Source organism: Xenopus laevis, chromosome 1S, assembly GCF_017654675.1.
Source record: "Xenopus laevis strain J_2021 chromosome 1S, Xenopus_laevis_v10.1, whole genome shotgun sequence".
In the NCBI taxonomy this organism is placed as follows: domain Eukaryota; kingdom Metazoa; phylum Chordata; class Amphibia; order Anura; family Pipidae; genus Xenopus; species Xenopus laevis.
Genome location: NC_054372.1, coordinates 50,421,943 through 50,566,121, shown reverse-complemented (window position 1 = coordinate 50,566,121; position 144,179 = coordinate 50,421,943). Strand labels below are relative to the sequence as shown.

General features: G+C 37.8%; 1 protein-coding gene across 1 annotated transcript; it reads right to left on the bottom strand.

The window, feature by feature from the left end:
- Positions 1 to 39,463: 39,463 nt before the first annotated feature.
- slc7a11.S (solute carrier family 7 member 11 S homeolog) lies at positions 39,464 to 128,052 on the bottom strand. The gene is made up of 12 exons (XM_018243306.2): positions 127,394 to 128,052; positions 115,041 to 115,167; positions 111,010 to 111,125; positions 103,261 to 103,386; positions 101,335 to 101,434; positions 97,588 to 97,632; positions 70,562 to 70,685; positions 66,310 to 66,413; positions 62,735 to 62,831; positions 58,517 to 58,666; positions 57,134 to 57,311; positions 39,464 to 40,665 (listed from the first exon to the last, which is right to left on the bottom strand). Exons 1-12 carry the CDS (start codon positions 127,662 to 127,664, stop codon positions 40,601 to 40,603), a joined length of 1,503 nt encoding a protein of 500 aa, XP_018098795.1. The 5' UTR covers positions 127,665 to 128,052; the 3' UTR covers positions 39,464 to 40,600.
- Positions 128,053 to 144,179: the final 16,127 nt, after the last annotated feature.

Sequence of the window (144,179 nt, the reverse complement as noted above, 5' to 3'; positions counted from 1 at the left end):
AACCGAAGCCCTGCAGCGTTTTTTCACTCTGCCTGTGTGTGCTGAAGAGATAGTGTAGGGAGAGAGCTGCTGCCTGTTAGTGATTTCAGGGACAGTTGAAAGTTTGCTGGCTAGTAATCATTTTGATACTGCTCTGTTATTGGAGGGACAGAAGTCTGCAGGGGTTTGAGGGACATTTTAGCTTAGGTAGCTTTGCTGGCTAGTAATCTACCTTCTACTGCAGTGCTCTGTATGTAGCTGCAGTGGGCAGCTGTCCTGCTTCTGATCTCATCTGCTGACTGCTGCAATAACAGTAGTCCTTGTAAGGACTGCTTTTATTTATTTTTTTGTTGTTTTACTACTACTACTACTACTACTATAAGAGCCCAGTGCTATTAGTCTAGCAGTGTTGGGGAGTGGGACTGGTGTGCTAATCTGCTGCTCCTAGTAGTTCAGCAGCACCAACTTTAATTTTTTTTTTTAATATTCATTTTTTTTTTATTTACTTTTTTTTATTTTACTACCGCTGTAGTAGTGTATAAGTTGACCTTTTAGGCATTATTTGCCCTGTAGGCATTATTTGCACACTGTTTTCTTCAACCCGCCATCTAGCTGTGTGACCTTGTTCACATTCTGTCTAAATATCCATAATATTACCGTCTCCAGAAAAAACACCGGAGTGACTTTTTTCAAGCAGCCATAATATATTTTACGTAATCCGTATCCACCGCTGTAGTAGTGTATACGTTGACCTTGTAGGCATTATTTGCACACTGTTTTCTTCAACCCGCCATCTAGCTGTGTGAGCTTGTTCACATTTTGTCTAAATATTGATAATATTATCGTCTCTAGAAAAACCACTTGAGTTACTTTTTTTCAAGCAGCATTCATATATTTTACGTAATCCGTATCCACCGCTGTAGTAGTGTATACGTTGACCTTGTAGGCATTATTTGCACAGTGTTTTCTTCAACCCGCCATCTAGCTGTGTGACCTTGTTCACATTCTGTCTAAATATCCATAATATTACCGTCTCCAGAAAAAACACCGGAGTGACTTTTTTCAAGCAGCCATAATATATTTTACGTAATCCGTATCCACCGCTGTAGTAGTGTATACGTTGACCTTGTAGGCATTATTTGTACACTGTTTTCTTCAACCCGCCATCTAGCTGTGTGAGCTTGTTCACATTTTGTCTAAATATTGATAATATTATCGTCTCTAGAAAAACCACTTGAGTTACTTTTTTTCAAGCAGCATTCATATATTTTACGTAATCCGTATCCACCGCTGTAGTAGTGTATACGTTGACCTTGTAGGCATTATTTGCACACTGTTTTCTTCAACCCGCCATCTAGCTGTGTGAGCTTGTTCACATTTTGTCTAAATATTGATAATATTATCGTCTCTAGAAAAACCACTTGAGTTACTTTTTTTCAAGCAGCATTCATATATTTTACGTAATCCGTATCCACCGCTGTAGTAGTGTATACGTTGACCTTGTAGGCATTATTTGCACACTGTTTTCTTCAACCCGCCATCTAGCTGTGTGACCTTGTTCACATTCTGTCTAAATATCCATAATATTACCGTCTCCAGAAAAAACACCGGAGTGACTTTTTTCAAGCAGCCATAATATATTTTACGTAATCCGTATCCACCGCTGTAGTAGTGTATACGTTGACCTTGTAGGCATTATTTGCACACTGTTTTCTTCAACCCGCCATCTAGCTGTGTGACCTTGTTCACATTCTGTCTAAATATCCATAATATTACCGTCTCCAGAAAAACCACTTGAGTTACTTTTTTTCAAGCAGCATTCATATATTTTACGTAATCCGTATCCACCGCTGTAGTAGTGTATACGTTGACCTTGTAGGCATTATTTGCACACTGTTTTCTTCAACCCGCCATCTAGCTGTGTGAGCTTGTTCACATTTTGTCTAAATATTGATAATATTATCGTCTCTAGAAAAACCACTTGAGTTACTTTTTTTCAAGCAGCATTCATATATTTTACGTAATCCGTATCCACCGCTGTAGTAGTGTATACGTTGACCTTGTAGGCATTATTTGCACAGTGTTTTCTTCAACCCGCCATCTAGCTGTGTGACCTTGTTCACATTCTGTCTAAATATCCATAATATTACCGTCTCCAGAAAAAACACCGGAGTGACTTTTTTCAAGCAGCCATAATATATTTTACGTAATCCGTATCCACCGCTGTAGTAGTGTATACGTTGACCTTGTAGGCATTATTTGCACACTGTTTTCTTCAACCCGCCATCTAGCTGTGTGAGCTTGTTCACATTTTGTCTAAATATTGATAATATTATCGTCTCTAGAAAAACCACTTGAGTTACTTTTTTTCAAGCAGCATTCATATATTTTACGTAATCCGTATCCACCACTGTAGTAGTGTATACGTTGACCTTGTAGGCATTATTTGCACACTGTTTTCTTCAACCCGCCATCTAGCTGTGTGAGCTTGTTCACATTTTGTCTAAATATTGATAATATTATCGTCTCTAGAAAAACCACTTGAGTTACTTTTTTTCAAGCAGCATTCATATATTTTACGTAATCCGTATCCACCGCTGTAGTAGTGTATACGTTGACCTTGTAGGCATTATTTGCACACTGTTTTCTTCAACCCGCCATCTAGCTGTGTGTATTATCGTTTCCAGAAAAACCAACTGAGTTTTTGTTGTTGTTGTTGTTTTTTTAAAAATAATGCCAGGCAAAGGCAGGCCGCCACGCAGAGGCCGTGCTAGGGCCGTGCTGCTATGCAATCCTGTGGCCCTAGCAAATTGCCCAGTTTTAAAAAGCCAATGACCCTGAACTCCCAAAATGCTGAAGAGGTAGTTGACTGGCTTACACAGCACACCCCATCCTCTACCGTTTCTAACTTTACCACAACATCCTCCTCATCCTCCACTGCTATGGCCACCCCACGTAACACTTCCTCCACCACCGGTGCCCCTTCTTCACTGGGGTCAGAGGAGTTATTTTCCCATGAGTTTCTTGAACTGAGTAATGCGCAACCATTATTGCCAGAAGAAGATGAAGGAGATGAGGACCTTACACCAGATTTAATTCTGGCAGAGAACACGATAGAGATGGACATAATGAGTGATGAGGAGGAGGTCCCCACTGCTGCTTCCTTCTGTGATGTGTCAGAAGAAATTGATGCATCTGAGGAGAATGATGATGAGGAGATTGATGTTTTGTGGGTGCCTAGTAGAAGAGAGCAAGAGGAGGGTAGTTCAGATGGAGAGACGGAGAGTCAGAGAGGCAGTAGGAGAATAAGACTTAGAAGAAGCAGGGAGGACAGCCCGCAGGGATCAGTAGGGCAACAACATGTATCGGCACCTGTGTTCAGCCGGCCAACGCACCCGCCATTGCCGCCAATGCCGCCAACTTCTACTGTTACCGCCAGATCGCACACTTCCAAAAAGTCAGCAGTGTGGGATTTTTTTAATGTGTGTGCCTCTGACAAAAGCATTGTAATTTGCAATGAGTGCAGTCAGAAACTGAGCCTTGGTAAGCCCAACAGCCACATAGGTACAACTTCTATGCGAAGGCACATGAGCGGCAAGCACAAAGCACTTTGGGAGCAACACCTCAAAGGCAACAGGCAAACTAAAAGCCACACTCCTTCTGGTCCAGCATCTTACTGCTCTACCTCTGCTCTCCTTGACCCGTCTGAACCACCCTCCACTCCGCCTTCCACCTTGACCACCTGTTCCCATTCCCAGTCATCTGCCACCAGCCAAGTTTCTGTGAAGGCCATGTTTGAGCGTAAGAAGCCAATGTCTGACTGTCACCCCCTTGCCCGGCGTCTGACAGCTGGCTTGTCTGCACTCTTAGCCCGCCAGCTTTTACCATACCAGCTGGTGGACTCTGAGGCCTTCCGCAAATTTGTAGCAATTGGGACACCGCAGTGGAAGGTACCCAGCCGCAATTTTTTTTCTAAAAAGGGAATACCACACCTGTACCAACATGTGCAGAGCCAAGTTACCGCATCTCTGTCACTTAGTGTTGGGCCAAAGGTCCATATGACTACTGACGCATGGTCCTCCAAGCATGGTCAGGGCAGGTATGTCACCTACACTGCCCACTGGGTGAACTTGGTAATGGCTGGGAAGCAGGGAATGGGTAGCTCAACAACAACAGTGGAGTTGGTGTCACCGCCACGGATTGCACGCGGTTCTGCCACCACCTCTACTCCTCCATCGCTCTCTACCTCGTCTTCTTCTTCTTCTTACTCTGCTGCTGGGTCCTCCTTCTCCTCCTCCACACCTGTGCACCCCCAGCTCCCCCTAGGCTATTCGACGTGCCAGGTACGCCGTTGTCACGCTGTCTTGGGGATGACGTGCCTGGAAAGCAAAAACCATACCGGATCTGTACTCCTGTCATCTCTGCAGTCACAGGCCGATCGGTGGCTGACCCCACACCAACTGCAGATCGGAAAAGTGGTGTGTGACAATGGAAGCAATCTGTTGGCAGCGTTGAGACTAGGCAATTTAACACATGTGCCCTGCATGGCACATGTGTTAAATTTAATAGTCCAACGTTTTGTCTCCAAGTACCCAGGATTCCAGGACGTTCTCACCCAGTCCAGAAAGGTGTCGGCCCATTTCAGACGTTCCTACACAGCCATGGCACGCCTTGCTGACATTCAGCAGCGCTACAACATGCCAGTCAGGCGTTTGATTTCTGACAGCCAGACTCGCTGGAATTCAACGCTCCTTATGTTGGAACGTCTGCTGCAACAACAAAGGGCCGTCAACGAGTACCTTTTTGAACTGGGTGGTAGGACTGGATCTGCACAGCTGGGGATTTTTTTCCCCCGTTACTGGGTGCTTATGCGCGATGCCTGCAGGCTCATGCGACCTTTTGAAGAGGTGACAAATATGGTCAGTCGCACCGAAGGCACCATCAGCGACCTAATACCCTTCGCTTTATTCCTGGAGCGTGCTGTGCGACGAGTGACAGATGAGGCTGTAGACCAGCGTGACGAGGAGCTGGAAGCGCACGATTTCTGGTCGGAATCACCAGAACGAACCCAGGCACCTGCTGCAACGCAGGGAGAGGTGCCAGAAGTGGAGTCAGAGGAGGAAGGTGGCTTTGTGGAGGAGGAGGAGGAGGACCAACAGGAGCAGGCTTCCCAGGGGGCTAGTGGTGACCTTTTGGGGACCCCTGGTCTTGTACGTGGCTGGGGGGAGGAGACCGTGGATGATGCAGTCCTTGATAATGAGGAAGCGGAGATGGATAGCTCTGCATCCAACCTTGTGAGAATGGGGTCTTTCATGCTGTCATGCCTGTTGAAGGACCCCCGTATCAAGAGGCTTAAGGAGAAGGACCTGTACTGGGTCGCAATGCTACTAGACCCTCGGTACAAGCATAAAGTGTCAGAAATGTTACCAACATACCACAAGTCCGAAAAGATGCGGCATTTACAAACCAGCCTGCAAAACATGTTGTACAATGCTTTTAAGGGTGATGTCACTTCAGGAACTCATCAACATTCCAGGGGCAGAGGTGCCAGTAATCCTGCCACGAGCACACCTGCAAGGACAAAGCCCTTTGGCCAGTCTGTAACGTCAGACATGCAAATGTTTTTCTGTCCAAGGCAGCGCCACAACCCTTCTGGATCCACCCTCAAAGAACGCCTCGACCGGCAGGTAGCGGACTACCTGGCATTAACTGCAGATATCGACACTCTGAGGAGCGATGAACCCCTGGACTACTGGGTGCGCAGGCTTGATCTGTGGCCAGAGCTGTCACAATTTGCCATGAACCTCTTGTCTTGCCCAGCCTCAAGTGTGCTCTCAGAAAGGACCTTCAGTGCAGCAGGAGGGATTGTAACTGAGAAGAGAACTCGCCTAGGTCACAAAAGTGTCGATTACCTGACCTTTATTAAAATGAATGAGGGGTGGATCTCGGAGGGTTACTGCACGCCGGAAGACTTGTTCTGACTTCTATGCAGCTGTCCTTCTCTTCAAGCCTCATGACTCCACACACAGCTGTCCTTTAGCGTCCTCCTCCTCCCTCCGCCACCGTTACAAACTAGGGTGCAAACCCTACTGGTTTAATTTTTTCTGGCCTCTGTGCTTCAGTGGCTGCAACCAAAAAAAACTGGGCAAACAATGTCTACAAGGTCAACGTATGGCAAAAAATGACTATTTTCAGCATTTATATGGCATATTTTTTCTGGCAACTGTGCTTCAGTGGCTGCGTCCAAAAAAATGCATATTTTCTGCATTTATATGGCATAATTTTTCTGGCCTCTGTGCTTCAGTGGCTGCAACCAAAAAAATGCATATTTTCAGCATTTATATGGCATAATTTTCTGGCCTCTGTGCTTCAGTGGCTGCAACCAAAAAAATTTATATTTTCAGCATTTATATGGCATAATTTTTCTGGCCTCTGTGCTTCAGTGGCTGCAACCAAAAAAATGCATATTTTCAGCATTTATATGGCATAATTTTTCTGGCAACTGTGCTTCAGTGGCTGCGACCAAAAAAATGACTATTTTCAGCATTTATATGGCATATTTTTTCTGGCCTCTGTGCTTCAGTGGCTGCGGCCAAAAAAACTGGGCAAACAATGCCTACAAGGTCAACGACGTTGACCTTGTAGGCATTGTTTGCCCAGTTTTTTTGGCCGCAGCCACTGAAGCACAGAGGCCAGAAAAAATATGCCATATAAATGCTGAAAATAGTCATTTTTTGCCATACGTTGACTCAACGTATATGGCAAAAAATGACTATTTTCAGCATTTATATGGCATATTTTTTCTGGCAACTGTGCTTCAGTGGCTGCGACCAAAAAAACTGGGCAAACAATGCCTACAAGGTCAACGTATGGCAAAAAATGACTATTTTCAGCATTTATATGGCATATTTTTTCTGGCAACTGTGCTTCAGTGGCTGCAACCAAAAAAACTGGGCAAACAATGTCTACAAGGTCAACGTATGGCGAAAAATTACTATTTTCAGCATTTATATGGCATATTTTTTATGGCAACTGTGCTTCAGTGGCTGCGTCCAAAAAAACTGGGCAAACAATGCCTACAAGGTCAACGTATGGCAGTTGTTTAAAGAGAACAGTAGATTACTAGCCAGCAAAGCTACCTAAGCTAAAATGTCCCTCAAATCCCTGCAGACTTCTGTCCCTCCAATACAGAGCAGTATCAAGCAGATTACTAGCCAGCAAACTTACTATCATCTGTCCCTGAAATCACTAACAGCTCTCCCCCTACACTATCTCTTCCAAGCACACACAGGCAGATTTTTCAGATACATTTTTGCCCTTGATCCCCCTCTGGCATGCCACTGTCCAGGTCGTTGCACCCTTTAAACAACTTTAAAATCATTTTTCTGGCCAGAAATGTCTTTTCTAGATGTTAAAGTTCGCCTTCCCATTGAAGTCTATGGGGTTCGCGAACCGTTCGCGAACCGCTCGCGTTTTTGCGCAAGTTCGCGAATATGTTCGCGAACTTTTTTTCCGACGTTCGCTACATCCCTACTCTCCAAGTACAATCACAGCATACAGTGGAAAACCTTCACACTTTCTTATATGTCCAGTAGATCCCTCTCAGGGAGTAGTGCAGCCTGTCTTTGTGATGGATAGGGATCTCACAGGGTATCTTGCTCCTTGGCACTTTCCCTGCTCCTGAGCTCACCCACTCTTGCTAACCCTAACTACTCTCCTTGTTGGAGCCAGAAAGCTGCTCACTAATTTACCCTGCCACTATCTTTCACTACTAGAGCAACTATAATACAAACTTTCCCTAACTTTGGGCCTGATACTGTCCAGACCCACTCATTTACCCACCTCCCCACAAGGTGGGATCCAGAAATAGAGTTCTTAGCCATGTGTGTTCTCCCTTTTACGCTTTTAAACACTGCCACCTACTGGACCCAGGAAAAGGAACATAGCTGCCTGCGTGAATCAAAGGACCACTGAGGTGTCCAAATATAGGGTAAACTGCCTGAGTAAAACATACCTAAACATTTGGGTCTCTACAGTCATATGGAACAAAAAAACAAGGAATAGGTCAGTCCTTTGGTGTGAGTGAGGTGGACATTTATTAGTTAATTTCAAGAAATGTGGCTAATTTTAGAAAGGTGTATTCATGTGTCACCCACTGAGTGCAGTTACAATTATTGTAAGTAGGCATTTTACACAGGAAAGTGAGGATGTTGCTGGTGTTCATAAATGGTCTTGTTGGAAATATACAGTATATATAAATTGGGTAAACAACGAGATGAATGAATGACTGGATAGCTGGTATTACAAAATCCTTTTGGCCCTGCACAGGTCAATCATGGTAATATGTAAAACATTTTACATTCAGTGAAAATTTGTGCCTGTGAAATGTGAGGACTTAAAAATGTGTAAAGAACATAGAACATCAAGAAATGGACTGCAGTATTACTATATTTGACCACTAGATGTCACCGAAAAAGGTTTTTTAATTCTCAGGGGTGTTGATTTTTTAGTGTTTTCCTAATTAAAGGTATATGGAGTGAAAGGCACACTCTGTATCTGTCTCTTAAATGTTTCCTTTTATTGGTTAACTTGTCTCTTTAGTGGATTCACTCTGGCTTTCCAAGTATACACATGTTTCATATTACATGTTGGAATTTTTCGCTTGAGCCTTAGTTTTTACTTCATTTAATGTAATAGTAGTGCAGTTTTGTAATTCGTTTTTTGTGTTGTAAGTTTCTATTCATCCACAAGCTTGCCTTTAACATACTCCATTGTAAGCTCATCATCTGGCGCTCATCTAGTGATGGAACAAGTGTTTTGAAGCTGCCTGGGGATCGCTGAGCAGCAGTGATGCAACATAAAAGTCTTTTGTTTTTTCTCCTATATGTTTCAGGTATTTATAAAGTGCTCTAGCATAAGCTGGCCTTTCATCAACTTAGATACAGCTTTCAAATAAGGTATAGTTTATTGCTGAAATTTCCCCCTCGTGTACACTAGCTCCTCTCACATTTCTATTGCAGTATTTTTATTGCTAACAAATAGCATAGATGATGCATTTCCTTCTCTGATTAGCAGCATCTTTATTTCTAACTTATTTCTAACTTCCATGACAGGTAGTTCTGCATAACCAGATTAGCTATCAGAGTAGAACTTGCTGCAAGTGGGCCTGCTATTTCTCCATCCATCCAGCACAAAAGAAAGAAGGATATCACAGTCTGGAGACTCTTCCTGTAGAGAGACGATGGAGTCTGTGTGGGTGAAAGGAGGGCATGACTAGGAGGCAAGGGGGGAGGAAAAAACAGACGAGTTAGGGGAAGTAGTAATATGATGGCAGTGGAAGGTGGGTTAGGAAATTAAAGGAAAGAGCGGGAGAAGGGTACTTCCTTTTCCTACCTGTGACTGTGGGAGCAGGTAGGAGAGAAGCAGCCCCCCCCCATTTTTTCAGGCACAAGGGAGTCCCCTAAAAGTATTTAGATAAAGAACTGGTTGCCAGGGTTGTACTTCCAGGAAAAGGGGGATGTCCTAAGCAGGGTAGCCTTATTGTTGCAGCATTTAGCAGTGGTCCTGGGAAATCAGGGAGTGAAGGGTGGAACTATGATGGCTTCCGGAGATATAGAGGAACACTGTATAATGGGCCAACTCAGGCAAAAGGGTAAATACCATTTAGTTGGTGTACTGCGGCTAATGGTTAAACAAATGAGGGGTGCAGTGCTACGGAGGCACAATGCACACGATGGTAATCACAGGACCATCTGCCCAAGGGAATCAGGATAGGATTGGTTAGGAATAGGTAGAGTTATAAAACTGGTCTTGAATGTTATGGATGTTATAATGTCAATTGTGGGTTTTAAAAGGTTAATAATTACTACATATTCTTGATGATCGAATGTTTTGAATACGTTAACGTTAATAAAGAAGCTGCGGCCATCATTATCCAACAGAAATGTGGTGTTATCTGCATTTATTGGGGGAGAGCCTGTTGGGTCAAGGTTACAGCTGGGAAGTGAGATGAAGGGTAAGTAAAAGGTTTCCCCCCACATTCCCTCCACTCCCGGCCTTTCACTGTCATGCACAGTTATATAGAAAAATTTGGACACACAGTAATATGAAAAGTGACACCTGCTGGCTATACTTAATAACACAGTATAATGGTATATAAGTTTGAAAGTTTTGGTTGCTCGCATTGTATACACAGTAAACACTTTATTGCAGTCTATTGCATTTGGGATACGCTAATAACTAATGTGTTTCCATTTATTGCTACTTAGATTAATTTGTAATCACACTTAGCAAATTTGTGCTAGTGTCATCCCTGCAGTTATTAAAGGAAAATGACATGTAAAATGACTGTGGGGTGTTGATTTGTATGGCCTCTTACATTAGGCTGGCTCACCACTTCTATAAAAAAAACAATCTTGCCAAGTGTCCAAGGACATGAAAATAACATACATTTCCATAATACTATAGCTATATACTATAAAGATAATAATTTTCTGAATTTGATTCCATAATCCGTATAAACTAGTATTTCTTTTTTATGCCATACTGATTGTCTAGAACTCACTGACTTATTTTGCCTGCTTCAGAGACACTGCCATTTTAATCCTCATAATCCCCTAATAACCATTTATTTCACATTCCAGCAATAAGACAACTTCAGCAGTTTCCACCTTCACTCCTAAGAGAAATAGTCATAGCATCCAAACAATCTGAACCCATTGAATAAACAGATTACTTGTCGATCCTGCATTCAATCTTGGTCTCAAAGAAAATTAGTTTGAGTGATGCTGCCGATCAATTTCTTTTAATATAACATCACAGATTAACATCCATGATGGAGAGTTCTCCTCTCAATTCTCCAAAGAAATAAAAGCCCGTAATGCCTCTGCTCTTCGAATCTACAAAGAAAATGAACCAAACTGCCTATTGATTTTGCAGTTCATTGAAAGTCTAATATAAGATTAATTCAAAGTAGGGTTCCAGAGCAAATAATATGAGCCTGCTTAGTGCTCGCTCGGTAGGAAAGATGAAAATGATGCAATATGTTACAAAACAAATGTACTCTAAAAACAAGATAGTAATTCTCTGTACTTCTGAAAGTACTAGCGCATGATTGCAATGAAATGCTTTCAGCTCCATCTCTTTTTCATCTCAAATAAGTCATCTATTTAAGATGTCTCTCTCAAGAATGAAATTTGTTGTTCTTTTCTGAACATCTCCTCTCATTATGTAGGTCGCATTTACATATATAATTGCATAATAACGTTCACAACAAATGATTTGTCTAAAAAGCAAAGCTAAACAACCATTCAAATACTGCTCTTTTTTTTTATAGCCCCGCTCGCAGATGTACAAAAATAAAGAAGAAACCAGGGAGCAAAGTAAATGCTATTGTGCACTTTTATCGAATGTCCAAATAATTTTACCTGTTCTTAAATAACCATACATATAAACCTTTTTTAATATATTTATATGTATTATAATAATCCACACAGTGTCTGCACTTCAGTGTAACATCATGCAAAAGGCAGGGTGCTCAGTCAAAATGTTTGCGTAAAAAATAATTTCAGACCGGCACACCCTATATAAAAAACATATATCTTTTATTACTAATACATACACCAAAAAATGACATTTCGGTCCTCTCAGAGATCTCAGGGATCTTTCTATATATAAATTTTGATCATCCAGTGTCGGACTGGGCTGGCAGAACACCGGGAAAAAACCCGGTGGGCTCATGGGCCCCCGCCAGTCCAGCCATGTTCCCCCGATCAGGCGCTCCCTTCACAAAACCTTCGCTGCTGCACTTCTGTGCAGACAAGTGATGCAACGGCATTTAAGCAGGCACACACCGCCCCTGCGTTCAAGCAGGCATCCACAGAGGGAAGCCGGGAGGGGGCCGCTGGTGACTGCCTGGAGGGGCCATCATGTGGCATCATGTGGGGCCCTATTATTCTAGTCCGACCCTGCTCACATCACAAAGACAAAATATTGCCTGGGCGCAGTATCAGAATAGAATAATAAACCAATAAAGTGGAACCACACTTATGGGTTTAATAGAAAAACAAAAGTAATGGGCGAATTTATTTGCCGGTGAATACATTTGCGAATTGGCTGAGAAAATTCGTCGGTGTCGAAAACATTTTGACACCGGTGACGAATTTTCACCGTCGCCAAAATTGCTGTTTCGTCAATTTTTTGCCAGTTTCACAGGAAATTTGCAAAATTCGTGGTGAATCGAAACGGGGCAAATTCGCCATCGCTAGTGTTTATTTAAAATTGAAACATTCTGGACAGCAATCTAGCCTAGTGATAAATATTAAACCCACAAAGCCAGATAAACCCAAAGTGGTGGGGAAAAAAGGAAAGTGATGTCGTGAAGGTGTCATTTCAGTGAGACAAGACTTACATCATGATATACGAACATAATATAGACAGAAGCATATATAACCTAAAGAAGGAGGACCCAGGTCCCAAGCATTCTGGATAACATGTAGGGGTTATTTACTAACAATCAAATTGCGATTTTCTTCCATGAATAACGAAAAAATTGTGGTTCGCCTTTATTTCTAAAAACTCAAAAATGTAAAAAAAAACACAAAAGCCTTTGTAGCGCTATAATAAACTGACTTGTGCTAGGGCAGTTTTAGCTACTTTCCTTGGTGGGCTGAGACCACAGATGAGCTCTCTTTCTCAGGGGTAAGCCCTCGCAATGGTGTGGAGGCAAAGGTGTAGTGTAACTGTAACCTGGTGCGATAGCACAATGATGGGCACCAGTAGTTCTTTAACAGTTGAACAAAGAACAGTATTTATTGAACAATAGCACATAGATCATTTAGCACATTGATCCACAATGGAGCATAGAACATACACAGCAGCATAAAGGAAGCATATACTCACAGCACGTATAGGCTGATTCCCCACAGGCAGGGGTGCTCCGCCAATGAGGCGAGTTGAGGCTGTCGCCTCAGGCAGCAGCTCCCCACTAGGTACCAGGGGCAGCAAAAATGCTGCTCCTGGTACTTTAAGAGCGAATTTCTGGGGGAGGGGGGGCAGCAGCAACCGCTGCTGCCTCAGGCGGCAGAGGGGCCAGGATCGCCCCTGCCCACAGGCTAGGGAATATACAGCAGAGAGTAAGTTGACAGCATGCGATGGGTATTGCCCGGTTTTCAGGATATCTTCCAGTGGCAGACTAGGGGAACTCCTGACCTCCCTATCTCAACACTTGGTTCCTTACTCTGGGTCAGTAATACCCTGGGATCTTAATACCTCTAATCTCCTCGGCGGAGCCTTGAGCTGCTCAACTAAATAACCTCTCTATCACTCCTAGAGCGATCTATAAAACGAGTATAACTGTCTAATTACTAGGGCCAAGGCACCTAGGGTCAGCACTACCCATTCCCTTCCAGCCTGCTTGGTTGGGCTAAAGCAATGGACCCAGAGCACATGGTTCCTAAACCTTTTATACTTTGGCACAGTGCCATCTGGTGTACACTGTGTGAACTGCAGGGGTTACATAAGCACAAGGTCCCCATAAGGACCCACTGAGGTGTCCATATTACTAGGGATGTGCCTGTCTGTAAAGTGTAAGGGTGTCTAAGATTTTCACATCCCTACACCTTCAATGTCAAACTTCACCAAGTAAAACTTGTAGAGGTACAATAGATGCTAATGGGAGCTGAATTTTAGAGGTTTTGGGATTTTTTCTCTATGAATTGTTGGAAAGGCTCAAATTTTTGAAGGTTTTAGAGATATTTGCATTTTTTCCTCTGCACTTTTTTCATTTGTACTTTTTTTTAATCTGTAAAGGAAAACTGTCAAATAGTAGGTAACATTATGCAAAGTGATGCACATAATGTAAAGTAATCTTTATGCTGTGAAATATACATATTTACATATATACACATGTATAGCATTCCACAGCGCACAGAGCACTTTACATCATGGGCATTACTGTGCATAATGTTACCTACTGTTCTACAGTGTGTGTGTGACTGCGTGCGCGCAATTATATATATGTGTGTGTGTATATGTATATATATATATATATATATATATATATATATATATATATATATATATATATATATATATATATATATATATATATATATATCCTAAACAGAGCACATATGGAAAACCATATGGGCTTTGTTCACTCTGGCTGAAACACCAGTACAGTTTCTAAAGTGAATGACTTATCACCTTTGCTATGGATGGGGTTAGGAGTGAGCTCTATGGGGCAAATTTACTAAAGGGCGAAGTGGCTAACGCTAGCGAAAATTCCCCAGTGTGACCTAATTTTGCCACTTACCACCTACTCTAGCGCTACTTTGCACCCTTATGCCAGGCGAATTTGCGCTATGGCGAAGGGACGTAAGTACGCTAATTCACTAAGTTGCGGATTTTCGTGAACATTACCTCTTGCGACAGACTTTACATTGCCACCTCAAACCAGGCGAAGTGCAATAGAGTAGATAGGGATGGTTCAAAAAAAGTCCCAAAAAACGCTGGCATCTTTTACTTTTTTAAGGGTGATAGGCTGAAAAAGATCGAACATTTTTTTAGGGTACCCTCCTTCCCCCCTACATTTGAGAACATATGGCACCTAAGCAATACAGTGGGCACATGTGTAGGGCATTAGAAAACATTTATTAAAGGAATTGTTCAGTGTGAAAATAAAAACTGGGTAAATAGATAGTATGTGCAAAATAAAAAATGTTTCTAATATAGTTAGTTAGGCAAAAATGTAATGTATAAAGGCTGGCGCAACTTCGGAGGTAAGTAAATTTGCCCCTATGTCCAGGAGGTGAGATGCAGGATCTATGAAAGCAAGGCAATGGTGTAAAGAATTAGACTAATCGAAATTAGATGGACAGAGTTGCCCTAAAAGAGGCACAATATAAAAAAAAGAGTTCCACCCTATACAGACAGTAAACTAACCTGTTCTGGTTCAGAACATTTATTGTATATGCTGTGTAAAACTGAAAAGAGTGGTAAACCCTGCTGTGAATAAAACACAGGCAAGAAAGGTATGTCCCTATGTGTAGCTGTCACTTGTAATATATATTTTCTCAGCATAACATTATCGGGCAAGCTGGAACATACTATTACATACAGTACATGATTGCATATCTGTTTCTTCAGTGTGGGGGCTTTGAGGGGGTGATGGAAATTGTAGCTGAAAACAAATTTGATTTAAATATTTAACTTTGGTGGTAAATGGGATAATCTGCTACACAGGGGGTACACAGGGGGTTCACAGTGGAGGAGGCGAGGCAGTCCCTGTACCTGGTGCAAAGTTAATAGTCATTGTAAATGGAGAGAGTCACTAAGAAACTACTAGGATTGGGCAGTAACACTGCAGAAAGAGGGTAAGGGGAATAAGTGTGGGGTTTGGAAGAATGAGCAGTAGCTATAGGAGCCAAACTTTAGGAATAAAAGCTCAAAGAAAAGCACAAAAAAGGATTAGAGAAGTGTCTGATGCTGCTAGAGAAACATGTGCTGCAGAGCTTCCTGGTTTTCCTCATGAGGTGGGAAAAAAATAGAGAGGGATGTTAGGTGTAATGTATTTAAAAATAAGCCCCATCGAATTGTACACCCACCAACATACCTATGTGGCCTTTATGTGCTTTATTCCGTAAAGTTCACCATCATTTTTAACGTAGCTGACAACTGCTACGCTTTTCAGTTGTTGTTGGAACAAGGAGTGCAATTACATTTAAAACAAATGTAAACAGGAAAAACACTGCAAAAAAATGTATTAATGTATATTTTAAAATTGGATTCAAATTACATATTTTTTTATTAGGAGAAATTTTATATCCTCTTTTAATAGTTTTATGTTTTATGCAAATAAGGAAGGGGATTCGGACAGAAGGTGAAAATAAAATCTTCTTATTGCATTTATTCAATTCATAGCCTTGTATTCATTAAACCAAAAAGTGTTTGTTTGGCCAGCAAAAGTCTAAGGCTAAGTGTAATCAATTTTGTACATAACTGAATCATAAATCAAAATCACAGAAAACATATAATGAAGAACTGATATTTGTAATGAAGACAAAAGAGGGCTCATAGAATTAGATAATATAAAATCCATAATCAAGCCTGAGCTGCAAACCTTTGCTCCACTCTCTAAGCATAAGTCAATATTCACAACATAAAGTTTGTCTCAGAGCAATGCCCACATCATGTATATTCGTCACAGTTACAATAAACACCATTTTTCTAACTGGGTAGGAAATTATATTAATAGACTAATAATGCCATCTAAAGGGAAAATTATAAGCACACTGTATCACTGTCATTCGTTTATTTTTAATTTCCTTAAAGGTTCTCGTATTATACAATGTATATTGTATATATATATATATATATATATATATATATATATATATATATTATATATATATATAGATATATATAGATATATATATAGATATAAATATGCTGTATGTGAGCGCATATATACCACAGCTCTTTTTTTTTAATTTTTTCAAAATGCTCCAGCAGAATCCTACATTGAAATCTGTTTTTCAAAAGAACAAACAGATTTTTGTATACCTAATATAGAAATCTGACATGGGGCTAGACATGATGTTAGTTGGCCATTTGCCCTCAGTCATGTGACTTGTGCTCTGATAAACTTACTTCAGTCACTCTTTACTGCTGAACCAAAAAGAAAAGTTTGTAGGCACGCTGTTTCATAGAGTAAAAACCACCGTTTATTATGCCATTAAAAGCAAGTGGCTGATGTAATGGACATCTAACGTGTTTTGGGAACACCTGTTAACCATAGGCGTGCCTATCATTAATGGGTGTTCCCGAAACACGTTAGGCACCCATTACACAGCAGTCACTTGTTTTTAATGGAATAATTAATGATAGTTTTTACTCTATGAGACAGCGTGCCTACAAAATTTTCTTTTTGGTTTTGCATTATTGCAGTTGGAGGAGCCCTGTATGAGTTGGGACACAGTGATTTCTCACTAGTCCATCCCTAAATTTAGTAACAAGGAGCAGGGGTGAGTATCATTTTGTGACTCTTTACTGCTGTGCTGCAAGTTGGAGTATCACCCCCTCCCTTTCCCCCCAGCAGCTTATCAACAGAAGAATGGGAAGGTAGATCCCTGACATCCGCATTGCTAAAAATGCTCCCATGTTCCACCTAGTGGTAGAAATGAGAATAGTACTCCACAGTAAAAATCCAAGTCCCACTTCAAAGTAGTAGGTGGGTGAACAAAGGGCTTTAATACAACATTGGTATCTAAAAGCTGGCCAGGTCATGTAATAGTCAATGAAAGCTGTCCTTTTCCAATTGTTAAAATCATTCCTTACAATTGGAAAAGCTCTCATTGACTACTAGCTTTTAGATAGCAATGTCGTTATTAGGTGGTGATTCTTTGGTTGGGTTTTTTCCATTTGTAAATGTCAGGAGCTCCCCGATGGGGATCTGCTCCTCTTCAGTCCCACGTCCAAGATGCCGGCACCCATAGCAGCCATGTGGACAGTGGTGCCAGCGCAGTGATGCCGGCGAGCAGATGCATGCCATCATCACATTGCGACTACGTTTATTCTTAAACCCTTTGGTAACACAAACTTGAACTTTATCTAGAAGATTCCTTCTTGGTCCGGACTTCTCCACTAGGAGCCGATAGGCCCCTGACAGTAAGGTCACAAAAATCAAGATTTCAAAGTTTTTGTATACTTTTTTGAATTCTTCGCACATTTTATTTGTTGATGCTTTTTATATTTGAATCTATTAATAAATAATTCGACATTTGTGGTTTTTAAAAAATGTGTTTTTTTGTGGTAGAAAAAAACCCTCTAAAACTTCACAAATTGGAATATTCATAAATAGGCTTCTGCATATTTGGATAGTTCCATTGTGTCTTCATGGCGTTTTTGATAGAGGAAGCAAACTTTAAAGGTGCATTTCACAGTTCAGTAACATATGCAACATGCTACAGAAGCACACTATTCACTATTTTGGAAAAAGGGTGTTGTGTGTTGCATGATGCTGAAGTCGCTATTAGGGCATTTACACATAAGCGTTTTGGATTGCGCTCCATGCCAGAACTAGGAGTACACGGAGTAGGCCCGTGCCTAGGGTGTAATGCTGGGTCGGGGGGGGGGGCAATCACGTACCTTCTCTGCCTCCTACCCCTCGCCTGGTCCTCTCTCTCGTCTCTGCCTGGCTGTGAGGAACTGTGCAGGTGTTTGCATGTGAATATTCATGCTTATGTGCATGCACGGGCACCTATTTGCTTGTGCGCATGCCCATTGGGAGCCACGACCAACCAGGTTGCCTAGGAAGCATGGTCGACCTGGCCCGGCAATGTTGAGCTTCCCTGCATTCTGTTTCAATCCATTAAATTCAGTCATTTCTTCTCTATGGTGCCATCTTCATGATTATGTAAGTAAGTGCCGAATGTAGGTGAAACACAGCATACAGAAACATTGACTGTGTGTGGGCCTGTGGTTGCATGGATTGAAACACTCATAAGTAAGTGCCCTTAAAGAAATAAGAAAGGCTAAAATTAAGTAAGCTTTATCAGAAAGGTCTATATAAATACATCAGTAAACCCTCAAAGTAATGTTGCTCTGAGTCCTCTGTCAAAAGAAACACAGCATTTCTTTCCTTATATTGTGTACATATGGGCTTCTGTATCAGACTTCCTGTTTTCAGCATAAACCTCCATGCTAGGGCTTGAGCATGCTCAGTTTGCTCCTCTTTCTCTTTCTCCCTCTCCCTTAACCCCCCCCCCCCTGCTGTAATCTGAGCCTAGAGCTATGAGTGAGCAGGGAGAGACTCAGGCAGGAAGTGATGTTACTCCAAGCTAATATGGCACTGCTGGGGTATTAAGATAAGAATAGTTACCAGCTATCTCCTTCTAATGCTCAGCATAGGTATAAGTAGGCAAAGCAAATGCCCTGCTGAACTGAACTGTCTTTAAATAACCCTTTCAATACCGATAACCTCGAATTCTGCCTGGGGCAGGGTTGTTACAGGAGAAAAAGAGGGGTCGCTGAGCAAAGGGGAGACTTGGGGGGGAGGCAGGTGAAGCTGGTGACTTTCCTTTGGTACCCTTCTGGGTTGGCTGATTCCATATGAATATCATCAATATATGAATCCAAACAATAATATTTTGCCTAGTGAAAGAAAATGTAATTCTGTACAAGTGTCCAATAATCCATTAAACTTTTTGTAGCGTTTTTAAAGTAATTTGGAAAGGTAATTACAATTGACAGACTTGTAAAGATGCATGCCAGGCATAGTGGGAAAATAGTCTTGGCTGATGGAGTTGCTGACTTCTAATACACATTTCAAGAGTCAGAACCAATAGAGCAGATAGGAACAGACAAATAATACTTTCAGTTGCGATTACATTTACAAATAACTTTAAATCTGCTGAAAATGTTTAACTAAAGTATATTGTAAACTTGCTTAAAGTGACATTTCTTTCATAGTTTCTTAAATGTTAAGGTACCTAAATCAGTGATTCAGGTATTAGCTTTGGCAATCCCATTTTCCTACATGGACTGTATTCAAATAAATTATAATTGTTTTAATATCACATGCATGTTTTTGGGTAGCAAACTGAAAAGAGGCATTTGGTGTTTTTCTTTATGGTTTGAACAATACTATACATTATACAATATTAAAGCCTAGTGGTGGGCGAATTTCTACTGTTGCGCTTCGCCGAAAAATTCGCAAATTTCATGCGTAATTTGTGAAACGGCAAAAAATCTACGAAGCACAAATTTTGCCGCTGGCGTCAATTTTTTTTTTGTCTCTGCCAACGACAATTCTGACACCAGTGACAATTCTGACACACATTAAAGTCAATAGGCGTTTATTAAATTTCGCTGGCATCGGAATTGTCCCCGGCGTAAAAAAAAAAAAAGTTTTGACTGCAGCGAATTTTCGTATTGATTTCGCGAGTTTATTATCCGGCGGTGGAACGTGGAAATTTGTAGCGAATTCACATCTGGCAAATAAATTCGCCATCATTAATTATAGCATATTTATAGTTTTTATCTGGCTTGTGGGGCAGGAAGATTTGTCTGTAATGGTATCATATAAACTGTTTATATCAGTATCAGGCATGCTTATTGTTCAACTTTAACTAGAGCAACTACATGTTGATTTATAGAATTGTTCTTTCAAATGATTTCCAGAAAGGACAGCATATGCCAGAAGTGACACATCCACTAAAAATCTGTGTAATCACATAAATGTTTATCCACAGTTAAGCAGATAGTATACTATCTAGTATTTAATAAAATAAATCCCTAAATCGGTCCGAGGCTCTTGAACAAGAACATTATTCAGTGTGATATATCAACACCAGGGTTTCTACCTTTCTTCTTCTCTACTACCAGCCTTTGGGTCAGAGATAGGAAAAAAATGCCCTTCATGTGGAAAATATGAAGGACAAGGGAAAGGGCACACAAAGTGCAATACCAGCTTCTCTCCACCTGCCTAAAAAACACAAAGGAAAGAGAAGTGGTTCATACACTTTGTGTCTTTGCCCTAATTTGTTTTCTCCACCAGCTGGAAATACAACAGCTGAGGAAGAGTCAAGTCAGTCACTGTCTGTATTGGAATTTTGTAGGGTTTGAAAACATTTCCTCCTATTCTTCATCACAAAAATACTGTCAAGCAAACTCATTGACTGTATAACGTAAAAGAATGTCAACGCTTTTAGCCAGGTAGAATTCTATGCAAAATAATCTTTTGGCAGGTAACCTTTGAGGTATAAACAAGCTGAAGAGTAAACAAATGATGTCTCTGTTGATACACAGATGAGTGTACATTGACATTCAAAAGCCTTCTACTGGCATAAGATATGGGAAGAAACTTCTCAATAGAAGCATGTGCACCATATCTTTTATTTATAAAATGAATCCAGCCTCTGATGTGAAAGGAGTTAAAACAATGAACTTGCAGTGTGTTTTGATAAATGGAATAGTGGTGTATCCTAAATAAACTCGTTGAGCACTTTTATCTGAGAAGAACTTTTGCAAAATAAAATATTGCCCCAGCTGCCTGGTGACAGTCATGAAAAAATGTCAGATCTCAAGGAAAGGCAGCATTATCACTGTGTAGTACTTTCTCTTATATCTTATCTGTGCCTAAGTGGATTTGCTTGACTTTCACAGAAAGGTTTACTATCAAAGTCTGGCCCAAAAGAAAGTGAAACTATACAAAAACGAACCTGTTTGTGGACAAGTGGGCATCAGAAGAGAATTTTTGTCTATCCTATCTCCTATCCTAAAATCTCTTTTATTATTTGTTTTCTGTCTATACTTAGCAAACCACTTTTGTTCTTCAGCACAATTTTACAGGGGGGAAAAGTAATTAGCCTTTACAGTGAAACCCTCCATATAATGGATATATCCTTCTCTGCCAGCCGCAATGCACATTTTTCAGGCCACATGTTTTACTGTTACTAGTAACATTTTCTTAATAAGTGCATGCATTCTCAAAAACAGGGGTATTAAATTACAAGTTTATGATCATATGAAATATAACTATATCATCTGGGTTAATTAATTAACACACATTTTTGTCATTGATCACACTTTAATATGACTTTACTATTTTAAAGGGATTCTGTCATGGTTTTTATGGTGTTACCATGTAAAATTGTACTCTTTGAATCAACAAATGGATTTTTTAGCTGTAATATTGGTGTGTAGGCAGCCATCTCAGTGCATTGGGTCTAATTCTGAGCTTTTAGAAAGAGCCAGCACTTCACAACTTAACTGCTTTCAGATAAGCTTTTGTTTCTCCTACTCAATGTGGTGTCAATACAACCCAATAAAAAACAAGGTTTCTCCTGCTTGGGTGATATTCTTATGGCTACTAATTTGGATTTTCATACCTTAAGGCCACTAGAAAATCATGTTTATAAACCCAATAGGTTTGTTTTGCTTCCAGTAAGAATTAATTATATTTTAATTGGGATCACGTATAAGTGTATTGTTTTATTATTACAAGGAAAAATGAAATCATTATTACAAACTTGGATTAATTGGATAAACTGGAGTCTATGGGAGATGGCCTTTTTGAGTTCCCTTTCTTTTAGTGTTCCAACATTGCTTATAAGATGGTTAATAGGTCTGATATATGTTTCAAGGTACAAATGGGGATTATGATGGTTCAGTATGGCTACTGTACTTTTTATATTTATATTGTTGTATTCAGAGACTTACATCCAAATCCCAAAAAGATTCTTCTCTTGGATCCTGATACATCAAGTTTGCTATTTGCTTTTAATTTTGTTTTTCCCTTCTTGACTATAATCTTTTTTTATGTTTTAATAGAGCAAAAAAATGTACTTTTAATCGGACTCTCACTGCTAATGATGAGCGAATCTGTCTGCAAGAAAATTTGCAAAACAGTGAAATACACATTTTTTATGCGCAAAAACTTTTTTGACTCAGCTTTTTGACTGCGCACAGTGAGTATATTTGTCCTGCACATGGTTATATTTATAAAGTTGCATTGGTGTATTTAATATGCAAACAGAATTGCTAATTTTTTTTTTTGCACTGTGAATGTCCATAAGAACTTTTAAATATCACAAAAATCACAAATTGCGAATGTTAATGCACACACTTATGCCATAACTTTGGTGGCAGAGAAAATATTCGCAAAATATTTTCGCTGATTGTGAATTTAAATTGCTGTCAAAGCTATTTTGCTCACAACAGCCTCGCACAGTGGCTGCACTCACACAAACAACTGTCTCAATTGTGTGCCATTTGTGAAAATTTGTTCCCAATGTGAATTCGCAAAAAACAGAAGGACAGGCACAGAAGTGCAATATTTTAGCATTCAGGAAAAAGCATTTTGCAATACAACCATTTGCGAACAAATATGCCCAACGGAACTTTATAAATGACCCCCACTGTATGTATTGTGTATGGGGCTCTTATTGTATATGCTTCTCTTTGTATTAAAAGTATTTTGGGCGCCGCTACTTTTGTGTAACGACCACGTTGTCAGGAACCTTGTTCGGTGGCTGTACCTTACGGATGCAGAGGAGACCGATGCCCTTTTGGGGCCCTGGGCTTTCTGCTGCAGAATCCAACAAGGAAGTGCGTGGAAAAATCATAGTCGAGAGTCAGGAAAAAGAGTCAAAAACCAAGAATTCAGTAAGAGTAACAAAGCTTAGGCAGGAACAGTAAACTGGAACCAGCTTGGGCAAGTTTCAAAATGGGTGACTGGGCCTTTAAGGATTTGATTGGCGCCAAAATCAAAAGCCTGTGCCTACAGGTGTCAGGACAGTCGGCGCCAAACGCCAGCATCAGTGGAACTAAGTAGGCGGAAGGGCGAGCCTGCGCACAGAAGTTCTAAGAGAGACGCGCCAGGATGTAAGGGAATGCTAGAATCTCCCGGCACATCTTACACTTTTGTATACATTGTATAATGTATTTAGGATATAGATTATTGTTTATAGAAGCCATTGTACCATTATTTACAAGTGCATACAATGGGGTAGATTTATTAAGGGTAAATTCAAATTTTCGAATTTTTTTATGGTCAAAACTCTCAAATTCGAATTGTGAATTGTCCAAACTTGATTTGAGTTTTAGCTATTCAACTTTTTTTTTTATAAATAACCCCCCAGTCGAATTTCGAGTATATTTGAATTTAATAGCTTTTTAAAAACTCATGAAAAAAAACCACATGAATTCGAAATTTGACCTTTATGTCCTTCTCCGTATATATATCAATATATCCTTTACTGTACAAGCTCATTGAGGTTAACGCAGGGGGCAGTTTTCCCACAGAGTATTTTAGCTGGCAGAGAGTATTTTAGCTGGCAGAGAAATGCCTGAAGCCAAAAAATCGAAATAGGGAGGAAAGATAAAATTAGTAAGGACAGTATTTTTTCAAAGGTCACTGCCATTGAACTCTGGAACGATGAAAATGCATCCATCTGATGGAAATGTCTAGGCAGATGCCGGGAGAATGCCACTTGCCTGGATATATAATGGTGACAGTAAAGTTTGGTAGAGGATGAATAATGGCATGGGGCAAATCCTATCCACAAGTAAAGTATAGCGGAAAGCCAGAAGAGTAGCAGTTGTTATATAGTTATATATATATAGCTTTCAAATTGAAGTTTGTGTGCTTTGCATTATTGATTACAAAATGCATGACAATTTTAAACAATAAATCAAGGTAAAGTAAAGGTTAGTCAGAAGGTGAACCATTTTCCCTGTATACTCGATATCTATCTATCTATCTATCTATCTATCTATCTATCTATCTATCTATCTATCTATCTATCTATCTATCTATCTAATGATGATAATGATCTAACATATACATCTAAGTCAGTCAGTTCAGTCAGTTCATGGTACATCAACAGATGCGGAAGTAAAGAGGCTCTGCAGCAGTAGTGTGCAATCTATACTTTCACTTTGGTTGTGTCTCACAGCAAAAATGACTAGCGATGGGCGAATTTGTCCCGTTTCGCTTCGCCATGAATTTCACGAATTTCTGGCGAAAATTTGGGAAATGGTTATTTTGACGCAGGCGTCTAGATTGCCACCAGCATCGGAACTGTCGCCAGCGTCAAAAAAACTTTGACACCATCGTCAAAAGCGTGATGCTGGCAAATTTTCGGGGCAAATTCGCAAATTTATTCGCCGATGGCAAAACGGGCAAATTTGCCGCAAATTGGCGCCTGCCGAAAAAATTTGCCCATCACTAAAAAGGACACCACACTCCAGAATTTCTGCAGAGTACAATGCATGCTTTGAGCAAGAATAATGCCTGGTCCCAGAATGACACCAGTGTAAAATGTTGCTGTGGCTTTTAGGCATGCAAATAGCCAGACCAAAGATTCACCACTGATATATACACATTCAATGTGACCGTTATCAGTAAAATATAATAATACGGCCAAAAGTCACAGTAATATGTAATAAAGCATTCCGTTTGCTGCTCAGTCAAGTTAATACTTGAGGGATCAATGTGCAATCAGTACAGCGCAGCAACTTGAGTATGAAATGTCACTGATTTTTCAAATGATGGGGTAACTTTAACATCCAAATAGGTATCTAGTCATGTTGTTTCCACATTTTGTAGTTTTCATGACTGGAAAAGCATCCACGGTTCCCATATTTCTGCATGGAGTTCTGTGTTGTTTCAGAAGCTCTGAAATATAATGTTTAGTGTGTACATAGTTGATCAACTCTGGTTAGTAAAGAGGAGAGCAAGTGTTAGCCAGTTTAATGTTATAACCCAGCAAGCTGCAGCCAAAATCTGGGAGAGCAGTTTACTCTGTTCTTGGAGAGTTTCTTGGAATAAAGGAGGAGCAATTCCAGTTCAGGATCAGCAGAAAAATTGGTTTGGAATCTCTAAGTCCAAAACTCACACATGTAGGTCATGACCACCAAGAATGGAAATGATCTGCATAATTCTTGATAGCCTTGAAAACAATTAGGTGGGTAAGTTGTAGAATTTTTTTTTTCTGTGCAGGTATAATATACAATTTAAATATTAGCTTATAGCTGTTTCCTTCGTACTCATAAATAGGGATATTTTCTGTACATATTGTCATATTCTATCCAATTTTGTGGCCAACAGGGGTGATTGTAAATCAATTTTCCAAGCTTGCATATATCGGCACGGAGTTTCAGGGGCCACTGCAATGAGTGGGGAATATATCAGAGAAATAGTATGAGTGGGAGACTTGCAGCGGGACACAAATAAGGAGCCTTCTGATATCGGGGTGTTGTGAGCCCTGTGAGGAGTAAAAGTGGGAAAGAATCAACTTTAATCATTTAGCTGTAGCGCTATAATAAACTGACTTTACTTTAGTCAGTTCTAGCTACTTTCTGTGTGGGAATAATGCCACAAATGAGGCCCTCTCTCTCAGGGGTAAGCCCTCACATCGGGGTGGAGGCAGGGTGTAGTGCAACTGTAACCAGGTGCAATAGCACAATGATGGGCAAAGTAGCTATTTAACGCTTAAACAATAAACTGTCTTTATTTAACATAGCACATAGCACATATCACATATCCACAATGGAGTTTAGAACAATCAGATAGCATAAAAGTAGCATATACTCACAGTACCAGTATAGGCTTAATCCCTGCAGGCCAGGGAATATACAGCAGAGAGAGTTGTGAGGGGTATTGCCCAGTTTTCAGGATCTCTTTCAGTGGCAGTCTTGGGGAATTCCTATCATCCCTAGTCTCAACACTTTAGTCCTTACTCCGGGTCAGTAATACCCTGGGATCTTAATCCCTCTAATATTCTCGGCGGAGCCTTGAGCTGCTCAACTATATAATCTCTCTATCACTCCTAGAGTGATCTATAAAAGAGTATGCTATCTAATTACTAGGGCCAATGTGCCTAGGGTCGACAATACCCTTTTCCTTCCAGCCTGCTTGGTTGGGCTAAAGCAATGGACCCAGACCTCATGGTTACCAAGACCTTTATACTACTGCACAGTGCCATCTGGTGTACACTGTGAGAACTACAGGGGTTACATAAGCACAAGGTCCCCATAAGGACCCACTAAGGCGTCCATATTACTAGGGATGTGCCTGTCTGTAATGTGTAAAGGTGTCTAAATTTTCACATCCCTGTATAGACAATCAGAATCCTTCTGATATGAAAGTGTTTTCAGTGTTGGTTATCCCATGTAATAAACAATTGTATACTTTTATGCTGCTGATGCTGTTGAACTAAAACTCCCAAAAAATCCCGTGACAGCCTCCAGCTGTAGAACTTGAAACTCATTTACCTAATTCAATATATATATTTATATATATTCTTCAACCATATTATACAGTGTTTTCTTGAAAGCGTTTTTTTTTTTTTTTTGCCAGAGCAAGTGCCTTGGAAAGAGAGACCTGAAATTCTAGAGAACAGGACCCTGCACAATTGTACCATTGCTAATGGAAAAAAGATGAAGTTTCCCGTCGGTGAGAGGCCACATTTGGATGGCTGCTTTTGCATGTGAATTATCAATCACAAAGCCATTAGCTATCATAAGCAGATGGGCACCTGCTCTTTCAGAATAATGGAACCTTCATTGTTGAATTATGAATAAAAATAGAAAAGACGAGCTATATTTTAAAGCTGCAAAGCAAAAACAACATTAAAAAATATATTTTCAGCAATCTAAACAAATGTATACTTGTATATTATTTCATGCATAGTAATATTCCCATATTTAGCTTATAATAGTATAATTCTTGTTATTCTTGTATACTGGATGGCTCATATATTTGTATGCAGGAGATCCAGAAAGATCTGTCATGTACATATAAACTAGTGGAACTAGACCAGACTTTATTGCTATTATTTATCCATTACTATTCTGTAGAAGGGCAAGTGTTCACAATGCATGGTCCATTTTTCAATAATAACATTTCAAGATAGCAATAATGTCAGCAGTTCATAGGGGTGAACAAACTGATGCACTTAGTGGTGTTCCCCCTTCCTTAAAAATAAGTACGGAAAGATTATCGCTGCATCCACATATTCTCTGTACCCAGTTGTGCCCCACAATATTCTGTGCTGATCAAGATCACTTTCTGCTTGTCCTGTGAGGTTGCAAAGATGGTGCATGTGTTCCACCAACAGGAAGTAAAAAAGGCAAAAAGGCTCAAATTTTATTAAGCAATTTAACTGTATTATTGCTGTGAACGTGGTCTTCAAATTTTAATAATATTGCACCCCCACCTCCATTGCTCCATAGGCATATGACTACCTCTAGTTTCCGACCTGTCTATTGCTGACAGCATGTCTATATGTGACAGACGTGTACTTTTCTTTTACCTCTAAAGGGATTCTGTCATGATTTTTATGTCATTTTTTATTTCTAAATGACACTGTTTATACTGCAAATAATTTACTCTGCAATAAAAAATTTCATTCCTGAACCAGCAAGTGCTGTTCTTAGATCTAATTTAGAAGAGAGGCACCGCTTGCACATCCTGGCCTTCTAATCTGGACGCCTGGTGCACGGTGATGGAGGGATCTGCATCCTCCAAAAAGTCAGTACAAGAAGAAATCACTGGCACTCAAAGGCTGGTACAAGCAGGGACAAGCCCTTGCGTGTTTATTTGCAGATAGGTGCAACGTTTCGGGGATAAAACCCCTTTATAAAGGTGACGGGGGCAGCTTGGAAACTGACAATATGGGGCAATATGGGGTTTTTCTAACCTCTGAAAATTCGCCAGCCAGCTACGCTCACAGCGCAACAGTTCGGCAGGCGTAGATTTGCCAGGACAATGTTAATTCGCTAAAATCCGAAGTCCAGGGCGCCGAACGCTGGCGAAGTTGCGCTAGCGTTACTGCACCAAGCGAAGCAAAGTTGCGATAGCGTTGTCTAATTTGCATACGGCGGGAAGTTAAAGTTGAACGGACATAAATGTTGCAGCAAATACATTACATAACACGAGCCAGGGAAACCTTAATAAAATAAAGTTGTTCTATAGCCCTACACATGAGCCCAGTGTATAGTTTGTGGCATATGTTAGGAAATGTAGGGGGAAGCTGGTTACCCCAAAAAAATTTTACACTCTTTTTCAGCCTATCACCCTGAAAAAAATGCTAGTGTTTTTTGGGGTTTAGAACAATGTTTTTAGGAACTCCTATCTAATCTATTGCACTTCACCTGGTCTGAGGTGGCGAAGACAAGTCTGGTGCAAGAGGTGACGTTCAGTAAAATCCTCATCTTAGTGAATTTGCGTAGTTACGTCCATTTGCCAGAGCGCAAATTCGCCAGGCATTAGGTGCAGAATTCTGCTGGAGCAACACTATTAAAAAAAATAAATAAATTCCCATGACAAAAAAAGAGGTTTGGGAAGTGTACTGTATAGTGATCGCCAGACACTAATTTGCGGGGAATTTACACATTTCTCCGCAATCAAATTAATTTGTAAAACTGAGAGGACAATTTGCCAACAAAAAATCTGCCACTTCAAAATTATTCGGACGCCCTTTGACTTATAATATAATTGGACCAAATAGTTGCGCGTATAAAAATTGAGACACGTCAAAAATATTTTGACTCCCATTGACTTCAATGCATTTTGCGAATTTTTCGGTACAGATTTGCCCATCACTAGTCCTGTATTTCAGAAGATGTTACACAAACACATGTCATACATATAGAAATATGTGGCCCTTTGTCCTGTGAAGACATGCAGATGTATACTTAGGACTGTGAATCCTTTATAATACAGGTATGGGATCTTTTATCCAGAATCCAGATATCCAGAATGCTCCAGATAATGCGAACGATAATATTCTCACTAATAGAGACCATTTTAAGCAAATAATAATTATTATTTTTTTTTGAGCAGCTTGAACTTGATTGTAACTTTGATAGCAAGCTGCATACATCCATATTGATGGCAAATGATTTTTAGCCGACTTAAGGTATGGGGATCCAAATGACTGAAGAATAGCTATGGGCGAATCTGAGCCGCTTTCGTTCCCTGAAAATTCGAGAAATGGCGAAAATTCCCCAAAATGCATTGAAGTCTATGGGACGACAACATTTTTCGCGACAAATTGCGTGATCAATTTTTGGCGCGTGACTAATTTTTTAATCCATTGGAGTCAAAACTTGCCGGAAATTTTTTCTCATCACTACTAAAGAATGCCTAATCCAGAAAACCCCAAATCCCTAGCATTCTGGATAATAGATCCTATACCTGTATTTAACGTTCTGTCCACAGTTTTCAGTATATGAAATGCAATGTCTAATGTTAATAGTAGACAAAACGATTTGATAAGGTTCAGCCTTCAGTGTTTGCATTCTGAACTTCTCTGGTTCAGATTGATGAGATGTACTTCAGTGTCTAAAGCCATTCTTCTAATATATTCCTCTTCCTATATTATTGACACACTCTCATTGTACTTATCATCTTTGAATCAATTATCTCTATACTTTAGATCTTGTTGACTTCTATTGGCATCAGCGACAGCAAGTGGAGGAGAAAAGTTCAGACATTTGCATATTTAAGACTCCTTCTTATCGACAATTCCAGACAGATTTCACCTTGTTCTCAATAGGAGGTCAGCACTGAATCAACAGCACTGGAGAGTTCACTGTCATCTTGTAAGCAGAACGTTCACCTTTAAAAGTGATTAATTAAGCATATCAAAGGTAAAATAGACGTACATTTTAAAACAGGCAGCGGGCAGTGAAAAACAACAGTTACAAATGCACTTTAAATAAAAGACCTGGTGGGAGATACTTGCTGTGAAAAAAATTATCTGAGTAAAACAACGTTGCTTCTAGTGTAGAGGCCAAAATGAGAGCAAACTGCTTCTTAACCAAATCGAGCGCTGGCAAATTTTCTCTTTCTCTTTGTGTACAAATATTGGTTTTTTATCGTTTTCGGCAGCTGGTCAACTCCAGAATGTGGTTTAGTCCAAGCACTGGGACTATGTTGTCTATGGCAGCTGGTCAATGCCATAGCATGAGTTAGACCGACGCTGACAATTTTTTTCTGTGTTTTGTAGCCAAATATTGCCTGGCTGCCATTTAGCCTTTAAAACAGGGAATCACATATAGATGTATATTAATTTGCTTGGGGCTAAAAAGCTCTTTGATATTTCGCTATAGCCCCTTAGTTAAGGGGAGGGGCACCACATTCTTATTACTCAGTCACATGTTTGGGGGGACTGGATTTTAAATGCACTACAAAGCTAAAATGCTAATAGTGTAGGAAGGAAATTATTCACAGGTGTATGTTTGTTGGCTGGGGCTTAAAAGCTCCCAGCTTTCTCACTAGAGTTCCTGAGCTAAGGGTAAATGCCAAATGGTCTTACTGGAAGGGCTTGATTTTAAATGCACTACAAACTTATAATGCTCACAAATAGTGTAGGACTCACGTACAATGAGAGGCCTTGACGTGGCACGTGAACTTACATATTTTGCAAAGTGTGGTACAAACACCTCATATTTTGTAATTCTTTTTTAAAGGCAAATAAACCCCAGAATGTGGATTAGTCCGAGCACTGGGACAATGTTGTCTACGGCAGCTGGTCAACTCCACAGCATGAGTTAGACCGAGCGCTGACGATTTCTTTCTGTGCTTCTTAACCTACTGGGCCCCAAAAAATAATCTTTCCCAATATTCAAAGCATTGGAAAAGGTTGTGTGTTTTGTACACTTCAAAAGTACACTTCACCAACTACTTGGCCCTCTACACTAATGGGTCCTGCAGCAGCTGCTGGGTCTGCTGTGCCTATTGATACACCAGTGCAATTAACGACTGCAGTTCTTGTTATATCCAGAATACCCATTATGTTGGCCTGCTTAAATATATTGCAATATATGGACAAACAATCCCCGTTTTGTTTAAAGGGTAAGGTATTTCTAGTAGCTGTATGCACAAAATATCTCAATGTCCTAAATACTTCTTGCATTTGTCTATCTGTATTTTGTGGTCACAGCCTCATTGCACCCCCGCCTAATGGTTTTAAAAATTAGTGGTGAGCACAACTTTTCCTTGTTCATTATGAATATAACTGTATATTAAGTCAACTCCTACTGTGAGCTCAACATTTTTGTAATTAAATGCTACTGACACCAGGAAGCTAGTCTCTTAGTCTCCTGTCCCCCTACAACAGGCCACTTCACTTTCATAAAATCTTCCTTTGATTTCCTTCATTTTTGTTGGAGAAGGAACAGAGACACTTTGTGCTGGTGCATTAGTGCTGTTCTTTTCCTGGGAAGGGGTATTTTTGGTTTTGTGCTGGTAGTCAAAGGGTTGTTCTGTTCTGCCAACAGGTTGTTGGGGGTCACTTTTTTATTTCATTCTCGGAGTCCCACTGCTGTCCTCTGCTAGATATTGTGCAGAGTCACATCATTCTACTTTATGCTGTTGGGAGTCACAGTACAATTCTATTCTGTACTAGGGGTTATTGAGTTTATTTCCCTCTCGGTCTTATGAAGGGGTCACAGAGTTATATTTTAAATTTGCTGGGAATTACTGTGTTGTTCCATTCTGAGTTCCATTTTCTGCTTGCTTTGATTCATAGCTGTGCCCAATGTTAGCACTAGCTAAGTTCTGCTCTATGCTGACTAAAAGTCTTAGTGCTTCCTAGAGTCACAAAGTTCTTTATACAGACATTGGGTGTCACTATGTCCGTAAGCCACATGTTTTAAAAGTACAGAAAAACAATGATTATTACTTGAAAGACATAGTTCTGGCAGCATTAGCTTCTTGTGGGACAAAGCATCATTATTTAGTTTAACTGGAATACCTTGAGAAAACTTGCACGGAAAAAATGCTTTCCAAAGCCAGCTCCCATTGACTTTTACTGTGCATCAACTCGGCAGCTTTTAGATTTCTACGTTTTAATTTTTCAAATCTTTCTGCGCTTAACAAATTGAAAGCATAATTTGAATTCAGGAGTTTCATCTCAAAAAATTCTAGGGATGCGCCGAATCCAGTATTTTGGATTCGGCTGAACCCCCGAATCCTTCTCAAAAGATTCGGACGAATACTGAACCGAATTTACATATGTAAATTAGGGGTGGGAAGGGTAAAACATTTTTTACTTCCTTGTTTTGTGACAAAAAGTCACGCAATTTCCCTCCCCGCCCCTAATTTGCAAATGCAAATTAGGATTCGAATTCGGTTTGGCCTGGCAGAAGGATTCGGGCAAATCCGAATCTTGCTGAAAAAAAGACAGAATCCTGGCCGAATCGTGAATCGAATCCTGGATTTGGTGCATCCCTAAAAAAATTCAGATCGGGGCAAAAACTCCCCTATAGTTACTTCTTTCAAAAGTCTATCTGCCCTACATAGAGTATGTACAGCAGTATGATAACCCCACAAGCACCGAATAGTGATGTGCGAATAAATTTGGCAGACATGAATTTGCGGCGTATTTTCTCGTTTTGCCACAAGCTAATTCATTAGCGAAACTGCGGCAACAATTCTCTGGCGAAAAATCTGCTGCATCAAAAAAAAAATTGTCACGCGTCAAGATTGCAGTGCTGATAAAAATTGTTGCGTGTCAAAATGATTCGAATGCCCATTAACTAATGCATTTGGATCAAATAGTCACGCATTTATAAAATTGTAGTTTGCGTCCATCACTAGCACTGGATTATTTCTTCAGCAGTCTGCCATTTTCTTAATTAGGGCATTATCCCCTCCAGCAGTTTGTTGGTTCCACCAACAATATAGAATTGCATCTATCTTTCTGTCTGTCTGTTTTCCAAGTAGTGTGTGTTATGTCTGTCAAACCCCAACAGTATAAACAGTGGCATAACTAGATGTTACTGGGTCCCACAGCAAATTAATTTTAGGACCCCCAACATATCTAGAGGTTGTCCTGTATTACCAATATATATTTAAAATGCTCATTACTTAGGGCTTCATGGGGCCCCTATATCTTCTGGGCTCCCTTATAGCCGCAGGGTCTGCTTCCTTTGTAGTTACGCCCCCTGAGTGTAAAATTGGACCAACCGCTTATTAGTACTGTCCTTTTAATTCCTCAACTCATGCAGCTGGGAATCATGTCTAGATAAACAAACAAATGCTAAAAGAGAAAATCTTGACTCTGATTTACTTATTTGCTCTCCTGACTAATTGAAAATCATAAATTAAATCACGTATAGCCATGATTTAAGGAACATAAATGTGAAACAAATGTCACGTCGCAGTTTCGTTCGACAAAATTACTTTGCATCTGTTTTTTTTATCCCCGTTTTTCTATTGTCGCGAATTTTTATTTTTGAGTGAGACAATTCAAAATCGTACGCATTAGTTTCATTGAGTTTATTATGGTTTTTTTTGCATAAGACAAAATACGCAGTGTTGATTCCTTTTATTGCACTTTTGATTGAAACCGGCAGCTTTTATTTGATGCCATTTCCGTTACCAACATGGAATCTAATGAATTGTTAACAATAAATGAATCCACAACAGAAAAGAACATCCACGTATACAGTATGCTGTACAAAAAGTCCTAATGATGCTCTCTAAACTGCAAATCATGTAAAAAAATGAACTGAATTATTTTGGACATTCGCTATTATGGAGCTGTAAAAAAAAACAATTACTGGTTTTGCCGGCACAATTTACCCTGCATTAATAGCATACAATATTGCATTATACAGCAGAATGCTACAGCTTCCTTATGTTTCAAACATTCACAGCATATGACAGCAAAATACTGAGAGTGCAGTAACGCACCTATTAATTACTTTCATTTACATGAGAATATAAACTATGAATGCTAAAATGGAATACATGGATATAGCATTATCTTTAAAATACTCAGCATCTGTGCAGCATTTGGGATGTTCATTTTAGTTTAGCAATGTAAATACTGGTATTATCATCATAGAACATCATTGTTTCTTAAGAGGTTCCGCAGCAGTGGAACCTGAGGTATTGATTTATGAAGAATCTGTAAAATTACCTATATCTATATACAAGTCCTTAGTATGATTGATCCAGGGGTGCTTCGCCAATGAGGCGAGTTGAGGCTGTCGCCTCAGGCAGCAGCGCCCCGCTAGGTACCAGGGGCAGCAAAAATGCTACTCCTGGTACTTTAAGAGCGAATTTCCGGGGGAGGGGGGGGGCAGCAGCAACTGCTGCTGCCTCAGGCAGCGGAGGGGCCAGGATAGCCCCTGGATTGATCCACTGAATTGCTGGACATCTGTTGTTCTTTTATCTTACCTACAATATGCTGTGAGTGTTCTTAATGAAGCATAGAGTAATAATACGCTACATGTGAGAACCTTCTATATTCAGTGATGGTCACTAAGGAAACTAAGTACTGATTAGTGATGGGCGAATTTATTCGCCAGGCGCGAATTTGCCGCGAATTTGCGCGATTCGCCACCAGCGAATAAATTCGCGAAACACCCGTGAAATTTTTTTCGAAAAAACGGACGCCGGCGTAAAAAACGGGCGCCGGCGTAAAAAACGGGCGCCGGCGTCGAAAAAACGGGCGCCGGCGTCAAAAACGAGACGCCGGCGACGTTTCGCGAATTCGTCCATCACTAGTACTGATTGTAAAACAAATTACAGTCCTTATGGACCACCAGCAGATCACAGGTTCATTAAGCAGTTTTATCTCAGCTCATTTAATGTATATATATTGACACAGTATACATTCACATTTTTGTTGATTTTTATCAATACCAATGAAAAACTTCCATTTAATAGTTCCTCTTTTAAATCTCCTCTTCTTCTGGCGACTAATCTCCCCGAACTGCCTCCTGCCAGCTAGAATCTAAATCGTCGCTGGGATGACAATCCGTGGCTTTGTTTTCCAAAGCCGCCCGAAGTTGCTTCAAAAGGAAACTTCAGGAAACTTCAGAAAACAAAGCGCTCCGAGTGCCATCCCATCTGCGATTTCGATTCTAGCTGGCAGGAGGCAGGTCAGGGAGATTAGTCTCCCCGAAAAAGAGTTGATTTATTGCCGGGCGACTAAATCTCCCAGAATCTGAGAGTGTGTCTCTGCCCTTAAGGGTAGGCAAAATGGAGCACAATTTGATGGCACTGCCAAAGGTACTTATCTTATAAATGCTTCTTTACATTATGCAGCAAGGGACAAGCCACCTGTTCAACCTGGTCTGATAAATAGAAGGCAATTTCACACAGTGGGAACCCTGGAATTAACACTAGCCTGGACCTCATCATAACTCCAGGGTTCTTTTAGCAGATTTCTTCTACACATCCTACTAACTTGTGTCTAATGAATTGGACACTGCAGGTGATGGCACATACCAAATATGGCACTGTATTCCAACATCAGCAAATGTGTATAAGTACAGAACACAAAATAATGCTGGAATTTCGTGCAAATCCTTGCTGCTAAAAAAGAATTGTCGGAAAAAAAACCCACAGCAATTTGCATCTTAAAATTGCAGTTTGCACATATTGCTAAATTCTTAAATGCTGCAGGAATAGTGATGGGTGAATATATTCTGCAGGTGCTAATTCGTGGCGAATTTCCACATTTCGCCCCCGAATAAATTTGCAAAAATTTGCACATGCGTCTGAAAAGTCGCTCACGTCACAAACGTTGCACTATTCGGACGCCCATTGACTTTAACATCTGCATCAAAATTTCCGCAAATTGACGCAAGCATCAAAATTCTAATTTCGTGAATTTTTTGCCATATCAGTCGAAGCAAAAAGGGAGAAATTCATCCATCACTGTGCATGAATAAATTTAATGAAGATTATTTTGATTCTGCATTGAATCCAGTGCTTATCTAGAAACATACATTCTATATCAGAGAATGAATAACCGTTGGATATTCTGCACTTAAATCACATTATCATCATGAATTACTAAAAAGCAGTAAACAGAAAGCTAACATACACATCCACGGTCAATACAAGTGGAATGCATATACATTCTTTAAAGTATCTTATATAAATAAGAGTTTTGTCCAGACAGACTGTGATCAAGAATATGATGTTATTCAAGGAAGCCCATCTTTGACCAGATGAAATTTCAGATTAAATCAGTCTGACAGTGATCCATAGTTTCCTGTGTATATTTATTCTATATAAGGCTTAACAAAACCATCACTTTGATATCAGTACAAGGCACTGGTAGTTTTTACATAGATTTTTTCTAAACAAAAAGTAATCATGAGAAACTAAACATGTTAGGGACATTTTATACTGTGGACATCTTAAGGTATTCCTTTACATCCGATATGCATATTGATTAGAATTATGAAATGTCATTGTTATCAATGATGGGTGAATTTCTCCCATTTCCTTTCCCCGAAGAATGAGTAAAATTAGTGAAACAGTGAAAAATTCATGATACTCGAAAATTGACGCCCACGTGAAATTTGGACGCATGTCTGAAAAGTTGATTGCTTCAATTTCGCAGGCGTTAAAGTCAATGGCCGTCCGAATAGTGTTGATTTGCGTCAATTTTGACGTGATCGACTTTTCGAACACACGTCCAAAATTAGTTTTTCCAGCGAAACACGGAAGTTCACCACAAATTTGTAGTTATGGGCGAATTTATTAGCCAGGCGCGAATTCACTGCAAATTTGCGCGATTCGCCGCCAGCGAATAAATTCACGAAATGCCCACGAAAATTCACCCCAAAAAAAAATGGGCCGGCGTCAAAAAAAAAATTCGCCAAAACGGACGCCGGCGTCAAAAACGGGCGCCGTTTCACGAATTTCACAGGAAATTCGCAAATTTTCCGGCGAATGGAAACGACGCAAATTCGCCCATCACTACAAATTTGTGTTAGGTGAATTTATTCGCCCATCACTAATTATTATTATCAAGGTTCAATACAGAATTTGCCACAATCTAATTTCCTTGCACAAAAACGTGCACATTTGAATTATGTTTTCAAAAAAAATCAAATGTTTGATATTTATTAAGCCCAGAAAACCTCCACAAACTGGAATGTATAAATTTGGCATTGAAAAGCTTGCGAGTTCATGTAGAGTTTAATGGGAGTTGTCCTAGGCAAAATCCGAGCCATTTTCAAAATTCTAGATTTTTGAACACAATTTCGACTCACAACTAAATTCAATGGAGTCTTTTATATTCATATTTTTTTAATAAATAAGAAAACATTTTTAAATTTGGGAGTATATTCGAAGTAGAAAATAACTCTAAAAACCTCACAAATTAGATTTCTAAAGATAAATAAGCACATAAGAATATGCATATATATCTTGAACACAATGATATGGGCTTTAAATACAAATACACTTAGTAATCTGGGTAAATAGCTGGGGTGCTGATGGTGTCATAGGGAGCAGGAGTGATACAGAATCAAAAATTGGAAAAAAGAACGTTTGGCACATTGAGAACCTTTTCTATCCAAATACAGTTATTGCTTCCATTTCCATACATTTATCAATAGCTAAACCCTGGTCAAAGTGCAATACAAAACGGAGGTACTATGAATGAAAGGATTAAAAGCATGACAACCTTGAATGTTATTGGTCAAACTGTGAAAAGCCTTTTTGAACCAAATTTCTTAGACTACAACAAAAAGGAGCAACAGTATTGATTGAGCTACTTTAAGGCTGACCATGGAAAAAAGGTGATTGTAATACAGTACGTTCATTAGAATACAGATAATCATTAACAGAAATATTACATTATTCAATCACACATACAATAAGAACTTCCCATACAGAAATACAAAAGCATTAACAACAATTTGATCTGCATTTGAAAATATACATTTTTTTCAGAACTTTTGTTTTTGCTGATTGCTACAATAGTGCTTTAGTTGTGCTCCTTATTTGTGTCTATTGAACCTCTTTGAGCTAATACTGTGTATTTCACTTCATCCCACCATATTTCTTTTTCATTAAAAAATTTTTTTACCTGACATGGACAGTAAACTATAAAGAATAAACTAGCCCTGCAAACTTGGGTTCTTACTTACTTAAAAATTGGTATAACAATCATATGGGATTGCCATATACAACAGCCAGAAAACAGTTGTATTATTATATTAAAAACTATAGCAAACATTTCACCAAGTGTAAAGAATAAGGCAGATTCCCTGACATAGAAAACAATAATTTACTTAAATCCGAAGTTGTGTTAAGGGCAGCAAATGCTGGCAAATTTTTGCTAACGTTACTTCGGCAATGAGAGAAAATCAAAGCGAAGATGTGCTAGCGTTCAATTCTGCCAAGCGCAACTTCGTTAGAGGTCTTCACTCAGGCTAATTTGCATTCGGGGGAAATTTAAAGTTAAATGGACGTATATATTGCAGCAAATACATTACATTACACAAGTCCAGGGATAATGCCCTACACATGAGCCCACTGTATAGTTAATTTTCCATTTGTTGGAAAATGTATGGGGGGAACCCGGTTACCCAAAAAAAATTTAAAGACTTTTGCAGCCTACCACTCTGAAAAAACTAGTGTTTTTTGGACTTTTTCCACTAAAAAATATGATGTAAGTAACAGAAGAATGAGGAAGATCTATGCACTCCAATGCACTTTGTCTGGACTGAGCTGGTGAAGGAAATCCGCATTTTAGTGAATTTGCGGAGTAGAATCACCACTAGCATCTATCTCCTTCACTAGCGAAGTGACACATGCTCCCGTTAGTAAATCTGAGTAAGAGTAAGACTCTTACTAAATTGGAATATAGATTTAAGTAAATATTGGCGTTTTACATCTTTTACCTTGATCCACCATTTTGTGAAGGTCTGTGTGCTGCCTCAAAGATCACCTGACTAGAAATACTGCAGCTCTAACTGTAACAGGAAGAAGTGTGGAAACAAAAGACAGAACTTTGTCCAGCAATTGGCTGATGTCACCTAATGTGTGACTTTGGTTTATTTGTGTGTACTGTAAATCATACAATCCCACAGGGATGGCCCTTAGTAATTAAAAATTTTCTATTTAGAATTACCTAATGGCACATACAGTACTGCTGGAAAAGTATATTTTAATGAAAATAGGTTATTTAGATTAAGCAGGGTTTTACATACAGTATTATCTGTTTTATGCAGTATATTATTATAGAGACACTACATTGTTTGGGGATATAGTTTTTCTTTAAACAGAGACAAAAAGTTCACTTAAGCAACACTCCCACACACCTAAGTGTTCTGTCAGTTAAATCTCTGTAATATTGTCAATGCAGGGTCGGACTGGGCCGGCCCAGATCCGCACCCTGCGCTGCTTCTTCTGGCTGGTCACTGCAAAAACAGTGGGCCCAAAAACAGCAGCCCCAGTGGGCCCCCAAGTCTGGCAATGTGTCAATGTTTGGTGTTCAGTCAGAATTGATCATTGCAGGGAATGCTAAATGCAAGTATATATCTCTGCATCACAGGGTGCTAACTTCATATGTTAAAGCAGAGTTCAAAGTGCAGTAATAAGCAAGTAATTCTGTTTATGGACATCCGCACACCCCTGGCTCAACTCCATCAACTGAAAGAGGCCAGTTGTAACATACAAAATCAGTTCCAGCTTGGGAAAATTGAAAGATATTCTGAACCTTGATACTGTACTTTTAGGTGCCTGCCTGTATTGCAAGCATCAAGGGTCATGTTAGTGGTGAAATCATGGGGCCTTGATTCAGTCTACCAGAGCGTCAAAACGTTAGTTACTTAGTTAGTTAGTTAGTGTTGCACTAACATTAGGCTGTATCAAGGGCATAACATTAGCATTCAACTTAAATACAACAACAAAGTGATCAAAAAGGGCTCCTGTGACTGAAACCACCTGGGCAAGTTGAGATGCTTGTGAAGGTGTGTTTCCTTCAGCTACATACACCATTAATAGAAGGCACTACAGTAAATCATTTTGCATATAGTCTATTGCATACAGATTAAAGATGGAGCTCACCTACCAACATGGCCCAAATCCTAAGGAAAAAAACATGATCCCCACCTGAAGTGGTCATGCTAGGTAAAGCAGCTGACTGCGTGGCCCTGGTATCACAAAATTATATGCAATAATGTAGCAATTCCCACATATTTACAAAGTATTTTACCCCTCTTTTTAATTTTTCTAAATTCTGTTAGTCGATAGTAAAGGGGTTGAAAACAGTTGTGCAATGTATGTCTTCTGGCACTAAATTGAAAGAACAAAATACTCTTTGTAGCAACAAACTGAAGATTCCATTCAGGGATTATGCTTGTCTGTGGGTGCAACTTCCAGGAGTATTTGCAGCATCATAGTGGCTCTCTCTGGAAAGAGAAATAAAATAGTATGAATGCAGTAAAGGAGGGACTTCTGGAAGGATTTATAGATCAGTATCCATCAGTAAAGCTTTTTACTTGTCATAACAATAATATACATAATGCATTTTTATTTTACATGGTATCTCTCAGTGACATTCACCAGCCACTGAATGTTTTATTTCAATAACAAGGAAGGTCAAATCAATGCTTTCATTGCAATTGACTACTAACGAAACGGAAAATCAAAGCCTGATGCTAAGAAGGGGCTTCTGAAATGTATAAGATGTGAAGCCATAGACACCAAATCACTGCAGAAAGATGCATATTTATTACTGCAGATTCATTTGCATCTGTTGTTTGGTCAAAGCCTTGAAAACCCATAAATTCAAAGTGACTTAACAAGAAAGTGGTATGACAAAGCAATGTTAAAGACACTGAGATCCAATGCCTGCTTCTGCCAGATAGGAAACAGAAGTGGCTGCCCAAAAGGAGAATGAGAACATTTTTGGCACAATGGAAAAAAGTATATTAAAAGTGATGAGCACATGGGGTAAAGTCTACGGGTGGGAGTATACAATGCTAAGGGGATTATATACTAAACTCTGAATGCAAAAATCACGAAACATTTGTGATCTTTTTTTTTTTTTTATAAAATCAGACTTTAAAAAAATCACAAATTTTTGGAATTTATTAAACCCAGAGGATGGAAAAGTCAGAATCTGAAAATCCGGCATCTCAGACCTGTCGAGGATGCATATAAGTCAATGGGAGAAGTCCCAATAATTTTTGATGTGGGTTTTTGGCAATACCCCGAAGTTTTCGTAGTTTTTGGGTGAAAAATACGAAAAAATCTTGAAGATAGGATGAAAAATCCAAGAAAAATCGTGAAAATCAAATTTTTTGGGTTTTTTTTAGTTTTTTTTTTCCAGCAAACCAAATTTTCGGGAAAGTGTATTAATAAATAAGGCCAAAAAACCTGAGAGTGAAAAGGGAGAAATACTGGCATATATAAAAGGGAGTTCTTTTTTCTTTTGCCCTACCTTACAGAAAAAAATACCTGATTCCTGTGGATGCCCATGATCCTTAAAAGAATGGTTCAGTGTAAAAATACAAACTAGGTAAATAGGCTGTGCAAAATAAAAAATATTCTAATATAGTTACTGTATATACTCGAGTATAAGCCGAGTTTTTCAACATCCAAAATGTGCTGAAAAAGTCTACCTCGGCTTATACTCGGGTAAGCGGGCAGTAGCTGAGATTGTAGTCACTTTTAATCATTCCTATACCAACAGTTTACTTGGGAAGAGACTGCAATATCCCACAATGCCCTCTGTTGGTTATATAAAGAATAACAGTGCGCCCTCTGTTGGTTATATGAAAGAATAACAGTGACTGCAATATCACACAGTGCCATCTGTTGGTTATATGAAAGAATAACAGTGCACCCTCTGTTGGTTATATGAAAGAATTACAGTGACTGCAATATCACACAGCACCCTCTGTTGGTTATATGAAAGAATAACAGTGCACCCTCTGTTGGTTATATGAAAGATTAACAGTGACTGCAATATCACACAGCGCCCTCTGTTGGTTATATGAAAGAATAACAGTGCGCCCTCTGTTGGTTATATGAAAGAATAACAGTGACTGCAATATCACACAGCGCCCTCTGTTGGTTATATTAAAGAATAACAGTGACTGCAATATCACACAGCACCCTCTGTTGGTTAAATGAAAGAATAACAGTGACTGAAATATCACACAGCGCCCTCTGTTGGTTATATTAAAGAATAACAGTTACTACAATATCACACAGCGCCCTCTGTTGGTTATATGAAGGATTAACAGTGATGGCAATATCACACAGCACCCTCTGCACATGGTAGTGGGACAGTGGGACAATGCACACAGTAATCCGTTTGGCAATTCTCTGTCACCATCAACTTTGCAAAGAAGTCCGGTTGATCGCTGGGGGGTCGCTTTGGCAGAATGTGCGCTGCTGGGAGACAGGGCTGTAGTTGTGTCCAGGCTTATACTAGAGTCAATAAGTTTTCCCAGTTTTCGTAGGTAAAATTAGGTACCTCGGCTTATACTCGGGTCAGCTTATACTCGGGTATATACGGTAGTTAGCTAAAAATGCAATGTATAAAGGCCGGAGTGACTGGATGTCTAACATAATAGCCAGAACACTACTTCCTGCTTTTCAGCTCTCTTGGTTTACCAGTCAGTAACCAATCAGTGTCTTGAGGGGGGGTCACAACTGTTTGCTTTTGAATCTGAGCTGCATGCTGAGGATCAATTGCAAACTCACTGAACAGTGGCCCCCCATAAAGTCACTGACTAACTCAAAGTTAGAGAGCTAAAAAGCAGGAAGTAGTGTTCTGGCTATTATGTTAGATATTCACTCACTACAGCCTTTATAGATTACCTTTTTGGCTAACTAACTATGTTAGAAATATTTTTTTTTATTTTGCACAGCCTATCTATTTAGCCAGATTTTATTTTTACACTGAACTGTTCCTTTAAGACCCATTCTTGTTCTGCTATCATTCAGACTCTCATTTCTCTCCACCTTATTCTTCGAATCTCTCATTCTCTCCACTATTATAACCCCCCTCCCTGTTCCACAATTGCTTTTTCTTTCTTTCATCATTTATCAGACCATTCCATGTTCTTCTCTGTTCTCTTTTTATACCCCATCCTTTATCTGTTGTGTGTTCCACAAATTAATGAGAAGCAATTCATGCATTATTATTATTACATTTTAGCTCATTCTTTGTTCCATGCCTAAGTGCACACGGACTTTACATGACAGATGCTACGGGACTGGTTAACAGGTGTTTGAAAATCTCACCATTCATGTAGTCCTTACTGTGCCATATGTGCCTGTTTTGTAAGGTGTACTAACACTGAATATCTTTAACATGGAATAAGTTGTAGGGAAATCAAAATTGCTTAATAACTTTTAGACTTTTTGATAGCTGCTTGCCAGAGAATTGGCACCTGCCGGCTGGATGTGGTCTGTGAACTAGTGATGGGTGAATTTCGTGAAATCGGAAAGTTAACAAAAAAATCTTGAAATTTGAACGTTTTCATGAAAAAGTCATGAAATCCGAGCGTTTTCACGAAAAAATCATGCAATTCGAAAGTTTTCACTAAAAAATCGAGCAATTAAAACGTTTTTCACTTAAAAATTGAGCAATTCTAATGTTTTCAAGACAAAATCAAGCAATTTGAAAGTTTTCATGAAAATATTGTAAAAACCGGAAATTGATGCAGGCGGACAAATTTATTCGCCCATCACTACTGTGAACCTCTAATTTGAGAGTGATGCATTGAAAGTCACAGTAAAGGGTTTCTTGGAAGGAACTTTATACAGGGATCTAAACCAATTTTATTGCCAAAGGAGGCCCATTTATCAACATTCTTACTTTTGCTGTAGTTTTAGAAACTATGATTAAACTAATTTTCTCTAAAACTGCAAATGCCAAGTAGTTTATTTTAACAGCATTATATAAAAAGCATGCATTAATACAATTGCAGAACTTATCTGTACTATATATTAATAAGGAAACCTTGAAATTGTCTATTTTTTCATGCAACGACAAACAAAAAAAACCCCTGAAAACCTCTTAAAGCTTAAATTAAAGAAAGATTTTACAAGTAGAAAAGAACAAATTCTACTTCAACATCTTTTAAATGGCAACATTTTGTATCAGTGTTTTTCATAGTTATTATATGTAATGATCTACGAATCTTTTGTGGTTTAAAGTAATTAGCATAATCCACAATTTTTAGTACTAAATTCGGGGAAATGAACAAAATACAAACATTAGTGAAGCAGCTCCTTAGTTTTGCCAGGCTTAGTCAATGTTTTCATGAACTGACTAAATATTTAATTGCTCCCATGGATATATATCTAGAGTTTCCTTAGTCTAATTACAATAGACCATGGAGAAATCTGATTTCTATATAAAATATCTTATTAAATATTTGCCAGTAATTAATTTAAATGTCTTTATTGAGGAACTTCTTTGTGTAGGTCAGTTGGACACATTACATATTTGAATCTCATTAACCATGTACTGAAAGGTCTTACAAGCCCAGGTTTAAATATAATATGTTTTTTCACCTTAAACATACATTTTTAGAATCTAACTTCCAATAGGTCTTCTAGTACTTTGCGATCTTAGTACAAACCAGACTGATTTCTAAATGGGTTACTTTTTTTGGATGGCTCAAAAAGAAAGAGCATGTAAAGCAAATCAGATAGAACTGCACATCTATCACTAGCTCAATTAGTTTCCAAACAGACAGCAAGAGTGTCAGTTGCCTGCAATATGTGAAACATACTTGAGCTCTGCAAGATTCAGCCTAAGTGAACTTGACATTGAAGTGGAGAACATTTTTCAGAGGAGCCCATCAACCACCCTAATATGATAGAGATACTGTTTTCTTAAGAACAGACTTTATTATTTTAAAGCTGACGGTAATCGGTACTTGAGTTTGAGGAATTTATTGGAAAATAAATCCTCAAGAACGGCAGTGTACATTTCTTGTTACCCAAATGGTTCCTGAGGATAATGGCATTTTTGAATGTCATAGTATAGCAGACATAAAAAAACCAAGAGTTATCTCACTACTTCACAAATAAAAAGGAAAACAGAGATAATTGAAAAGCAAAAACGTAAAATAATTGTTCAATATAAAAATAAAAACTGGGTAAAAAGGCTTCTGTTTTGCAGTACACCTGTTTTTTAGGCAACCAAAACTTGCCTCTAAGCCTGGAATTCTCAAATAAGCACCTGCTTTGAGGCCTCTGGGAGCAACATCTAAAGGGTTGGAGAGCAAAATGTTGCTCACGAGCTACTGGTCTGGGATCAATGCTTTATACATTTTTGGCTAACTAACTATATTAGAAACATTTTTATTTTGCACAGCCTATCTATTTACCCAGTTTTTATTATCACACTGAACTGTTCCTTGAAGGCTGCACGATTCCTTTGGACGCCATATTTTATAGTCATAATTTAATGCCCCTATGCATTGTACATAATAGAGTTGTGTCTACAAGTTACAGACTGAGACTAAGCCATTTCCAGGCTCACTGGTTTAGCCATAATGAATAGTATAATGTGCTGTCTGGTTGAACGGAGGCAGCGATAAGTAACTATGACATTCCTGTGCTGTGTATGGAACTGACAGCAAGCTCAGCAGGAAATGAAATAGATTATAAGCAGTAGGCAGATACTGGGCCATTCAGTTATGTTAATCTGGCTCCTGTAGAAGGTTCAATGGCCAAATGCACGCCCTCGAAATGCTTCCTAACATTAAAATTAAGAATAGTAGGTAAGAGATACTACAGAATGTACTTTTATGCATGCTGTGAAACACTTAATGTGGGGAGAAGCAGAAGAAGAAAAATAAGAATGTTAATAGTAGCTGCATGTCATTAATCATACATTGAGTCATCACCTGTCTGGTTTTGATCTGGACAGTTTGGTTTTCAGATGGGCTGTCCGGGTCATAATTGCCTGCCTGGTTTTCCAAATTAGGGAATCTGGACAGGATTATGCTTGACTGACTCGACCAGGGCTGGTCCTATCAAATGTGGGGCCCAATTGGGACCATGTTGGCGGGGCCCCTAGACAAAGTGTTGCTGGCTACTGACACACCAAGTATTTAGGAAAATAAGGGCATACAGGCACAAAATAGAAAGGAAAGGGGCAGACAAGGTAACATAATAGGGGCACACAGGGTAAGAGAGAGAGGGAGGAAATAGGAGAGTGGACTGGGCCAGTTAGTTTGGGGCTGGGCCGATTCAGCTTGGGAGCAGGCTTGGTTGGATTGGGGGCAGGCAGGGCCTATCAAGGTTGGAGGAAAGCTGGGCCTATGAGAGTTGGGGGCAGGCTAGACCTATGGATTTGGGGATGGGCTGGACTCTCAAAGTTGGGGGCAGGCCAGGCAGCATCATGTGCTGAGGGAAATATTATCTGTGCTGCCCTGTGGTGCGGGGCCCCCCAGAGGTGCGGGGCCCAATTGGGCCCAATTGGTCCAATTGGCCTAAGGCCGGCCCTGGACTCGACAATTGGCTAATTGCCATTACCAGATCATAGCCCCACCCCTGATGTCACCGTTTGCCCCCCTGGCTGGAGTTTCAGCAGCTGAACCCTAATCATACATAAGTAGTAGAGACAGAGAAAATGTTTCATAATACAGGTATGGGATATTTTACCAAGAAAGCTCCAAATTATGAGAAGGTCGTTTTCCATAGGGTCTTTTTAAAACAAAATAATTATATTATTTAATGAGTACCTTTTTCATTGTAATAATAAAACAGTACATTTTACTTGATCCCAACTAAGTTGTATGAACCCATATTGGTTGCAAAACAATGCAATTGAATTTATTTCATGTTAATTTGTAGCAGAATTAAGGTATGGTGATCATAATTATAGAAAGATTTTTGTAACAGGTGACCAGTAAATGCTACCTGCTGATTGGTTGCTATGGGTTTTTGCTCTTGGGCAAACTTAGTAAATTTTATTTCATAAGCCCCACAGTCTAGGTATTAACGTCATTTGAACAGAAGGTGCTCCGGAGTTTACAGCTTTATCATGGCTTCCGATTTACACTTGATGCTATGCGGTGTTCATGGACAAACTGCACTGCATTTCTATAGAGGAAGACATATACCCCAACTGGTTAAACGGAGGAGTCTAGCAGTCCTGGGGATATTTCATTTAGTTATAAGAGTTGAAAGACTGATCATGGATACATTGTTTTGGTAGGTCCTAGACTCTTTTTGATTTATTATTTTCCTTAGTGTCTGGGGCCCGATGTAAACTGCATGCTGTGCCAAGAAATGTTAGTCTGAGTCAAGACAATTGTCAGCAGACAGCCAAAAATGTCTCCTATTTCATATCAGTAACCTACCCCAAGGCACTGGACAGTGCATCACTTCCAGATAGCACACAATGGGCCCTGCACTTATTGGGGATGCCGCTCTAATCCTTCAAGCTTCTCTGTCTCTGTTTCCTATGCAAAATTTCTACTCTTAAATCTGTTATTGAAAGCTGTTTGGCAAAACCCATCCCCCTGTATAAATGTAAATATGCACAAATATAATTGTCTATACTGACAAATCGCTGTGATCCTAAACTTTCCTTTGCTTTAAACAATATTATTAAATACACATTATCTAACTGACACATTAGAGTGAGATGATCTCTAACAAAGCAACATTTTCTTTACTTCATGTCTAGTGCTGGAAAATGTTTAGTTAAACCTAAAAAACAATTCATAAAAGCCTTGTGACTCATTAGCTCAAAAATCATATTTCAAAATTGTTTCCAATCTGTCGCTGTAAAAATAGTGAACGCTCCTTTAAGGCTAAAGCTTATGCTCCGGCAGAGAAACAATATGAAATAAAGCTGGTTTAACATTGCCATCTAGAGGCAGAACACTCAGCTTAGAAATGCACATCAGCTGGGTTTTAGAATGAACTTTCTATATTCTGAAAGGAAAAACAACAGTGTCCTTAGTGTTACATCAATGATATTCAGAAACCAATACCTAAATAATGCTTGCATTCTGAGCCCCATATTTATTTAAAGGACAGAAGAAAACTGTTGGGATAAAAGGAAGAATTGTAAAGAAAACTTTGCTGAACAGTGTTTAAAAAAAAATAGGAAAACAGATTCTAAACCAGGGAAGCAAAAATAAACCACAATTCACTGATAGCTGAAGGTTACCGGATGCCGTGTAGTCCAACAGTATGCAGTAGGGATACACCGAATCCAGGATTCGGTTTCGGATTCAGCCATTTTCAGCACGATTTGTATTCAGTCGAATCCTAGTGCCTGGCCAAATCCGACTCCAAATTTGCATATGTAAATTAGGGACGGGAAGGGAAATCACGTGACTTTTTGTCACACAATAAAGAAGTAAAAAAAAATCTTGCCACTATTTTCTATCCCGTCCCTAATTTCCATATGCCAATTAGGATTTGTATTTGGTTCGGTATTTGCCCGAATCTTTCACGAAGGATTCAGGAATTCAGCCAAATGTCAGATAGTGGATTTGGTACATTCCTAGTATCCAGAGTGTTGCACTGCTGTTTATAAAGATCTTAGTACTAAGGACATTTCCATTTCAACTGACTTCTGGGCAGACCAGTGGCTAGTAGCTCTGTCTGAAATGCTTGGTATACTGCTAAGTGAAAGATAAAGCCAGAGGACAGCACTTTACAAAGAGACTTCTTAATTCTACAACTGTAGTATATTGGACTAGCACCTGTAGCAGCAGCACTGGAATAGCTAGTGATATAACAGGAAGTAATATGGAGAATCTGCACATGCAAATACAAGAGAGCACATGGACAAACTCTGAAATAAAACGAAGTAGTTAAGCAGTCTTTTGTCTGGTAACTCAACATAGCCGCATTACAACAACAAGTTTAGTGGAGGACACAGGCAAAGATGTTGCACAAGGCACAGGACCACAATTGGGACAGTGCATTCAAAATGGAACCCTGTACCAATCTTCAATTCTCAAAGAACACTGAATTATGCTGAACTTAAACCTTAAATATAAAAAAAAAACCTTCAATAGCCTTTAATGCATTTGTCGATTTTTTTTTTTTTTTTTGCCCTTTTCGCGAAACAGGTCAGATTCTTCCATCACTAGTTATTAATTACATACCTTGCAACATCTGAAAAATGGAAAGAGGGATAAAAATATCTGCTGCGTGTAGAGTGGCATTTCCCATTTCATATCCAGTACCCCTAATTACCATGCCCATTTTACAAAATTTGGAAGGTTATGAAAGTCTGAACGCAATTCTGGGAGTTTTAGGGCCATGTTTTATGCATTATAACAGTTTTGTTGAGGAAGGTGAAATTGAAGCTGCAAGCCTCAGTTTTACCAAGAGACCTGCTTATCTTAAAAATAATTGCATCTTAAATTATCTTAAATTGTTACAAATGTATCTAAGTGCAGGCTTTGAGTATTCTGGGCTCTCAGCCAAAAAGCCTTTTGTTTAATTAAGTTTTAGAAACTTTGTATCTTTTTTCTGGCATCAGTGCATGAGATCAAACAGAAACTCTGGACTATTTAATACAAATCTGGGACTGCTGGCTAAGCTGTCAAAATCGAGACTGGTCCACAAAAAACGGGACAGTAGGGAGGTATGTAATTAGACCATGAGTTATGTGCCTAACATTGGGGTAAATCCTCCTCAGTAGCACTTAGCCACCGCATATAAAAAACATAACAATCTATTATATTGTGTAGGATGACAGGCTTGAAGGCTGATGCTGACCATGGAGGCAGTGTAGCGTTTTTTCATAAGGTTTTACTGACTATGTAATCCTTCACATGTAAACCCCCTGCTGACCAATGTGACCAATCAATTCTGCTGCAAAATTGTATAATCAGTGGTTCAGTTTTACACCTTCTGGAGAGTATATTGTTGGGCTGTTGGCTTCCCTAGAATTGTAGAATTAGAACATCATGGCCAAGACTTAATGATACAACAGTCTAGCCATTTACAAGATCCGACAGTTTTTTATTTTATGTACCCCCTTAAAGGAATTGGACAAAAACAATCCACCCTCTGTAATCTTAAATTCTCTTCCCCTCCTCCAAGGAACCAAATGAAAAGAATATAAACAGAAAGCCAAATACTGCCTTTTTTTTTTTTTTTTTTTTTTTTTTACAAATACAGCATCTGAAGGAGCCATTAAAAAAGTTCAACTAATGTATATTAGAAGTTACATTTTCTTTCACAAAGCAAGAAAAAGATTTTTGGTCGAGGAGCCAGTTTAAACCCTCTAATGTAGAAGAGATACATCCAAATTGGTTTCACTGATACAGAACAGATTTGGTTTGGATTTTAAAACGTGTGTGTTGGGTTGTATTCTCTGTGAAATGCATTATTTTTTACTGTATGTGAATACCAGCATCCCCCATATCTCTTGTTCAGTGCCTAGCCGTGGTTTGAAAAGCCATCTAACGGACTATTTCTATACCTCCAGTATATTCCACTCAATTTACTTAATGCCCAGTGGAGCTGCTTGAGTTTTAAGCTACAAGGCAGAAAACATAAAGCTTAGCTGGTAGTACCATAACCTTTCTATTCTCATGAACATACAGGTAACTTCGTGGTAACCTAACCTCATGGGGGCCGCCTGACAACTACACTTGAATACAATACACAGCTCTAATGGGGCTTTATAGACAGTAAATACTTGGAGGCTGCAATCTTTAGAACCAGTTATAGTATACTGGCCAACTTGTAAAGAATGATAGAATTGTGTTTTTCCTCTGGAACAATCTTCTAAATAAAACCGATCCAAGTCCTCTCTGATCCCTTTGCATTGCTTTATCGGACACAAAATGGAACACAGTACCTTTACACTGTATACATTACCCAGGCAGAACATGCTGCATGTAAGAGTGAATTGTCTGCTACAATATAAGCATACAATGCTTCGGTAATAAAAAGCATTTAGTGCAGCGGCGCTCTTATTGTGTGTACTAACAAGCTGGAAGGCATAATGCAAGTCAATGGAAATCTTACTAAAAGATGCAAGCTGTTCTTTTAAGGTGCCCCTTCCTCCCTTGCTGACAGGGTTCAATAGCGTTCTGACCTGTATAGAAAGAACAGCTTGCTAGAAAAACATATTTTAATTAGATGAGTTTAATTATAGTTAATCCTGTGTGCCAAACATTGCTTTGGTCTGCAGTGGTTGTTAAACTCACATCTAATGATGCTTTGTGATGATGTTTACTGCACTAAAATTACAGCTGAATTACAACACTAAGCAAAACTTTCCACAGCACTTATCTCTAAGAGGCATTTTAAGAAAAATATAATTTTGCATTTCGATTACTGAAATGTTTTTATGACACTTGTGCCTAAGGACTGTGAGAAGTAGAATGATCCTGCACTTTGGCTAAGTGTACATCTTCATTTAATATCTTAGATTCTATGCCATGGGTAAATAACAATCGGAGTCTTGTATAAAAAGCATATATGGGGACAGGGAATATTTAAGTCACATATTCCCAGTTCCCATATTAAGTAATTTACAAGTTATTCTGAAATGAGAAAGCCAGTTGGATGACTGGTGAAACGCCTTCAAGGAAAAAACACAGCAAGTCCAGTTGTCTTATTTCTATAGATATACCATGACCTGGATGAATGAGAATCTTCACAAACAGGGAATATTTTACAGCAATCACAATTTTGGAGGTTTTGACTGCTAGGCATTTAGTAGCCCTAGTAGCCCCTAGTGGGGGCTTATTTACAATGATAACTGCAGAGGAAGGGGTACATTTACTAAGCAGCAGAAATTTACCAGCGAGGACTTCGCAGCCATCACAATACTTCGCCAGGAGAAAATTTGCTCAGACAACGCTAATTTACTAAAATGCAAAATTGCACTGAATGCTGGCGAATTTACGGTAGTGTTACCTCGGCAATGCGAGCAAATCAAAGCGAAGATGCGTTAGCGTTCAATTCTGCCTAGTGCAACTTCGTTAGAGGTCTTCACTCAGGCTAATTTGCATACGGCGGGAAATTTACAGTTGAATTGACGTATATGTTGCAGCAAATACATAACATCACACAAGTCCAGGGAACCTTAATAAATAAAATAGAGTTGTTATAATGCCCTACACATGAGCCCACTATATAGTTTATGTACCATATGTTAGAAAATGTATGGGGGAACCCGGTTACCCCAAAAAAAAATTAAGGACTTTGCAGGCTATCACTCTGAAAAAAGGAAAAGACGCCAGTGGAAACTATTTCCACTAAAAATATGATGTAAGTAAAAGAAGAATGAGGAAGATCTTTGCACTCCAGTGCACTTCGCCTGGTCTGGCGAAAGAGTGAAAATTCGCCTAACAATAGAGTGCGAATCACCGCTATCGTCTATCTCCTACACCAGCGTTAGTCACTTTGCCCTTTAGTAAATCTGCCTCGAAGCTGTGTTCATCTACTGCTACATAATAACATAGTAATATATTATGTTAGGTTGTTAGGTCCATCAAGTTCAACATTTCATATCTCACTGCTGTGCCTGTGACTATTGTACTACTCACCAATGCTCAGCACCACTAAATTGTTCAGCCTTGCACCCTGTAGCTGTACCCCAAGATGTGTCTGTAAAAAATATATTTGTAGGCTATACCACTTCCACATAACACTCAAGGACTGCCATCACAGAATGGCAGGAGGTCAGGGCCAGAGGTAGGAGTAGACAGAAGAGGCAGCTGCCTGGGGCACTACAGTCAGGGGGTGCAATTTGGAAACAAAAAATTACTGCATTATAGGCTCCACTACACTTTGGAAGAGATGTAGGTGGTCTGGGGTTTGCAGGCTAAAGGGTTGTGTTGTTGTGAGCGGATGGTCTTTAACTGAGAAGGGTGGTGAGGCAAAGAGGTAATGGCTTGATTGCCTCTATAGGATGTAACATGTACTGTGTATAGAAAATCCTGGTGATGTAGTGACAAGTAAAACATTAGCCCTGTCTGTGGTGCTGAGTCTTCTTAATTAATCCTTCCAATAAAGTTGATGCTATGCCAATGGCCACATTTTGCACAAGGCATAATATCCTTTTATCGACTGAGATGTCTATATATCTTCTAGCTTTCCAAGTTTATAGATTTCCAAGTCAGTACATGTTGAACTTGCAGTCACTTGCAACAGAGGTACTGGGTCATTAAACCAGGGAAACCGTCAGATTCTTCATAATATATGGATCGAGAGAAATGTTCCATAAAGCTAACAATGGCTTCTGATGTTTAAAGGCACACTAGCCCTTTCTTACAATAGCACTATTTATTTGCAAAAGTTAAGAGATAACTGTAGAAAAAGTCCTAAACATAATCCTGAAATCAATACATGCCTATAAATAATGCTTCATAGAGCCAGGGCCGGATTTACATATATATAACATATAAAAAACATATATATTATCAGGTTGTTCATAAAAGTGTGAATAAATGTAGTTCCCAAGGCTCAGTTACATGTATTATATCAGTTGCTGTCAGTCAACAAACCAACTACTTTGAACATTACTACAGCTATTGTATAACAGGCTTTGCATGACTAATTTCCCGCTTTCTTTATTATCTTTAATTATGCTTCTGATAACAAATAAGGCCCTTCTGCTCATACTTAACGCTTCATCTATTGATTTTGCAAGATGCATGCTTATTTGTAAATAGTGTTAATATCTACTTGCTGCACAAATCTTTGTATTCCCCCCTTTCATTTAACCATTTATAAGAAAGAACTTCACTAAGGGTCAAGGTTGCCAAATGCAAAACACCAAGCAATGTTTAACATGTGCAGGTTGTGTTTTATTCTATTTTACAATAAATGCACTGCAAATAAACATCTCTCCAATATGCATTGTCTAGTGTTTAGTTAAGGAAATAATAAAGCAAAGGTTGGAGTATTATATTTGAGCTTTTTATTTTTTTAATCAATCAATTTTTTTTCTTTTATTTCATATGTCCTAGATGGTTATCCTCTAAAATATCCATATGCCTAAAACACAACAGATACATTGAATTTCAGTTATCATTCTTAACTTCAGGCATCCTTCTAAAAGATGATTTTGGATTCTGAAAAGATTTGGCACATACTATACTAATCTTGTGACATAAGTTGATATATGATGGCCACACACAGGCCTGGTGCTGGTCACTCATATCTTTGTGATGTGATTCTAGATTACAAAATACAAAAAAGGGGGGTTGTGGTTGCATGCCAAGGCTAAGTTAAAATGTGTTTAAATACAATGGAAGTGCTACCGATATGCAAGTGCATGTGTTTACAAAAATAGGGGTTTTTAGTTACAAAGTTATGATCATAAAGTTGATAAGCCACCATACCACATCAATGTAAACCCCATAAGGTGATCCCCAACTTGTTTACCTCCGATCATAGTATAAAAAGACTTGTACCCTCTGCATAGTAGCATTTATTGTAATCAGTGTCTCCTGAACCTTGCCATTGGTTTCAGTCTAAGAGCTAGATCCTCCCCTGCCACAAATTTTTGCGGCTTTTAAGAGAGAGAGAGACTGCCCAAACCAATGCCCATTTTTTAAAAGCATAGGACCAAAATTTGTTTAAAGGGGTGGGTATACAGTGCTACGCAATATGTTGGCGCTATATAAATACATGTTAATAATAATAATATGGGGATGCTACAAACAACATGAAGCTTAGCCTGCAGCTTCTGGCTACATTTCAAAATACAAAAAAGGGGGGTTGTGGGTGCAGTTAAAATGGAAGTGCTACTGATTTGATCAATTATGCACTTTCATATATACTGAATTACTTATGAGACAGGGGACCAGGGAATGTGAATTGATTAGACAAATAGAAGCGGTCCTCTTCACTCAACCCATTATCAATATATTTAAGACATTGAGACATTTTGTGCATACTGCTACTAAAAAATGCCTTACCCTTTAAACAAAACAGGGATTGTTTGTCCATATATTGCAATATATTTAAGCTGGCCAACTACGTCAAAGTCATCCCATATCTGGCCAGTCCTACGCTTAATTTTATCTGATTCATTAAGAATTCTATTGCTTCATTATACATTTTACAAAGGGACTAAGTTTTACCTGCAACTTACTTGTTACTTTCAAAGTAAAACTCCCAAACTTGGTTGCCCTTTTATTAGCCACCTGTGGGATCAGTGGGAATGTTGTGCACAACTTTTCCTTGTTTCTTAATATGCATTGATTGATTGGCCAAATCAGTAGCACTTCCATTGTATTTAAATTCATTTAAGCCCTGGAGTGTATTCACAACCCCCATTTTTGTATTTTGATTCTAGATTACTTGCTACTCTGATGCAGAATTACATTGGCTTTTAACATAGAATATGCATATTGACCCCCCCCCCCAAATAATTTTTCCTTATCATGGCTGATTTGACGTTTGTATCAGTATTACACCATGACTGGCGCTCCAGGCTCTCGGTCAAGTGTAAACAACGAAGTGAGGAGTTTCTAACTCCAAATCAGCTAGGTCTAAACCAGGAACAAAGCAACCCCTTTTCTTCTTAATGCACAATGACTTTATAGGAAGAACAATATTGCGTGTTACTTCTGTTCAAATCTCCCACTGTGACCTCGACCTGGACTATACTCTTACTTATGAGTCCAGAACATAACTGAAGTGGCAGCGTTATTGCATGTAACCTTTCACTACTCAACTACCTGAGCAGGTCACAAAATATTGCATTGAACAGGATCAGTATAATAATTCCACAAAAAACTGCAAAAGATACTGAAACTCAAAGAGTAAAAATGAATAAGTTGCCTTATACCAGCTGGCACAAATAGAAAAAATCTTGAGATTACTCTCAACGTTATTTTATTGATTTTGCAAGAATTAGCAAACTGTGTATTAAAAATAATATTTCTGGACTAGATATGTATCAGTTTCACTGCGAATTCAACAATATCAAAAATTTTCGCCCATCACTACTTACAGACCCCAGTGGCATATTTCAAAAAGTAACATACAGCATACATGAATGTCTCTATAAATATAGCAGCACAGTGACTTATGTATATTTGTACATTTTTTATAAAGATTGATATAACCCTATACCTAAAGTTGTAGAGCAAATATAGTTTATAGGCTTGCTTTAAGCATTTTCATCTTGTTGAAATCTTCTCATGTGTAATCCCATTAAGGGAAATCTAGCTGGAATGAATGATGTGCTCTAACCATAAAGGTGCAATAGAGATGAAAGAAATTGACTTATGATCTCAGCAACTCTGAACAATAACAGAGCTGTTACATTCTTAAACAACCACAGTGCAATCTGATTTGCTCAATTTGATATACGTACTGTGTGTATACCTATATATATATATATATATATTATATCCCACAGCACCAGCACTCAGATCATTATTTTGCAGGTGGTGCACGATCAAAGTTGCATTGATAGTATAGAGAGGATCAGTAACCTATATATATAGATCCATTATCAGCAATCCCATTATCCAAAAGCTCCGAATTACGTAAATGCTTGCTCCCGTAAACTCTGTTTCACGCAGATAATTGAAATGTTTAAAATGTATTCCCTTTTTCTCTGTAATAATAAAACAGTACCTTGTACTTAATCCAAACTAAGATATAATTAATCCTTATTATTACAGTGAAAAAGGGAATACATTTTAAACATTTTAATTATTTGCATAAAATGGAGACTTATTGGAGGCAAAATAAGCCTATTGGGTTTAATTAATGTTTCAATGATTTTTTTAGTAGACTTAAGGTATGGAGATCCAAATAATGGAAAGATCCATTATCCAAGATAACAGGTCCCATACCTGTACTGGAATAGAATTAATAAATACACACATGTATCCACATCAGGGAAGGGAGAAACTTCAATTTAAATAACAACATTTTGTGTAATACCTGAGAATGTCCGAAACCACTTTGGTTTGTTATCCCATATGACAAACAGGTAATATGCAGGCACTCCGGTCAATGTAATGGCAAAACCAATCCCTGTATTGATGGGGTCTGAGTAAAGGGACAAGGCAACCATGAAGAGGCAGGTGAAAGAAAATAAAGCTGGTATAAATATTGGCACCTAAAACAGGAGAGAGAAGGTCAACATTTGCATTATCTGGGTTTTTGTTTTCCAGGAAAAAATATGAAAAAATATGATATGATGAGTAGTAGAGTCAGTGGGGCAAATTCACTAAGATGCGAAGGTTCGCCAGGCGCAACTTCGCCGCACGTCGCCGCACTTCGCCAGGCATAGTTTCGCCAGCGTTCCACAAATTCACTAAAATCCGAAGTTGCGCTCAGGGGTAGCGTAAGGTTGCGAAGTTGCGCTAGCGTTGATTCGCTATGTAAAGCGAAGTTACGCTAGCGAAGGCTAATTTGCATACGGCGCAAAATTCAAATTTCAATGGAGGAATACGTATCAACACTACAAATGCCTAGAAAACCTTCAAATCAGCAAATAAAAATTTTATTTTGCCCTACACATGTTCCCTACTGTCTAGGTAAGTTGCCATGAGTCAGGAAATGTAGGGGGGAAGAAGGGGAGCCCCAAGAAAATTTTTGATCTTTTTCAGCCTATCATGTAGAAAACATGCCAGCATTTTTTGGGACTTAGAAAAAAAATTGACTTTTTTTGAAACAATCCCTATCTACTCTATTGCGCTTCGCCAGGTCTGAGGTGGCGAAGGAAGTCTAGCGTAAAAGGTAGCGTTCAGTACACTGCGCAAGTTAGTGAATTTGCGAAGTTACGTCGCTAGCGAAAATTCGCCTGGCGTAAGAGTGCGAAGTAACACTAGCGAAACGACACCAGCGTTAGTGAATTTGTGCAGTAACGAAAAAGCCAAACGCTAGCGAATTAACGCTAGCGTTCGGCGCTTCGGTGCTTAGTGAATTTGCCCCAGTGACTAAAGGCTGAGTGTGTTAATACAATTGAATCAAACATCTATGATATTTTATCATATTTATCAGAAAACAATTAATCATAAAAGCATCAATTCTACATCAAATGCAAAAATTATGCAAATAAATAAAATGAGAGTTAGTTACAATAAGTATAATAAGCTTGGAATAAATATTCCAGTTGGTGCCTTAAATGTCTCTTGGTAATGTAGTGATACATTTAGTAAAGCCAAGAGGGGCTTTCAAGTAACAGTCATTTGATTTTATGCAGTTACAAGTAATTTTTATGAGCTTGTAATAAAGCATTCCTTACAATATGTCTTGACACTGAGAGGTTCATTGCAACATATAATGATTAATGGTAAACAGACACAGAGGTGAATGTACCTTGAAAGGGCGATGCATCTCGGGTCGTTTGTATCGCAGATAAATGAGTCCAGCCACAGCCAGGCCAATAAAGAGCCACCTGACGAAACTGAAAAAATTCAGGAGGCTGTAGATATCCCCAGTGAAAAGCATTACCATTGTTAGTGGAAGCTGTAAAAGAAAAGGATTTTGTGATCCATATTCACTGACGGGGTAGAATTCGGCAAAACGCCTTTGTTAAAGTAAATTATCACATGTACTTTCTATGCAAGATGCATTAATACAGATACTTGAAATGTGCCCATTGTAAAAGCTCTGGGGAACGACAGGAGAGCTGTCTTGTGAGTGCTTTTTTGAGATCTATTTGATGCTGTAATGGGAAACACAGGGGGTCTGTGTCTATTAAAGGAACAGTTCTGTGTGAAAACAAAAAAATGTGTAAATAGACAGGCTGTGCAAAATATAAAATGTTTCTAATATAGTTAGTTAGCCAAATATGTAATGTATAAAGGCTGGAGTTTGCAATTGATCCTTAGCATTCAGCTCAGATTCAAAAGCAACAGGTATGACCCCCTCAAGTGTCTGGTTGGTTACTGTCCGGTAACATTCAGTGTAAACCAAGAGAGCTGAAAAGTAGGAAGTAGTGTTCTGGCTATTATGTTTGACATCCAGTCACTCCAGCCTTTATACATTACATTTTTGCCTAACTAACTATATTAGAAACATTTTTATTTTGCACAGCCTATTTACCCAGTTTTTATTTATTCACTGAACAATTCCTTTAAATTAAATATGGGAAACTGCATGTGTCTGAAATCAAGACGGCAATAGACTGTAGCAGGACTGTTAAGCCTTGGATCGTCTCTCCTGAGCTACAAGCATCTTTAAGAGTCAGAAATTACAAATAACAGTAGTTCTTAAAGTGATTGGATTATCTTAAGTCTGGCCTGTAGAGAGATTACTGAGCCAGAAAAATTTTCACTTATTTTGCTAAACACTAAGGTTTTTTTTTTTTTTTACTAAACTCCGAATGCAAAAATCCCAAAAAATTTGTGATTTTTTTTTAATAAAAACGGACTTTTAAAAAAATCACAAATTTTTCGGAATTTATTAAACCCATAGGATGGAAAAGTCTGAATTAGAAAATCGGCATCTCAGATCCGTCGAGGTTGCATATAAGTCAATGGGAGAAGTCCCAATGATTTTTTGATGTGCGATGGGTTTCGTGCAATAAGTTTTCAGGCAAAAAAAGCATAAGAAATCTGAGTTTTCAGGTGAAATATTAGAAAAAATCGTGAAAATCTGATTTTTTTTCCCGCAAAGCAAATTTTCAGCAAAATATAATAATAAATAAGCATTAAAAAACCCGAACGGATTTTATCGGAGTTTGTAGCAGAAAATGTTGAGATAAAATCGTAATTATTACAACGCACACCTTGCATGCTTAAAGTTGACAGTTGATTGCTATGGGTGTTAGCTTTGAGGGAGGGAGAAAAATTGGGAACTTAGTGCTAACTGAGCATAATAAAGGGTTCCCACATATCCAATAATACGGAAAGTTTATTTTTAAGGATTAGCAGATGTTTTCAACTGGTACAGATGTGCGGAGAAATTCATCAGCTGCAAACTTTTTCAAAAATCCATCCCAATATTTCTCCATGTGGTCTGTTTTGATGGGAAAAAATCTCCCAGCAGATATCATTAATCCTTCTCTTGTTTGCTTGCTTGCACTCTGAAGACATAGCCATATTCACTAAAGTGCATAACCAATGGAAATGAAAAGGGGCCCACCCTTATTTGTATTGGCAACCCCATGAACACAAGAGTGTGGTACCAATACATTTGGCCTTGTCTTTTGTAAGTTCTACACTAAAGATCAGCTCGTTTTCCTAGGACAAATGGTTCAACTTGGTGGGGTTTTTTTTTCAATCACAACTACTATGACACAAATTGCTGAATATAAAAATTATTCGGACACCCATTGAATTTAAACCATTTGGACAAAATAATCATGCGTATTAAAATTGTTGCTCACATCAAAATTGTTGCACATCAAAATAATTTTGACATCCATTGACTTCAATGCGTTTCGGGAATTTTCTGCAATTTTGCAAATTGTTATTCAAAGTCGCAAATTTGTATGTAAATTTCCCCATTTTTATGTAAATTCACCACATGTTATGTAAATTTGCAAATTTTTCTGAGAAGCGAAACACCACAGATTTGCCCATCCCTAGTAACTAAGCCCAACACAGGTAAAACTCTTAGCGATCAATCAGGAACTTGCTTTTGCATCACTTCTTTACACCTATTTGAAAAATAATCATATTCTGATGTGTGACCCTATATTGAATCTACTAAAATGCACATATATCGGTATTTACAAAATTTACAGTAGACATCAATGTTTTGTGACAGATAAATTTTACTGTAGAACTGTATCCATTACCCAGCAAGGTGTTAACTGTTTCATTTGATAGCAATAGCTCACTGTTTATTGTCATTCTTTGTTTTCATCCCCTGTAAAACATGCTTCTTAACCAGAGAATCAATTTACTGACTAGTCTTTTTCCATTATAAATGTGTACACTTGTTTGTGTCCTTCATTACAGAGGTGCCTGTGATGGGTCCGCTGTGATTTCTGAGACGATAGAGTTTTACTTCACTTCCAATTAAGCAAATTTAGCTTTTATTAGTCATACCTCTGTTTCAAAAGACTTCATGTCTGAGAAAGAGGCTGAAATAATTATTGCCGTTGCATCCACACACTCCCAGGAAATACAGTCTAATAAGAAATGATTTACTCTTCTGCCTTAGAGAGTTAAATACCAGAAGTAGGTTCACATATCTGCCAGTGAAACCCACAATGCAGTGCAGCTTATGCCTCCAAAGGAACAGAATTATAAATTAAATACATTTCACAATAGTGATATGGTCAGGTTCAAAACACAAGTAAAAAAATGCTTTGTGCATTAGAATCAAAGTATGTGTTTCATTGATTTCTACCTCGAATGCCTGGAGAAGAGGATGTCATTAAGGGGACAAGATATCTCTCTCGTGTTTTCAGTGGCCTATAACTATTTCCAGTGCTAAACATAATGGACATAAAACATATATATGTCGTCATATATTCTATATTAATACATATTTAAGGTATAGTTCCTTTAAAGAGCATAGCAAAGACTATTCTTAATAGATGAAACTAGGTCAGTAGCATGGTAAGTGCAACAAAAACACTGGACCACATTATGCACATTTTATTGAATTTGCATTGTGCCTTATCTCATCCTTAGTTTACAGAACCGGAATCCTGTAATGCTCTTTTTTCTTTAATGAGCACTCAAATTCAGCACTTAGCACTCTCTGACCATATAAATAGCTCAGACTGATCAGAAGGCAATTTATAAAAACATATAGAAGGCAGGAAGGGGAAAAGGGGTTTTATTAATTTTATTTAAAATCTTGTGTGGTGTGCAGAGCGGCACAGGCAGGACTCCCTAACGTGTACATCTGAAATACAGTATGTGCAATTAGGGGAAAAGTATGATGGAGAGAACCTACTTTATCTGATAGCCCATGGCACTCTTCAAGAATACAGTGCTGCTGAATGCCACCACTAGACAGTCTTTGTGCTCCATTCTGGATTGATGCAGGGTGCAAACGTACAAAAACCATGGCTGTATGCACCTGTTTTTTCCACTTTGCCCCTGCTCTAGAGTCTGAGAGATACCTGAAATCTATAAGCTGTTTTAATTGTTTTTTATTTTGCACTAATTGATCGTGAAATGCCTGAATTTGCTTTCTGTTTGGTACAGCGGGAAGCAAAAACCACAGGCAAGTTGCTTCCCAAATTAGACTGTTGTCTTAAAAACAAATGCAATTATTGTCAAGTAATTTTATGGTATGAACGGGCATGTATGATACAAAGCACTTCAAACTGGAGTAGTGAGCGATTGTGTGTTCAGCTATGATGTGCATGCTTTTGGTCAAATTACAGCTGTGACATGGACATGTACAGTCAATTAAATTATGAACACCTCATTATAGAACAGCCTGTTCTCCTCTGAGAGCATCTGTGAAATTGTTTTGATAATTGGAAAAATTATTTATCTCAGTGTAACGTGAAATAAATAAAAATAATGAGCCATGTTAATAAAATCCTCTCTTCAGAACCTGCAAAAGGAAACGATTGCTCCTATATGAGCACAATATCAATTCACAATAAAATGTTCGACTTACCAAAACAATGACAGCTGGCAATGGAGTGTGCTTGCGCACATGAATCATAGAAAGAATTTCAGGAAGGTGACCCTCTCGGGACGCAACATAAAACATTCTGGTGGTGTAAAAAAAAACATTGCGTTTCCAATGAGTTAGTGTTATCTATCATTGTTTAACAGGAACATACACACAATTTATTTTAATAAATACAGAACTATTACTTTCTCCAACCTAGTTTTTTCTGGTGGGAACCTGAAGGAAACGAGCACATAATGGAAAACCATTTTTTTTTACTATGAATTGCCTGGAAAACTTGAATGTTTATAGGTTTTTAGAAGTTAGAGCTAACAATCTCCACGCCTTATTTCCTAATGTGAGTGCTAGTTAAAGGGATACTGTCATGGGAAAAAAATTTTTTTCAAAATTAATCAGTTAATAGTGCTGCTCCAGCAGAATTCTGCACTGAAATCCATTTCTCAAAAGAGCAAACAGATTTTTTTATATTCAATTTTGAAATCTGACATGGGGCTAGACATTTTGTCAATTTCCCAGCTGCCCCTGGTCATGTGACTTGTGCCTGCACTTTAGGAGAGAAATGCTTTCTGGCAGGCTGCTGTTTTTCCTTCTCAATGTAACTGAATGTGTCTCAGTGGGACATGGGTTTTTACTATTGAGTGCTGTTCTTAGATCTACCAGGCAGCTGTTATCTTGTGTTAGGGAGCTGCTCTCTGGTTATCTTCCCATTGTTCTTTTGTTTGGCTGCTGGGGGAAAAAGGGAGGGGGTGATATCACTCCAACTTGCAGTACAGCAGTAAAGAGTGATTGAAGTTTATCAGAGCACAAGTCACATGACTTGGGGCAGCTGGGAAATTGGCAATATGTCTAGCCCCATGTCAGATTTAAAAATTGAATATAAAAAAATCTGTTTGCTCTTTTGAAAAATGGATTTCAGTGCAGAATTCTGCTGGGGCAGCACTATTGACTGATTCATTTTGATTTCTTTTTCCTATGACAGTATCCCTTTAAAGGGTTTAATTTTGCTCAACAGGACATCTGCTTGAATGCTATCTACAATTGTATTTGTGCCTATACACTCTCCTTGCAACTTGTGCCTAGCTGCCATGTGCTGGTTGAGTGGTGTTGATGATTTGCACACAAGGGTCAAAGTACAGAGAGCATGTACTTCAAATATCTGAAACCAGCTGGCACACTCAAGTGGTATTCTGCAGATGAAATGGACCACATTACAAGTGGATTATGTATATTTACAAATTGTGGGCACACACTTCATTCAGCAACAAATAATTTTAGTTGTGCTAAAACGTTAACTTTCTGGAAAACACCAAAAAAAAAACCCCCTTTGGAATCCCAATTCTACATTTAATTATTCAGTCACTAAGGGGCTCAAGAATCTCAAATAATTATAAGGTTTATAATTAATTATAATAAGGTTTTCCTGTATTTCTAAAAAGCTCTAAAAATTCAAGATTTATTAAATGTAAAAACCACAAAAACCTCTAATGCAAAACTTTGACAAGTTAAAGTTGTTAAGGTGCTGTAGAAGTCAAAGGGAGCTGTGCTGTTCTTATTGGACCGCTTTAAATCAATTTAAACTTTTAGAGATTTTCAGGGGTTTTTTCCCTCTAGGAATTGTCCGAAAAACAAATTTTTCGAGGTTTTCGAGGTATTTGTATTTTTTGCATATCATTCAGAGCTTTTGTCATTCTTAATTTTTATATTCGGATCTTTTAATAAATTCAATGACAATCGTGGTTTTAGAGTTTGCAAGTTTAGTCATGGTTTCAACCTCTAAGACCACTAAAATCTGACCTTTAATAAATAAGCCTCTAAGTCATCAGTAGCAAGAGACTATCACTATACTAGCTAAAGTGTTAAGCTGGCCATACAACTTGAGATCTATTCATTTGGCAAGGTCTCCAAATGAGTGGATTTTGCCCAATTAAATTCTGGGCCAAATTGGGCTGATCTGAATATTTGACCCATAGGCCAACAGTTTGAACATATGGTGTATCTATACCACTTGTCAGAAGAGGACCACATCAATGTGCCTATGCTCGCGCCTTATCTAGCCAAATATCTACCAGGAGGACCCATACACAAATAAGCTGTGAACTTAGTTTGTTTAAAGTGACCCGTTTATGGCCAGTTTAAATCTACCTGCTTTTCCCCATTCCACCAAACCTACCTTAAATGGCGGGACACATTAGGGGACTTTTGGGAAGACCAATGGGAGGAGGTGACTGATATACCATTTCCTGGCATCCTCCCGAGATAGACTGATACAGTACAAATTTTTATACCAGGTTTATTTGACACCCACCAAACTATTCAGATTTGGTAGAAGAGATAATAGTAACTGTCATAGGTGTCAGACTGGCAGTGTCCTCACATACAAAACTTTTGTAGAGGGTCAGCGCAGCTGGCCCTTCCCCCGTTGCTCTCTCCTGTTTGTTGGGGGTGCTGGAGGGAGTGGTCTTGTGAAAGTATATGACCCTTCTCATTAGAGGACTACTATATTATGCAAAAAAGTGTATCATTCTGAGATGGATGGGCCTGGGGCACCCATGCCGAAAATGTTGCAACGTCAAATTAATAATATTTTGCCTGTGATTAAACTTACGTACTTGGCATGGGGCTGTACCGAAAAATTTGAAAAAAAAAATGACAGACATGGATTGAGGCTGAAGGTCTAAACGTGTAGGATGTTTGAACCTTTAAGTTGAAATGTATATGCCAACCTGGGAAATGTATGTATATCCTGGCAAATACAAGTGAACGCCAGGCAGGACTGTCATCCCCCCCCCATTATTATTTTTGTGTTGTATTAATAAAAGAAAATCAATAAAAAGTATTGTTATATAAAAAAAAATCTACCTGCATTTAACTCTTATTAACATTTCTGTCTTGTTAAGAACTCTGTGTAACCCATCTAGTTTATGGGTATGCCAGAAGAAGCACTTGTGGGTCAAAATAGATTAACCGCACTCATGCCCTGCTAAATTACAGAAATGTATAACAAATGAGAATCATTATTCAAGCAACAAAATCAAAGCTGATCCAGTTCTTCCAAAATCTAATCCTTACAAAAGTTATTTTTGGTTGTTCATATCCAGTTCTACCAACTAAGATAATCATTACAAATGGTACATGAAAACTTTGATATTATAATAATATAATTTACAGAACATATTTACAGTGATACCAAATATTAAGTTATGCAGTATAATAATGTTAGATGCAAGGATTATGCCAGAAATCAGCAATAATGATATGGATAAGCGAAATATTTTTCAGTAAAAAAACGACCATAGACTCTAATGTATAGTAAAAAGTGGTTTCGTTTGAAATTTTCAGCAAAATGGGTCTTAATCGCCCTTTACGAATAACGAGTAATAATGATATTTAGCTTATGCAGAAATAGAGTACGACTATATGTTTTTGAGCCTCTCCAGTTGTGAATTGGGTGCCAGTAGATGGTACCTACTGACAGGGTTTGCTACAGCTGGAGCAAAACAATGTTTTTTTTTTTCATTTTGTCTAATTTTTTTAACATATCTAACCAAATGATTTACCTGGAAACTGCAAAAACACCACCATTCATTGAGCCAAAGCAAGACAAAGAGACAAAGATTGGGACTGCAAGGGAAAAGCTCCCAAAGAGGCGCTCTGCATATGTCTGGAAGAGATTGAAAGTATCAAGAATTATATATAAATCAGGATAAACAATATTTCTAGTACAAAATGTCATACTTTATTACATAAGCTAGCAACTAGACATGTATTTATCTTACATTGATTTTAGAGTAAAAGTATAATTTTACTAGCATTACAGTGTCTGCTTTAAGGCCCCTAATGGCTTTTGAGAAGATTAGAGACCTGTTCTGCCATTGCAAATATTTTTGTAAAACCGCCATATAATGTATTTGCTCTGAACTCTAATGTATTTGCACAGAAAAATTTGCCACAAAAAAAAAAATAGGAAAAGTAGGTGTGAAAAAATACCCATGGATTTTATTTAATTTTGTGAATGTTTGCCATTTTATATTGGGTGTTAAAAGGGAATAGGGTTAAGCAGACTATTATTTAGTCACTAAACTGTTATTGCAGAACAGTATATTAATATAAAAGATTGTTGGAAAAAAGTTTTTTCTTTAAGCCCAACCTTTAGCAAACTCAATGTATACCCACAAATTATGCAATAAGACGTTGTCATTCTGTTTCATTTTACATTTCATAAAGATTCCACAAATAACATGAACTTAAAACTTTCCTACTCTAATATATAATTCAGCAACATATGCCTCGCATTGTCAGTAATCATTTCTGAACAAGCAATTAGAATGTTATTAATCTACTGCTTTTTCACAAGATTTAAGTAGTAATTACAGGGTAACCTTCAAGCATACCAACAACTGTACAACAATCTAAAGTTTATCTTAGAAGATGTGAACTGCAAATGTGAGCTGGATTTACTTTCTGCCTTTTTTTCAACAAGGAAATCATTCTGAAATGCACATAGAATATAGGAATGACATTATATCATGATGTGTGCTCTGACATGCAAGAAATGATTTAAAGAACTCCATGCCCTAAACTGTGAGAGTGCCTTATTAAATGAGATATTTGCAACTGAGTAAGTTCAGCGATTTAAGAATTCTGTAAAGGAACAAAGATTAAAAACTTATGATGTACATTATTATGAGTGTATATAAAACAGATAGGGACGAGATATCAGCCTCATTACACCACATGTAGTTTCTCTTATGGGTACTTACAAATGTTTAAACTTTATCTTGCAAACATTAAGCAACCCAAGTTGATTTATCAGACATTACTTCCTGCTGTTATAAGACAAATGGATCACAGATTAGTGTCACCTCGTTATGCATAGAATGGCATCTTTGATCTGCCCGTATCTATTGCAAGTTCCAGGCCAATGTTGTCTCCTCTCCCACAAGGTTTCTTCAGGGCTCTTGGGGATGATTTTGGATGCCTTTGCCTGACCCATTTCGTCAGAATTATCTGCAGGTAATTATCCTTAACTCAGGCAAAAACTTTCAATGTCATCCCCAAACACCCTAAAGGAACCACTCAGAAGAGGAGACAATAGGGCCCGTGGTGGGATCCTCAACAAATCAACAGGCAGATCAAAGAGAAATCACACTTGTGAATGTATTTTTAAAGATATTTTTTAAATAATAAATATTTAACACTATTCTGTGCTCTTTAAATTTTATAACAGCAGGAAGTAACATATTATAAAGCAACTTGGGTTCGTTGATGTGTGCAAGATACTGTAATGTTTAAACGTTTATAATCACCCTCCAGAGAAACTACACATGGTGTAATGAAGCAGTTTGGTCATATAACCTACTTAATGGTGTGTCTATAGGTCACACAAGAAGATTTTGGACAGTGGGGGGGCAGTAGATGTGATCTATTTGGATTTTGCCAAAGCATTTGATACTGTACCCCACAAACGACTGCTTTCTAAACTAAGGTCTGTTGGGCTTAATGAAGTCGTTTGCACATGGATAGGAAACTTTCTACAGGATCGGGTACAGAGGGTGATTGTTAATGGGACATTCTCTACTTGGAGTAAGGTTCTTAGTTGGGTCCCTCAGGGCTCAGTATTGGGTCCACTTTTATTTAACTTGTTCATTAATGACTTAGGGGAGGGTGTTGTAAGTAATGTATCAGTGTTTGCAGATGACACAAAATTATCTAGCCCAATTAATTCCATCCAGGATGTGGCATCCTTGACAAACTGGTCAAGATAGAAATGTCGGCTCGCACACCCAGGCCTTCAGTCAGGATAGCCAGGTGCTCAATGCTGGAGGGATCGGCACCCTCCCCAAGGTCAAATAGTAGAAATACACTGGCACACACGGCAATTCAAACAGGGAAATCCCTTGTGTCTTTATTTGCAGAGAAGCAACGTTTCGGGCTTGACAAAGGGGTACCACCCTGAAACGTTGCTTCTCTGCAAATAAAGACACAAGGGATTTCCCTGTTTGAATTGCCGTGTGTGCCAGTGTATTTCTACTATTTATCCTTGACAAACTGGCAATCTGGGCAGCTAAGTGGCAAATGAGATTCAATTTTGATAAATGTAAAGTCATGCACCTGGGATGCAAAAATATCCAAGCCACTTATACCCTTAATGGGACTGCACTAGGCAAATCCATTATGGAAAAGGACCTTGGAGTCCTTGTAGATGATAACTTGGCTGTAGCAAGCAATGCCAGTCGGCAGCATCAAGGACAAATAAGGTCTTGAGCTGTATTAAAAGGGGCATAGAGTCAAGGGAGGAGGGGGTCATTCTTCCACTGTATAGAGCACTTGTAAGGCCTCATCTAGAATATGCCGTACAGTTTTGGTCTCCATCACTCAAACAGGACATTATTGTATTAGGAGGGTACAGAGAAGGGCAACTAAGCTGGTAAAAGGTATTGAAAATCTTAGCTATGAGGAAAGACTGGCCAAATTGGGGATGTTCACGCTGGAGAAGAGGCGCTTAAGGGGTGATATGATAACTATGTATAAATATATAAGGGGATCATATAATAATCTCTCTAATGCTTTATTTACCAGTAGGTCTTTCCAGCTGACACGAGGTCACCCATTCCGATTAGAAGTAAAGTGGTTACACCTAAATATTCGGAAGGGGTTTTTTACAGTGAGAGCTGTGAAGATGTGGAATTCTCTCCCTGAATCAGTTGTACAGGCTGATACATTAAATAGCTTTAAGAAGGGGTTGGATAGCTTTTTAGCAAGTGAGAGAATACAGGGTTATGGGAGATAGCTCATAGATAGTCATAATTGATCCAGGGACTAGTCCGATTGCCATTTTGGAGTCAGGAAGGAATTTTGGAGAGGCTTCAGATGGGTTTTTTGCCTTCCTTTGGATCAACTGGCAAATAGGTAGTTAATAAAAAGAAAAAAAAAAGGTTGAACTCGATGGACATGTGTCTTTTTTCAATCTTACTTACTATGTTACTATGTTACACAGTTTGGGGTTCCAGAGAACTGCATGATAGTGGGATTTTAGAACTGGCTTAACATGCCATATAGTTATAAAATGTACTGCACCATAATATTATCTTTTGTCATGTGTTTATTTTCCTGAGCTGTCTAGTGTTGACTGCTACCAATTAAAAGTTTACCCATTGTTGCACTCCTAGGAGAACAAGTTTTGTGAGTTGGAAATTCCTGGTACTTTGGACAATGTATCTTAAGGGACGCCATATGAATAATCGTCTAAATAAAAACTGACCATCTTTTTTAACAAATATAAGACTACCCTGATGAACAACGAAAATGAACGAAAATAGAGATTACACCTCCTGTACTCAAAATGATATGCAGTGGATCATAAGGTCTCTGCAAAATAATGTAAATGCCATAATGTAAGCGTCATTTTTTCTTTTCAAATAAATATTTCCTTACAAATGAAAAACTGTCAAACTATGTACAGCGCTCCGAAAGTTGGATATAAATATTTTGTGCTAGAATTTTTATTTAAATTGCTCTACTTATTTAACTTTTTTTATTATAAGGGTTTATATTAAATATTACTCATTCATTGAACAGCAATTGAAGGTATGTCATAAAATGTAATCTGATTTCCAAAGCAATAGAGCAAACAGGTAGTTAAGCTTTTAAACAGATTGAGAGATTACTCTTATAATAATATCCTTACGGTTCTTATGATTGCTGCGTATATTTCTGAGCCCGCCATGCCATATCAATCTCACAAATCAAATTATTTTAGAGAAAAATTGAAACAGCAAGTGTGATCATGTTAACTCGTATCTTTCTTACCACAGCAACAGCACTGGAGAGAACTAGTTCTTCTGCAGTAATGGTTGTGTAGTATGCCACATTAGTTAAGACATAGCCAACTGTCACAATGGCCATTGATATGCATATCGCAAGAGGTACATTTCTGAAAGACAAAAAGTCAACAGTATAGTTATTTTATGAAATTCTTAAACATACTATATCTGTAATACTTTATTTAAGTGAGGATGTTCATTTTCCAAGCAGCTCACTCCATATCTTCTTCTAGACCAGTGGTGCCCGGCCTATGGATCAAGACCCCAAAGAAAGTCCATGGGTTCTGTCTGCCTTAACAGTGTGTTAATAACTTCTACTCGACAAAAAGTGCAAAAAATTTTGATTAGTTGATTGTTACAGAGAGCCATGGATTTCACATTTTTAAGTATTATTAGCTGATTTTTTGTAAATGCAAAAGTTAAACATGAAATGATAATATCTCCTATGTGACAGCATGTATATACAAGTTCATTTATGTCACTAATTTGGAATACCTATAGATACTGTAGGATCATGTTATTTTCTCAGAAGCTTAAATTATAAGGACATGAAAATGTTTCTCCAAGTTGCCTGGCTGTAATGGCCAATATTATCTTTAACAGCAGTGAGCAATTGCTTGAAACCATCAGAACTTCATGTTTATCTTGAAATCATGTTTATTATGCTTTTGTCATGATTTGTACCGTGATTTTGATCAATCTGACTAGATTTGTAGCCTGTTAATTTCCAGAATTATTTTGCTTCTCAAATTATAGTTGACACACTCATACAGTAACTCATAAGCAATGCAACTGTTTACCATTTTTAAGCATATTATGGCAAGATAAATGTATCTAGCTAGGAAAAAATGCTGAGGTTTTCTGTTGAAATCATTACAAATCACCCTTGATGCCCCCTACCACAACCATCATGCTTTTTATACCTACAATGTGTTTTGCAATTCCATGGAATTGGCTAAACATATGTATCCTAATGTTTGAAACTTTATAGAAACTCTCATAGTATTCAGTGTATGAAGAGATAGTGAGAGTCTAAAGAACTCAGACTTGCAACTGCTTGCAGCTGAATTCTTCCACAAGCAGGTTTTGACAGGCTATGACACGTAGATGTCTGCTGAAAGCCACAGCCCATTGTTCAGCTGTAGAAAATAATTGGGAAAGCTTGTCAAGGAGGAGAGGTCACAGAGCGACTACCATCTGATCTTGTTTGAAGCCCAGGAACTGACTCATGCTTCTGTTGAAAGAGCCAACCCAGAAGAACCATGTCAGAGACAAAACCCTTGTAAGTACTCAATGTCTGGCACTGGCCATTATACAGGTTGGTGATGGGGCATGTCTTCTTTAGTACCTGCATAACATGTGTCCATTATTCAGTGAAAATACTTTGGGGAAGGTAACATAAGTTTAATTCTAATAGAAACTTTGCCAAGCGCAAATTTGCAGCGAATTTCCGCGTTTCGCTGCCTGTGAATATATTTGCAAAATTGTTGCAAAAATTTACCAGTGAATCACCATTTTTTGAAGCTGGTGACAACTCTGACACCGGCAACAAGTAGACGGACGCCCATTGACTTTAATACGCGTCAAATGTCACTGACAATTCCGACGTCAAATTTCACGTTTACAAGTTTTTCGCCCGTTTCGTGAATTTCATGACGACAAATTCAACCATCACTAATAGGAACTCTTAAGGTGGCACAACCTTATATTTATTATGACCTATTATAATCTGGAGTTTTTGAGGGGACTATATCTATAAAGAGAGAAAATACAATTGATTTTAACATTAACTGAGCTTCTACTAAAGCTTCCTTTGTAACAAGGACTATAATATATAAAAAATAAGGACTTACTGCTTATAAAGTGCAATGTATTGGAGGTCAGCTTTCAGTAGTTGAAGCTGCTCCCTTCTCTGTAGAATATTTTCACCAAATCCCTTGAGACTGGTTGAGGTTTCCAGTTGATTTGGATAATACATACTACAGAGATAACCCTGCTGTGAATGAAACACAGCCACATGTCAACAAAAAACTAAAAGGGTGTTGCTGTCTCCTTTAGAAAAGGTATTACCTTTTCTGCCATTTGAGTGAACCCCCACAAGCAGTAGTAGAACACCTAAAGTTTCCCAGGTTTGCATGACCAACAAGCAACCAGGAAGAAAGCACCCTGATTTTGGAATGTAATCATATCTTTAAAGATAGAGTCAGAAAAATTTAAATTTTTATATTGCAGAAATGTTTATGCCAGCCCTTGTGGTTACAAGGAAAACTTGTATTCAGTATTTTCAAAACACATTAATGGCAGCTTGCAAACAAAAACACAGTAAATACAGGGCAGTTGCAGGCATTTTAATAAATCAGTCGATACAATTCCATTATTTACACAGCTGTACAATATACCACTTTGCTGCTCACATGCATGTCATTGAGCCATTAACAGTGATTTAACATGGCCGCTAAGTTAAATTACTATCAATAAATATATTGCTGTAATGTCATTAGCTATTGCATCAATTAAATCTACTTTACATTGTCTCAGGTGGGATTAGGCTGCTTTCCTATTATATTATAGCAACAAAGCCAACCATTGGATTTTTTACACTTAGCCTGAATCAGTTTTATACACAGCATATAAAAATGTTCTATTACATATAATTACAATATATATATATATATCTACATCTATTTATACAATACAAAAAAGTATTGAAAGTATTGAGAGATGGAATTGTAGCAATGAATATTTTACTCCCTGATATCTGTACAATTTTGAAAGGGGAACAAGATGGAAAATAACCTTTAAAAATGAGCCCCATCGAACTCAGAGAAAGAACTTCTTTAGGCCAGGCGTATGACATTTAAAATGCTGATGCAATGTTCTTACCCTTTGTCAAACGTACTCTGAATTAAATTGCAGCCGGCGGATGAGAAGAGCTTAATAATGCTTTTGTGTTAAATAACACTTTTTAGTAATAATGCCTTTTTATGAAAGAGCTAGGAAAATAACGAATAATATTAGTAAGTGTGGGACCATTAAGTAACGTAGCACAGAAGGCTATTAAGTAAGTGACCTTTGTTATTACAAGGAAAGTTGGGTTAGATATTCTGGCTGCAGACTATAAAATCCCATAGGGAGCTGTACCATTTCTGTAAGGACTTACCCGCCCGACCTCCTTGAAAAAATGTGAAATTGAAAGGGAAAAAAAAATAAAATGCCATTTTCAAACATGGATGTATTTAGCCAGCTGTGCTTTTATCTATTATGTATGCTGAGAAGGACTAACCCCTGCTAATAGCTGGAAGCATCAGTTAGCTGGCATTCACCTGGAGTCTGGAGGCTTGATAAGGCAACAGATCATACTGTTTCCAAGAGCTTTGATCAGAAATGTGTTATTCAAAAATCTGAAATTGACAAGCGCTGCTAAAAAAGCACACATTTTGCATTGAGAACAAAAGTATTAACTCCTTTATTACGAACAAGGAAAGTCGTCAGATTTTTACAATTTGCACTAGCTATTGTACAGGTCACTTTTATCTTAATACAAGTCTCTGTAACTTGTGGACACCCGGTGTGGGACTGGCGTTATAGTCACAGTCGCAACTGCTGGAGGTTGTAGTTTAGCAATCAGTATAAAATTCCGGGAGCTCTCCGTTTATTTCCAGATGTTAATGTATTACTTAAGATAAGATTAATAGGATTATGGTCTATCAATTAACTATGAATATTATCTATCCAAAAGTCAGGCATTCTTTGTTTGTGATTAACGAGTTGGGTTTATTTCAGCAGGAAATGTCAGCACGAAAAATCTACAAATATTCTTCAATGTTTAAAATGCTACAGGAGATTCAGCATGCAGCGTGTTTAGCTAAGGTGTTTTAACCTTTGTCTGGTCGAGTTTTTGAAATGGATTTCAGCAATGCAACAACTTCCAGTATGTTGGGAAAAAAAGATAGAGGACAAAGCAGGTCACTAGCCTAATACATAGAATAAATTCAATGTATGCATTATATACTGCAGGTACAGACACACATCATCCCTGGCTGTATACTTGGAAGTTGCCCATATATCAGCGATGTATTACTTTTCCTTGAGTTCATATGTACATTTTTCCAAATACAGAGCTAAGCTCAATTCATCTGGACATCTCCATTGAGATGCATTAAAAAGGCTAAGCAGTTTCAGGGAAACAAAACCATGTGAGGCAACCTTTATGATAATTGTGGTGTTGTCTTGAGCACTGTATTCATGCTCTGAGCATATTAGAAGGGATTGAGAGTGTCATTTTGGGACCACAGCTACTCACATAGACCTCATAAGAAGCAAGATCCATTATAATGGCATTGGGGACACAGAGAATGCGTGAGAATTTGATTCCCTAGGATGTATATCATCTGAGAATCACTCAAGTATCTGCAGCACAACTTCCTCAAAAAGATACAATATCTTCACAATGCCTCCTGTTTAGCATGTGACTGTGATAGGTCAGCACAAATTTCAGGTTTTATTACATTGCTTACCATTCTAAATATTATGGCAGTAGTAATTTGACAACAAATTTTGATTACTACAATCAACTCAGAGAATTCTTGGCAATTAGAATGTCTTGAGCTGCTGGTAGCCCCTTCTTATGACAGTTTGCTATTACCCTTTAATTATTCAATGCTGACATATTTCTCACAGCTTTACAGAGCATGGTTAACTACTCACACTAATCACTGCCCCAGTGGAGCTTATAAACTAAGGTAGTAGCAGTAATAATCACAATGTTATACCCATAACAGCCAATCAGATGTATCTAGTAGAGGCTCAATACACTCAATACAGCAGCTTCCTCGGTTTAGAAGCCACTCTTATGACTGAGGAAACCTTTTTAACTCGACAAGTCCATTAGATCTCTATAACCAATGTTAGATACTTTGTATCACTACACGTATGGGACCTGTTATCCACAGTGTTCAGGATCTGGGTTATCCACGGATCATACCATAATTTGGATCACAAGCCTTAAAGGGGCAGATTTATCAAGGGTCGAAGTGAAAATTCAGATTTAGAATTTGAATTTTCGAGTTTTTTTATGGGCAAAACTGTCCAATTCGACTAGGGAATTATTAAAATTTGATTTGAGTTTTTTTTTTAAAATTCAAATTCGATTTTTGAGATTTATCGTACACTGGCCCTTTAAGAACTCAAATTTGACTATTTGCCACCTAAAACCTGCCGAATTGCTGATTTAGTCAATGGAAGGCATGCTGGGATTAATTTGGAGTTGTTTGCAGCCTTCCTGACATTCAAGTTTTTTTCTGAGAAAAAACTCGAAGTCAGTTTTTAAAACTCGAATCGAACTCGATTAGAGCTTTTGGGTCGATCCTATTCACTCGAGTTTTGAAAATGTGATTTTTTTAAAATAATTTTTTGATCCATATGTTGGTCGATCAGATTGATACCAAACACTAATCGGGTCTCATGTTCCAATCCTCCAGGAACCATCCCTCCTAACTGGTGGGCATAGGCTGGTCCTGTTTGGTATCATTAGGAAGCATGTGACCTCCTCATAACCAATATGTAAGTTATGAGGATCTGAATCCTATGACCAAACGGAATGTGAGGGTCTCCAAAAAATACGAAAACAAATGTAAAAAGTAGAAAATTTATTAGGACATGATAGTCTCTGAATCCTATGACACAAGAGATGTGGATCCTTTCCTATAATCCATATTTTTCTACTAACTATCCTCCCCCCCCGCTGCTCTAGGTCCACAGCTCTGTTCTTTGATCAACTGATCAAAGAACTGACTGGCCCAGCTTCCTTGCCCAAATGGTGTGACTCCAAATGTCTCAGAAGGCAGATATTGATGTCACCTTTCCACAGCCCCCTGGTGAGATATGCAGTCAACTGTCTCTTTGTGAGCCTGAGACCAAGTATTTCCAGTGTTTACTCTTGGGATGCCAGAGAATTACAGTATATATAGAACCATGGAGGAGCACTCACTAAACGTATATAGCAACTTGCCCGGGTGCTGGTAAAAAGGCTAAATAAAGTGACATAGTACCACACTCACTGGTTATACTTGTGAAAAATCAAATTTTTTTAAAAAAAATCTGATGTTTCAAACACCAGTTGTGCTCAAGGGAACATTTTGGTGGCTAGGTACATCTACCACTGCTATGTTTGTTTCAGACAAGATGCTTTGAATTCTGCAGTATTGGTGGTAATAAGAGACTGATAAGGGCACGTTATCCACTGCTGTTCTCCACCTGAGGACAGTGGCAGAAAAAATGTAGATATTGAAATCTAATTGGCGAATGTATAACAAATAACAGTTGCTAACTAAGCTTTCTAGGTTGATATAAGAATACTTGCTGGCCAACTAAATGACAGCTTAATTAGCATGTGTAACAGTTGAACCCTGAAACAGATTTATACTACATGATGACTTGTGTTGACCTGAATGATATCTGAGTAAACATTTTTTTAGTTTTTTTGCTCTATGTGCAGAGGTGGGGTGTTTCCTAATCTTGTCAACCATGTGGCTGTATTGCATTTGCAACTGCAAAGAGTCTGGTTTCAAAGAGCTTTCTTCCTTTCTTCAGGCCATTTGGGACATTTTGTTTTATGCAGTCGTTCAAGTGTTTTATTCCCACAGTACATCATATATTTCATATACTGCTGTTTTCAATACAGACTATTCCTTTTCTTTCTATTAATTTTAATGCACTGTGTTGTATATTTATGTAATTGCTATAAGTGGGGGGTGTAGTTATTCCCTGGCTTGTACCCACTGAACACATCCTATCTGTATGCTTTCATGATCTGCATGGTGGGGTCAGCTTCCTCCTAAATAATGATCCCTGGGTACAGTTGCATGATACAAGATCCTAATTTTCTGCAGTACCTCAGCTATTTGTGCGGAACAGTTGCCATATGTTATTTATATTTATGCTGTTTTGTCATGTCCCCATTAAAAACAGCCCTGTAGGGGCTGGAATGTGTTTGGCAGGAGGCACTGACCAGAAATGATTGTCTGTTGTAGGTGATGATCTGTAACAACACAGAAAGTATTACAAGTGTTCAAGTAATGGAATGCCTTGTTCACTGTCTAATTTGATATACGGTATATTGCAAAAAAGATAAATTGGATCAATAGAGATGATAATCTCTATCAAGAAGGCAGATCTTACATCTCAAAGAACATTGCTTCAACACACAGACACATGGATTAGGAAGATATATTCTCTGATCAGAAACTGGAAGTGAGACAGTTTTCTCTTCTTTGAAGCAATGATCATTTTGTCAGTTCAGAAACTAATAAAAAGGTCAAATGTTGGGGGTAAAATGCAAATATACTGTAATAACAAAGCAAATATAAAAAATAGAGTACATTAAAGCAAAGTAAGAAAAAAAACTAAAATGTTAAAGCTATAAGTACTGAAATAAAAAGCGAAAAAAAACTTGGATTTATTTTGCAGATGCTGCAAAAAGTCAGAATCCGAAAATCCGGCATCTCAGACCAGCCGATGTTGTAGATAAGTCAATGGGAGAGGTTCCCATCCTATTTGGAATTTTGTGTGGTGTACGCTGGAATTATCTCAAAAATGTAATTATTTCTGACTTTTTGGGCAAAAATACGAAAAATCTAGCGATTCAGGAAAAAAACTTGGATTGCTCGATTTTATGGAGATTGTCTCCAATCCAATTGTGCTTTTTTAATAATAAATAAGGTCCAATCGTGGATTCTAGTTTGGTCTGACTTTTTTTTATTTAAATACTCCAAAAAATTCGGATGTTGCTATATGGTGTCTATTTGACATTAAAGAAAAACATCAACAGTGTGTTGACCATAGCTATCGATCAACAATTTGATTTCAACAGTCACCTACAAGTTAGTATTGGGTAATAGTCCGTAATTTTTACCAATGCATTTTTGCTTGCCTAAGGGTGCTTTGTAGTGATGGGGGAATTTAGTCAGCAGGCGTGAATTTGCGGTGAATTACCGCGATTCGCTGCCAGCAAATAAATTTGCGAAACCACCGCGAAAATTTGCCAGAAAAAACTTACCACCAAAAATGCGCCAGCGAATGTGTGCAGGCATCCAAAAATGGGCGCCAGCATCCAAAAACATTTTTTTCGCGGGAAATTCGCAAATTTTTCGAAACTACCCAAATTCGCCCATGACTAGTGCTTTGTGGATAGTGCAGCACATTTTTAACATAGTGTAACCTTAAATATGGTTGATTGCAATGGCAGGCAATCTCTTTTCTGGGCACCTAAGTGGCAACAGCATTAAACAAGTTTCTAAAGGTGGCCATACATGCACCAATATTATGGTACAAAAAACTGACACTACTATTAGATACTATTAGAGATGGGTGAATTTTTTGCCTTGTTTTGTCATGGAAATGACGCCCATAGACTTTTAAGGCATTGTGCATCAAAACAAAAGACGCGCCACAAAAAAAAAAAAATTTTGCAGCGCATCAAAATTTTTTTGACGCCCATAGACTTTAATGGGCATCTGCGACATTTCGCCGGCTGCGAATTTTTGATGAAACGAAATCATCAATCCCTATATTTGGTGCATGTATGGTGGGAGACAATCAGACAAGCCAACCGATATTGGCAGAAGACTTGGATATCGATCGGCTCGTCAGTCAGCCCAGGTGGAACATTTTGATCTGATGCCTTTGAAAGCACCCCTAACATTGGCCACTGTTAGTGCTGAATAGTCAGATACAGGTAGATTTCTATTGTTTCTACCTGTATATCTGATTCAGCTCTGCACAGGTGTATTAAAACAAACAATCTTTCTTGGAAAGATCTTTTCCAGGAAAGATTGTAATTGTTACTGTACGTCTATGGCCAACTTTACAGTCAACAAAAGTTTTTAAAAAGCCTTTTTCAGGGGGGGGGAGTATTCTATAGAATATTTTCATAAACATAAAAACACAGGAATGTCACTTCCCTTGGTTATGTGGAAGAAAAGTAATAATTTTAATGAAACGTAGCATTAATTTAAGAATAAATGTGCCCCAGGGATTGATATCAAAGAGACATTTTAGAAGTGGCTTTGTAATTGCATTCCTTTATACAGCCATACTTTCAAAGGTAAAGTAATACATTATTGTTTGTATAAACATACTTTTCATGCCTTGTCTATGTATGTCCTTGGTGTAGGTTCCATTGAGACATGTAGCTATTGTAAAAGAAATTGTTTTGTAAAATGCTATGAATTCTTTTCCTTTCTAGATAATACAACACTAACAGTACGTTTAATATCACAGCCATTAAAAGTTTTACATTTTTATGTTCAGAAGTGTTTCTTTTTTCCCCCCATAATTGGTTAATGCTCTACTTGCTGCAACTGGGGCTGACATACAGATATACCATTTTATTTTAGCCAAACTTCAAATTTTGAAGACAACTGTAAATGTAGGGTCTTGAAAGAGTCTGGGGGAATTTTCTCATTTCAGTGAATAAAAAAAGTCTTCTCTAAAATGTTATTCTCCCTAACCTAATTTCAAAGCAAAAATGCAAAATATTTATGTAAGTTTTTGTATAGTTATGTAACACAGCAATTTGATTGAGGGAGTATATTAATATATTAACTCCTTTACAGAGAAATACGTCTGCATCTGTATATTTTGTTACCTTTCAAAAACTTTCAAAAAATGTTTAAGGTCCCTGTAACCCATTGTAATAACATTTGTGAGGACTGGGGGGATCACAAAACCTAATATTTGGTGAGAATTACGGGCGGTGAAATATTTACTATCAATACTCTTTTATTTTTTCTATTGTGTTCTGGCACATGTGGGATAATATTTATACAGGTATGGAATCCAGTATTGGGAAACCCATTATCCAAAAAGCTCTGAATTTTGGAAAGTCCGACTCCCATAGATTCCATTTTATACAAATAATCCAAATTTTTAAACATGATTTCCCTTTTCTCTGTACTAATAAAATAGATAAACTAAGATAAAATTAATCCTTATTGGAAGCAAATCCATACTACTGGGTTTATTTAATGTTTACATGATTTTCTATTAGACTTAAGGTATGAATATTCAAAGTACAGAAAACCCCCGAGAATTTTAGATAACAGGTCCCATACATGTATTATAATCTTTCATATAACATACAGTAATTGTTGAAATGTTATTGTTGTTCTGTTACTGACACATCAAGAGTGCCTCCATCGAATAAATCCTCGTAACAGAACTGCTAGAACTATTACATTATATAAGATACAACCAATGGCAATGGGAATAATCTTAGTTCTAGAATATTGTTAATGTGCATGTATTGTTGTGTCAGAGATGTCTGCAAATTAGAGAGCACCTGAGTGAAATCTAAAGGCGCTACCAAGCTTTAAATGAGCGGTATACATTTTGCTTAGACATTTTAATCCAAACATTTAAAAAATATTAGTTAATATTGCGTAGCATATGGGCTGATCAACAAGCCAACCGATATCCAAGCCTTTTGCCGATATTGGACGGCTCATCGCCTGCCATACACGTACCGAATATCATACGAAAAATTGTTTCATATGATATTATCGGTGCGTCTATGGCCACTTTAACAGTGAGGACTCTTACCAATCAGGATGAGGCTGCAAGTACGGCTAATACTTTATTCTTCTTACATCAAGCAAAGGAAAAAGGATATAGTATCATATTCAAGAAAACGTTACAAACAGAGAACAAGTTGTATTCGCACCCGTGAGAAGCAGGGTTGATTCTGACCCCTTTGCTGCCACCCCCACCCTACTCACTATTTTGGTGCTGGAGGGTCCACTACGCTAGTGCACCGAGTGCAATTGTAAAAAAAAGACATATTTCTGTTTTGAAACCAGGAAATTTATCTCTTAAAGTTACCAAGAGTGTCTTTTTGCCACCCCTGGAACCTGTGGGGGGCACTGCTGTTTCTCAAATCGCCTCAGTGGCGCAGCTCCCCTGGTGAGAAGGCTTTTGTTGCTATATGACAATGTTCACACACTAGTCTAATAGTTATGAACTGATATCTAATTGCAGTAGAACTCTCTAACTGCATTTTATATTTTTGATCTTAATCATTTTATATAATTGTTTTGTAAAAAATGATGTAACATTTTTATTAATGAACATATAAATACAAAATAGCATAGCAATACAGAATACACAATACATTGTATAGTTAAAATATTTTTAAGTGGGTATGGTTTGGAAAGTACTTCAGTTCCAGAGTTGTATCACCACCTAGTTGTCAAAGCCAGTGTTTTTGTTTTGACAGTTTCCGTATGAAAGATTCACTTTATTTATTTCAGTGTATATTTAAAAAATATTTTAAGCCACATCAGAAATTATGTAGGTTATCCCAGTAGGTTCTCATATGAATTATTGAATTTCTCTGAATACCTGATTTATGAGCTGGATAATACTGCCCTAAGCTCAAATCATTTCTAATAAAACAAGATAGACTTCCTGAAGTTAATTTACAATATAAAATAATACTGAAACATGCCTGCACTGTCGGTATATACAGTTCAGTGGTTTTATCTTGGAAGCGTATTATGAAAACTACCTCAAATCCCATTTGATGCAGTACATAGTGAAGAGTCAGTAATTAAGATCCAATTTAATGAAGCTCTTCAATTTGATAATACATTTTAATGCAAGTTGTTTGTCTAAATAAGGATGGACGGTATATAGAATGGAATATTAATTAAGCATTTTAGAAGCAAAACAAAGATTCAAAACTAGTAATAGATGATGTATGATCGTGAGATGCAGCAGCACTTGAGCTTTTTAATAAGGCAACTGAATTCATTAGGCTCAAATTCAAATTATATTTTGCTAATCACATCATTTGGTCATTAGAATGAAAGGAGATGCTCCAAATGACCAGCTCAATGTTGTGCACTATATGTGACAATAAGCTATGACATGTAAGGCACAAGTATCAATAACACCATCCATTTATGCAGACTATCCAACTAAAAATGTTTCAATGCATCAATGCATCTTCATTACTCTGTTTAAATACTACTAATCAACAAATCAAAAAATTAATGTGGCAAATCCATCAATCATTCTTGCTACATTGTAAATAAGCCTAGGGGCACTTTTGACTACTCTTGACTACTGAAATTGTGCCAAAATGTCCTTCCTTACTGGTTGCTGCCTCCTACTGAAAAAAATGGTGGACACTCTCCCTGAGAGTACAACAACTGTATTCTAGGCTACAATTAATATCTTTATATGAGCTGGGATGGCTCCCCAAAAGAAATATAGCTAGGTATACATTAAACAGCTAATATTTGCATCAGACAGCAGGAGAGAAAAAAAGAAAGTGTTTGCTTAATTATGCAAAGGGAGAAGAAATGTATGAGTCAGTTCTGTTTTGTGTAATAAACATCTAGATATACAAAAGAGAATGTGTCTGTAAAATATGAAGTTGTATGAGCACTTTAATAAGAAAACATGATTTACAAAAGTTCATAAGAGCATGAAGCTCAGTTGAGATTTTAATACTATCAAGAATCTTTGACATTTCATTTCTAAAGGGAGAATTTTAACAACGTCAACGATCATAAAGAAACAGTTTGCTGATGTATGCTACCAATGATATTACAGTAATAATAGGAATTGCTCCATTCACTGATGAATAGAGCTACAGTACTTGCATCCACTGTAACACCATGGAAACCAGAATATCATTAACCAACAATGGCTAGTAAAAGAGTTAGTAAAAGAAAGTCAGAAGGGAAAACAGATGCTTTTAGAATGATACATTTGCAGGCAACACGGAAAGTTTAGCAAATCAATTAAATTATCCTATGAATGTGTTTCCAGGGCAACACACGCTGTATAATTGTTTTTAAAACAACATTAGTTGAGTGCAGTCATTATATAAATCACCTGCTCTAGGTTGTTTTTGTGCAATGGGCAAACAACCCTTTATTAAATCAGTCTGATCATAGCAGAAGTGTTAGGAAGGTGTCCTCTCCTAATTGTGTTAAGAAGCAATGAAAAATAGAGCAAATTACAGCACTTCTTTTTCAAATAACATTCCTTTTTTCAAAATGTTATCACATCTTTTTCCTTAGGTCATCGGCATATTTTTTAAACATTATACAGGTACTATACTGCATCTTCTCAGATCCCCCAGAAAGTAGCATATCCCCAATCGTTCCCACAAATTAAAGCTTAAAGGGGAACTCCGGCTTCCAAACCAACGTTTGATAAAGAGGCCCACATATCACAGAAAATCAATACTAGCAAAGAAAATATAGTGACTCCTATCACAATGATGTTGGGAAAGCTAATTTTACAGTTTAAATTGCTATGATGAGCCCTGCGGACTGTGTACACAGTTCCCGAAGTCAACTGCTATGTGATGACTGCAAAGGGGAATTAGAGACCCAGTAAATCATCCCACTCTTACTCTTCAAGGAGTAAAACGCTATTCTTCATTTGATCAACACAAGAACTCTGTTTCATATAATCAATATGACAGGTTTTAATGTTTAAAAGAGACAAAAATTCATTTAACACACGTTTCATTTTAGTCCTGTGCAGGACATAGATTGATATTGCCCTTTTAACCTCATTTAATAACAAACTCTTCAGTTGTTCAGCGATATCGGCAGGTGGCACAAAGTTTCAAACACTTTTACAGTTCAGTTGTAGATTTTTTTATTATGTAAACTATACAAAGAGAGCAGGCCCCCTGTGATAATTTAATTTACTTTGATAGTCACACTGTGGCAATATTACTTGGATTCCTTAATGCCCACTGTATTCTGTTATTAGCTTCAACAGGGCTATCAAATTCTAAAGATCTTGCAGAATCTAAACCCTGGTATGTTATTAAAATCATCTGTCTCTTATGGTTTCCAATTTGCCAATACAACCGCAGAGCTTCACACTCCTGTCTCTTTCACATTAAGACAGAGACAATACTTTAGAGGTATCCAACAGCATGATAGAAAAGACATCTACTTTTTAAAGAACAGACAGCTGGCACTTCTGAGAAATCCAATTCTAGGTCATATAGATTGTCAGAAAGAAGCCTCCAGTGGCAGAAATTACTAAGGTCTAAACTGCATGTAATTTCTTTTTCCTTTGCCATAGCGTGACAGTAAATGAACCTCTGCTAAGTCCTGAGCTTCCAATATCACACAAAGTGACTCGAGAATTGAGCAAAACTGGATTACAATAGGACACCCATGTAGCTGCTGATATTGAAAGATTTAGCTATGTATCCTAAGCAACAGGGAGAATTGCATAGAAAATGCCCCATTCATTCAGTACATTTCTTTTGCGGTATTTATAAGAAATATGGTTTAGATTCAAAATTGTTTTATTCTCATGAACTAGTTTCCATGTAATTCTATATACATGTATTAATATTGTATTTTATTTCCAACAATTGGAAATAGTTAACAAAGTAGGCTTATTTATTACAATAAATAACATTAATTAATAGAAGAAGAAATGTCCCAGTTTAATTATAATCCATAAGAGATGAGTTCATTATGCAGTAAACAAGTGTGTTATAATTGCTTCTGGCTAAAATGGGGATCACTCTAAAGATAATTATAATAAAGTGCAAACTCTTGTATCTATTTTGAGTTATGATAACGTCAGAATCCTTGGTTTAAAGCAGAGATGCGCTGGATCCTCTCTTTTGCATGCATGAAGCACACATACCAATTTTTGCCATTTTCAAGGGTTCTGATTTGGCTAGGCTAGGCACTAGTCAACCGATTTCTGCTGAAAAAGGCTCAAATTCGCCCCGAATACAGAACCAAATACTAGATTTGGTGCATCCCTATTATAAGGAGGTTATGTCTGATGTTAGATTTTTTAAAATAATAATAATTGTTCAACATTTATTACTTGGCTGTTATGTGCAAGCATGAGCAATACTTCAGTCTTGCAATAAGATTTCCACTTGAGAGCAACTGGGAGTTACTTCCACCCATTTAAAGGAGATCTATACTCTAAAAAGGAACATGGCTAGAAATGCCATATTTTATATACTGATCTTATTGCACTAGCCTAAAGGTTCGGCTTCTCTAATAGCAATAACCCCTACCTTCTAAGCTGTCGCAGGAGCTTACCATCTTGTGTTTTGCATCTTGATGCTAATTTCCCTGGTTTCTAAACTGCTTTGTACTAATCTGAATTGTTTATTTACTTATTATTAACCTTATATTGTGACATTTATATTATATAAAGAAAGTATATTGTGTGTCTGTCCCTAAGATCAGTAAGTGACAGCAGCATAGAGCATGTGCAGTGAATCAGTAAAAAAGAAGATTGGGAGCTACTGGGGCATCTTTGGAGACACAGATCTTCCTGCTAAAGGGCTGTAGTTGCCTTGGACTGGTACAGAAGCCCAAAACACAGTACAAGATTTCTACCCAACTTCATTAGATAATCTTTATTTCTCCTTTAAATAATGCCTGTTATGCAAATAAATTTGACTCTCTGTGTAGAATAACTTATGCCTATGAATATTTATAATAAAGAGAATTAAAACTGCAAATAAAAATAGGGTCTGAATTTACCCTAATTGTAATGGTTTTGATATATAAGTAGAACAAGATTTTTAGTTTGGTGGGATTAGGTGATACACAAAAAAAATACAGCATATATATAAATATTTTGTGAATATACCATGATCTGATCAAGCCAGTGCCTGCAGATCAAGGTGTTTGTGAGCAGAATTACATTTTAAATATCTATTTATTACCATTTTAGAGCAATTTTCACATGATTCGAGAACATTTTGGCAAAAAGAAATAAATGTACTTTTTTTTCCAATTAAAGAAAACTGTGCTGACAAAAATGAGAAAATACAGGTTTTCCAAACTCAAAATTTAGCAATCAAGTATATTTCGAAAATTCAACTGAAAACATGTTGACACGTGCCAAGCTTCTATATAGCTCAATTGAAGGTGTATTTTCAACATTTAGGCTAGTTTATTTTTGAGTTTTTAAAATTGCAAACATAAATGAAACAATCTGATTTACTTTGTATTTGATTTTGTTTCAATAAATGTAATCATGTTTTTCCAATTTGGGATATTCATAAGTACGCAATAGAGAAAACATATGATCAAGGTTATTCAAGTTTACAGTTTTACAGATTTTCATCTCAGTGCTAAAACACAACTGGACACCCAAGTGATCTATGTTGCTGCCAATGTGCAAATACAAAATAAGGCACAAGAGGGGGGGGATGTAAATAAAAATTGCAAGCAATGTTTAAAATGGAGCTTTTATCTCTGATTGAGTGCTGATAGAAGATTAGGCTTGGTAACACAGGACGCAAAGTTTACGTGGCGTGATATCAGACTACGCACAGCAGGGAACGGAGAAGCAGAGGTCCCTCGTTTTAAATTTTAACTTATAGACCCTGGCAGGAAGCAATATTTCTATATAGGTAAAATTTTTTATTTATAGGGTTTTTTTTAGTGCCATTTTAAACTGAAAAGTAAAGGATTTATAAGGGGAATTCTAAGTAAGTGACCCTATATAGATATGAAAAGTATTTTTATGGCACTAAGTTCTATGTGCAGGAAATCCACATTATAAAAGCTGTGATTGTGCAATTGTTTTTATTTTCTTCTAATTTTAGGAGAAATGTTGTCATAATCTGTTTGTATAGTGGATTTCATAGTAAATATTAACTTAACATAACTTTTGTGAAAATGAACATTTTATATTAGCTTCAGCACACTGAAATAAAAAAAAAACTTTCCAAATATAATCAATTAAAAAATCTGTACCATTTCTGAAATAACCAAGTTTATCTTCACTATTCCTCTCAGATGAATGATCCAATATATCTTATAGGGGGTTCCTTTTGCCTAAAAGATGTATTAGAGCTCACTCTATTAAAAGCACCAGAAATTCTGTCTCTCTACATGCAGAATTTGTGCAAAAGGCAGTTATTTTTGTTAGATTTTGTTTGTACTGGAATCAGTTATTTGAATGAGCTCTAATACATCTGCTAGGAAAGGAAGCCCCCCATAAGATATATTGGATCAATCATCTGACACCCAACTGCTGCATGAAGAGAGAATGAAGAGAAACAGATGCTGAGAGAGGAATAGTGAATATAAACTTGATTATTTTAGAAACAATTTATTTGTTTCTTACTTCAGTATGAGGAAGCTTATATTACATTTTAATTTTCAAAACAGACTTTTTATTAATGTGTGGTGTTCTGATATAAAGAAGCGCTAATCTGGTAAATGGTACATTGTATCGTTTGATATATATATATCAGTTTAGCGCGGACTGGGTAAAACTTGATGTTTAGGCGGTACAAAGGTTTGAGTAAAAGTTATATTTTAACCATTATATTTTTTTCATACCTTGCCCTTAGCTTGAGTTGGTTCAACTGACTCCATCTTGCTATTAATACAAATCATTTATTTCTCCAGTCACATTTTGTTTGGTTGTGCCCCATAAGAGTTTAGTCACACAAAGGAGTTTTGGAAATTTTTATGTGATTATGTGCCAAGATTTCTTTAACATGAGCTGATCAGAGAGAGTGACATTCAAAGCTGTGTTCTGCTTGTTAAATATTCACTATCTGCCCGATTTTATATGTCTAGTTTTTGTTCTTAGATGACTGAATTGACATTATTCCTTCATTACATGACTGAAAAAAAAAATATATTACAAGTAATATGGAAAGAAATTTTGCAATTCTATAATGCCAAAAGTAAGATTTTGAAGTTTTTATTCTTATGTTTCAGGAGCTATTGCATGCTTTGACAACTGTAGATTTAAATTGACCAAGGAACGATAATGTTATGATTAAATAGAGATTAAAGAACAGGGACAGTTTACCTAATGATTTTGGTTGCTCAATTGTGCTTGGCTTCTGTCACCAACCCCTGGGGCTTGCCCTTGTCCCACCACTAGCTGTTTGTAATTTCACATGTGCTGCTGCATCATCAGCATGCTTGTTTGCATGCAAGCTTGTGTCCCCAAGGCAAGTTTGCAGGCTGGGTTGACTAGGTGCCCTGATTTTAGGTTTTCCTGCATTGTTTTTGTGGTCCCATTAATATATATGCTTTTCCTTGATTTTACATTTTACACCATATAAAACACTGTAGAAAATGTGCGTTCTACTGTATTCATGTTCACTGCTGTTGCTTTTTTCCTTTTTAGACCCTTTTCTGTTGAGGTTCTGGGACAGGGTAGCTTTCTCCCTTTCCAGGTAGACATTTCCCTGGAAGTTCCTATATTGCCCATGTGTCTCTGGTCTTTAAAAGGGGAGTCAATATGTAGCTCTGACTCTTTGGACCCCACTTGTTGGAGGGGTTGTTGCTGACTGAGGTAAAAGGCCTCAGTAGGAGTAGCTAATATGAAAACAGATCCTTTTCAACCTCACTCTAAGAATAAAAGAAAGGATTAGGGTAGTTAGTTGAGCAGCCTGAGGCTGCAATGGAGGGAGCAGAGGAGTTATTGTATTAAGTTCAAGTCAGGAGTTAAAGTTTTTTGTATAGTAACACACTGCCTATAGTGGCATGACATCTGCAACAAACATCTGTGGAATGTCATTGGGATGTTTGCCTACAGCTGATGGTACAGAAACAAGATGCACTGAAAAGTACTCATTTTCTTTCCCCCAAAGCAAAAAAGAGAAGGATTAGATAATGATACTAAGAGCAATTCATTTGATAAAATTAGGCACATTGGACTGATCCCATTGATTAGAATGCAGCATGCTCAATAAAATTACTTGATATCCCATCTGCTCCCAAGATAGCAAATTAAAACATTCAGGAAGCTATGGGATTGATTAGTCAACCAGATTTTACATGATGGGCAATTCTGCCTATTTAGATCTGTCAACATAATAATTAGCATATCTGCATACTTATAAGTCACTATTTTATCCCTCATTCATAATGTTAAAGGACAAGGAAAGGCAAAAAAAATAAAATCCCATTTTTACTTTCTTTAATGAAAAAGAAACATGTCTCCAATATACTTATAATACATATAATTTAAAAATGTGTACCATTTTTATAAGAAACCTGACTGCATTCAGTGAAATTCTCCCTTCATTTACTGCTGTGGATAAGAATTGTCAGATGGTCCCTAACTGCTGAGCAGGGAAACAATCATACTTATGAACAGCAGGGGGAGCCCCCACCTTACTTCCCAGCCATACAGAACTCAAGCAGCTTTGTTTATGATGATCCCTAAGCAGCCCAGACCACACTGAGCACGTGCACAGTCTTAGTCTTGCAAAGATGTTTAACAAAGTTACAAGATGGTGACCCCCTGTAGCCAACTTTGAAAGCGTCAAATAGTTTGATTAGGCTTGTGGTGCAGTAAGTTCATGTTTAAATTTAGTATACAAAATACAGCATTTCTAGCCTTATTCTATTTTAGACTTTACATGCCCTTTAATTGATTTTCTAGTAGACTAAAGGTATGAAGATATTTGTTATCTGGAAAACCCAAGCATTCTGGATAACAGGTCCCATACCTACAACCTACCGCTGATTACAATCTATACAGGAAAGCAATTCATATTCTTATATGTGCTGTTTGTCTAGCTAGTTGCCTATTCCTTTTTGTGCCATTCTTCTATAAACAATAAATCAAAGTTTAAGATTAATACCTGCAAATTCAGCATTAAATCTATTTATTTGCTATTCCCCAGTGCACACAAACCTATGCTTTCCCCTACCATTAGCAGCACACCCAGAACAAAACAAATTAGACAATGGTAAGAAAACACCAAGGGGAAGCAAGAGGGAGAAAAAAGACAGAAGTTATGCAGCTGGGACAATAACAGGCCATTAATGTAAAGAGGGTCCTACAAAAGCTAATTGCACCCAAAGGAATTGATTTTTCAGAGAAGGCTGAATGCCACTTTAATTCTTTGTACCTGTGACGCTTTTATTTTATCAAATGGCACTGCTCAAAATGAAATCCTTGCAACATTGCAGAGAGCATCAGCAAATCAAATCAATTAAGAACATTTAGAAAAACGAATGGTCTGGGACTAGAATAGAATTGTAGAACAAAGGTCATCTATTGCTTGCTTTATATACGAGATGGTCAAATGTACTTCTGGTTTCCATAGAAAGCAACAAGGCCGAATCAAAAAGGTACTTCTCCAAATTCCTTTCTCTGGTATGTTACAGTCATATTGAAAATTGGATATTTAGAAAATTCTTGTTTTCTTATGTCACAATGCCACTTTGTGGGAAACTCAAATGTTATATTAGATCCACAATATGTAAAAATGCAATGAGTCACCAATGAGCAGTTCATGTAACATATGGAACTGCTGTAAATGTCCACTAACATCAGAATTCTGCATATAAATAATCATATGCCTGGGTAAGTCTAAAACAGGGTGGTTTGTCCACATTACAACTGATCTCCTACGCGGTCAAAGTTGTTATATGATCAAATCCTGTCTCTTGAAACTAATTGTTGTTATATGATTAAATCCTGTCTCTTGAAACTAATTGATTCTTGGCACTGAAAAGCCCTGGGTGGTTTTCTTTCTTATCTTTTTTTCTGCATTGTTTGTTACTTGTATTGAAACCAGCAGTGATTCTACAATAAATTGTGTTTGTGCAACTGTGTTCACTGATGATCTCGCAAAATGCAATTCAATAGAAAAAATTGATTTGGAACAGCTATCTCCAGTTCATGATAGTGGCTGTTAATAATGAGCAAGGAAGTTCATGCCTCTTGGCAGTCCCTGTATTTCATAATTCATACATTCTATAGCATTGTTATTTTTATTAATGAACACATAAGCCCAGTTGAAAGGTATCTCAGAGCTTTCATTTTTCAGCGGATGACTATATATATGAGATAGATTTTAGATTGATCTTTTTTTTAGTGCTATTGTATTTTTTAATACTAGTATGTCATTTAAATGGTCACTGTCACATCATTAAGGGCTGTTGCTATTGTAGGAACAATAGCAAAATGGGAAATTAATGTTTAGTGGGAGAACAGAAGAACAATTTAGAGCGACAAACCCTTTTCACTGTAAACTAGGCATGTGAATTTCCCAAACAAAGGCTTATTTGTTCTTGTAAAAACCTGACGGGTGGAGAATGTGGTAATAAGAACAAAGGCTTTAAAAGAGTAAAGGAAGAGTCTGCAAGTGTGTATAGAATATATTTGTAAAAATATAAATAAAGCAAATTCATATCATGAAGAACATGAGAGATCATTCAGCACAGATTTACTATAAAAAGCTGTAGGGATGTATGAGTTGGGGGTGAGGGCAGATTTATCAATGTTATGCATCAATCAGTTCCGACCTATCTAAATCAAGGTTTGGATCTATTTAAAAAAATATGATCCAATTAGATCAATTCAAAATAAATCACAAAATGATTGATGACTTAATATAATTCAGATTGAGTCTATAGGAAAGTATGTCTTCAAATGAATCAATATTGATAGTCGAACCTACAGGAAAAAAAAATATTTTTTACAAAGAAATGGATAATTTTGATTACGATACGATTCCATCGTTTAGATTAGTTGTTTTTTGGGTGTCGAAATGTCTAAAGGTGTCTAAAGGTATACGGAATGTCTAAAGGCTGCGTACAATGATATTAAAAACGAACAGGTTATGTTAATTTGTATTAGATCAACTGAATATACTGAATGACATCATTTGAACAAACAGATTTATATTACAGTATACAGAAAAACTGCATAATTCCCCATTTCGTCTTTAAGAATTCTGCCCCTCAATATTTTTAATAATTTGAAAAGGTAACTTAAAGAACAAGGAAAGCGCAATAAAGAATTAATCTCCCTTGAGGGGCATACTTTCGGCGGTGTCATGCTTTTATTAAAGTCCACTCTTCTTTAAGCCGTTTGTGTGATCAGAAGCATTGTAGTACAAAAATGCTAATTTCTTGAATAGAAATTCCCATAATTCTATGCTCCTGTACCAAGACCTGTGAGTTTAGACTAGAATTAGTGCTGATATTGAAGCAAACTGCAACAGTGCAAAGGCTTTTTAGACATGCTTGCATCCAGGAGGAGAAATCGTTTTGAAGCATGCATATTTAGTTTTTATTATTTCAGGGATCAGCTACAAGCAGAAAAAGCCTTACCTTGTACATAATATGTAGGGGGAAATGTAATAAAATTCATAAAGAGAAAACACATTTGCACACAAATAAACATGTAATATTATTCATTAGACTATTATTGCATTGCAAATCTTTATTGTGCATTGCAAACTGTTTAGACTTGCTTGAAGATGGCACAAACTTTTGGAGCAAACGTAACAACTTTTTCATTAAGGAGTTTTATTATACACACTGCACACTATTGCAAATGATACATATATACTCAGACCCACCATCAAGACGGGGAGCAAAATTACCTTATCCCAGCCGACATGGGGAGGCACATTTATTAAAGGTTGAATTTGGAATTCGTGTGAGTTTTTTTAAACTCCTTTAAATTCGAAAATACTCGTAATTCGATTGGGGAGTTATTTATTAAAAAAAATCAAATATCTAAAACTCGAATCGAATTAGACTTAACTTGATTCTTTTTTTTTCTCCAAAAAAAACTTGAATGTCAGGAAGGCTACTAACATGTTCAAATTGATCCCTGGACCTCTCCCATTGACTTATACACAAATTCAGCAGGTTTTAGGTGGCAAATAGTCAAATTTGAGTTCCTTTGAGTTCCAGAGTATGAAGAATCAAGCTCAAGTGTGGCAACTGACACATGGGGAATGCTAAAACTACCACCTCCTCAACGGTGGAGGTAGCCCCATGCTACCTACAGGTATAGGATCCCTTATGCAGAAACCTGTTATCCAGCAAATTCCTAATTACAGAATGAACATCTCCCATAGACTCCATTCTAATCAAATAATCCAAATTTTTGGACTTATATCCATTTTCTCTTTGATAATAAAACAGTACCTTGTACTTGATCCAAACTAAGATATTATTAATACTTATTATCCTTATTGGAAGCAAAACCAGCCTATTGGGTTTATTTAATGTTTACATGATCTTCTAGTAAACTTAATGGAGCAGTTCAGTGTAAAAGTGGATGTCTAACATAATAGCCAGAACAGTACTTCCTGCTTTTCAGCTCTCTAACTCAGCAGTTAATCAGCAACTTGAAGGGGGACCACATGGGACATAACTATTCAGTGAGCCTCGGAATTCAGCTTAGATTCAGAAGCAAACAGCTAAGGCCCATGTGCCCCCCTCAAGTCAATGCTTGGTCACTGCCTGGTAACCAATCAGTGAATGAGAGCTGCAAAGCAGGAAGTAGTGTTCTGGCAATTATGTTGGACATCCAGTCACTCCAGCCTCTATACATTAAATTTTTGGCTAACTAACTATATTAGAAACATTTTTTTATTGTGTGCATACTATCTATTTACCCAGTTTTTATTTTCTTTACTGAACAATTCCTTTTAGGTATGAAGATCCAAATTATGGAAAGATCCTTTATCTGGAAAACCCCAGGTTCTGAGCATTGTGGATAACAGGTTCTATACCTGTACTGCATTCAGTGTCAAAGTGCACAAGAAAATGTGTTTAAAGAACTGGGCTTAAATTGGACTTCAATTATCATTGCAAGTGCATCTGATTGGCATCATAAGGCATGTATCAGGTGCAATTAGGCCAAATTCAACTCCCCCTGGTGGTTGCAATAATGTTGGAATCATTGCATTGGGGGTAAAAAAAAGTGAACCAATGTTGCTCTTTGCACACTGTACTTCAGTAACTACTACTTACTGTGCCAAGTAACAGCTTTTACAAATACAGGATGGAAAAACTTCTAAGCAAATGCAAATTAATCATTTCGATTATGGCTTTTCAGTTAAATGTCTTCTTCTGGAAGAAAGACACCAGCCAAAGAGCTTGACAATAAAACAGGCAGATTGCTCCAAATAGAAGCAGCTGGAAAAAGCACAATAATGGCATCTGTGCATTTAAGCAATTAATGTAAAAACTACAATAGCTACAAAGTTAGAACTCCTGCAAACAATTTGGTGATTAGTGAACAATCACACTCTCTGAAAAAAATTAAACAAACATATTCTGTATGGGCTGGTGAGCAAAGAGAAGGCATAGGCCTTAATTTACTTGTACAAAAGATGATATGCTTGATAAAGATATTTATCAGGCTTCATTATGATTATTTGTTCTCATTTTCATCATTATGTGCAGGTGGTTGGATTGTAGAAACAATGCTCTGGAATACGCATTGTGATCAGCAAGAGAAATAATGTTAGCACTGGGTACATATGCTCATAAAATACAATTTCCCCTCAGAGTTTACTGAATGCGCAGTGATATAAAGTTTACTATGTAAAAACTTTTGTATGGACAAATATATAGAAACATACACTCATATATTACAGTCATTATTTTCATATTTCTTTCTTAACTATTTAAAACAACTTACTAAAACTGATCTGATCCAGCCCAATGTGGTCCTCCTTCAGATGGTATTGTCAAACATGGACATTAGCTATCAGGCCATTAACAAAGCGATATTAGTAAGATGGGTCATCATTTTGGCCTTATACACCAGCCAATAAGCTACCAACTTGGTTCAACTGACTCTATAGAGGCAGGACTGACATCTAGGGGCAGATTTACTAAGCTCAAGTGAATAATTCGGATGCAAAAATATTCGAATTTCGAAGTATTTTTTTGGGTACTTCGACCATCGAATTGGTGAAATTTGATCGAATCGAATGATTAGAATGATTCGAAGTAAAAATCGTTTGACTATTCGACCATTTGATAATCGAAGTACTGTCTCTTTAAAAAAAACTTCGACTTCATACTTCGCCACTTTAGACCTACCGAAGTGCAATGTTAGCCTATGGGGACCTTCCAGAGCACTTTTCTAAGTTTTTGGTTTGATCGAATAAAAATCATTTGATCGATCGCTTAAAATCACTCATATCGTTCGATTCGAAAGATTTCATCGTTCCATCGAACAATTTTTATTCAATCGTTCGATCGAAGCTTTTGCGCTAAAATCCTTCGAATTCGATATTCAAATTCGAAGGATTTTACTTTGAGGGTCCATTTGAGGGTTTTTTAAATTCGACCCTTGATACATCTGCCCCCTAATGTTGGCCTGTATATGGATAATGCATTGCACAAAATATTTTGATGAGGTAAATGATTTCCTATTTAGAGAAGTCTTTTACAATTACATTTTTACCCTTCAGTTTCCCCATTGCAACATTATGGTACTGTGTTAATTTACTAGCTACTCACCTTATGCCAAGCAATAAAAGAGTAGTGCATTAAAAGGATAAATGTTGTGAAAATCATTGCACCGCAGCAAAATCAATTGTATCCATTCTATGGCTTGTCAGCAAGACACTGCTATATCTGGATACCTGGGGCAACAGTTTCATCATAATAAAGGCATATGAAAGTCTGATGCAGTCTGATCAATAGATATCTGGCTGATTTCCAGCAAGATAACCAGCAGGCAAACCATGGCTGTGGCCCATACAAGGGGTAATGTGTTAAAGGGATTCTGTAACTGGACAAAATACATTAATAAATAGCACTCCTCCAGCAGCATCCTCCACTGAATATCATTTTTCAAAAGAGCAACCAGATTTTCCATTTTAACATTTTACATGGGCCTAAATATGTTCTCCGTTTTCCAGGTGCCCTCAGCCATGTGACTTCAGCTCTGATAAACTTAAGTCATTATTTTAAATCAAACACCAGAGTAGGGGTTGTTTAATAAATCTTTTTTCACGTTTTACCGTATATACTCGAGTATAAGCCGTCCCGAGTATAAGCCGAGGTACCTAATTTTGCCTACAAACACTGGGAAAACATATTGACTTGAGTATAAGCCTAGGGTGAGAAATGCAGCAGCTACTGGTAGGTAAGTTTTCCTAAATTTGGTCACAACAAAAATCTAATCAATAAAATGCCTCACTACATTCTTTACATACCTCTTACTCTGGTCTCTGAAAAGCAAACAGCTCAGCTGCTTCATTCATTTGTTCTTCCTGCTTCTGTCCTGCATGCTCAGCCCTTCAACCCCTGCCTTCAGAATTGTCATTGTCATCTCTCCCTACTATACCTGCTATCCCACAGCCACAGTCCTAGAGGGTATAAACCCCTCTGCCATTACCCTTTATAGTATAATTGCTCCAACAAGGGAAGCAGGTTACAGGCTGTGGTGGAGAAACTCACTAGTAGCCATTTCTTTTTAGCTGAGCTGGGGGCAGTTGCCCAAACAGCCCGAGGGTCCCCGGGGAGTGGGCACGTTAGACTTGCACGCTGCTGCCTAATTAGCTGCACTCGTAGAAAAAAAAAACGGGACCTGCAGGCGTTGGCTGGCGGATCAGCCTGTCCCTCCTCAGTGTACGTGGGAGGCTGCTGCCAGAAGCAGGTGGGATTGTATTGCTGCCGAACTCCATCCGGAGATCACTTCCCACACTCACATAAATGCCAGGACGTGCCGGTCCTCAAGTCAACGTGATCGCGCAAACAGTGCGCATTCCTACTTCCGTCGTACAGTCTTAAGTCCCACTTCTGTGCCACCCACGTCTTCCTTTTCATCGACTCCCAGGGGTGTGCGCAGAGAGAAGGCAGTGGGAGAGGGCTTGTCTGCAGGTACTGACTCGAGTATAAGCCAAGATAGACTTTTTCAGCACATTTTGAGTGCTGAAAAACTCGGCCTATACTCGAGTATATACGGTATATATTTCATGATTTGTTTGTAAGTTCTTCAACCTATTTTTTTCCAGCAGCAACGACCACACTTCAGTAAGTCAGCAACAGATTTCACTGGATCTAATTGGCTGATTATTGCACGAGTCAGCAATTAATGCACTTCTGGAACACATTATACATATAGCAAAGGTTCCCCTTCAAAACGACCAGTTCTGTGTACAGTATTATGCTTTATTTACAAGTTGTTGTAAAATCAGAATGAGACAGCCACTCAGAGTATCAGTATAGATTTACTTACTTTTCTGGGTTTTCAACTTCTTCAATAACAAAGTTGAGGTAAAACCTGCAAACAGAAAAAAAAAAAAATCACAGTCACTGGGGAAAATAGCTAATATAAACAATAAGGCTCATTTATCATTTACTGCATAGTGCAGAATTATTTACATAGTGAATATAGTGCTCTGTACATGGTTATATTTAAGAGTGGTGTATTTAATGTGCAAATAGCCATAAGAGCTTTTTAAACATGTCATAATCACAAATTATTAACATTTCTGCAGTCAGGTTACACCACGACTTTGGTGGCAGAGAAAATATTTGCAAAACAGTTTCAAATTGAAAATTTTAATTCCTGTCAGTAATATTTTTGTGCATAAACAACCTAGTATTGCAGCCACACTCACTCTCTGTCTCCCTGCTGCCAGATCTGTGCATGCTCTCCCCTTGCCTTGTTTCCTTGACTTTCTCCTTCCCAGCATCCCTGGTGGGAAGCTGACCTTTAATCTGTCATCTAATAAATAGGCCTCCACGTCTTTAATCAACCGGAGGAGAAATAGGGTCCACCTCAAATAACTGATGGCACCCCAGTTGAACAAGAAAGTTCAGACGTTTTGTTCCTTAAGAAGACAGAGCAATGCTACACATCTGAATGGTGATTCCTCTGAATCCTTGAACCAAAGAGTTCTTTGGAAAATCAGGAAAGACAAAACAGCATTGATTATGATCTTTCCATTATGGGTCAAAGAGCTTGGTTCTCAGATCTGATGAGGCAGTTCTGGAGGCTGAACCTTGACATAGAGTGCTTTGTAGAACAAAGTCTTTATAGAGAGTCCAGACTCTGTTACTCTGTACTATTTTTCAGGAAATCCTTAACATCTAAGATCTACAGCAGGGTATGGATAATTTGTGACTAATCATTATTTTCTTCAGGATGGCTTCTCCAACTAACACCCTAAAAGCCCACATTTCTGCTTTGTCTGTAATATTTCAAAAGAATAAAGCTGATTGGGTCTTTTGTCACTTTTTGCCACTCTTAGGTTGAGACCAGGAACATTGGTCATGCGTCCTCTTTGGCACTGAAATATCATGCTAGCTGCTCATTGTCATTGATCCTTATTATTTATCACCAAAAACTGCCTTTTTAGTTGCCAATACCTTGGCTAGAATGGTCAGGGAACTTCAGTCCATGGCATCAGATACAATGTACACAGTCTTCCTTCCCAAAAAAGTTATTCGATTCTAATTTGCTTTTGTCCAGGCAGCACAATTATTTAGGCATCATCAGCATAATTATCAGTCTGGTCTCCATACTGATCGGTTTGGGATTAGGAGTTTCTTGCTGTTATTTGTATATTCTTTATGGGTATTTTTTCGCTGACCAAAACGCATGTGCAGCCAGTGTCGGACTGGCCCACCGGGATACCAGGAAAACTCCCGGTGGGCCAAGGTGTCAGTGGGCCCTCTTGCTTCTAACCATTTAGCATATTTTATGATCATTCCCTATTTCTTTATGGGAAACAAATGCTTAGAAATGGAAGACTATATTAAGTAGATATAAAAGACTAGGATAATAAACAGGTTGAGTGAGGAGAGTAGGAATAATAGTTTGGAAAGTGAGTCCATGGTCTAAGGTGAGCCAACAGTCTAAGATTTTCTGGTGGGCCCCTGGCATCCCAGTCCAACACTGTGTGCAGCCATTTGGACTACAGAAAAAAAAAAAAAATTTAGGTAATACTTAATTTTAGGATTTTTTTCTGATAGACCCATTTCACAGAGTTGCCTTATAACAAAATATCTCCTTACTCTTCTTCTCCTATCAAGCTTTGCCCTATTGTACAACATTATTGCTCATTATTGCACACTAGAACATGAAAATAAATTGACTTGAGTGTCATGTTTTGAACTAGACATCCACCTCCATCCTAACAACTAAAATGATAATTTTAAGTGCTACAAAGAAAAGCTGGTTTATTAATTTTCTTAAACAAAAACTGCATTTCTTTAAACTTGTCATCAGCTTTCTAATGTGTGCTAACCTTGCATTGTCTTTGGATGAAGCATCAAATCCATCAAATTTGAAAACAAATTTATTTCATTTTTTTAGGTTATTAAGAAACGGAGTACTAAGCTTCTGATAGATTACATGAGATGAATGCAGACAGCGTGATAGCTAGTTCAATAGTCAGCAGCATACTTGATTTAAAGAGTATGCAAGAGGAATACAAAGAAGAATTTAAAGAGATTTGCATCCTAAATAATATAGAGATGCAAAGTTTGGATATGTGTTTTACTTTGAATCCTCATATTATACAAGTTACTTTCAGGGTGGATAAGCACAAATGAATTTGTTTTGTAAAGAAAAGCATTTTATAAGTGTCATAATACAAATCATATAACACTAAATGCATATTCGCTGCTAGAAATGTTATTCTGAATTGTTAAAATTGAAATTTAACTTAAGTTACTTCAGAGGTAATAATTGTTCAAGATTAAAGGAAAACAAAACATGTTTTCTCAAAATAAATATGTTGAAACTAAATGTTTCCTGTGAAAGAACCATGAACAGGTGATTATTGGCACTCAAGTTAGAACTTACCACAACTAAGGAATTTAGGGAGCTCAATGTAGTTTTTGATGTTTTTTCAATTGATAAATCTCAAAAATTATTGAAGACTTTAATTAGGATACATATGATAAATTCTCAAACTGCAAAAAAATGCAACCTCCAATTTTGATTGCAATGGGAACAACAAACAAATGGTTACTGTTTAGAAATATATTACTTTAGAAATGGTTACTGTAATTTAAAACTTGATCCAGGGCTGGAACTAGGCATAGGCTGAAGAGAAATGATTGGGGGGGGTCACTACCTAGACATGAACCTCTACTGCCTTTAAATCTGGCAGTGCTCAGTTTCAGATTGGGAAGTGGTGGGGGAGGCTGCAGTGACAAAAAACAGTAAAGGCTATTGCCGAAATTTGAATTTAAATTACAGGCTTAGGGACACATTATGGTTAGGACTATGACATACAAGAAGTGATGCCATGCCATGGACCACTACATATTTCTGTTGGGGAACAGTAAGGGGCCCTTTGAGTGAAGGAATAGAATAAAAAAAACTTCGAATTTCGAATGTTTTTTTGGCTACTTCGACTATCGAATTGGCTACTTCGACTATCGAGTCGACTACAACTTCAAATGGAACAATTCGAACTAAAAATCGTTTGACTATTCGACCATTCGATAGTCAAAGTACTGTCTCTTTAAAAAAAACTTCGACCCCCTACTTCGCCACCTAAAACCTACCGAAGTGCAATGTTAGCCTATGGGGTCCCCATAGGCTTTCTAATGTTTTTTTGGTTGAAGAAAAATCGTTCGATCGATGGATAGGGGCAGATTTAAATAGGGTCGAATATCAAGGGTTAATTAACCCTCGATATTCGACTGCCGAATGTAAATCCTTTGACTTCGAATATCAAAGTCGAAGGATTTACCGCAAATAGTTCGATCAAACAAAAATCCGTTCGTTCGATCGATCGAATGGATTTAAAAGTTTGATCAAACGTTCGATCGAACTATTTGCGGTAAATCCTTCGACTTCGATATTCGAAGTCGAAGGATTTACATTCGGCAGACGAATATCGAGGGTTAATTAACCCTTGATATTCAACCCTATGTAAATCTGCCCCTAAGAGTCCAAATAAGTTTTTAAAAAATGTCATTGTTTTCTCATTAAACGTAGATCAACGTTAACAATATTACTTACCATCCAGCATATGCATACATTCCAGAATAGAATGCCAAGGGTAACCCCATAACACTGACGTCTTTTCCAATAAAAGCATCTTTGAAGTTCTGTGTCTCTCCTGCAAAGCAGATTTCAGACATGGTTTGTTTTGATACGATTTAATACATGTTGTCAGTTGGTCTTGTTTACACAGAAACGCTTATTTGATAAAATATGGCATGAGTCAAGATTTAAGATGTAGCTGTCAAGGACCATGAAAATAAGTGTTGATCTTACTTCTGATAAACGCAGAAGAAACCCTTACATAAAGAATAAATAACAAAAAGGAAGTCATAAAGTGTTAACAAGGAAAATAAAACATCTATCTTAAGCAACACCTGCAGTAAATGTACTTGCCAATCAATCAATAAATCACTTTAACAACCGACAAACAGTTGGTTTTGTGTTCCTCTCTTATCTAAAATGGATCAGAGCAGCAAGATACCCAATAACACTGATTAGATACCGTCTCTTGATGCAAGGTTTGTAATTGGCAATCAGATATGGCACGGTAAAGGTTTTTCGTTTCCAAATCTGGATAAAAACATATTGGAGTTTATTTTATATGCAGGTTCTTAATTGCATTGATGAAGTTAACCATAGCAACCAATCACTACTTTGGTTTACCCAGTCCACTAAAAGAAAATAAAAGCAAAGGTCTGAATGGTTATAATAGGTTACTAAATTGTTCTACTTTGGAACCTATGTTCAGCCCTATTTACCCCTTTTAATATGTGCAAATTTAATTATCATCTACTATCATCTCCCAAACAAAGCTTTGCTCCATTTACCTGCTAAGTAATGGTATAAAGCTGCTAGAAGGTATCATTCTGCTACTCCTTGGCCTTGCACATTAACGGGAGGTATAACGGGACCCCAAATCTATAGTATATGCTTTCGAGAAACAATCGCAACTCTGGACTGACACACAACGCTTCCCATTGATGGTCCATTATGATAGCTTTATCACAAACAAGCTCATTTTTGTTTCTTCAGTTGGTGCATGAAAACTTTTATCACCATGCACATGTAAAGCTTTGCTCTTCTTTATAGGAAATGGAGACCATTGTTTTTGTTTCTGAATTGATCTGCTTGCTGTGGAGTATAGTGAATTCTATCTGTTTATACCCAGTGAAAAATAGTTCTAAAAACAAAATCTTTGCTTATTGTTTGTGAAATATTCCTGATCAAAATCCATAAACATTAACTACGTGGTACAGTATGGGATCCATAAAGCTCCTAATTATGAAAAGGCCATCTCACATAGACTCTATTTTATTGAAATAATACACATTTTTAAAAACAATTTCCTTTGTGTCTCTGTAATAGGGGTGCACTGAATCCCCTATTTTGGATTCGGCCGAACCCCGAATCCTTTGTGAAAGATTCGGCCGAATACCGAAGCCAATCCTAATTTGTATATGCAAATAAGGGATGGGAAGGGGAAAACATTTTTTACTTCCTTGTTTTGTGTTTTGTGACAAAAAATTTCACGTGATTTCCCTCCCTTCCCCTAATTTGCATATGTAAATTAGGGATCCTGGATTCAGTGCATCCCCACTCTGTAATAATAAAACAGTACCTTGTACTATATCCAAACTTAGATATACAGTAAGTAATCCTTATTGGAAGCAAAACCAGCCTATTGGGTTAATTTAATATTTACATGATCTGTTACTAGATGATCCAAATTACGGAAAGATCCATTATTCTGAAAACCCCAGGACCCGGCTATTCTGGATAACAGGTCCCATATCTGTATAGTTTATCTTATATTATACTTGTGCATTTTACATGGTAAAACGTTAAATTGAAACAAAATGATGATGACTCACACATAAGCATATGCTGGAAGATAATAATTGAAGTTAATGCATGTAACTGTAACAAAATGTTAGTTCATACCTTTAATTAGCTGTAGAACTCCAGGGACTATAATTATCAGAATTGCTATAAGCTTGCAAAAGGTCAAGAAAATCTGTATCCGAGCGGTCCAGCTGACGCTCATACTGTTCAAGACCATCACTATAGCTAAAATAAAGATAAGATAAGGTAAGATAGTTTTTTTACAATTATTTTACAAGCAGTATGTTTTTTAAATGCATAACAAAACAGATATATTGGATTGTACAACAACACATATTAAACCAATTGAAAATTTTTGCAAAAGTAGTGTAAAAGAATGATCATGGCACAATGTCATAAGATATTCCAGAGCATTGTTGGAGTCCTAGCTCACACATCTAGATGACAGATGACAGTTATGTGGTTGGTTATTAGCCCAATTAGCATCCTTCTGTCAATGGTTGACCTACAATTTTCTTCTTTCTGAGGCATACAATAGTAGGGTACTGATGCAGTGATTACAGGCTGAACTTGTGTGTGTGTGTATATATATATAGATATATATATATATATATATATATATATATATATATATATATATATATATATATATATATATATATATATATAGATATATATATATATATATATATATAGATATATATATATATATAGATATATATATATATATAGATATATATATATATATATATAGATATATATATATATAGATATATATATATATATATATAGATATATATATATATATAGATATATATATATATAGATATATATATATATATATATAGATATATATATAGATATATATATATATATAGATATATATATATATATATATATATATATATATATATATATATATATATATATATATATATATATAGATATATATGTGTGTATATATATACATACACACCTATATTGTTATAATGTGAACATTGTGGGCACATTATAACAATATAGGTGTGGGACAAAAAATTGTGGTCTAACAAGAGTAGATTACATTGTGTTCTCTTTTACTATGAATGAGGCCATCACTAGCCATCCATTATGATATTATGAGCATATGCGTCAGTCAGTAGTAACATTGTCAAGGCTACTTATTAAGGGTAGCTTTTGACCTGTCAGGCGCATATTATTTTAGTCCGTTAGGCAGGGAGACGAAATTTGTTAAAAATAACTGTCCTTTGGGAAGGGTTAAGTTGGGGGAAATTCCTGCTGGTTGGGCGTTGGTGTCGAGTGGATGGGAATATAGGCAGGGTGCCGGATCTCTCTTTCAAACCTACCTCCGTGAATCTGGGTAATTGTTCTTATCCTGCAGGGGAGGGGATAGTGTGATATGAGAATTGTTCATACAGTTTGACGATACACCGGCAAGAGCAACACAATATACTTTCCTCTATTTGGGAACATAGGCAGGGTGCCAGATCTCCCATACTAATTTTACATGAATTTGGCCTATTGTGATAATCCTGCGGGGAGGGTGAAAGAGCTACGAATGAATGGTTAATGCAGTTTCTTCATATATCCACAAGAGCACACTTTCCTCCAGAGGCAATATACTGGTGAACTGGTGTTACCTTTGGTTTATTTATTTAGGGTAAATTGGAGTCAGCAAAAACTTCTTTAATTGTCAGTAATAATGAACTATATATAATGCACAACATGAGTAAGTAGTGCGGCGCAGCACTGTGGCCTTACAAAACTATGATGCTGGGTACATTTACTACTAGGGATATGTACATGGAGTATTTATATTATATCTATGGACATGAATGGTTTCCTTTTGGTGTTCCTGTTTTCTCTGCTATTCAAACGTTCCCCTTATTGCTTACATGCCTCCCCCCTCCTGTCTCACATGAATACAGACCTGTATTCATGGGACCTTCCACAGGTCTCTGCGCTCCGAAGCAGAAATCTGCAGCAACTCGTTTAAAGGAAAACTATACTTGCCAACAACGTAGGTCTCTATAAAAATACATTGCATAAAACAGCTCATATGAAAAAACCCTGCTTCATGTAAATCAACTACTTTCATAATAATATACTTTTTAGTAGTATGTGCCATTGGATAATCCAAAATAGAAAATTGCCATTTTAAAAAATAAAGGCCACCCCCTGGGATCCAGGGGTTTCCATACAATTCATTTTCAAGTGATAAAGCTTAGGCTGATAAGCAAAACAGTTGCGCAGAAAGTAACTGCTGTATATAGACCTTTTATTTCTGAACAACAATTCATTTTAAAAAGCATAAACATCACATTCAGTTATAAATGATGCCGGTGTGCTTTCTTCTTTGTAAAGCTTGAATATGCTGGTGATCTTTTTAAGCCCTTTTCCCTTTTCTACATAAGAAGGTCAGTTGGCTTCATTTTATTATTGCCTTTTCCCTTCCTCTTCTATTCTGTTTATATCTTTCACTATTTTGCTGCCAACTCAGCATTCTAAGATCAAACTCAAGGGATGTGATAAGGTCAAGGAGCAGCAGATATTGTTTTCCTCTATCCATTCTGATATGAGATTTAATAACTTTAGTTCAAAGACATGTTATTGATAATAAAAATAAAAACGTCTTCGCATTCCGTTTCAGATTTCAGCAAATCTGTAATTTGGAAGTTTGAAGTGTCAGGCAAGTAAAAATTTATACCATAACAAAAAAGGATGATTTTCTGTAATCCAGCATTTATAAAGGCCCCTCTTGGTTCCTGACTGCTTTCACCGATCCTTATGTTGGTGCTTACAAAGAGTCAGAATAATTGCCTGTTCTTTTAAACTGCTGCTGTGACAACACCTCAAGGTGTATTGCGGGATTACAGAAGAAAACAGAACAGTGTATGAGGAATTTTAATCTTAAATTGCGTCATAGATTCCTGACGAGGCACTTATTGATGAAATATTTTTCTGAAAGAGGAAGTCATGACACTGCTATCATTGCACCATGTCTGAATCATTTCCTCTCCATTGTCACAAAGATGCACTGCTTGGCATCTCCATCCTGCCTGGCATTTCATTTCTCGTTAATTACCACTAGCAGCCTTGGATTATTGCTATGAGATCTATCAAATGTGGTCAACCTCAGTCATGAATTTACAAGCAGCAAAGCAATGCCAGAGGCGCTGCTTTCTCACGCTCCTGTGATCTCAGTGACCTTGATGTTTCACAACATCTGCTTCATTCCAATTTTCTTTTTCTTTTTTTAAGGAGAAGTATGAATAAATTAATTAACCTCTAAAACTCAATCTGGCATTTCAGCCACCATTTAATTACTAATGGCCCTGTGTTCGTAAAAAGGCTTTTTCTTGTAACAGGTGGTCAGTCTGCTAATTTTTTTTATTATTATTTAGAATCAGAAAAAGGAAAATTGTTAAAAAAAAACTCATTAAGAAAAAAAAATCTTATGCAGATGATTCTTAAGGGAAATACAGTAGACTAGTTTTCCAGTTAATTAATTGTCACTCAAGTATAACATGAAGATAAAATATTCACATGTCGTAATAATATTTATTTAATATGCAGTTATATATTCATGCCTGATGCTCTCTGACCCTTTGTTTTAACATGATGGAGTAATTAGCATTAATGCCATTGCTTGCATGATAAATATCTTGCAAATCCACTAGGGTTCTTAATGCAAAGCCTCTAAAACCTGCAGTTCTTGTGGAGGTGATATTAATCCTAACTAAATGGTGTGTCATATGAAAGACATAGCTAATTAAGAAGTCATCTAACATGAAAGAAATATCCTGCAATCATTTATAAGAATATGCAGAAGGAGGATTGAGTGCAGTGTGTAATACAATCTAGTTAATTTACTAATATTAGTATAAATTTGCCAAACACATAATTGACTGTTTTATTTTTATAGCACTAGATCAGAGGTCCCCAACCTTTAACATCCATGAGCCAAATAAATTTTAATGCAGTTGGGGAGCAGCACTAGCATGCAAATAGTCTTTGGGTGCCACATAAGGATTGTAATTGGCTATTTGGTAGCCCCTATGGGGACTGGCAGCCTACAGGAGGCTCTGTTTGGCAGTATACCTGAATTTAATGGAACCAAAACTTGCTTCCAAGCCAGGAATTCAAAAATAAGCACCTGCTTTGAGGCCACTGGGGACAACATCCAAGGGCTTGGTGAGCAACATATTGCTCATGAGCCACTGGTTGGGGATCACTCCACTAGACAGATAAAACCAGTGCAGACTTACCATACCTATATTGTGATCATCCATACCTTTCCAGTTGGGTACTTTGAGTTCTTTGAAAGGCAAAATAAAAACTCATTGGTCTAATGCAACTGCTAGTATGTCCTTTATCGAGAGATGGTGTATACAAGCCTCAAATGATATTTCTGCTGTATACCACGTTCTGTAAAATATTTCTGGACCACCACTACCTGCTAGCATTGGAAAAAATCTTAATTAATCTATAGACCCTGAGGATTGGTCTACTATGCGGTCATAAACCAAAAGAAGCTCTATTAACACAATTTTATTTAAGATATGAATGTTCTGTTAAGAAGGTACCTGAACCCCCAGAAGTTCAATGCACCACATATGGTGGACTTGTCCTATTGTCACTAGATTGTGGATCCAGGTGTATAATATTTCAGATCAACATCAGCCACGACCCACTCCAAGCTAAATTGAAATGTGCTGATTTTACCAAATCCCAACGTAAACTACTCACTAATAGTTTTCTTTTTGCACATCAAACTATTGCAGAGTCATGGGAATACAAAACAATACCATTTCAGGCATTTAAACAGAAAGTTGATTGAATTATGATGAATGAAGCCTGGGACCCCTGGATACAATATAGATACCTGATCCCATATTTAATGTTCTGCTCTCCTTGTCAATGTATTTACCTGAGATTTTATAATACCAATCAACCATATGTAGCTGAGGAGATAACCCTTAGACCACCACTGTGTTTGCTCTTTTCAAAAATACTTATCTAGTAGGGATGCACCGAATCCACGATTCAGTTTGGGATTTTGCCAAGATTCTGAATTTTTCAGCAGGATTTGTATTCCGCCAAATCCAAGTGACTGGGCGAACTGAATCCAAATCCATTAAATCACGTCACTTTTTGTCACACAAACAAGGAAGGCAATTTTTAACCTTGCGCTGTGTGCACAGTACTATTTCCCCATCTTTCACCTAATTTACCTATGCAAATTAAGGTTTGGATTCTGTTCAGTATTTAGCCAAATCTTTCACAAAGGATTCGGGTGTGGCTGAATCCTAAAATAGTGCAATTCAGTGCATCCCTAATGCCTAGCTATGTTTCTACTAACTGATTGTATAGACTACCTGTATTTTTACCACTCCTAAGATTTCCCTTCCTTTTCATTTTAATTTCAGTTACTTTTTCTTATGTTCAGAGTTTTAACTGTTAATTTACCATGGTCATGAAGCACACAATTTATAAACTATTGTAAATTATAACAAAAATTATTGTTTTAAAAAAAGAAGGCAAAATAGGGATTCAGTTCCTGTCTATTTCATGAATGTATGAAATTGCATTAACAGAAAAATTGTGCACAATGGAAACAGTATTTGCTCTGTACAAATGATTTTCCCCTTGCACATAGTTAATTTACCTTTTAGAAGACACGGTATACCACCAGTGGAAAAAATATTGTGTGTGCACTAAGGGGCCTATTTATGAAGCCTCAAATTTTTCTGATTGAGTTTTAAAGGAGAAGGAAAGGTAAAACTAAGTAAGCCTTATCAGAAAGGTCCACCTAAATATACCAGTAAACCCTCAAAGTAGTGTTGCTCTGAGTCCTCTGTCAAAAGAAACACAGCATTTCTTTCCTTCTATTGTTTACACATGGACTTCTGTATCAGACTTCCTGCTTTCAGCTTAATCCTCATTGCCCAGGGCGTGAGCATGCTCTGTTTGCTCCCCTACCTTCTCTGCTGTAATCTGAGCCCAAAGCTTTAAGTGAGCAGGGAGAGACTTTACATCAAGCTAATATTGCAGCTGCTATCCTAAACAAACAGAGAGCTTCTAGGTATGGTAAAATATTCTACAGAATAAATATAGCATTCTAGCTTGCACTATTACAGCTAATCTATTGGCAATAAAATGCCTCCGTAGCTTTCTTTATCCTTTAAAGGGGGGAAAAAAATCTGAATTTTTAGAGGAAAAAAACCCAAATTTTTTCAAAATGTAATATGTAGTGATGGGCAAATTTATTCGGCAAGTATGAATTTGCGGCAAATTCCTGCGATTCGCCACTGTCGAATAAGTTCACGAAACTGGCGAAAATTCGCCGGCATAAAAAAATGGACGCCGGAGCCGTTTTGGTAATTTTTCGCCGTTTTGCGAATTTCGTGGGAAATTCGCAAATTTTTCAGCGAAGCAAAACTGGACAAATTCGCCCATCACTAGTATTATGCTCTGAAGCTGCAAAAAATCCAAATTCAAAAATACTTTGGTTAAAACCTCTCAAAATCATGCAGAAATCAATTGCAGATGGTCTTTAACAACAGGAAGATTAATATTGATACATTTATGGATTGTTACTAATTGTGCATATGTATGGATGCTGGGTTTCATTTGGAGGGGTTGAACTTGATGGACTTTGGTCTTTTTTTAACCCTTTCTAACTGTCTAACTATGCACTAACTTCTCATTTTTCTTATGCAAATGTGCAGCTTTGAAAGAAATATACAAATGAGGCAGCGGAAGGTGGCACCCTGCCACTGTTGCATGTCACCTGATGTGGCAAATAGACCATGGATTTGCAGTAGTTGTCCACTTAAATATTGTAAATTGTTCTGTGCTTTCTAACATAAGAAATGTCATCTTCATTCTGCTATTTGTAAATGGCCAGATTATTGAATGAAGGGTATAGGGTTTATACAAGTAGCAGATTTGATGGGAAAATTTCTAAATAATCAAGTTATTCTTTACAATTCCTGCTCAGCAATCTGTCTCTCTCATTGCTAAGAGGGGATACTAAAGAATAACTTGAGTATGTCAGAAACAGTGCAGGCTTTTTAATTGATACATTTTAATGAATTATATTTAGAGTTTCTTATTTCCATGAGATAAAGCTTATATTACATTTTAAATTCTGCTTTAAAGACCATTTATTATATAATCCCCATAGATTTAGCAAGCAATGCCAGCCATTTAGAACATGAAAATCTCCTGTACCAAAAGGGTTCTAGCTTCAGGGGAGCAGAGGGTCACACCACTGTTTACAAAACACTGGTAAGACCCCAGCTAGAAAACGCAATTCAGCTTTAGTCCATGGTACTCAAATGATTGAGATTATTAGCTGACTACTTTTTTGTCCTAATGCATTAAAGTCAATGGGCGTTTTTTCTTATGGAGACTTTTTTGTCCTGATACATAAGTCCATGGATATTTTTTTTGTATGGGCATTTCTTTTTGGCAAATTTTTCCATGGTGAGTTTTCGCCGCATTTCCACTAAAAAAAAATCACACATGGCGAAATTCGGAATTTCGGAATTTCGCATGGCTGGTAAATAAATTTGCTCATCACTAGCCCTGATTTCACCACGAGATATTGGTGGTTAGTTCTTTCAGAAGACAGTTCTGTAATATTTAACATATTCAGATCCTGTATGCTGTTTTTAGATATTAGCTATTCCATACAATATAAATATTGATTTCTCAACTCAACACATCTTGGTATATTGGGAAACCATTTATCGGTTTCCTTGAATTTTCTTGTTATCATTTCTTTTCCTGGTAAAAGCAAGAAAGAAAGCTGTGTACGTTGTATTCAATATTGCCACTTACTGATGCCCAAAGCTGTCACTAACTTGATAGCAAGATCTGGTATTTCACATTGTATAAAGAAAGGCTCCAGCATATACCGTCCAAATGCCAGTGATATCACTGCTGTAGCAGCTGGGCTAAAAAGAAAGGGGGAAAAAAGAGACAATCATTTCAATGAAATTAGAATAAAATGTCTTTTCACTGAAAGTCAAAGATACGTTTAATAATGCATTTAATTCTGCAATAGCAAAAATGCTAATAGAGACCTGGGTTTAGTACATATTTGTCATTATGCAGATTATACTTCTTTTTCTTTTTGCTGTTTATGCATATTTCTACCAATTTAATTATTAAAACGGAACCAATTTGTACTGGAAAGGGACTTTTAAAAAGCAGCTGTTAGCTACAATAGGATGGTGGTAGTTGCTGCTTCATAAGTTCTTGATTAGTGCCATAGATTTAAAGAATATTGCACTCGACAGAATGTAAATCTGGAACTGTCCACATAGGGGAAATGAAATGATGTTGAAACTAATTCTTTGGTGTAAAATTTGCCTTTTGGCTTCAGGAACAGAAGGAAACTGTCAGTATTCTCACATCCCTCAGGAGACGGGTGAGAAAGGCGAATATATGAATTACTGATATGTATTAGGGCAATTAGCGAGGACAAGATCGGTCATGCAGTGAGCTCTGTATTCATCCACTTCTCAGCCTTATGAGGATTTGCTTATGCTGCCACACCAGTGTAAAAATAACAGGTTTAGATCTGAGCGAGGTTTGCCTTTGAGGCATCTAAATTGACTTGGCATTGGTAGTTTAAATAAACATTTAAGTGACCCTTAAATTATATATTGGTATAGTTAGAAACTTTATGATGTGTAAAAATCACATCTCATATCCATCAATGGTAAACCTTTCTATTGTAAACCTTTCCTGAAATTATTTTTCTTTAACGGACCACTAACCTCAATGAAATATTATGTGGCTGTGTGTTGCTGTAATTATATATGGTTGCTGGTCACTTTCCCTTGCTCAGCAAACCTACAGCATGTAATGAAATCTTAACCCTTGCACATGGGCAGTACCATGCATAATGGTGGAGGCACTGGGGTCAGAAAAGACTGGTGTTTATATTAAGTAGCTTAATCCAATCTATGGGCTAAAGCTGTGGGCATAATAGACTATGGCTTGTGTTCAATTGTAGAGCAGGGCAAGATTGCAACAGTAACCCTTTGTCCTGCCTGCAGTTGAATAACATCATTTAAAGGGATTCTGTCTATTTTTATGGTGTCGTTTTTTTTCTATATTATACAGTTTACACTGCAAATAATTCACTCTACTGTATAAAATTTAATTCCTAAAACTCCTTCCTTTAATTCCTGGATTTTTTTTTAGTTGTAATATTGGTGTGTAGGCAGCCATCGCAGGTCATTTTGCCTGGTCATGTGCTTTCAGAAAGAGCCAGCACTTCAGGATGGAACTACTTTCTGACAGGCTATTGTTTTACTTAATGTAATTGAAGGAGTCGCAGTGGGACATGGATTTTTACTATTGACTGCTGTTCTTATACCTACCAGGGAGCTGTTATCTGGTTACCTTCCTATTGTTCTGATGATGGACTGGGGGGGGAGAAGGTGGGGGGGTTATCATTCCAACTTGCAACCCAATATAAAGGGCTATATTTTGGGCAGCACTTAATAAAGTACTAAAGTTTCTATTTTGCCATACTGTGTTTTTGCACATTTCATCTACAGTATAACTCATGCCACTTAAATGATCTTATATTTGCAGTCATCCACTAAGGTGAATAAAACCACTAGTGTCAACAAGATCGAATTCAGTGTTGGAAAATAGAAACTTAACCCTGTACCCTCTGTTGCCTAGCATTCCCTAATTTGCATATGGAATTTAAAGTTGAATGGATGTATATGTTGCAGCAAATACATTACACTACACAAGCCCAGGGAATCTTAATACAATAAAATAAAGTTGTTATATTGCCCTACACATGAGCCCACAGTGTATAGTTAATGTGCCATATGTTAGCAAATGTAGGGGGGAAGCCAGTTACCCCAAAAAAAACTTTCAGCCTATTGCCCTGAAAAAGGAAAAGATGCTAGCGTTTTTTGGGACTTAGAAAAATATTCAACTATTTCTTTAGGATTGCCTATCTACTCTATTGCACTTCGCCTGGTCTGAGGTGGTGAAGGCAAGTCTGGCGCAAGAAGTAACGTTCAGTAAAATAGGCATCTTAGTGAATTTGCATAGTCACGTCCATTCGCCAGAGCGCAACTTCGCCAGGCGTTAGGGAGCGAACACCGCTAGAGTCCATCTCCTTCTCTAGCGAAGTTACACCAGCGACCGTTAGTAAATTGGTGATGTACTGAAATGACGTCACAATGGCAAATTTTCCCTGCGTTAGTCACTTCTCCCTTTAGTAAATTTGCCCCTATAAGAGAGATTGGGGTAAGAAAGCCACAAGAATGCTATGCACCAGCACTGAGGCAAAATATGATTTAAAGAGTCAGACATTTTTCACACAAGTATTAATAAAATAAATTATATGAATAAATGAAAACATTGGCACTGTTGGTTCTGAACCAAAATTTGAAAGAATTGCAACTGCCTTGCCTTGTTGTGTAACTCCCATGGTCATTAATGTGCTACTTGACTGCAGGCACTAGATGCCTAATGAGTATACAATGGCACAATCCTGGACCCATAGTTAGTTTATTTATCCATTAATCAAATTTTCATTCCAAGGACATATTTTAAGATGGATTATTATTTTGGCTTGAACTAGTAGAACAATTTGCAAGCTTCTTATTAAAACTTGGCTGACATTAGCACAAGAAAAATTATCAAGTGTGGGTAGTTTGTTAGTCTTGTGTGATTTGCAGAGCAGTGAGTTTATTTACGCTGAACACAGGCACTGCCAGGCCTTCCTGTAATTAAACAGCCATTTAGAAAGTTTGCTGCAAGTTTGTAAGTCACCTTATTAGGGCAATTATGCAAATTAAGTTATTTCTTACAAATTGGAAAAAGAGTGTAATTAGAATGTGATAAAATTATTACATATAAAACTGTTGAGATTCCTGCAAAACTCATCCTAGACAAATATTTAAAAAGAGGGAAACTGCAACCCTTCAGATGTTAAGGAACTAGGTGTACTTGAGGATTAAATCATGACAGGGGTCTATGCAGAACTGTACAGGGAGGACCACATTGCTTACTCATCCAATAGGATTTTTAATCCTGCCTTATAGATATCTGGCAATGCCTAACCAGGTATGGGTCAGACAAGCTGTCTTTTTGGCCCCATACATGACCTGGAGTGAGCAAATTGACATCCAGAGTAGGCTGTATGGCCACAACATTAAATTACTTAATGTATAAAGTGACATGGATAATTTAAACTAATTGTGAAAGCTACAGTGACACCTGATCAATAAGCATCAATAGTCCAATCCTGCTTTTGGGAACACTGAGGTTCAGCTTGTAGCTTCTTATTTCACTGCTCAGATTTGTTGGGGCAACTGACAATGAGCAAGCTGATTATTGACTAGATCTTCCAGGTCCACATTTCACAAGGTAAGGGGATGGGTTAGTGTCATCCCAAAAGTTATGCTTTTCACACACTTGTGTCTGAGGAAGTTTAAATCATCTGCATATAAGGTATATCAACTGTGCATTTTGTCACACTACCAAGGATTTTTTTTTTTTAAACATGGTGTGACCTAATAATTAAAAGGATTTTGTAATTACCGTCATGGAACATGTTATCCGAAATGTTCGGGATCTGGGGTTTTCTGCACAAGGAGGCTTTTCATAATTTGGAACACCTCCGCTAAAAATCATTTAAACATTACATAAAACCAATAGTTTTTTTTGGTTGTTTTGCCTCCAATGAGGATTAGGATATGCTAGTTTGGATCACGTACAAGGTGCTGTTTCATTTTAACAGAGAAAAAGGATATCATTTTTAAAAATGTGAATTATGTCATTAAAATGGGTCTATGGCAAAATATTTAATCAAATTACCAGTTACTTACCGAATAACCAAAAGCTCTACCCATACTCTTATGAAGGCAGGTAATGGTCCAAACGCTTCCAAAATATATGTATAATGACCCCCAGATTTTTTGATACAAGTTCCAAGCTCTGCATAGCAGAGAGCACCTGTTAAGAGAGAAAGACAATGTATTTGTATGTGCTAGACAACCAAAAGAAAGCAAACCTACCTGTGGCTAATATCACACAGAGCGATTAAAGAGATGCTGTTCTTAAACATTCACTATCCTCTGCTATAAGCATGTAATGCTGTGTTTTTAGCCATGGGTGGTAAGCTGGAAGATTAACATTCAGGAGGTAGTTTATAATGTTCCTGTAGACTACATGTTGACTTCGCGGAAATTTCGCAAAATAAATTCACCCATCACTAGTGTGCAGTCCAACAAGATACAAGAAGCATTGATCTCTCAGTAGGCTACGGCAAATTGTATGTCATAGAGTAGATACAGCCATTCAGCAGGCAGCATATCATTACCTGCAGTTTATGCTCTGTTATGTGACCATTAAGAAAGTTGCAAGGACCACAATTCCACATGTCTATCTGAGAAACTACAGGGCAATTATTACCATGCCAATGTACAAGACATTAAGGTTACACTTTGGCTGGAGTAAAAGTAAAAGCTAATTATTATTGCCAAAGTGGAAGAAGCTGCCTGTAGAAATGTCTCATAATATTGAAGATACATAGCTACTGGGTGCACCATTTGTAATCACTTTTTTTCAATGTAATATTCACGGATGATTTTTAGTAAGAATATGTGCTCAGAACTTGGAAGACTAGATGTTAGCTATGACATTCACAAACATTAGTATAGGACGATATTCTATTATCTCATCAGTAACAATTGAAATCATATATACGGTTTATTCTCACTATTAAGCTTACATGTTGATTTCATTTTTACACTGAAGGATAGGACATACAATGGCATTTTGTTAGCACTACATCTCCTAGACACAGTAGCTCTGACAAGTGCCAGAAATCATAGATTTTTCCCATTGACTTTAGTAGGCTTTGGCACAAGTAACCCAAGACCTCCTGCCCCAATCATTGCCGGATTCAGATGGCAAGTTTTCATACATTTGTACTAGTTTGTAGGCTTCTTGTAGTGATAATCACTGAAGCAATTAGGAAGTATGTGACCATATCTGACCGTTACTAGAGGCCTGGTGCCATTCATCCAAAAATGCATCAGAAAACCAGATCACAATTATTTTTTTAGCGCAATGTTTTTTACCTACAAAACAAAAACTGTCTGCTCCAATTCCATCTGATGTGTCAAAATAAACACACAATTGTGTGTTCCCATGACAGCATTAGCATGTGATTCTATCTGCTGTGCCCATTAATGCAAACCATTCATTTGGGAGAGTGGGGAGCAAAGGAACCAGACTACACCCCCATAGATGATTATAGTTAGACTAATAGATGACATTTTCCTATTAATATCAATGACATGTCTTATCTTAGAAAATAACATGAATCCCCATCGCATTAAGCAAGTAATGTCTTAACAAACAAAGTATGTGCATAGAAAACGGATCCGCACACACACGGGTTAATGCAGTCGGGGAGTATCCCCTTTTATTCAGCCACCAAACATTCAACGTTTTTGGGGGGGGAACACACACCCACCCTTCATCCTGATGATGGCCATTATAGGGAGAAAAACATGCCTAATCCAGATATTCCCCATGGTTTTATTTTAGCCATATGTAACAATGTTAGTGTGTGAAAAGAGCAAATGCCTTTTATTGGGAGTTTCTGGTTAAGTAGACAAATAGCAGGGGACCTTTTTACCCATAAAGTGGATCACCGTACCAGAGGCCACCCCTTCAGACTAGAAGAAAAGAACTTTCATTTGAAGCAACGTAGGGGGTTCTTCACAGTCAGGACAGTGAGGTTGTGGAATGCACTGCCGGGTGATGTTGTGATGCTGATTCAGTTAATGCCTTTAATTTAAGAATGACTTGGATGATTTTTTGGGCAGACATAATATCAAAGGCTATTGTGATACTAAACTCTATAGTTAGTATAGATATGGGTATATATAATTTATGTGAAAGTAGGGAGGGGTGTGTGTATGGATGCTGAGTTTGAACTTGATGGATTTTTTCAACCCAATTTAACTATGTAACTATGTAACTATGTAACCATATGAAATGCTTCCAAAGTAGATGTTCCACATATAATTCAAATGGGGGGCTGCTAACTCATGAACATATAAACCAAATAGATCGATATTCCATGTCTCCTTATGTTCTGACAAATGCTACCCAATATTACAGTTGGCAGCATGTTTACAGCCTTTTTAAACACTCTTACTTGTCAGTCGTCACCTCCCATTTGATTTAATGAGAAACATGTTGACCAATGATTGTTCCGAAAGCTCATTCAAACAGATACAATCTTCTCTACACAGAGAAATGGACATTGGTAAAGATCATCCTTGATTACAAACAATTGGTCGTTTAAACAATGATCAATAAACAGTATCTAGTAGGGTTAAGCCAAAAGCAATTGGACTTTTTGAGTTTTCTTAAAAATGTTTGACCACTGATCTGACCGGCATCTTCAATTCAGTAGTATGGAAATTCCATGGCATTTAAACCGTTGCTAGTAGTAAAGTCACAGACATTCAATCGCAATAGTTCCATTGAACTTATTCAATCAATGTTGGCTGATACTCGAAGTGTGAAAGTGTAATCTAGTCACAATGGTACCAGGATCTTTATAGAGTCAGGTGTTGATTCTTCAAAGTACATGGGTAGACATGTGAATTGTTATAAAACCTTCGGGGTAGGAATGTCAAAGCGCCATTGTATGTAGATGATACGTGGCTTCACAGGTTCCTTCGCTATTCACCCATTAGGGTTTACATACTGGGGAATTCCCCTACAGCTCAACTGAACAGAAGTAGTTGCTTGGATGAACGGCAACACAATTTCAAGAAAACTCAGAATTTCCAGTTGCTTTAGACTTAACCCTAGTAGATATTGTATATTATAACCTGGTTCAATGAGAACGTCCACTGACAGTGATCAATAAAATAAAAGAATGTAATAAAAAGTCAATTCATGTTGTCATGCTCTTTTATATACAGTACCATCTCATTTCATACTCATTAGCATGCAATTTCTGCTCTTTATGTTAATAGTCTTTAAAACAATCACATTTGCAGGTATATAGGCAGTTTAAGGAAGGCATTACAATTATATACCCTTTAATCTTGAAAAAAAAACTGTACTTTTCAGATCAAATAATCCAGTTAGGTAAATAGAGAATAGCTGTTGGAAGCACTGGCAGAAACAACCATGAAAAAAGGCATGCCTCCTTATGTGATGAGAATAGAAATACCAAGCAAGCTAGTTATTTACACTCTGCTGCCCCAAATTATTATCTCCTTTATACATATACTGTCACAGGAGCTTTTCAAGTGTTTTGATGTTGATGTAGATTTACTTATGCATGCATTCCATTAGGAAAACCATTGCAGATATTACATTTAGTTACAAATAAGTCAATTATTTTGTACTAAAAGCAATAAAAGAAGAATAAATGATAGCATTAGATTATTTGCTACATTAGAATCCTTCCCTCTGAGATTAGTAATGAGACGTCAGTAATTAAAGTCCTTTGTAAAAATAAAAACAATGAATTGCCTACAGCATTTAATCTTTATCACCAGACAAATGAAGAATGTAAAGAAGGTGTTCTGTAGTATTTCAGCCATAAGCATAAATCCCTTTCCAAAAATGCTTTATTCTTGCCGATCTTCAAAAACAAATGCAATTCATTAGAAATGTTAAATAAGGAATTTAATTTGGTTAATTAACAACCATCATGAAGGATGGGAGACATTGAAGCCAAAGGACTCTAACAGTGCCCAGCTGTGTCCTGCTAGCTATGCTGCAGAAATATGGGCAACTGTAAACTAAAATAATCCCTGGCAAATGCTGCATGCTTTTTCTTGAGCAACACTGGCTAACTCCTTGCCCTGACTTTCCTTTTTGCTATGCTGCACATTGATAATATCAGGGCTCACAATGATAATATCAGGGCTGAATAGCCATCATGACCAGGTAGTAAAAACATAAAAGAAAACATATTTTGGACAACAAGCAGAACATTCAGTGGACCATATTTACTAACATTGGCGCAATATTTTACCAGCATAGTTGCCCATAGAAACATAGAAACAAGGAGTTCCTATTAGTTTAGGAAGCTGAATTAGTAGAGATGTCAGGGAGAGCAATTATATTATATCTGCCTATTGTTCTGAAGCTACACTGCACAGTCAAGACTGTGATCACATCAGCTTGTAGTTGCAGGGAGTAGAATAATGGAAGATAACTGTAATATCTAGCTTGGTGTTTCAATTTTAAATTTAATTGTAAAAAAACAAAAACAAACAATTTGTACACAATTATGTGTAAAGAGAACTATTAATTGGTGCTATTTAAATTGTGCCTGATTCTGAGCTTTAAGAAGAAGCCAGCACTTCAGGATGGAACTGCGTTGAGTTATTGTTTCTACTCTTCTCTACCATTAGGGAGCACTTTTAGCAATGCAAAATCATTCTTCAGTAGATGTGTCAGGTAGCTGCTATCTGGTTAGCTGACAATTGTCCTTTTGAAAGGCTGCTGATGGACTGGGATGTCAGGGGCCCACCAGAAATCCTTAGATTTCCAAACTATTATTCCTCCTTTCCTCACTCAACCTCTTTATTCAACTAGTCTTTTATATCTAATTACTATATTCATCCATTAAGTATTTTTTTCCTATAAAGAAATAGGGAATGACCATGAAATAGGCTACATGGTTAGAAGGAAGAGGGCCCACTGACACCTGGACCCACTGGGAGTTTTCCTGGTATCCAGGTGGGCAGTCCGACACTGGCTGGAGGTGGGAAGGGAGGGGTGATATCAATCCAACTTGCAGTATAGCAGTAAAGAGTGACTGAAGATTATTAGAGCACAAGTCACAGGACTGTGGACACCTGGGAAATGAACATCATGTCTAGCCCCATGCAAAATTTCAAAATGAAATATAAAAAAATCTGTTTTCTCTTGCATGGATTTCAGTGCAGAATTCTGCTGGCGCAGCACTATTAACTGATGCATTTTGAAAAAAACATGTTTTTCCATGACAGTATCCCTTTAAGGGTGTAGTTAAGCCCCTGGGTGATCATGGGTTAACTTCAACATAATGTAACTGTTATGGGCTTAGTACAGTGTTTGTGTTTTAATGTAAATACACCTTTGAATACAATTTGGACTGTTTACAACAGTTTATTTGCAAAGGCATTGTTGTTTCTTAACACCAAAGCAAACATATTTGCTTGCCTTTTTGTGAAAAGAGGCTAACAGGAACATTTTGTCAAGCTATGGAAGAAACATAAATGTAATCCCAAGTGCTTAAAGTCTAAAGTTTATAAAAAGATCTGTTTAGAATAGTGTTCCCTTGGGGAAACCGAAAAAAAATTGGTTTTGATTCAGTAATACAACTCTGTTTAATTAATACTTCCTGTTATAAAAGGCAATTTTTTTACTGGCTTCATTTCAAAATATTATAAGCATCAATTACAGTGTCAAGACAGGGAGCAGGGTTCAAAAAGAGCATGTTTGTTCCAGGCCCTGCACTTTCTAAATGGGTCTCTTTTTCTCTGTCTCCTCTGTTTTTCTGCAGAGCTTCCTTTATGAGGGAAAGGCTTGGAGTGAGGCACATGTCACCCTCTAACCACCCTGCTAACTTGCACATCATTTATAAATGTAAGTTATGGAGTGCCAATTAGTGATGGGCGAATTTATTCGCCAGGCGCGAATTCGCAGCAAATTTGCAAAATTCGCGAAACGCCCGCAAAAATTCAGAAAAAAACGCTGGCGCCAGCATCAAAAACAAGACGCCGGCGCCGTTTCGCGAATTTTTCGCCATTTCGCGAATTTTGCGAGAAATTCGTGAATTTGTCGGCAACGCGAAATGGCGCAAATTCGCCCATCACTAGTGCCAATGAGCACAGGGTTCTAGGAGCACTTTTGTATGACACGTAGGAGGGAAAGAGCTACCTTGTCTCTATAAATCAGGCATGTCCAAAGTCAGGCCCACAGGCCAATTGCGTCCCGTTTTCAAATTTACACCGGCCCTCAGCCTCCATCATGAGATTAAGAATGTGGCCCCCCAGCAAGGTGCACTCAGGAATCATGTAGCCGTAGCAGTAATATTTGGGCACATGATTAGTGAAATGATCGCTATAATGCTGCGTGTATGCTGAAGGTTTTAGCAATAGACACGTATGAGTACGTGTGACACCACACGAAACGCGTTAGGAAGATTGTTGGGGAAATAAAGTTTCTTTCTTCTTAATCACCGTCGTCTGCTGGTCTGTGAAAGTGCACGCAACATTGGATTAACATTACGGGGCAAATTCATCAAGGGCCGAATTTCGAGGGGTTAAATCCCTCGAAATTCGACTGGGGAATAGAATCGAATAGAACCGAATAGGCAATTCGGGCGAATTTACGCGCTGGCGAATAGTCGAATTGGCGAATATTCGCCAGGCGAATAGGCGCTCGATCGAATATTCGCTCGAAGGATTTTCATTCGATCGAATGCCTTTTTATTCGATCAAAAACTTGGAAAACAAGCCTATGGGACTTTCCCATAGGCTTTTAAAGCATTTCGGTAGGTTTTAAGTGGCGAAGTAGGCAGTCAAAATATTTTTAAAAGAGACAGTACTTCGACTGTCGAATGGGCGAATAGTCGCAGCGTTTTTGCGCTCGATCCAGTACTTCGACTATCGAATGGCGAATAGTCGCAGCGTTTTTGCGCTCGATCTATTCGAATCATTCTACTCAGGCGAATTTACGCCAATTCGATAGTCGAGGAGCACAAAAAACTACTCGAAATTCAAAGTTTTTTTACTTCGAATCCTTCACTCGAAGTTAGTGAATCGGCCCCTACGTGTCTATTGCTAACACCTTCAGAACACACACAGCATTATAGACGATCATTTCACTAACCATGTGCCCAAATATTACTGCTACGGCTACATGATTCCTGAATGCACCTTGCTGGGGGGCCACATTATTATTCATTTCATGATGGAGGCTGAGGGCCGGATATACATTGTCTGTCGGGTCTTCCTAAGCTGCGGGTTCGGGCCAGGGACAAGTGAGTAACCTGAATATGAATGCCTGTGAGAGCAATTGTTTAAGCAAAAGGTCCAGGGAATTTGCACCTGGACCCACCCAGTAACAGGGTGAGCGGTTACATTAATAAGTCAATTTAAATTGCTTAACTCTTCTTAAAAAGAAGACAAGGAGTTTGAACAAATCCAACTCATTTGTTATTAGTATATAAACACTTTATGGCACGTAGTGACGCGCCGCTCTCGCATATGTCTTTAGGGCTGAAGGTGTAATAGATGTACGGATGTGCCAGTACGGTAATCTAAAGTCGTATACGAGAGCTGCGCATCACTACGTGCCATTCCATGTCTATTGCTAACACCTTCAGCACACAGGCAGCAGTATAGACGATCATTTCACTAATCATGTGCCCAAATATCACTGCTACGGCTAAACGATTCCTTGTCTAAATGAAACATGGAGAATAAGTCCAAGTAGCCTCCACTTCTCCACTTCCTAAATGCTGCGTAAGCGTCCTTCTCCAGGAGTGAATGATCCTGATCACAAGCTAGCTTTACCTCGGAATGCATGTCAGGCTGAATGGTCGGCCCTCACACATTTTCACCTCACTAAATCTGGCCCTTGTTGCAAAAAGTTTGCTATGCTATGTTTTGCTATGTTTGCTACGAGTGCTACACTCTGCACCTTGCACAAGACTTTCAATATGGTCTGAGATGCAGAGCATAACCCTGTAAACATAAATGAGCACTAGTGAACATGATTTTGAACCCCTAAGTAGTCTAATAGGTCCTGTTATCCAGAATGCTCAGGATAATTTGGAGCTTCCATAATTTGGAGCTTCATACTTTTTATCAGCTAAAAAATCATTTAATCCAGTAGGATTGCTTTGCCACTAATAAGCATTGATTATATCTTCGTTAGGATCTTTGTTATTACAGAGAAAAGGTCTTTTAACATTTTGAATTCTTTAAAGGGCAAGTCAACCCCAAATTAAAAATTTGCCTAACAAAAGAAAACATAATTCTAAGCATCGTTCTAATATACATTACTTCGATTTTAAAGTTATTTGTAAAACCATTTGCTATTGAAAGCAGCATTTGCTTAACTCCTTGTTACTTTTTAAACAATGTTGCAAAAGTCTTGGTTCTCCAGCTAAATCAGGTCTGTTAATCAGCTGCCTCGTCTTACATTATATCAACAGTCTAGTCTTAGACATCAGGGCAGAGAATAGAAAGGGACAGACAAGCACTGCTTTAATTAGCATAACATATTCAAATAAGTTGCTTCGAATAATGTTTTCTTTTAGTAGGCAAACTTTTATTTTGGGGTTGACTTGCCTTTTAATTATAATGGAGTATATGGGCCATGATCTTCCCATAATTCAGGACTTACTGGATAGGTTCTGGATAACATACAATATACCTATACAGGTATGGGACCTATTATACATAATGCTTAGCACAAGGGACTTTCCATATAAAGGGTCTTCTTGTAATTTAGATCTCCATACAATAAGTCTACTGAAAAATTATTTAAACCTTAATTAAAACCAAGAAAGAATCTTTATCCTCCAATAAGGATTAATAATATTTTAGCTGGGATCAAGTACAAGGTTTTAGTTTTTTATTATAGAGAAAAAGGAAATACTTTTAAAAAATTAATTGGTTAATTTGGAGTCTGTGGGAGATGGCTTCCTTTTCTAGATAACAGATACCATATGTGTACTTTTGTACATTTTGGGCCTTTGTTAATGTCCCCCTATATCTTCTGTTTACCTCCAGATACAAAGGGCATTGCATTTTGCTTGTCGTTTGTATGATACATACAAAAACATGTAACACAACTAGTCAGAGGTTCAACCCCCTTTGGAATCTGTAACAAAACAAATGTTTGGCATTGCTCTATCTTACAGAGTTTTAAAGAAGAATGAAAGTCTTTTTTGCTAGGGGGTACCAAAAGTTAACTGTCCCCAAGTGATTGTATTTACTTATCTGACACCCAGGTCCTATCAGCAGAAAACTGCGGTGACCTGGGGTTCTTTCAGCCAGCACCAAGAATCGATCCTCTTCCTGCTTCTTCTTTCTTCACAAGGATGCTCGTGAGCAGTAGAGCAAAAAGTTGAACTTTAACGGAAAAGCTGGCTATTGCATTCTGTGCATGCTTCTGCCTGGGAAATTTGGATATCAAAGAAGTGAAGAAGATGATCGCTCTATTGTACTCAATGGCAAAACCCTGGGTCGGTGCAGCTTTCTGCTAATAGGAGTACCAGCCCAGGGTGTCAGTGTTTACCTTTTGGCACACCCAAGTTAAAAAGACTTTCCTTCTCCTTTAAATGGTGCTCTAGTAGTTACCTTTTCAGTTATGCCTTTCACCAGCTTCTTAATCCATACCTGCTCCCTTTTGGAAGTCTTTTCACAAATATTTGTAGCACAAGTCATATATCATAATCATTAATGTCTCTGCAGTCAACAAAGTACTTTTTCCATATTATATATGGAAAGTAGCAAGCACACGTAGCTGCATTTCCAATAAAAAACTTCTCATGCAGCTATTGTATATATCTGTACCCCCTGACTTAGTAGCCCCTACTCCCCTTAGATTTATATACCAGTCAATTTATGTATTATGTTTTTGGGCCAGAGGGACAAGAAATATGTCAACAAATGTATCTCAGTGAGGACAGAAAGCACAATCTAAAATAATAATAAATAGGAAAGGGTTGCAGGATTCAAGGTCCTGGGGGAAGCCTCATATTGCTCTATTTATACCAAATAGACCTAGCCTATGTAAAATGTTGACAAACAAGCGGGTTTTACTACTCGGATTCACACATTTACAAACCTGTATTTAAAGAAAGAAAAAAATTAAGTATGTAACATTCCTAATTACCCCTAAGTGTAAAGTGTAAATATGTGCAAATAATATTGCATGTAATAGACTTCATTAGTAAATACCAAATTTTAATAGTACAAATTACAACTCAAAAGTAGCATTTTTTTATGCTAAACTTTTTCAGTAGGTTTTATTATAATATTATATAATATTTACACTGCATATTTTATAGTTCCACTGGTGGTGGGCTGGTCTGTGTTAAAGGGCAACTCCACAAAAACATAACTTGAGCTTTTTGAAAAGTAAACATAATTTCAAGCAACTTTGCAATACACATCAATTAAAAAATGTGCAGACTTTTCATGATTTTTTTATGGTTTCTGGCAGTTCCTTAAGAATAGCCCCTTGCTCCACTGCTGATCATTCTGACTACTTTGCTGAGCTGGCTGACTACTGTGACTTTGTATCAACAGACATCTGTCCTTAGCCTGCATCCTCCAAACCCCACAATTCCCTGCACACGTGTTTTCAATAAGGAACAAGACATCAAAGTGCAATGCATTGTGGGTTATGTAGTTCCTGCATGCTGTCTGTGAGCTGTAGAGAAGTTGTTACAATTTGTAACATCAGTGTTTAGTCCCTCCTTCCCTGCCAGGATTTCAAATGATGCAGAAAGAGAAGAACTGTTAAACAGCTGGATTTCAGCATAGAAAATGGCATTTATTCATACTTTTTGAAGAAACAGGTAACTGATTCTTCCTGTGTAACATGAGATTGAAAAAGCCGTGTCTTACTCAACAATGAAAGACACATACATCTGTACAGATTTGGCGAGATCATAAGTATGATAACATCCCTTTAAGGCAAATGGCACACCCAGTCGAAGGCAATCCTAATATTTCTTCATGCGTAACTCTTTCTACAGAAAACGAACACCTGGTTTTTAAAGGCTTTCCTCTTTCTGTACCTGTGCCACCACTGTTTTCATGTACACATAGGCTTTGCTTAAAGGAACAGTTCAGTATAAAAATAAAAACTGCATTTGTATTTGCACTTCCTTCAAATTTTCTTTTTAGTAAATATGATTAAATATTTCTTCAGCATAAACAATGTTGAATTTTGCTTAAAATAAACCATATAGGTGTAACTAAAACAGCATACCAAACTAAAATGATTATTCATCTATGAAACACATTAGTCACCTAACCAGAGTACAATTACGCAACACACTGATTAAGCTCATGTATTGCAGTACACACCCTCAGCCCATCAACGTCACCACAAAAAGCAGAAGTACAGGCAGCATTTTGTAATAGTTTTGTATCCACCCAACTGTAGGTACAGTAGTTATACCTTGACTATATGACTAATGCACAGCCAATAAACAAAAACATATCCTTTTCATATCCAGTAGGGTTGAATCGATGGTCACATATAAGCACATTCAACTATAAGTGGGGCCTGCTGGATCAGACACCAATGTATTTCCTTTTTATTTTATTGCAGGAATGCACAGTAAACCGGGTCCCCTCTGACCCTCCTGCCAAATTTCCAGATACTTGATCCTATACCAATATACAGGTATGGGACCTGTTATTCAGAATGCTTGGGACCTGGGGTTTCTGTATAAATTTGGATTTCAATACTTTTTCTACTAAAAAATAACAACATTAAATAAACCCAGTAAGATTGTTTCCTTACAATAATGATTCAATATATGCTAGTTTGGAAAAAGTACAAGATTCTGTTTTATTATTAAAGAGGAAAAAGTAAATATGTTCTAACATTTTTTTTTAATTATTTGATTAAAACACAGGTGTGTTTTTTATTTTTTAATTATTTGATTAAAATGAATTCTATTGGAAATCTGAGCTTTTTGGATTATAATTAATTATCCTGAAGCATATAATTTTTTCATTTAAAGGGCAAATAAAGCACTGCATAAAGAGGGCTTGGAGAAAGGAGGATTGGCTAGAAAAACAGAGGGGATATTGATTGTGGAATGGGGGTCCTAACTGAAGGAGCAGCATGCCATGGGGCATAAACAGTAACCCTGTGGCCTAGATCTCACCATATGGGTCCATTTTTACTCAGGAAACAAGTTCCCATTTAAACAACATTCATTAATTTCAGTAGCTTTAGTTATTAATAACAAATATATACAAATATAGATCTAGAGAAAGATACGGTCTAAACATTTCCCTTTTAATGCACCATGGCATGGCATTACTGATGGCAGAATTATTCTTCCCTAATTTCTATTTGTGCGATTAATAGAAATGGCTAGATTCCCACATTTGGGCTAAAATCGTAAGTGAACAGCAAATTGTACAAAAGCAAGCACCTTACTCACCAAATAAAGAGAGAATGCCACAGGCTGTCCATACAACCAGCGACATTCCTACGCTCCCTGTATTTTGGAGAATTCCTTTGGGAGAGATAAAGATCCCAGCTCCAATAATAGTTCCAATGATTATTGAAATTCCTCTCAACAGAGTTATTTTCTTTTTCAGCACCACTTTTTCTGTTTTCTCAGACATCTTTCTGTCAGCTGAGGGCTCCATACGGAGCGAGTCCTTTCCTTTGGTGACAGAGTACACATCATCAGCTGCTTGCTTATACATGATGAGCTGAACAGTAGCAGGGATCCTTTCCAACTCAGAAAAAGTGCTGTGCAGGTGGCTTCTGACTCTGATAGGCGTGAGCGGCGAGATCTGCTCTACTTTCAAACTTTCCAATGAATAATTCCAGGAGCAGTTCCTCTGTTACTTCTCAGCAACACCTGTTGTTTCACGGTGCTCTTATCTACAGTGAGAGACTAGACTAACTTCCGTATGCTTCTGACCATTTCTACTTCATTGTGCTCCTGTCATTCTGAGTTATTGCTGCTCGATGATGATGATGCAAATCCCACAGGTTTGCATCAGCCACATGGAAATCTTTGCATTACTCAGCATTTCCACAAACAGCATGTTGCACAAGGCAAAGCCTGATCTGCTTATACAAATCTGTAGGAGTGACAAGAACTCCTGTTGTTTTAAGCAGATCATTGTGACTTTGCAAAATGCCGGGAGAACAAAGGCTATTTACTTTTAGGCAGCCAACTGACCAAGGGAGTTATTTATTAAAGTACAAATACCATAAACTCAAAAAGTTTTTTAACTACAGTAAAACCCCCTTTTTTTACGTTTTTTAGGGGACCAGAAAAAAATTGTGTAAAATTCAGGAAAATGTAAAATCAGGGAAATGTATTATGCATAATATATAGGTGGGACCACAAAACAACAATGTAAAATGATGGAAAACTTAAAATCAATGGATGTAAAATGGGGGTTCTACTGTATTTAATACAAATTTTAGTGAAAAAAACCACACATTTTTCTAAAAGCCGGCGTCTCAGACCTACCGAGGTTGTATATAAGTCAAAGGGAGATGTCCCTATCCTATTTGAACGTTTATGTGGTTTGCACTGTTATTAGCCCAAAAATCAGACTATTTCGGATTTTTCCGGGAAAAAGACCAGAAAAATTGAGCGATTTGTGTTTGTCCCCAATTCGATTAAATTGTGTTTTTCTAATACTTAATAAGGTCCAATCGTGGATTTTTTTTTTTTGGCCTGACTTTTTTTTATTAAAATACTCAGGAAAAATTTGATTTTGATAAATATGCCCCTGAATGTTGTCTGAGAAAGTGCGAAGTTTTCTATATAGGTATGGGATCCATTATCCGTAAACCTGCTAGCCAGAAAGTTCTGAACTAACAGGAAAGCAATCTCTCATAGACTACATTTAAATCAAATAATTAAAAATTTAAAAAATGATTTCCTTTTTCTCTATATTAATAAAACAATAGCTCATACTTGATCCTAACTGTGATATATGTAATCCTTATTGAAGGCATAACAATCCTATTGTGTTTACTTATTGTTAAAAAATATTTTTAGTAAAATACCCCAGGTCTTGACCATTCTGAATAACTGGTCCCATACCTGTATATATCAGTGTATTTACAGTATGACTCTCATATACAATTTACCACACAAGTATCAAAGTGTTAATATCTGCCTAAACCAAATACAACTGAGTTGCACCATGGAGAATTCTAAGTGCTTCATTCAAAATGGTAAGTCATTGTAACACTATGCTGGGCTATTTAAGCACAAAATGGTTAATGTCCAGCTAGTGATTAGAGCATGGGTTACATTTGACTCTTAACTCTTAAGGCAGGGCCTTTGCTAAGTGGAAGAAATTAAGGTGTGGTGTAGTGAAGGAGGCCAGGAGGTACTTGCAGTAGAACAGAACAGAAACAGTTTATTTGTCAGAGACAAATGATCCCCAGGGTTACTTACAGTGCCAAGAGGCATATGCAGAATAGGTATTCATAAGGCTAGGACAGTCAATCAGAGACAGCTGAATGCGGATGTAGTTAAGGTAGTACAGCATACCTCCAGGCAGAAATACCTCAAAAGTGGTCCAGATCCCACACAGTGGAGTGGTTAGGGAGAACAATCTAAACCTGACACCCTATCCACTGCAGACCCTTCACTGTAGCTACTCCCTGCTATAATCCTTGATGGAGCACAAAGCTGCTCTGGCTATTTGTCCTCACTATCTTACTCTTCTAGAGAGTACTATGAAAGGTAGTATCCTGTCTCTAGCTGTCCTCATTCATGGGTCCCTGCTCCCAGAGGTATCACTAGATGTACAGGTCCCTCTAGGGCAGAAAGTCTTTACTGGGCCTTGGTGTACCCAAGCTCCCTGGAAAACATCCAGCCTGGTGAACAACCAGTAGACAAGAGGAAGATCTACCCCTTACCAAGCACTATGTTAAATTGTGGCAGGGAGTGGCCATAAAGCCGCTTGTCCAATAACTGGAATATGTAAATTAACAACTAGATAAATGGGCACCTGCCCAGCAACTAGGGAGATTGGGAAGTGTAGGAATTTAATGCCATAGGGACATTAGTAAACCTATCGGTCTCTACATCATCATCACAAGCAAACTATACATCTAATACTATCATGTTCACCATGAATTTCCATGTCTGTCTTCAAGCTACAATAACACAGCAACTCATTTGTATGCACTATGCAAAACTACAGAAAAAAACTTTGAACTTTTTTGAATGCTGAAGATATACAGTACTGACCATATGAATTATATGGCATCTCAACAGGTTTTACGAGGTATAGTTTAATATTTTTAACAAATCTTGCAAAGATGAAGGGAAAAAATTGCACAACCTCAATGTTGGCCTCAATTTTGTGTAAAATGTGGCAGACCAGTTTGTCCTCAATTTTTACTATATGTGCCCCAAATGAGATATCGGCTTTTATACAAGTATATCAGTAATTCTTGGCACCTGAGGTTTTCTAAAAATTCTATAATGGAAAGTCTGCTGTCACGTCACTCCCTTTAACAAGAATTTCACTCCCCCCCTGTCCCCAGTAGACATAAGATATACTGCTTGTATAGTTATTGAATGGGTCACATTGTTAGTTATAGTTTGCCCTTATACTGGGCCAGAACTGGGGGTAGGCAGCAAAGGTACAGGGATCCTAGGCCAATACATCTGCTGCCTTATCTAACTCAGGCCCTATGCACCCAGCAATGCAACAAGCACGGTTCTGCCAATATAATAGCAGTATTTATTAAGCAACTCATACAAACCAGGAGGTAGAATGTGACTTTAGTGCTAGAAATAACAAAAATCATAAATATTTATTCATTAAAAAACAGCCAAAGGTATGTTCAGCACAAGCCCTATTCACTTCTAAATAAAAGCTGTCTCTGCCTGTCCTTTGCCACATATGCTGCTTTCAATAGCATTTACATTTACAAAGAATGGCAAGTTGCTTGGAGCTGCATTTTATTTTACAGGTATGAAATCCCTTATCCAGAAACCCATTATCCATAAAGCTTTAAGTGACTGGAAGGCCATCTCCGATAGAGCCTATTTTAAAGGGGAACTATCGCAAAAATCAAAATCTAATATAAGCTTTGGAATACTGAAATAAGAAATTTTCTGAATACAATCAATTAAAAATTCTGTACTGTTTCCGAAATAATCAAGTTCATGTTCACTATCCCCCTCTCAGCATCTGTTTCTCTTCATTCTCTCTTCATGTAAGAGTTGGGTGTCAAATAATTATTGACAATTAGATCCAATATATATTAAAGGGGGGCTCATTTTCCCTAGAAGATGTATTAGAGCTCACTCTATTAAAATCACCAGAAATCCTGTCTCTCTACATGCAGAATTTGTGCAAAATGCAGTTATTTTGTTAGATTTTGTTTGTACTGGAATCAGTTATTTAAATGAGCTGTAATACATCTGATAGGGAAGGAAAAATATTTTGGATCTGTCAATGAATATCTGACACCCAACTCCTGCAAGAAGACAGAATGAAGAGAATCAGATGCTGAGAGAGGGATAGTGAACATAAACTTGATTATTTCAGAAACCATGCAGAATATTTAATTAACTGTATTTACAAATTTTTGCGATAGTTCCCATCATCCTTTTTAAAAATGATTTCATTTATCTGTATTAACCCTTTAAATGCCACAGAACGTAGAATCTACGTTCTGTAGCAAAGTAACTTGAAATGCCACAGATCGTAGATTCTACGTTCTGCAGCATTTGCAGATTTGGGAACGGAGGAGCGGCTTGTAAAGCCGCTCGCTCCGTTCCTGCTTGTTCCCCAGCCCCTAGGCAACGAGCCTAGGTGGGGAACAAGTGGCCCCTGGGTCGCGATCGCCCAGGGGCCCCAAGGCAGCAGCAGGCACATGCAGCATATGTGCCCTGCTGCTGCCTGCACTTTCAGAACGGAGGAGCGGCTTTACAAGCCGCTCGCTCCGTTCTTAGTGTCCCTGGCAGCTTCCCCTTCCCCTAGGCAACGAGCCTAGGCAGGGAAAATGGGCCCCTGGGTCGCGATCGCCCAGGGGCCCCAATGCAGCAGCAGGCACGCAAAATATACGTGCTCTGCTGCTGTTTGCCTGCTGCCTGCTTTTTCAGAACGGAGGAGCGGCTAAAAAAGCCGCTCGCTCCGTTCATACTCGTCCACCAGCCCCTAGGCAACGAGCAGAAGCGGGGAACGAGTGGCCCCTGAGGCGCGATCGCCCAGGGGCCCCAAGGCAGCAGCAGGCACAATGAAATCTAGGTGCCCTGCTGCTGCCTGTGCTTCCTAGCGTTACAGCACCGCCCACTCACCAGATCCAGCAATGAAGACGATTCCAGCTCTTCATGCAGCCCTCCTGGACGACCTACAGCCTGCCACCCCAGGTTAGTGCCCCCCCCCCACACACAAACACACACAAACACCTATTGTACTAATACACTTACATTCCCACTTATATTCACACTTACACACACATACATTCAATTTTGGGGGATCAGGGGGGGTCACATATATTCACAGCCCTTACACATGCTTGCACACACTTGCACATGCAAACAACACGCATACAACACACAATTTGCCTGTTGTACACACACATACGCTATTTTGTGTGTTTTTATTTTCTTTTATCGCATCGTCTGTATTTTTGCCTGTAAAAACTGTTTTATTGCCATTGCGAATAGCGTATTTGCTAATTGCACCACGCAATACCTTTTGTATGTTATTTCGGTGATTATATAGCAATTTCAGTGATATTTGTACATTTTTAGCCATTTTATTGCATGTTTAGCCATTTTATTTCATTTTCAGCTTTGCGTAGGTGTTGTTTGCTTATTTCTATCTGTAAAACCTATTTAGCTATGCTAAAATAATCAAACTTTGATTCTGACCGTTAATTACATTAGGCTAAAAAAAAAAAGCCATTGATTTTTGTGGTTTTGTTGGATTTTACTGATTTTATACCATTTGGCTCAGTTCTATGTTACTTCATTTTGCCCATGGAAATTTTGTCTGCTATAGATTCATTTGGGGGTCTCTGTGCGCCACATAGTTTAGTATATCTATACATATTGGGCATTAAAGTGTTCAGTAGACCCCTGGCGTTCATATTTAGGATGTTTTATGCTGATACGTTACGAAATGTGGGGCATATAATGGGGTAAAATTCAAGCTTTCTGACGATTTTCAGAAATTTGATAAAAACCGTTATGTTCAGCATTGCTTTGCAGTTTGGCAGTTTGCAGTAGAAACACATATTTACCCATATTGGATTTGTCAGAATGTGTACTTTCTAAAAATATATGGTTTTCTGGGGTCTCTGTACTGTTAGGGGGGTCTAATGTCGCATAATACACACACCAGGTGCTTATATTGCAGCAGCCAGCGCGTCAGCTGTGAAAATGTATATACACTATTGTCATTTGGGGGTCTCTGTGCGCCACATAGTTTGGTATATCTATGCATATTGGGCATCAAAGTGTTCAGTAGACCCCTGGCGTTCATATTTAGGATGTTTTATGCTGATACGTTACGAAATGTGGGGCATATAATGGGGTAAAATTCAAGCTTTGTGACGATTTTCAGAAATTTGATAAAAACAGTTATGTTCAGCATTGCTTTGCAGTTTGGCAGTTTGTAGTAGAAACACTTATTTACCCATATTGGATTCGTCAGAATGTGTTCTTTCTGAAAATATATGGTTTTCTGGGGTCTCTGTACTTTTAGGGGGGTCTAATGTCGCATAATACACACACCAGGTGCTTATATTGCAGCAGCCAGCGCGTCAGCCGTGAAAATGTATATACACTATTGTCATTTGGGGGTCTCTGTGCGCCACATAGTTTGGTATATCTATGCATATTGGGCATCAAAGTGTTCAGTAGACCCCTGGCGTTCATATTTAGGATGTTTTATGCTGATACGTTACGAAATGTGGGGCATATAATGGGGTAAGATTTAAGCTTTGTGACGATTTTCAGAAATTTGATAAAAACAGTTATGTTCAGCATTGCTTTGCAGTTTGGCAGTTTGTAGTAGAAACACTTATTTACCCATATTGGATTCGTCAGAATGTGTACTTTCTGAAAATATATGGTTTTCTGGGGTCTCTGTACTTTTAGGGGGGTCTAATGTCGCATAATACACACACCAGGTGCTTATATTGCAGCAGCCAGCGCGTCAGCCGTGAAAATGTATATACACTATTGTCATTTGGGGGTCTCTGTGCGCCACATAGTTTGGTATATCTATGCATATTGGGCATCAAAGTGTTCAGTAGACCCCTGGCGTTCATATTTAGGATGTTTTATGCTGATACGTTACGAAATGTGGGGCATATAATGGGGTAAAATTCAAGCTTTGTGACGATTTTCAGAAATTTGATAAAAACAGTTATGTTCAGCATTGCTTTGCAGTTTGGCAGTTTGTAGTAGAAACACTTATTTACCCATATTGGATTCGTCAGAATGTGTACTTTCTGAAAATATATGGTTTTCTGGGGTCTCTGTACTTTTAGGGGGGTCTAATGTCGCATAATACACACACCAGGTGCTTATATTGCAGCAGCCAGCGCGTCAGCCGTGAAAATGTATATACACTATTGTCATTTGGGGGTCTCTGTGCGCCACATAGTTTGGTATATCTATGCATATTGGGCATCAAAGTGTTCAGTAGACCCCTGGCGTTCATATTTAGGATGTTTTATGCTGATAAGTTACGAAATGTGGGGCATATAATGGGGTAAAATTCAAGCTTTGTGACGATTTTCAGAAATTTGATAAAAAACATTATGTTCAGCATTGCTTTGCAATTTGGCATTTTGCAGTAGAAACACTTATTTACCCATATTGGATTCGTCAGAATGTGTACTTTCTGAAAATATATGGTTTTCTGGGGTCTCTGTACTGTTAGGGGGGTCTAATGTCGCATAATACACACACCAGGTGCTTATATTGCAGCAGCCAGCGCGTCAGCCGTGAAAATGTATATACACTATTGTCATTTGGGGGTCTCTGTGCCCCACATAGTTTGGTATATCTATGCATACTGGGCATCAAAGTGTTCAGTAGACCCCTGCCGTTCATATTTAGGATGTTTTATGCTGATAAGTTACAAAATGTGGGGCATATAATGGGGTAAAATTCAAGCTTTGTGACGATTTTCAGAAATTTGATAAAAACCTTTATGTTCAGCATTGCTTTGCAGTTTGGCAGTTTGCAGTAGAAACACTTATTTACCCATATTGGATTCGTCTGAATGTGTACTTTCTGAAAATATATGGTTTTCTGGGGTCTCTGTACTGTTAGGGGGGTCTAATGTCGCATAATACACACACCAGGTGCTTATATTGCAGCAGCCAGTGCGTCAGCTGTGAAAATGTCTATACATATTGTCATTTGGGGGTCTCTGTGCGCCACATAGTTTGGTATATCTATGCACATTGGGCATCAAACTGTTTAGTAGACCCCTATGTTTATATTTAGGATGCTTTATGCTGGTAATGATACATGGACAATACGTTGCTGGAAAGTTGAAGCTTTGAGGCAATTTTCAGATATTTCACCAAAACCGCCAATTTTGGGAAAGCCTTGCGACTCAGTAGTTTGGAGCAATAAGGCATGGGTACCCATTTTAGATTCTGTAGAATGTGTACTTTCCAAAAATGTATGGGTTTGGGGGGTAAACATATATTTCTGTGTTTTTACCCCACAAAAATGCAGTCAATGTGTTGATCTTTCATTAGCTGAAGTTACCCACAGGACTATTTGTATGCGCTAACTTCATTTTGGGGCCTCTAAATGCCAGATACTTTGGTAAACCTATGAACAAGGGCCACCAAACTGTTTGGAGGAACCCTGGCAATCATATTTAGGGTGCTTTTTATTGGTGCATAACGATACATGGGTGATATGGTGCTGAGAAGTTGAAGCTTTGAGGCAATTTTCAGATATTTCACCAAAACCGACAATTGTGGGAAAGCCTTGCGACTCATTAGTTTGGAGCAGAAAGGCATGGGTACCCATTTTAGATTCGGTAGAATGTGTACTTTCCAAAAATATATGGGTTTTGGGGGGTAAACATATATTTCTGTGTTTTTACCCCACAAAAATGCAGTCAATGTGTTGATTTTTCATTAGCTGAAGTTACCCACGGGACTGTTTGTATGCGCTAACTTCATTTTGGGGCCTCTAAATGCCAGATACTTTGGTAAACTTATGAACAATGGCCACCAAAATGTTCAGAGGAACCCTGGCAATCATATTTAGGGTGCTTTTTCTTGGTACGTAATGACACATGGGTGATATGGTGCTGGGAAGTTGAAGCTTTGAGGCAATTTTCAGATATTTCACCAAAACCGACAACTTTGGGAAAGCCTTTTGACTCAGTAGTTTGGAGCAATAAGGTATGGGTACCCATTTTAGATTCTGTAGAATGTGTACTTTCCAAAAATGTATGGGTTTGGGGGGTAAACATATATTTCTGTATTTTTACCCCACAAAAATGCAGTCAATGTGTTGATTTTTCATTAGCTGAAGTTACCCACGGGACTGTTTGTATGCGCTAACTTCATTTTGGGGCCTCTAAATGCCAGATACTTTGGTAAACTTATGAACAATGGCCACCAAAATGTTCAGAGGAACCCTGGCAATCATATTTAGGGTGCTTTTTCTTAGTACGTAATGACACATGGGTGATATGGTGCTGGGAAGTTGAAGCTTTGAGGCAATTTTCAGATATTTCACCAAAACCGACAATTGTGGGAAAGCCTTGCAACTCATTCGTTTGGAGCAGAAAGGCATGGGTACCCATTTTAGATTCGGTAGAATGTGTACTTTCCAAAAATGTATGGGTTTGGGGGGTAAACATATATTTCTGTGTTTTTACCCCACAAAAATGCAGTCAATGTGTTGATCTTTCATTAGCTGAAGTTACCCACAGGACTATTTGTATGCGCTAACTTCATTTTGGGGCCTCTAAATGCCAGATACTTTGGTAAACCTATGAACAATGGCCACCAAACTGTTCGGAGGAACCCTGGCAATCATATTTAGGGTGCTTTTTCTTGGTGCATAACGATACATGGGTGATATGGTGCTGAGAAGTTGAAGCTTTGAGCCAATTTTCAGATATTTCACCAAAACCGACAATTGTGGGAAAGCCTTGCGACTCAGTAGTTTGGACCAGAAAGGCATGGGTACCCATTTTAGATTCTGTAGAATGTGTACTTTCCAAAAATATATGGGTTTTGGGGGGTAAACATATATTTCTGTGTTTTTACCCCACAAAAATGCAGTCAATGTGTTGATTTTTCATTAGCTGTAGTTACCAACGGGACTGTTTGTATGTGCTAACTTCATTTTGGGGCCTCTAAATGCCAGATACTTTGGTAAACTTATGAACAATGGCCACCAAAATGTTCAGAGGAACCCTGGCAATCATATTTAGGGTGCTTTTTCTTAGTACGTAATGACACATGGGTGATATGGTGCTGGGAAGTTGAAGCTTTGAGGCAATTTTCACATATTTCACCAAAACCAACAACTTTGGGAAAGCCTTGCGACTCAGTAGTTTGGAGCAGAAAGGCATGGGTACCCATTTTAGATTCAGTAGAATGTGTACTTTCCAAAAATATATATATTTCTGTGTTTTTACCCCAGAAAAATGCAGTCAATGTGTTGATTTTTCATTAGATGAAGTTACCCACAGGACTATTTGTATGCGCTAACTTCATTTTGAGGCCTCTAAATGCCAGATACTTTGGTAAACCTATGAACAATGGCCACCAAACTGTTTGGAGGAACCCTGGCAATCATATTTAGGGTGCTTTTTCTTGGTGCGTAACGATACATGGGTGATATGGTGCTGGGAAGTTGAAGGTTTGAGGCAATTTTCAGATATTTCACCAAAACCGACAATTTTGGGAAAGCCTTGCGACTCAGTAGTTTGGAGCAGAAAGGCATGGGTACCCATTTTAGATTCTGTAGAATGTGTTCTTTCCAAAAATATATGGGTTTGGGGGGTAAACATATATTTCTGTGTTTTTACCCCACAAAAAATGCAGTCAATGTGTTGATTTCTCAGTAGCTGAAGTAAAGTCCTGAACAATTTGGATGTGCTAACTTCATATTGGTGTCTCTAAATGCCAGATACTTTGGTAAACCTATGCATAATGGGTATCAAACTGTTCAGTGGACCCCTGGCAATCATATTGCAGGTGCTTTTTCTTGGTACCTAATATAGTTTGGGATATGCGGAGCAGCAAAATAAAACCTTTGAAATGATTTTTCAGAATTTTGAATTTTTTTTTGAAAAACCACTATGTTCAGACAAGCTTTTATGTTTAGTAGTTGGGAGTAGAGAGACATAGTTACCCATTTTGTAATCGGCAGAATGTGTACTTTTCAAAAATGTATGGTTTTTTGCCTTGGAATCTAAAGCATGCCGTTTTCTGCCTTAGTGCTTTCAAAATTCGGTAATATACTGCCGGGAGTTTTTGAGGTACAGAAGTCCTAAATCTCCCTAAAACTATACATATCTGGTATTGGCACGTTCGAGAGACATAAGGCTTTCCAAATCAGTTGGATTTTCATCCGTAAAATGAAATATTTTTCTGGTATAAATTGATATACGATGAAAAATGGTAATTTTTCATTTTTTTTTTTGGTATTTAGCACTATAAATTTTTTTGCACAGGTGGAAATACATGAAAACTCAGGCAGATTTAGAAAGCTCAGTTTCTACCGAAAAAAACAATGTATAGTTTTCCTAGGTAAACTATAGGTTTCCCCTCAGAAAATGCCCCTAAAGTGAGAGAGCACAAAATGCTTAAAAACGGCTGGCATTTCGCGTAACCAAAATGTGAAATTCTGCTGGCACTTAAAGGGTTAATAAACTAGTACCTTGTACTTGTTGACTAAGCTTCATGAATCAATATTGGTGGCAAAACAATCTTATTGGGTTTATATAATGTTTAAATGTTCTTTAGCAGACTTAAGGAATGGAGATTAGTGATGGGCGAATTTATTCACCAGGCGTGAATTTGTGGCAAATTTCCACGTTTTGCCGCCGGCAAATAAATTCTCAAGTTTTTTTTGATGCCGGCATCAATTTTGGTGCCGGCGACGATTAATGGACGCCCATTGACTTTATCGAATTTATTCACTTTGACGCCGGTGCCTATTTTGACGCCAGGGAATTGTCGGCGTTTTGCAATTTTTTCTCCAGTTTTGATAATTTGCGGGAAATTTGCGCAATTAGTGGCAAAGCAAAATGGGACAAACTCGCCCATCACTAATGGAGATTCAAATTACAGAATTATCTCTTATCTGTAAAAACTCCAGGTTCCAAGCATCCGGATAATAGTTCCTATACCTGTATCATACATAAACATACGTTTTTGGCTGGACATATCCTATTAAATATAACATTTTAGCACTTTTTTCTATTAAATAATTTACTGAACAGATTTTTAAAGCTGTAAAAGAGAAAAGCTCTGTTGAGCTGGATATGTATTTAAAAGGTTTCATTCAACCCACACAGATTAACAAAACAAGTGCATAGTGATTATTTGCAGAAATTAAAGAGCATGTGTGAATGTGCTTGATATTATGAATAATAAAGTGTAAATACCACATTTAGCTAAAACTAGACCAATGCCATTATGAAGATTATGATCCAGTCCTGCATTTTTTAAACCTTATTCTTCTTCACTATTTGGCACCATGAAACAAAATGGGTTACTTGACATCTCTGGTAAAATGAAGTTATATGCTGCATCAATGTGCTCTCTTAAATAAAAGAATTTGTGTAGTTTGAGTGCTGGTACTCCTTTTGATATAAATATCTTAATGACAGCCACAGATAATTAAAATACTGGACACTTGCAAGGGAAAACCTGCCTAACCAGCTGCTACAAATAACAAACAGTCAAAGCAAACAAAAACTAGAATGCCAGGATTCAGTTATATAAACCTTCAAATTATTACGAAAAACCAGAGGACCTTTAGTCTATTCAATATAGGAAATAGTCTTATTACAGAAAGTTTATACTCTGTTGCAGTTGGTATTGTACAAAATAAAACATAGGAATATAATCATTCTACTACAAGTTAAGACACTTACACATAACACACCCAGATGTTTACAACTGCTATTGTGGTTATTTTTTATTGAGACAGGAGTTTAGTGATCACATGCTCCTCTGTAGAGCAAATAAAATTATGAATATTGCATGGGTACAGGCGACTTTTTGTGGTTTTGACACCTTTGAGCGCACTTAAATGCAATGATTCCCATTCGATTCCCACCTCTGCCAAAAACTCAACTTCAGAGCAGCTCTGGTCCGCTGTGCTTTAACCAACTCTCAAGAGTGATGGAAGGGCAAGTGCCAGAAGTCCATCAACCGCCTTAAATTTGAAAAACATCTGACTCGAGCGAGGGAGAATGCCGGAGGATGATCGATCCGCGGGACGTGTCGTCGTCTGATCCGGTAAATATTGAGGATCCAGCTTCCCCTGAACAAGGAGAGGAGGGGTCCGAAATTATCTCTTGCGAGAGTAACCTGGACTCAGATATGGATGATGCTGCTTTATAAACATAACTATGATGAACTCACTCAAGGTCGCCTCACTCAATGTGAGGTCTTTAAAGAGCCCTAGTCGTAGGGCTGCTTTATTTTCTTACCTAGAGACACTGGACTGTGAACTTTTCCTCTTACAGGAGTGTGCTATTGAAAGTAGCATGGACTATGCTCACTTGAAAAAAGACTGGAAACTGGGTTTGTCTATGTGGTCCGGCTCCAATGACGCCAAGTCTTCTGGGGTGGGAGTTTTGTGCCGTGGCCCACACTTTACTATACAAAATGTGACAGAGATTATGCCTGGACGAGCAATTTTAATTAATATGCTTTTTAAGGGTCTGGTTTTACGTATTTTAAATGTTTATGCCCCTCCTGACAAACAGGAGAGGGCAGAACTGTTTGAACTTTTGCCTCTATTTTGTGTTGGGTCATCTCCTCTACTGGCAGGAGGAGATTTTAACTGTGTTTTTACAGGAGAAAGTCGACTCGGAGGGGATCCCAACCGGAAAGACAGAACTTCTTGCCTTTTAAAGAATTTTACTGATGATATTAAGTTAAAAGATGCTTTTAAAATGCTTTCTAATAACCCTGATTTTACCTGGTCAAATGGGAGAGTTCAATCTCGTATTGATTTTATCTTTTTATCAGATGGTTTTAACCCTTTTAAATGTGAAGTTTTAAACAATGTGTTTTCAGATCACAAAGTTTTAATTTCGCAGGTGGAAATGCCAGGGGAAAAAAGGGTGAACAGAGGCCATTGGAGGTTGAACACCCAACTCCTTGAAAACCCCCAAATCAGTGATGGGTTTGTGCGGACCTACCAGAGTTGGCAAGATAGGCGCAATCCCCGTGAGTCTATGCTGCTCTGGTGGGAGGGTACAAAGCCTAAAATCAGGGATTTTTTTATTAAAGCAGGCAAGCAAGTAGCTAGAGGCAAAAAACAGTACTTTTATCTTTTAAATTTACGTTTGCAAACCCTTTTTAAGTTGAGAGATGCTGATGTAGATGTTGAAAATGACATTTTATTGTTAAAAGCCGAAATAACCAAAACGTTGGAACAGAAGGGAAAAGAAATCATCTTTAACTCCCACGTGCAACACCTGGAGGAAGGTGAGAAATGTTCCAGGTTTTTCTTTAAAAAAGTTATGGATAAAAAAGAGTTAATTTTATCCTTGGAAGGGAAGACCGCAATGCATGATATTTTAAATGAGGCTTTTAACTTTTACCAACTTCTTTTTAATGAAAAACAGGTTGATGCATCTCTTTTAAATGAATGTCTTAATGTTTTAAACTGTAAGTTAAGTTCCCTAGATCAAGAGGTTTTATCTAAAGATATATCAATGGAAGAACTTTTTACTGTTTTTAAGACTTTTTCATTTAACAAAGCCCCAGGAGAAGACGGTTTACCGGTTGAGTTTTATTTACACTTCTGGGAGCTTTTAAAAGATGATCTGTTTTTACTGTTTAACCCTTTGCCTGCCAAGCACGTACGGCGTACGTGCTGGCAGGCAAATGCTCAGGCTGCCAAGAACGTACATTGTACGTTCTTTGGCAGCTGAGCGCTCTCTCTGCTTCGGCGGCTTTTGCCGCCTCCGCAGAGAGTGGGGAGAGAAGACAGCCCCCTAGGCAACGAGGCTGGGGGGCTGTCAAGTCGGATCTGCGACTCGATTGTCGCAGATCCGACTTCAAAGTAGCAGACGCATCGCATGGAGCGTCTGCTACTACACTCACCTTCTTCCTGCCTGCAGAGCCGCCCACGCACTTCCTGCTGCGCAGCAACTCTGCAGACACGCTGCCAGGACTCCTCCAAAGAAGACAGCGATTCTCCTGCTCCAAAAACGGTAAGTGCACGTTTTTTTACACACTTACCTGCACCTACACATACTTACAGTACATTTATGCATTTTAGTAAAGATTGGAATTTTTTTAAATTTTTTTTTTTAATTTTAGCACACTTGGTCCCTTTTGTACAGTTATTTACACTTATTTACACTTATTTACATGTATTTGCACACTCAGATAACTTTTATTAGTGCACAAATATGTATACACAAACAGGTGTTTTTTTTTTTTTTACGAATTCATTATACTGTTATCTTTTGGTTTTTTTGCCTAAAAACGTGTTATTTTGGCAGCGTGACTATTGGATAATCGATTTCGGCCACTAATTACGCTGTCAGAACAATTATTTTGTTATTTCATTGATTTACGCTATTTTTGTGGTTTTATTGCAATTTTATCCCTGCATTATTGTTCCCTATGTATCTTTAGTATCGTTTTGCTGTTTGGTGCTTTGGTATAGAAAGATAGATTTTACTTAGTTTGATCCGCCAAAATATGTGCTTTCCAAAAATATATGGGTTTCTGGGGGTCTTTTTACAGTTTGGGGGTCTTACGGCACATAACGTACAGTTAGGGTTCTCTTTTCTGCAGCTTAGTTGGCTAGCGTGAAAATTCATAGGCACGTTTTTCATTTGGGGTCCATACACAACACATACTTTGGTAAATCTATACATATTGGGCATCAAACTATTTATTAGACCTCTGACGTCCATATTTAGAGAGATTTTTCTTTGTACGTAAAACATTGTGTCCGATAAATGCGGCAAACTGCAACATTTTTAGGCGATTTTCAGAAATGTTGTAAAAACCTATATGTTTAGAAAAGCTTTGCAGTTTGGTAGTTTCGTGTAGAAAGACGTCGTTATCTTTGTTGGAATCGGCAGAATGTGTACTTTCCAAAAATGTATGGTTTTGGGGGGTCATTGCTGTTAGGAGGGTCTTGAGGCAAATAATATGAAGTCAAGGGTCTATGTTCACAGAAGGCGAATCGGCAGCGGAGAAAACTCATATTCACTATTTTTATTTGGGGTCCGCACATGCCAGCTGCCTTGGTATATCTATGCATATTGGGCATCAAACTGTTCAGTAGACCCTTGGCATCAATATTTATGGTGTTTTACAATTGTATGTAAGAAATTGGGTGAGATAAATGCGGCCAATTGCAATATTTTTAGGCGATTTTCAGAAATGTAAAAACAGTTGCTTTTATCGCCAAATTTAGGAAAGGCTTGCGACTTGGTACTTTGGAGTACAAAGACATGCATACCCAATTTGGATTCGCAGGAATGTGTACTTTCCAAAAATATATGGTTTTATGGGGTGAACGCACTTTTTTCTACCTTTGCCCCCCCCAAAACAATGTAAATGTGTTGATTTTGCAGTACCTGAAATGACAGACCATATGGGGGTCTTCGTTTTGGGGCCCCTATACGCCACGTGCTTGGGTACACCTATACATATTGGGCATCAAACTGTTCAGAGGACCCCAGGCTTTCATATTTGGGGTGATTTGTCTTGATACCTAAAAGTATGTGGGTAATACAATGCTGCAGGGTCGAAATTTTGAAGTCATTTTTGGAAATGTCCCCAAAATCACCAAATTTAGGAATGGTTTGCGGCTTGGTACTTTGGAGTACAAAGACATGCATACCCAATTTAGATCCGTGGGAATGTGTACTTTCCGAAAATATATGGTTTTCTGGGGTGAACTTACTTTTTTCTACATTTGCCCCCCTCAAAACAATGTAAATGTGTTGATTTTGCAGTACCTGAAATGACAGACCATATGGGGGTCTTCGTTTTGGGGCCCCTATACG

What these genes read in the sequence shown, in the direction of transcription:
- slc7a11.S (XM_018243306.2), bottom strand. Translation starts at nt 127,664, where the DNA reads ATGTATAAGCAAGCAGCTGATGATGTGTACTCTGTCACCAAAGGAAAG. An exon ending in TGGCATTCTCTCTTTATTTG is followed by an intron (nt 115,168 to 127,393) that starts GTGAGTAAGGTG and finishes CTCTCTTAACAG; the next exon opens with GTGCTCTCTGCTATGCAGAG. An exon ending in GTGGTTTCGGACATTCTCAG is followed by an intron (nt 40,666 to 57,133) that starts GTATTACACAAA and finishes TTCTCTTTCCAG; the next exon opens with AGAGAGCCACTATGATGCTG.